The sequence below is a fragment of the Rosa rugosa genome, chromosome 1, assembly GCF_958449725.1.
Source record: "Rosa rugosa chromosome 1, drRosRugo1.1, whole genome shotgun sequence".
Classification (NCBI taxonomy): domain Eukaryota; kingdom Viridiplantae; phylum Streptophyta; class Magnoliopsida; order Rosales; family Rosaceae; genus Rosa; species Rosa rugosa.
The window spans coordinates 23,129,598-23,266,834 of record NC_084820.1 but is presented as its reverse complement, the minus strand read 5'-3'; the positions used below and the strand labels follow the sequence as shown (position 1 = coordinate 23,266,834).

At 39.0% G+C, this 137,237-nt stretch overlaps 12 protein-coding genes, 1 long non-coding RNA gene and 1 pseudogene across 22 annotated transcripts in view; 8 read left to right on the top strand and 6 right to left on the bottom strand.

Annotated features, from left to right (window-relative positions):
• Positions 1-11,946: 11,946 nt before the first annotated feature.
• On the top strand, positions 11,947-20,386 carry LOC133724753 (uncharacterized). The gene is made up of 11 exons (XM_062151595.1): positions 11,947-12,069; positions 15,405-15,671; positions 15,831-16,217; positions 16,300-16,588; positions 16,688-16,839; positions 16,885-17,519; positions 17,615-17,840; positions 17,961-18,075; positions 18,124-18,206; positions 18,479-18,814; positions 20,153-20,386. The coding sequence occupies exons 1-11, from the start codon at positions 11,947-11,949 to the stop codon at positions 20,384-20,386; spliced, it is 2,847 nt and encodes a 948-aa protein (XP_062007579.1).
• A 16,550-nt stretch (positions 20,387-36,936) lies between these two features.
• On the top strand, positions 36,937-38,000 carry LOC133724303 (uncharacterized). Its single transcript, XM_062150995.1, has 4 exons — positions 36,937-37,030; positions 37,325-37,412; positions 37,522-37,606; positions 37,781-38,000. Exons 1-4 carry the CDS (start codon positions 37,000-37,002, stop codon positions 37,862-37,864), a joined length of 288 nt encoding a protein of 95 aa, XP_062006979.1. The 5' UTR covers positions 36,937-36,999; the 3' UTR covers positions 37,865-38,000.
• Positions 38,001-38,771: 771 nt separating this feature from the next.
• LOC133724747 (probable LRR receptor-like serine/threonine-protein kinase At3g47570) lies at positions 38,772-46,410 on the top strand. Its single transcript, XM_062151582.1, has 5 exons — positions 38,772-39,410; positions 41,828-41,899; positions 42,173-42,532; positions 43,562-45,535; positions 45,643-46,410. The coding sequence occupies exons 1-5, from the start codon at positions 38,855-38,857 to the stop codon at positions 46,038-46,040; spliced, it is 3,360 nt and encodes a 1,119-aa protein (XP_062007566.1). The 5' UTR covers positions 38,772-38,854; the 3' UTR covers positions 46,041-46,410.
• Positions 46,411-47,072: 662 nt separating this feature from the next.
• Positions 47,073-53,003, bottom strand: LOC133724307 (asparagine synthetase [glutamine-hydrolyzing] 2-like; annotated as a pseudogene).
• Positions 53,004-54,489: 1,486 nt separating this feature from the next.
• On the bottom strand, positions 54,490-56,358 carry LOC133724305 (uncharacterized). Its single transcript, XM_062150997.1, has 4 exons — positions 56,143-56,358; positions 55,929-56,025; positions 55,338-55,554; positions 54,490-55,242 (listed from the first exon to the last, which is right to left on the bottom strand). Exons 2-4 carry the CDS (start codon positions 55,977-55,979, stop codon positions 55,046-55,048), a joined length of 465 nt encoding a protein of 154 aa, XP_062006981.1. The 5' UTR covers positions 55,980-56,025; positions 56,143-56,358; the 3' UTR covers positions 54,490-55,045.
• A 14,523-nt stretch (positions 56,359-70,881) lies between these two features.
• On the bottom strand, positions 70,882-77,881 carry LOC133724301 (asparagine synthetase [glutamine-hydrolyzing] 2-like). 3 transcript variants are annotated; one of them, XM_062150989.1, is made up of 13 exons: positions 77,514-77,877; positions 76,956-77,051; positions 76,662-76,803; positions 76,208-76,303; positions 75,617-75,711; positions 74,282-74,443; positions 73,727-73,807; positions 73,164-73,385; positions 72,878-73,012; positions 72,307-72,387; positions 71,595-71,702; positions 71,247-71,494; positions 70,882-71,135 (listed from the first exon to the last, which is right to left on the bottom strand). In XM_062150989.1, exons 3-12 carry the CDS (start codon positions 76,771-76,773, stop codon positions 71,261-71,263), a joined length of 1,326 nt encoding a protein of 441 aa, XP_062006973.1. In that variant the 5' UTR covers positions 76,774-76,803; positions 76,956-77,051; positions 77,514-77,877; the 3' UTR covers positions 70,882-71,135; positions 71,247-71,260. The 3 variants fall into 3 exon arrangements, with proteins under 3 accessions (XP_062006973.1, XP_062006972.1, XP_062006974.1); XM_062150988.1 differs by lacking the exon at positions 73,727-73,807 and adding an exon at positions 72,044-72,130; XM_062150990.1 differs by lacking the exons at positions 70,882-71,135; positions 71,247-71,494; positions 71,595-71,702; positions 72,307-72,387 and having other exon boundaries at positions 72,872-73,012; positions 77,514-77,881.
• Positions 77,882-88,281: 10,400 nt separating this feature from the next.
• On the bottom strand, positions 88,282-92,053 carry LOC133724423 (annexin Gh1-like). Of its 3 annotated transcripts, none has more exons than XM_062151183.1 (4): positions 91,896-92,053; positions 90,044-90,189; positions 89,676-89,894; positions 88,282-88,844 (listed from the first exon to the last, which is right to left on the bottom strand). In XM_062151183.1, exons 1-4 carry the CDS (start codon positions 91,969-91,971, stop codon positions 88,776-88,778), a joined length of 510 nt encoding a protein of 169 aa, XP_062007167.1. In that variant the 5' UTR covers positions 91,972-92,053; the 3' UTR covers positions 88,282-88,775. The 3 variants fall into 3 exon arrangements, with proteins under 3 accessions (XP_062007167.1, XP_062007287.1, XP_062007223.1); XM_062151303.1 differs by lacking the exon at positions 88,282-88,844 and adding an exon at positions 88,854-88,992; XM_062151239.1 differs by lacking the exon at positions 88,282-88,844 and adding an exon at positions 89,084-89,406.
• A 5,809-nt stretch (positions 92,054-97,862) lies between these two features.
• Positions 97,863-98,276, top strand: LOC133724739 (uncharacterized). Its single transcript, XM_062151570.1, has one exon. The coding sequence runs from the start codon at positions 97,863-97,865 to the stop codon at positions 98,274-98,276; it is 414 nt and encodes a 137-aa protein (XP_062007554.1).
• Positions 98,277-107,889: 9,613 nt separating this feature from the next.
• On the top strand, positions 107,890-111,665 carry LOC133723642 (LRR receptor-like serine/threonine-protein kinase EFR). Of its 3 annotated transcripts, none has more exons than XM_062151077.1 (4): positions 107,890-108,267; positions 108,639-109,796; positions 110,649-110,720; positions 110,992-111,665. In XM_062151077.1, the coding sequence occupies exons 2-4, from the start codon at positions 109,328-109,330 to the stop codon at positions 111,381-111,383; spliced, it is 933 nt and encodes a 310-aa protein (XP_062007061.1). In that variant the 5' UTR covers positions 107,890-108,267; positions 108,639-109,327; the 3' UTR covers positions 111,384-111,665. The 3 variants fall into 3 exon arrangements, with proteins under 3 accessions (XP_062007061.1, XP_062006792.1, XP_062007001.1); XM_062150808.1 differs by having other exon boundaries at positions 108,639-109,883; positions 110,992-111,643; XM_062151017.1 differs by having other exon boundaries at positions 108,636-109,883; positions 110,992-111,643.
• A 522-nt stretch (positions 111,666-112,187) lies between these two features.
• On the top strand, positions 112,188-114,717 carry LOC133721871 (putative receptor-like protein kinase At3g47110). Of its 3 annotated transcripts, none has more exons than XM_062149537.1 (2): positions 112,188-113,902; positions 114,067-114,717. In XM_062149537.1, the coding sequence occupies exons 1-2, from the start codon at positions 112,261-112,263 to the stop codon at positions 114,396-114,398; spliced, it is 1,974 nt and encodes a 657-aa protein (XP_062005521.1). In that variant the 5' UTR covers positions 112,188-112,260; the 3' UTR covers positions 114,399-114,717. The 3 variants fall into 3 exon arrangements, with proteins under 3 accessions (XP_062005521.1, XP_062004937.1, XP_062005970.1); XM_062148953.1 differs by having other exon boundaries at positions 114,007-114,717; XM_062149986.1 differs by having other exon boundaries at positions 112,188-113,914; positions 114,007-114,146.
• Positions 114,718-118,870: 4,153 nt separating this feature from the next.
• LOC133724735 (asparagine synthetase [glutamine-hydrolyzing] 2-like) lies at positions 118,871-126,549 on the bottom strand. The gene is made up of 13 exons (XM_062151566.1): positions 125,999-126,549; positions 124,778-124,815; positions 124,170-124,265; positions 123,600-123,694; positions 122,187-122,339; positions 121,639-121,728; positions 121,096-121,317; positions 120,815-120,949; positions 120,253-120,333; positions 120,008-120,080; positions 119,568-119,669; positions 119,223-119,470; positions 118,871-119,111 (listed from the first exon to the last, which is right to left on the bottom strand). The coding sequence occupies exons 1-10, from the start codon at positions 126,547-126,549 to the stop codon at positions 120,063-120,065; spliced, it is 1,479 nt and encodes a 492-aa protein (XP_062007550.1). The 3' UTR covers positions 118,871-119,111; positions 119,223-119,470; positions 119,568-119,669; positions 120,008-120,062.
• A 3,839-nt stretch (positions 126,550-130,388) lies between these two features.
• Positions 130,389-132,291, top strand: LOC133724727 (probable LRR receptor-like serine/threonine-protein kinase At3g47570). Its single transcript, XM_062151558.1, has 3 exons — positions 130,389-130,869; positions 131,660-131,731; positions 131,873-132,291. The coding sequence occupies exons 1-3, from the start codon at positions 130,389-130,391 to the stop codon at positions 132,289-132,291; spliced, it is 972 nt and encodes a 323-aa protein (XP_062007542.1).
• A 225-nt stretch (positions 132,292-132,516) lies between these two features.
• On the top strand, positions 132,517-134,296 carry LOC133721332 (uncharacterized). The gene is made up of 3 exons (XR_009852253.1): positions 132,517-133,291; positions 133,390-133,478; positions 133,865-134,296. It is a non-coding gene; the product is annotated as an uncharacterized LOC133721332 (long non-coding RNA).
• Positions 134,297-136,237: 1,941 nt separating this feature from the next.
• Positions 136,238-137,237, bottom strand: part of LOC133724288 (asparagine synthetase [glutamine-hydrolyzing] 2) — a 105,894-nt gene continuing 104,894 nt past the window's right edge. Inside the window, exons 13-14 of one of the 2 annotated variants that reach the window (XM_062150986.1) lie at positions 136,948-137,054; positions 136,638-136,847 (exon numbers count right to left, since the gene is read on the bottom strand). In XM_062150986.1, the coding sequence (XP_062006970.1) occupies positions 136,772-136,847; positions 136,948-137,054 (183 nt within the window). In that variant the 3' untranslated portion in view covers positions 136,638-136,771. Of the gene's footprint in view, positions 136,848-136,947; positions 137,055-137,237 lie in introns of both variants that reach the window. The other variant, XM_062150984.1, reaches the window with a different exon arrangement.

Sequence of the window (137,237 nt, the reverse complement as noted above, 5' to 3'; positions counted from 1 at the left end):
AGATCTTCACGAATTACACTAGTGTACATGAGACGTTGAATAGAGATTCTATTATCCTTGATTATGCGTTTGCATATTCTATTGCTCAAGGAATTATAGAACATGATGATATCGAACCTCGCTCTGTTGAAGAATGTCAATGAAGAGCGGATTGGCCTAAATAGAAAGAAGCAATCCATGCTGAATTGGATTCACTAGCAAAGAGACAGGTATTTGAGCCTATAACGCTGACACCCCCAAGTATAAAACCTGTTGGCCATAAATGGGTCTTTGTTAGAAAGCGTAATGAGAAAAATGAGGTTGTTAGATACAAAACCTGCCTTATGGCGCAAGGTTTCTCACAACGCCCTGGAATCGACTACGATGAGACATATTCTCCAGTAATGGACGTAAAAACGTTCCGCTGCCTTGTCAGTTTGGTAGTTTCCGAAAAACTTGACATGCAGCTTATGGATGTGGTTATAGCATATCTCTATGGGGATCTAGATTCAGAGATATACATGAAGGTTCCGGATGGACTTCAATTACCCAAGTCAAGTGGCTCTAAACCACGGAGCGCGTTTTCTATAAGATTAAAACGCTCACAATATGGATTGAAACAATCCGGACGGATGTAGTATAACCGTCTAAGTGACTACTTGATTGGGAAGGGATATGTCAACAATGAAATTTGCCCATGCGTGTTCCTTAAAAGGACAAGTTCCGGATTTGCAATTGTAGCCGTTTATGTTGATGACATGAACCTAATTGGAACTCTAGATGAGTTAAACGAAACTGCTAAGTACTTGAAATCCAAATTTGAGATGAAAGATCTTGGGAAAACACGGTTTTGTCTCGGATTAGAACTCGAGCACCGTAGTGATAGAATTTTGATCCATCAGTCAGCATATACTCAGAAATTACTAAGGCGCTTTAATGAAGATAAAGTAAAGCCTGTGAGTACACCCATGATTGGCCGTAGTCTTGAGCCCAAAAAAGATCTGTTTCGTCCAAAGGATGAGGACGAAGAATTATTAGAGGCTGAAGTGACCTACCTAAGTGTAATAGGCGCATTATTGTACTTAGCTCAATGCACAAGACCAGACATCTCATTAGCAGTGAACTTGTTAGCTAGACATAGCTCTGCGCCAACACGTCGCCATTGGATTGGTGTAAAGACAATCTTTCAATACTTAAAGGGTACGATTGATATGGGCTTGTTTTATCCCTACAGAGAGAAAATGAATGACGGAAGAATGGGATCAGACTGTGACCGGCAATGTCACCGCCGCCGCCCAAGGTGGCCGGCGTAGTCCACCTCCCTTACATCAAAACGATGGTAATGTTTTGATGGGCTTTGCTGATGCAGGGTATCTCTCTGACGCCCACAAAGGTCGCTCCCAAACGGGTTATGTCTTTACCATGGGAAGCACTGTGATATCTTGGAGGTCTACAAAGCAGACCCTTGTTGCTACTTTCTCGAATCATGCAGAGATTATTGCTCTACATGAAGCCGTGCGTGAATGCATTTGGTTAAGATCTGTAATTAGACATATTCGAGGAACTTGTGGTTTGAAGTCTACCACAGATGAACCTACATGCATTTATGAGGATAATACAGTTTGTATTGAACAAATGAAGTTAGGTTTCATCAAGGGCGACAACACCAAGCATATATCGCCTAAGTTGTTTTACAATCAGCAACAACAAGTACTTCTAAAGATTGAAGTGAATCAAATCCTATCAGAGGATAATGTAGCGAACTTAGTCACTAAGTCGTTATCTAAATTTACCTTTGAGAAACATGTGAAGAGCATCAGATTAAGAAAGTTATCCGAATTCCCATGATTGTAGCAATCAAGAGGAGATGTCGACATCAGGGGGAGGCATGATGTCTACATGTTCGATCTCGAAGAGTGAAGGACGTGTTGTACTCTTTTTCTCCTCCTTGAGGTTGTTTTTGTCCCACAGAGTTTTTATTACTTGAGCAAGGTTTTAACTAGGCAACGATCAAAACGTCATCACCAAGTTTGAGCGGCACAAGGGGGAGTGTTGAAGGAAGTTGACTATTGGTGTGCCTGTCAAACTAGGATTAGTTCTATTGTTGTAATAGGAGAGAAGATTAGATTCCCAATTCAAGTTAGAATAGGAATCCTTGTACTCCAAGAAATTGTACTTTGTAATCCCTATAGATAAGGCTCCTATTATCAATGAATACACACAACAATTTCTCTCTACAATCTCTCTTGAATCTCTTATTCTTAAACAGTATTTTTGTTTTTAAATCAATTTTTTATATGCAGAGTATGGAATGGAATGAATAGTGACCAGAAGAGGGGATGTGTATAGTTTTGGTATTGTAGTGATGGAAACATTCACAAGAAGGAAGCCAACCGATGAGATCTTCGTTGGGGAGATGAGATTCAATTAGTGGGTTGCAAGTGTTCTAGTTGCAGATACGATAGCTGAAGTTGTGGATGCTACTTTACTTGGAACCGAGGAGGATCATGACTTCATGAGAAGAGGGAGTGCTTATAATCCATTATGAGATTAGCTATTGCTTGTTCAGCAGAATCACCGGAAGAGAGGATAAACATGCTGTTGGAACTTGTGGGACTAAAGTCCCACATGGAAGGAAATTGTGAGGGTTATGGCCTTTATAAGACCACTTAATTCCAAACAAGTAAATGGATGACAAAACCTAGAAGTGGGCTTTGGTGGGCTTTTCCTATTGGGTTTCCCATAGGAATAGCATATATATATAAGTCAAAGATGGGCCTTGGGGCTCTTGGGCTCGGTTTGACTAAATCTAATTTTATTTTTTGCTTAACTGTTCAATTTTCGGATAAAATCTAACAGTTGCAATGGATGGAATCAAACAATGTCAAACAACTGCCAACGCAACTGATCGTCTTGGCTTCAATATAAGGACGACCTTCGGTCGTCATTAATCATCAATCAATCTTCTTCTTCCTTCTCTCAAAGGTATTCTGAGAAACATAAAGTAAAATTCGTTAGGGACAAGTTCTTGTGCAAGAACTTGTACCAGATAGTTGTATCCTCTAGATAGACGTCCAAAACTGCAGCACAAGTGGGGGAGAATTTCTGTCTTAGGTCACTGCATTGCAGGCCTCTATCTGATCAAGTTAGTAAATTTCAATTTCGGATTAATGCTATTTGATTTCAATTTGTTCACCCACTGTTATATATTCTGGTTATATTCCATATCTGTATTCGTGTATATATATATATTGTTCCTGTACGTATATACTGATTGGTTCTAACACATGCAGGAGGCTGTAGCAATGCTTAAAACCATCAAGATCAAGTTTTCTAAGGACTCTGCTGCAGAAGGTGTGGTGTTGAACCGTCGTCCTATTTTTTCATAACCCTTTAATTAATGTGTTGATATATCTTGGCTTGGCATTTGATTTGGTACGTAATTATGTAATTGTTTGGCAATGCGGTTCTGACTCATGTTTGGTTGGTAATTTACTCTACTACTCTGTATCCAAAAAAATAACTTCCATCTAGATCCTTTCACTTTGTAGTTTCTATGTTTTAATGCTTTGAGGCTAGCTGCTTGAATACATATTTTTTCAAATTCTTCTATCTTTAAGTTCTCAATGTACTTATCATGGTAGAGTATGGCTAGGATTTGTATGAGGTATCAATATGTTGTACTCCAATCACCGTATTGTTATATTCCATTGTTGTGTCACCTCAGCAATCTATTCATGTAATGCAGCATATTCTTTATCAATTATCATGATGTTTCACATATGAATTTAAGCTTGTTTAGGAAGCACAAGAATGTTTAACTAGTTTAAGCTCCTCGTCTGATAATCTCAGTAATGAAAAAGCAAAATTTCAGCTTTCTCGATGGTGGGAAGATTGCAGTTTCTTCTGTAATGCAGAACAAAGGACAGTAGATACCAGAAACCATTGATGAAGGGAATCATAATAAATTAATGAAATTGTTGACTCCGTGAATATAATGCATGAAATTCTTGAGTATGCTAAATCTTGTTGTTTTGTTCTACGTACTTATTGTTGTCAGATGGGTGGGAAGTTAGACAATTTGGGAATTAAATGTTTCAGATATGTTTACTAGTTTTTGATACATTTTTAGTCAATACCATATATAACAGCTATGTTTACTAGGATCATATGGTTTGGTTGTTGTCGAAAACCATACTCGATCTTGGACTTACCCAGTGTCAATTATTGAAAACGAAAATCAGTTTTGAAGCAACATCATAGAAAAACATGTCTAATATGTCTCCCCATGCATACACTTTCTCCAGGTTTTAGAACGTTAACACATGTCGTCAAAATTATTCACAGGTCCTCTTTGTTGTGTCTTTCAGTAATCTATTCATCCAATGCAGCATCTTCTTTATCCTCGTGTTTAGCTAGTTTAAGCTTGTGGTCTGAAAATCAATGTCGGCTTTCAATGGCAAACCAAATTGCAATTTGCAACTTTGTCAATGTTGGGAACATTGCGCTATGTGCTCACAGGATAGCAGAAACCCATTGATCAGAAATCAGATAGAATGATTCATGATGGAACATTGAGATTGTTAGCTTAGTTGAGTTTTATGCATGAGATTCTAGAGGAGTATGCCAAACCTGGTTGCTACATTTTATTTGCCTGAACTGCATATGAATGGATTCAGTCTTACAAACCATTATCTTTACTAGTTTGAGACATTAATTGTTGGTCTAATCCACAATAGCTTAAGCTTTAGGCTATAATGGCTTGGTTGTTGTCGAAACCTCCAAACTCGATTTGCATAAGAAAACTAGACTCTGAGATTCAACCCAACTAATTAATTGTCATACAGTAAACAAGAACACCTAAATTGCATTAGGCACTGCCGTGCTTCTTCTACAGCCATCATTGCCATGGCAGCCATTTGCTACAAGTGGAACGCTGCATTCGTTGCGGGAGTAAAGGAAAGGTGAAAATGAAGTGTAAGCAATTTGAATGTGGATCCGAAAACATGTCTATTTATTTATAGAGGGGAAGAGATTTCCTATCATATGCCCTGGATTGGATTTCCTACTTTCATAAGGAAAGATATGGAGAGTATAAGAGTAACTTGGATGGTTCGACGTAATCAGGCACAAGAATCATGAGCAGATTAGGAGCCTCCTCAGCAACTAGAGTTGAGAGGACTCCAAGATTGATTGCTTGTCGATGCTCTACAAGATGTGCCATCGATTTTTTGGAGAGAAATTCCTGTTTCCTAGAATCCCTAGGACAAATGAAGTGGTTGATATTTGTAAACTAGACGAGGTGTATGGTTTATATATAAGGGCCTGATGACTGATGAGGGGTTTGGATTTCCTACTTTTCTTTTGGCTCAAGGATTTGATATTGGGGGTAAGGGATTTCGAGTAACAGTTTTTCTATTGGGACCTCTAAATTTACTCATCACTTGAACTCCTATGCTTTCTACACCTCCTATTAAATTTTCAAATATTAAATTTACTCACTAAACCTCAATCAAGTTCCTCAAATAACTTTACTCATATAATTTGCAAACAAACTATTATCTTTAAAATAAAAAACTTTAGCCATTACAATGATTTAATTACTCTGAAAATCTTAATTACATGTTCATTCCTTAATCAGACAACATAAATATTTTTCCCAATGAATAAAAATCAAGCACAAGGAATTGGGTTTCAAAAATTAATTTCTAGTCAACAAGAATGGTTTTTTGTTTTTTTTTTTTAATTCTTTTTCCCTTTTAGATGTGCAAAAAAAAAAATGAAGAGTAATAATGTTTTCTTGATGATTATTTTTTTCCTCTAGTTTTTGTACCTCATGAATAATTATTCACTAGTCTTTTAGTTTTTTTTTTTTTTTTTTTTTTTTTTGACTTTGTCAAGGGGAACCCAAAAGCTTCCTAGGCCCAAGATAAACCCCTTCAGCGCATGTGAAATGCTCCAACTGTGCATTGCAGCACAGTGCCTGCTAGTCTTTTAGTTTTAGCATTCAACATGCATGTATGATGATAGAAATTTTTATGTTACATGATCTTAAGCATAGTTTTAATTCTTATTAAATATATATAATGCTTTAATGAGTATATAGTCAAATTAGAAAATGAAAATAGATAAGGAAAATAATAAAGTATTCAATCTAACATTATTGAATTGGAAAGTCTAGAGAAAATAAATATAATATTATTTAGTATAATTATTGTTTTTAATAGTCATTTTATAGGAGGTTATATATATCATTTAATAATTCATAATAGAGTGAGGTCAAGTGAGCAAATTTGGATCAAAAAATTTCATTTCAACTTCTCTCTCTCTAGAAAACCCTAAAGCCGAATTCGACTGCGAGATCTTTCCTCGTCCGGCGGCGCCCTGGCGTCCGGCCTGGCTGACGTTAGATGGCTGCTATCGGACGGGGTGATTGATACTATTCACCGAGGCTCCCAACGTTAGGTGCCTTGCTCGAGGTTTTCCGGGTGGGGTTGGTAGCAGATTTCGGTCGACGTCGCGGGGGAGTGATTGCACAGGCTCGGTGGGCCTCGCTGACGGCGTCGGATGCTGCGGAATGGAAGGCGGCCTGGGTCGTGGGTGCTGGATCGAATGGTGCGAAGGCATGGTTCGAGGTGGCAAGGTCCTGCGGCTTCGTGGCGGCGTGGCGGCGAATCGGGCGGTGGCGGCTTTGTGGTGATGGAGTCTGGTGCAGTTGCATCGGTGCAGCTGTCTGGCTTCTGGGCGGCTGACGTCACCGAATGGGCCATCAATCCTGCTGGGCCTTGAGTTTTGGGCTTCTGATATTTGGGCTGCTAGGTTTAAATTTGAACTAGGGCTTTGGCCCTTGATCCAATCCTATGTTTTTAGCTTTTGTCTAATTACAATTAGTTTCTTGTATTAGGAACCTAACAAGTCTAGTTTTGAACTATGCCTATTACTATGTCTTAGAGTTATCATAGTCAATAGGCTTGCTTTAATAAGTGAGCACTGAGTGTCTAATGAGTGGTCTAGTTTCTATGTACCGTGTGTTACCTCCACAACCTCTTGTCTATCTTTGAATGGTAGCGGAGGGGTATGTAATGGTCATTCTGGCTTGAGTAATACAATCATTGATGGATTGATTCAAAAAAAGTGAGCAAATTTGGAGGTCTCAATAGAAACACTCTTCGAGTAAACATATTATTATTATTTTTTTTTTAAAGGGGTTTGGAACCCAGCCTAGCTGGGAGGCTCAGCCCCACGCCCGGTTCCATTTATTAAATTAATAGTAGAATTTTGCATGGGGGGGGGGGGGGACATAAAACCTGAACCCCGAGCTACAGTATAACAGTTGCAATAATCCTCATAGAGAACATCCTGAATGATTGCAGGTGTCTCATCTAACCATACATCATCAACGAAACCACTACTAGCAAGGTGAGCAAGCCTATCCGCTACATCATTTGCTTCACGGTAAATATGTCGAATTCTAACAGATTGAAAAGCAGTAATATACTCCCTACAATCATCTAAAACTCGACTTACCTCAGAGAAATTCTTCTCTCGACTATTGAGAGCAGAAATCAGGATGGCAGAGTCGCTTTCAACATCTATGTCAGTCCAACCTTGGTGAATACCAAGAAGTAAGCCAGCCCTACACGCCTCCGCTTCCATATTAAGAACCGAGTGTGCATGTAGAAAAGTCCTGGCCAAAGCAGCAATACCCATACCAGCATCATTTCTGACAACTACCCCAATACCTCCACTCCCTTCCTCAGCTCTAAATGCCCCATCAACATTGATTTTCAGACGACCACTTGGAGGATTTTGCCACTTAGTTAGAGGTCGTCGCTGCTTGCGAACTGCCTTCGGGTGGTACTTTTGAAAATCCTCAAGCATTTGAGTAGCCCACTGGATCATATGCATAGGCTGGAAGTGATCATCATTCCACACAAGCTTATTCCTCTCTTTCCAGATGGCCCATAAACCCATGAAGAAAAAATCCAGCTGATCCCCACTCAGGGAATCAATCATATCTAAGACCCAATCTCGGACACAGTTGGCCGGGTGTGCAGTAGCATTTAATTTCAGAGGGCCAAATAATCAGAAACATTGTAAAGCTAAACAAGACTTAAATAGATGCGTACCGGTTTCCACTGCAGCCATGCAGAACATGCACTTGGGGTCCACCATAGCTACTCTACGTTGCATGAGTGCCTAGCTCCTTTGTAGGAATAATATTCTTCAAGAGCCTCCATATAAAGCATTTCACTTTTGGAGGAGTACGGGCCCCCCAAACCTTAGCCCAATACTTTCTATTTATGCCACCAATATCCCCTGACGACGTTGACGCCATGTGCTTCTTAGACATAGCCAAATTATACACATGATAACCACTACGAACCTGATACAAACCCTTCTTGTCATAATGCCAAATCAAGCGGTCATCAGCCCCACGAAAACTAATGGGAATAGATGCCATTTTCTCCACTTCCCCCTCCGTGAAAAGTTCATGCATAAAGTCTGTAGCCCAAGACATGGATTCTTGGTCAATTAAATCACTAACCAACAAATCCTCCATTCCTTCCATGATAGGGGAGTACGGCCGGAAAGAGTGGGGAATAGGTACCCAAGGGTCATGCCACACAGAGATGTTGCTACCCTTACCAACCTGAAACCTCAGTCCCATCCTAAGCACTTCACGGCCCGAAATGATACTACGCCAAGAGTATGACTCTCCCCCCTTTAATTCCGCCTCCATAAATGAACACATTGGGAAGTACTTAGCCTTGTATAACTTAGCAATAGTCGAATCAGGGTTATGTAAAATCCTCCACCCTTGCTTCGCCAATAGAGCCAGATTAAAATAGTGCATATTCTGGAAGCCCAAACCACCATCCCTTTTAGAACAACACAATTTCTCCCATGCTAACCAGTGAATCTTCCGACCATTGTCATCATCCCCCCCACCAAAAACGGGCCATCAAGCGATGCATTTCTTGACATAAATGCTTGGGGAGCTCAAAACAACTCATCACATAGGATGGAATTGCTTGTGCCACCGCCTTGATCAAGAGTTCCTTCCCTGCCACACTCAAAGTCTTCTCCCTCCATCCTTGAGTCCTTGCTCGAACCTTCTCATTCAAAAAACCAAAAGACTCCATCTTTGAATAGCTAATTTCTGTGGGAAGACCCAAGTACTTATCATGTTTTTCAACTCTTTCTACCCCAAGAATGAAAGCAATCCCTTCCTGCATAAACATGTGAACATTTTTACTAAAAGAAATACAACTCTTCTGATAATTCACCTGTTGGCCTGAGGCACTCTCATACTCAGAAAAAATACGCTTAAGAGCCTCACAATCCTCCCTCCCAGCTCTAAAGAAGATAAAAGAATCATCTGCGAAAAAAAGATGGCTTATACTGGGCGCCCCTCTACAAATCCGAACCCCATGCACAGTACCCAGATTCTCCGCATGCAGGATACATCTTGATAACACTTCTGCACATATAAGGAACAAATATGGAGAAATAGAATCCCCCTGCCTCAAACCTCTAGATGGACAAACATGGCCTCGTGGCTCCCCATTGAGGATGAAAGAGTAAGAGACCGTAGAAACACAATTCATAATCCAACGCACCCAAACCTCTCCAAAACCCATCTTCTTCATTACCTCTTCCAGAAAAGGCCACTCCACCCTATCATAATAAGCCTTACTCATATCCAATTTCAAAGCACAATACCCCACCTTACCACTTCTTCTTCTTTTTAGACAATGTGAAATCTCAAAAGCCATCAAAGAGTTGTCCGATATAAGCCTCCCCGGTACAAACGCACTTTGAAAGGGAGAAATCATAGAGTCAAGCATCGGTTTCAGTCGATTTGCCAAAACTTTTGATCCAATTTTATATATCACGTTGCACAAACTGATAGGACGGAGCTGCTGCATAAACTGGGGAACTTCCACTTTTGGTATTAGCGCAACAAACGTGTTGTTAATTGCCCGCAGAGGTTCTTCAGACCCGAAAAGTTCCCTGATAGCCCCGACAATATCATCTCCAATCAACTCCCAAAATGCCTGATAGAAACAAGGAGAGAAGCCATCGGGACCCGGTGACTTAGTTGGGTGCATACTCTTCAAAGCACAAAAGACCTCACTTTTCTCAACTGGCCGTGTAAGAGAGGAATTGTCCTCTGGAGATACAACCCCATGCATTGCTTCTAGAATATTCCAGAAACTTTGAGGATTAGAAGTGGCAAACAACCCATTAAAATAATCAACCACTATCTCCTCAAGTTCTACATCATCCGTACACCATGTCCCCACCTTATTAAAGAGACCAATTAAAGCATTCTTCCTCCTACGATTTTTCACCCTCTGATGAAAGAAATTGGTATTTAAGTCCCCATCTCTCAACCAGAAAACCTTGGCCCTCTGACGCCAGAAAACATGTTCCCTGTGAAGCAAATCATTTAACTTGGATCTTAACTCCTTCCTCTCCGCACTCGGAGGAGCCGATAAAGACCCATCATAGAATACAGCGAGTTGGGATCGGACATTCTCAATATCTCTCCTTAAACCATGAAAACTCTCCTTACTCCATGACTCCAGTACCTCACGAGTCCGATTCAGCTTATGACACAGGGAAGTAAACACGCTAACACCATTCAAACTACCCCAGCAGTCTCTAACTATCTCCTTGCACTTCTCCTCCAATAACCAAAACTCCTCGAATTTAAACCTCCTCGTCCTCGAGTAAACATATTATAAATATTTAGAGTTTTGTTTTCCTACATGTTATCCGAGGAGAAATTTTTCTATGCTACAGTTAAACCTTGTCAGCCCGCTGATATGGTTTGACTTGCCAATGAAAAATTAACACGTAGACTAGTCTTCAGTTTAATTAAAATTCAATTGTTTCATTATTTTGAGGAAAGACCTTTTTAGGTTCTCCTACATCTCCTTACCCAATCTCCGCCGAAAGCAACAGATGACGGCGACTCCATCTCTGTGGAGATCAATCATGTTGGTATCTGGTATAATTACTTTTGTCATCTCTCTCGAGGCTAAACTCACTCTTGCTAAGGTTTGGGGTGTATTTCTCAAGAGCGTTGGTGGGGGTGAGGTAGAATACCAAATTGATCCTGTAAGCTATCGAGGACGATGCAGCTGACGGTGAGGGCGTAGGTCCATAAGCGATGAGTCTAGAGCTGGATGTCCGCGTTGCGATGTCAACGGGTCGGAGGAGGTGGAGAGGAAGTAGAGAGTGAATGATCGGAGTGGGTGGGAATGGTTGTGGCTAGGGATTAGGATGGGATAATGAGGAGAATGACGCGGAGATCTGTGTTCATCGATGAAATAACCAAAACAATCAAATGATTCAATCGATGAGATTTGAATTTCATAGACTTACCACTTACCCCTTCCTCTTAGCCCAAAAATCTCAATTACACGATGCACGAATTATCAAACAATTTATAGCTGAAACTACATCTTGAGATTGCCCGGTATACTGATGAAATGACCCAATCAAAACAACTGCATATCAATATTAATAAATGGTTGTAGAGAATGCTTTACATGTTCGCACTTCATAACAGCATGCATTAGCTTGTCTATTCTTAAAATAAAGTTGCAGAAGAAGACGATATTGAGATGAGATGCTGGGGATTATCAAGAGGACAAAGTGCAAATCTGAGAGGCCGGAAGCCAGTGATGAAAGACCCAAAAAGGTCTTTTCCGAATATAACAAAACAGTTGTATTATAATTAAATTAAATACGAATCTAGGTGTCAATTATTCATTAGCAAGTCAAACCATCTTAGCATGCTGACATGGTTTGACTGTAGCATAGAAAAATTTCTCATTATCCGAGTAAATGAATTATAAATATCATCTACCCTAAGTCCCTAACCGCTTGAGCGTGAGAGAGCTAAACCCTAGCCTTGCAAAAAACCCGTGCTTCCTTCGAATGAAACAAACGATGGAGGCTGTTGATGAGATAACAGTCCGCTTGGCTGCATCTTTGGGGCTGGCAGAAGCCCAAAAACCTGCGGATCTCCAACCACCACATGGGGAAGGACTCTGCCGATCCCAGACATACCTGGTAAGGAAACTCTTGACTGCTAGGGCCTTCAATAAGCGGTCCTTCATGGAATCATTAGAATGTTCCTGCGAGCTTGGAGATTGAATGGCTGGTATACAGTTCAAGAGCATGAGGACCGGTTTCTGTCTACATTTTCTTATCCAACTTACCGTAATCAAATCCTCCGGGGAGGACCATGGGGGTTTGACCGTGCCTCAATGGTACTGGCTCCGTATGATGGGGTAGGGGCTATCAAGGAGATTCCACTCTCCACTCTGGCGTTTTGGATCAAAGGTCGGGGTCTTCCTCCAAGTTTTCATACTGATCGCAGTCTCCGGCGAGTAGGGAGTGTGCTAGAAAGGTATTTACAGAAAGGTACAGTTGGAATTTGACGCTGGGCACATTCGGATTAGGGTTGAGATAGACCTAATCCAGCCGGTGATCTTCCGGCAAAGCTTCATGGTGGATGATGGGGTTGATGTCGACCTTGATCTTTTCTTTAAAAATTTATGTGGTTGGTGCCGAAATGTGGACTTCTAACTCATGTTGGACTCCCTTGTTCAGGACCACCGTTTTCAGAATTTCTGTGGGTTCAAACCACCCCAGCACGACTCAACGTGGAAAGAGTTTTAAACAGAGTGGCTAAGACACCCCATGGCTGGTCCAACCCTAGTTTTTGAGCTCAGGAGAGTACAAATGGTTCAGTGGGTTTGGAGAGATTTTTGCCGGTTACAAAGCCTAAGGGAATAAAAACGAAAGCCATGACCTTGGACAGGAGCAAGCACTGGATCTGAATGAAAATGGGGATGAACAGTAGCCTGTGGCCTCTGACATATGTGTTCATATTGAACCTAATGAACATGCAAGTCAGGCTTTGGTAGAAGTCACAAGGTCCCCTAATTGTGGAATGCATCGAAAGAGGATAGAAGATGATGGAGTGTCGCCAAAGAAGCTCCGTCTTTGCCTAGTTGTGGGTCGCACAAATTTTGATGTTGTCTCAATGGGATTATGCTCAATTCAACCACTATAGGGAGAGTCAAAGAAATGAGGTAGACCTAGAGGTGGTGCTAAGAACAAGGTCAAGGAACTCAAAGTTGTTCAACCATCGCCCATGAAAAAGTCAAATGCAAAGCGAGCTAAGAAGGTACAAAAATTGGTTAACGAATTACCATAATTTACTATTGTTGAGACTGCAAATGGCTCAAATCCCTCCAAGGGTAAGGAGCCCATAGCTGCTTAAATATTTTTTTTCTAGAATAAGTGTCTATGTTAGTGAAGGCATCTCTATGAGTCTCTATAGAAGTACTTGATTTCACCATACCACAATTGTGTGCTCAGCGTGTGAAATTAGGTAAAATAGATTGCCTACAAGGGAGATTCTTTTGTTGACATAGACTACTCTGAGATATGATTGTTGAAACAGAGTAGTCTTTATTGTACTATTCTTATCTATGAAACAGGGACATATACCTGGTATGTAATCTTTAATTCAAAAAGAAAAATACGAATTATAGATATCTAGAGTTATGTTGCCTACTCAATTAGTTTCTTGCTCATTTACTAGAGTCCTTGACCCAAAGCACTAAAATGAGCCAAAATTATCTCACTTACCCTAACAAAAGATTTTTATTCCCAGCTACCCAATTTAATATTAAATGACAATTTTACCCCCAACCAAATTAATAAACTACCCATATGCCATCTCTCTCTCTCTCTCTCTCTCTCTCTCTCTCTCTCTCTCTCTCTCTCTCTCTCTCTCCTCTCTCTCTCTCTCTCTCTCACTCATTCCTCTCACCGGATTAAGAAATCAAGTTAGAGTCTGAACCATGAGAGTGGTCCGGCACCGACTGCTGCCTCAACTGGTACGGCGTCAACTCGCCGTGTCGTCGACATTAACCTCCGCGGCGAGTTGGAGGATCCCATTCTCTCTAAGTCCAGCTAGTTCCGCTCCATCGCCCCTGAGATTTGCAACCTCGACAGCCTCACCATCCTCGTCCTTGCTGACTGGAAAGGAATCGCTGGCCCAGGCCCTTCGGCGACTTAGACCACGACCTCAACCTCGAAGACGACATCGTTTGCAGCAACGATTTCTTCAACTGATCTCCTCCGTCAATGGTGACTTGGAGGTCGAGAGCGCCGCAGAAGCCGTAGATTGGAGGTCAAGAGCACTGCAGAGGCCGGATATTGGACGGCGATGCGCCGATTGGCGTCCTAGACTGACCAGATGTGCAAGGTAGAGAGAGAATTTCAATTTGTTGACATGGGTGCCCATAGCATTTTCTGCATGCCCAAATAATTTTTTTTTTTTTTTTTGCAAATTGTGGGCAGAATTCTTCTGAGAAGGAAAGAAAAAAAATGAAAAAAAAACATTTTATTATCTCGTAATAAGGGCTATTGGGGGGATATAGACGTTTCGAATTGATGTAATCTCGTTTTTTTTTTCTTTAATCAAAGTTTCATTTGTCTAATTTTAGGAAGATTAGTTCCCATTCCGGCTACCGAAAGTTCTATTATAGGGCAATAGATGTCTATTGGGAGGGCAATAAAGGTCTATTTGGGGTAATAAACCTTTCCGGCGACCTATGAGATCTCCGACGACCTCTTTGGGGACCTCCAGCGAGGTTTTCAGAAAAGTCCAGTGGGCGGAGGCCCATGACAGGAATCCGACGGCTCGTTATCTGAATCGACCGACTGGATTTCGACTACCGTCGGTAGCCGGAATCTTGCGATCGGTGACTGAACTCCGGCGAAGTCTCCTATGGTTTCTCTCTCTCTCTCTCTATGTAACAAAGGGGTGAGGGTAAAAATGTCTCAAAAATAAACAAAAAACTAAAAAAAAAAAAACTTAACGGGGTATTAGGGAAGACATCCTTATAATGTTTTGGGTAAGGGGAAATTAAAAAAACTTATTGGGGTATCAAAAAACAAAACCTAGCCGCTTGCGTCTAGGGTTTTCTTCTCCGGCAAGGGGACTACCTCAATTCACCATGAGCGTGGACTTTCTCAGTTGGAACTGCAGAGGGATCTGCAATCCAGCCACAACTAGAGCCTTACGAAATCTTATCGTCCAAAGTCGGCCTCAGATTGTGTTTTTATGTGAAACCAAAATAAGTCAATTGTCAGATTTTAAGTCCCTTCACCGGGATCTAGGGTTTGCTTATTCCAAAGAAGTGTTGAGCGAAGGTCAAGCCAGAGGACTGGGTGTGTTTTGGACGTAAGATGTTGATGTTCAGATACGCACGGTTTTGGCTCATCATATTGACATGGAAGTGTGTACAGGTCCATGAGAACCACGTTGGCGACTTACTGGTTTTTATGGTTTTGCGCGTACGTGTGAACGGGATCTTTCTTGGCAGCTTATTAGGGATCTATGTGATTTAGATTCACTGCCTTGGGTGATTATTGGAGACTTCAACGAGATTCTGATTAATGGAGAAAAGTTGAGCGGTCCGACTTGTCCTGAAAGGCAAATGAAGGGCTTTAGGGAAGCTTTGGGGTATGCAGAACTGATTGATCTAGGGTTTCAAGGGTCCAAGATGACGTGGTGGAATTATGAAACACAGTTGAGGCTTGATAGAGCTGTTGCTACGAACTCCTGGAGCGATATTTTTGGTTTTGCTAGGGTACGACATCTTGCGTCGAGTGATTCGGATCATATTCTCATATTGCTGCAAGCGAGTACTGCTCCTTTACCTTTGAGACCTTGAAGAAACAGATTCAAATTCGAATCTTTATGGCTGCAACATGAGGAGTGTGATCCTCTGGTGCTTTCTAAATGCCAGACTGAGTTTGAGGGGGTACCTATGTATACGCTTACTAGGAAGATTGTATGTACTAGACAAGCATTGGAATCTTGGCAGCAGAACACATTCAGAATGAGGCAGCAGCAGATGTTTGAGGTGCGGAGTAGACTTGAGTTTTTGATGGGGGAACCGGTTACTGAGTCTTTTACGACAGAAAAGAAGGTTCTGATGACTTCATTACAAAGTCTGTTGGCACAAGAAGAGGCATTTTGGAAGCAGCGGGCCAAGATAACTTGGCTACAGGAGGGTGATCGGAACTCGGGTTTTTCCCATAGGAAAGCTGCAAATAGGAAACGGAAGAATTCCTTGTTGGGTCTGTTCAATGCGAATGGAGTGTGGCAGGAGGATGATGATGGTTTGGAGAGGGTTGTGACCTCTTATTTTTTGAATGATCACTGCGTCTACTCTGGATAGTGAAGCAGTGGAGCTTACTTTGGATGCGTTACAGCCGAGTGTTACCTCTGAAATGAACCAGAAACTTTGTGCTCCGTACTCCGAGGAGGAGGTTAAGATTGCTCTATTCCAGATGTATCCGACCAAGTCACCGGGTCCTGATGGTATGCCTCCTCTGTTCTTCCAACATTATTGGGATTCTATTGGTAGGGATGTCATTGTTGCGGTTCAGAGCTTTCTGCATACTGGCTCTCTATTGAAACAGATAAACTTTACACATATATGTTTGATTCCAAAAGTGAAGCAACCGGAAACAATGAGTGATCTTAGGCCTATTGCACTTTGTAATGTCATTTACAAGTTGTGTTCAAAAGTAATTTCCAATAGGTTGAAATTTTTTTTGCCTAAGCTTATATCTCCTTTTCAGAGTGCGTTTGTCCCAGGTAGGTTGATCACAGACAACACTTTGGTGGCCAATGAGGTGGCTCATTATGTTCATAATAAAAGAGAGCGTCAAGATGGGTATATGGCTCTCAAGCTGGATCTAAGTAAGGCTTACGATAGAATGGAATGGGCCTTCTTACGTAAAGTTTTGGTAAGATTTGGTTTTGCTCAAGCTTAGATTGATGTAGTTATGCAGTGTGTGTGCTCTGTGAGGTATTCCTTTCTAGTCAGAGGCAAACCTAGAGGATATGTTATTCCTTCCCGTGGGTTGAGACAAGGGGATCCACTATCGCCATACTTATTCTTACTTGGGGCTAAAGGTTTCTCGGCTTTACTACAACAAAAGCAGCGCCTGGGTTTACTGCCTGGAATTGCTATATGTCAGGGTGCTCCATATGTAAATCATTTGCTTTTTGCAAATGATAGCATGCTTTATGCACAAGCTTCTCCAGCAGCTTGTTTTCAAATTCAAAATGTCATTGAGGTATATGGCAGAGCTTCCGGGCAGGTTGTCAATTTTCATAAGAGCTCAGTTGTTTTCAGTAAGAATGTAGGAGGGTCTGTCCAAGATTCAGTGGCCAATTTGTTGGGAGTTGAGATAGTGGAGTCACATGAGCGTTATTTGGGATTACCGACCTATGTGGGTAGAAAGAAAACTGCTACTTTTGAGTATATCAAAGAGAGGCTGGCGGAAAAGATGAAGCATTGGCAAGGCAAATTACTCAGCGGAGCTGGTAAGGATATCTTGATCCGAGTGGTCCCAACTTATGCTATGAGTGTTTTTCAGCTTACGAAGAACTTTTGTAAGGATCTTGAGCAGATGTGTGCCAGGTTTTGGTGGGGTAGCACAATTGATAAACAGAAAATCCATTGGAAAAAGTGGGATGATCTTTGACACTCTAAAGAGATGGGTGGTCTGGGTTTAGAAGCCTTTCAGAATTTAATTTGTCCATGTTAGCAAAGCAAGCTTGGAGAGTGGTGTCCAATCCGACATCATTGGTAGCACGGTTATACAAAGCTCGCTACTATCCTGAAGGTAACTTTTGGACTGCTACTACTCATGCTTCGCCTTCCTACTCATGGCGTAGCATTTTTGCAACGAGGGATTTTATCCAGACGAGTTCTTTCTGGCAGATTAGTGATGGACATATGGTTTTGATTTGGAATGATGCTTGGATCCCAAAGTTCCCCAATCTTAGACCGCATGGTATTTTACGGCAGGCCGAGTACCCATCTACTGTGAATGAGCTTATTACTAATCCCAATTCTTAGAATGAAGATAAGGTTCGTTCTATTTTTATTCCTGAAGATGCTGAGACTATTCACTCAATCCCATTAAGTACCAGGCAGCATGAAGATCGTTTAACCTGGCAATTGGAGAAAAGAGGTATGTTCATTGTTAAATCAGCTTATCACTCTGCTTTTTCTTATACAGCATCTCTGTTATCTCCTGTTGTGGTGGTTAATCAAAGAGTTTGGAAAAAGATATGGTATGCCAAAATGCCAAGTTCAGCTAAAGTAAATGCTTGGAAGATTTGTCAGAATATTTTGCCTACCTTGGATCGGTTAGCATCTAAAAATGTTGTTTTGGACTCTCCAATGTTTTTTATGTGCAACGCCGAACCGGAAACAATTATCCATTTATGCCGTAACTGCCCATTTTCTAGGGTTGTCCTTAATACTTAAGGTGACATAAGGAGGGGGTGTTTCGAAGTTGACACTGATCAAATGGATGCATTGAGTTGGATACATTATAGCTCTGAGAAGCTCTCATTAACTGTATTTCTCAGTTTCTATTTTTTCTATGGGGTATATGGAAAGAAAGAAATGTTCGGGTTTGGGAGAAGAAGGACACGGCGGCAAGTGTTGTAGCATTGCTCTCTTCTACTCGATTGAGTAGTTATCAGTTCCACAATTCTAAGTTGAAACGTGGTATTCCTACAGGTAGAGTTCTTCGATGGCAGCCTCCTCCTATAGGTTGGTTGAAATTGAACTTTGATGGGGCTTACCATGGAGATGATGGTAGGGCAGCTATAGGCTTTCTAGTACGGGACTCGAATGGTACGTTTATTCAAGCTGTTGGGAAGCCAGTAGCTCATGTGCGGTCTGCTGAACATGTTGAACTTGTAATTACCGGATGGAACAAAATTGATAGAGTTTGAGTAATGACAGTTATTCAAACAAGCAACAACACAAATAAAAGAACACAAGAATTGCTGACGCAGTGTAAACCTCTCCACTAAGGAAACTTCACTGCGTGGCTTTTAACGTAGCCAACACGAGAATCAAATCCAATATGAATCAAATCGTTACAGATCACAAGTAGTGGTATTCAACACAACCACATTGACTAGCAACAATGCTAACTTGCTTACAACTGTAAAAGACCTATTCTAAACAACTATGAAGCAATCTGTATAGATGAAGAAATCTGGACACGCCTTCAGATTCAATCTTGCCTTGAAGCTTCACTGATCTCAATCACATATGCAAGTGATGAATGCAGTTAACAAGCAGTAAGATCAATCAATCAAACAAACAATGAGAGTTTTGTAAAACAGTTAGTGCAGACTATGCAGCACAATTAAAATTCTCAATCAAAAACTCTAACTGCCACAATGCAGTTTCAAAACCTTTTATAGAAGATAAAGACTCCCCCTCAATCCAATCACATTAATCACAAATTGAGATAAGCTTGGAAGGTTTTTTAAACACATCGTGAGACTCAACTAATCCTTACGGATATCATGTAACTGTCATCTCTAAGGAAAGTTATCTGATATGCAATCATAACCATTCTAAATGCAGATACGATTTCCTGAACTTCTTTCCTTAAACATTATAAGATAGCAATTAGTTTAGTCTCACAATATATGCATCAATCACATGCAAATTGATATGATATGCAAATTAAAAGCTCTCTAAACCTAGACCATATTTTCAGAATTATATGGAGGAAAAAGAATCGTGTACAATCAATGCGCCTAACCCTAATTGATTCCTATTAGGAAAAATCTTTTTAACAAAAGATTGCCAATTAAAATAAACAGAGCTAAATCAATTAGGTCTTCAAAGGGATGTGTTTTAACTGGTGGAAAATATCTTTGCATAATAAAATTTAATAATAGAAAGATACTTTCCAAAAACAAACTTCCTAAAACCTAGGACTGACTCAAGGATTGCAACACTGGTTGCAATCCCAATGCATATGCTGACTCATGAGATGCATTTACCTGTAACGTATTTGAGACCAGTATTAGGCCCTTTTCCAGCTTCTTCAGTGATGAATTGTCATGATATACTTCACTAGCTTTGTATGGGAATGCCAACAAATAACATGTACAAAATCTTGTACTTACAGAACTCTTGGCTTGTAAGGCAGCTGTGGCATTTGTTTTGGAGAATAGGTTGCAGCCTATCATATTTGAGACGGATTGTTTGGTCTTGAAGCAAATCTGCTGTAGGTGGTCAATAACTCCTCTCTGCTTGGAAGAATTTATGATGATCTAAATGAAGATCTAGAGCTCATTCCTTGTATGCGAATTATGCATGTTAGAAGGGAAGCCAATTCGGCGACCCACCTTTTGGCAGCTCATGCTATTGCTAATGGGCAGGATTTCTTTTTCTCTTCTGTACCCTCTTTTATTCAAAATGTAATTGCTGCTGACCAGCCTGTACTCAGAGCAATTGCTCAATGATCAATAAAAGCCTAACCTCCTTCAACTAAAAAAAAAAAAACTTATTGGAATAAGTGGAAAAAAAATCCCTAAAATTGGAGTAAATGGACAAAAACTCCATTTACTATTCTTTCATTAATAATGAATTTACAATAAATTTATTTGATTCATTATTGTTCACCGTTATTAGTATAAACTAAAAGAAGCACACTCCTCTAGTAATACTGAAAAGATATGAGCGTCCTTTAGATCGTAGGTTAATTCAAAATAATATTTTTTTAAAGATAAAAAAAAAGTATTAGAAAAACTGCAAGATATTTTTTCAGTTGACTTCGAATGCTTAAGTTTCTCCCTTTCCACCTGAGATTACTTTTTCTATTTTAATAAATTTTTGTTTTATTTTATTTTCCATTCTCTTTCATTCTATAATAAAAGTAAAATTGTCAATTAAAAACATGAAAATAAAAATAAAAGAAGTTAGGGAACCCGTGTCAAATTGGCCAATCCATTACCCACAAGGATTGGGAAACCCCAAATCCTAAACCCTAAAATAGTCGGAAACCCAACCGCCTCATCTAGTTTCCTATTCTCAAACCTTATAAATAGAGACACCCCCTCGTCTAAGTTTCCATATCCCAATCCTCTTTCCTGTTTCTTGAGAATTCTGGTGCCAAAACAATTTCTCAAGATGATGCAAGTCTACGGAAACCAGAGAGGTCCTTATGGTCCAATGAAGAATTCTATGGTTCCTGTCAAGAATCAAGATCCATGTAAGCCACGCTATATGCCTTTTCCGGCTAATCACCGGAACCAGGTGCCGCCGGTCGGTCATTTTCAGCCCCAATTTCTTCCACCTCGACCAAATTTCTACCCATTCCCACAAACCCTCGTGCCACCTTATTCATCTGGTGGGTACAATTTTCAGGGGCAGGGTGATTCTACTCCAGCAAGTTCTGTCCCTCATCGTCTACCATCACAATGCGTAACTCCGGTTAACAGTGCTGGTCCAGTAGTCTCCGGTTTGCTTGGGTCTCTAATGGCACAAGGTGTGATCTCATTCAAAAATCAAAGCAGAGGAGGACTGGAGGGTACTAGTTCACTAAATTCTGTACCTCTTGTACCACAGCGAGGCGCATTTCCTGTTCAAAATGCTGCTGTTGATGTTGCTGAAAGAGGAGAAGGATGCTGTGGTAGGATGCGAGTTTTCCGGCCTTGATCTAAATCTGCGTCGCGAATCTGTGGTAATCGGCTTGTATGAGGGTGGTCTGCCAAGGCAATGTAAAAGCTGTGGCCTCCGGTTCAAGTGTGAAGAACAGCACAGCAGCCATATGGATTGGCATGTCAAGAAGAACCGGATGTCCAAAACCCGCAAGCAGAAGCCCTCTCGTAACTTTTATGCAACTACAAGCATGTGGCTTGTTACTGATGTAGAGGCTGAGGCTGAGGCATTACGTTCTGGTGTAGTTTTGTGTGCTGCTGACACCAGTGGCGTGGCGGAAAAGAAAAGGAAGACTAGTGATGAAGAAATGGTCGTTCCTGCGGACGAGGATCAGAGTAAATGTGCCTTGTGCAGAGATGCTTTTGTTGAGTTTTATAGTCATGAGAAAGATGAGTGGATGTATAAAGGTGCTGTTTACTTGAATGCGCCTCAGGGGCCAGCGCCGGAGATGGATCGGTCACAGTTGGGTCCTATAGTCCATGCCAAATGCTGGTCGGAGGGCAGTCGGAAACGTCTGCGGAGGACTAAACTTAGAATTTTCAAGGCTCAAGTGCAATAGGAACGAAGCTGCACATGTCCTCGGCCAAATTTTTTGTTTCTTTTATGAATTCAGATGTGTATCAGGGGAATGACAATGTAAGATATATATGAAATAGCAATTGTAAGTTCCTGGAGTTTCCAAAGGATACTTTTCCAATTTGTAGTCTTTGCTTCTGTTTCTTGTTGTAATTGATATTCTCAATAAAATTGACGTCCATTTCTCAAAAATCTTTGTGCTCTTCTTTTAGTCTCTGTCTCCATAATAACATGTACTCCGGTTCAGACAACAAAAAACTGAATCTGGATTCTGCTTAAGTTTTACCATTGAATTTCTATTATCCGACATTAAGAAAGGTAATCTAAGAAAAAAATGGAAAATCAGAACTGCATTCTCTAGATGAAGGATTTAAGAAACAAAATACACATAGAATCCTATCTAAATTGCAAACATGTCGAACCAAAAACATAATCTTGTCATGGTCAAAGAAAATTACAGATAGAAAATATAAGCATCAACTAGTCTGGTCTCATCTAAGAGACAATAGCAAGGCCTTCCTAGTTATATAAACACTAACAGTCGTGACGGATTCCCTACAAGGCCTTCTGGTCTCATCTGCCACAGAATCAGAATAAATATCAATCTCATCTGACATAGTTTCATTAATCCAAAAGAACATAGTCAACGTAATTTCGACAGAAGAAAAGCATTAGTAACATTCAGTACCTTTTTCATCCCACTCAAACAACTGCAGCCACTTTCTCTGCAACCCCTTTTACAAGTTTCTGTGGAGAGTCACACACAAGACTTCCAGTCTTCACATCTTTGGATTCCTCATATGCAGCTGCATGTACACCAAGTGCAGCACGACCAGATGGATCAGGGTTCTTGGACCATTCCGCGTCCCACTCCACAGCTTTTTCTGTGCTGCATGCCACACTTGGACCACCGGGAACTGTCGATCTCGCAGCATTCTGTCCATAAATAGCAAATTGAACATACTCAGGTAAACAAACAATGATGCAATTCAGTCAACTGACATTTTAAGAGATGGGAGGAAAGATGGTGGCTCACCTTTGGAAAATATTTCTCAAAGATAGTCCTATAGTAGTATCCTTCTTTTGTAGTCGGAGTGTTTTCAGGGTAGACAAAGCTTGCGTTCATCAACATTGAATCTGTTACCTGTCCATTTAGAAACAAAAAAATAATTAAGAATTATTAATTCTATGCAGCTAAGGAAGAAGCAAGCATCTCTAGTGTCTGCTTAGTTGAGTTTTTAAGAAAGTGCACCTCTAACTTGAAATAGCGAACATGAAATAAATTCACAAAATGGGTAATTTTATCTAGCTAACTTTGAGATGTTATGTTGCAGAACTCTTAATCTAGACCACACAGTTCAACCATCTTAATCTGATCCATCTTAACCTAATTTCCACCTTGAGCATTAGTAAAAGTATTCTTCTTACATCCCTTATAAATTACCTGAACAGTAAAGTGAAACTCGTGATGATGAGTTCCAAGATAATCAGCAACTTCTCTTGCTGCTTTTAAATCTGGAGAACCCTGAAAATTGAAAATGCAAAGCATTTAAACATAGAGAAAAAATATCAGAAAGACAATTAATATCTTATATAATAATTGACTACAAGAAAGTATATCTAAACCTTTCTGGAATCAAAGTTTGCATTGCAAAGGTTATTGAACACCAACACCAAGAACCTTTCCCTTAACCTTTAAACATGCCGAGTTAACAACTTTTATTGCACTTTGATGCAATTAGGTCTAAATAACAAGAAACCCAGCCATCGTTGAATTTTTATACTTGTTTAAAGAGGATTTAGGTTGTCTACCAAGTTTATAAACAGACATTTCTTGTTTATAAAATGAAAATAATGTGTAGGTAGCATTTTCTAGGCACTGTTGGGGGAAAAATATAGAGGGGAAGGGAGGATGGGAAGACACCATTCTGGTTATATAAAAAGACACTGCATTTGATCAAGTGTCACATTCAGTTATCGAAAATGAGAAGTATAGTTACCTCTAAGCCAACGCAAGTTATGTAATTGTGACCCCCACTGACGTGCAGCTTCTGATTTAGCCAAATAGCGACAAGCCACAGCAGCAACAAGCAACGAGTCCAATCCTCTAGACAAAAGAACACCGAATGGTACATCTGTCATAAGTCTCTTTAACACGGCCTACAATATTGGGAAAACGAAAAAAAAGAAATGTAAGGATGTGTATGAAGCTAAATAGTGACAGCAAAATGAGGCACGGAGGCCAATTTAAATCTCTCTTAACAAAGCACATATTTGATGATCATTCATAGCTTTGATCGATAAAGCTAAAGTGATATCTATATTCTTTGCATTAGACACCATTACTATAAAGCACTAGTTAAACTGTTACCCTAATATTATGAGACAAGGTAGGCAGAAAGAAAGGATGTACATTATGCAAATTTTCAATAATTATACTAGGCATAAAATATGAAGAGGGAAATGATAAAAGTAGGAATGTATCTTCCAATCTAACAAATATAATATATATCAGAAGCAGTTTCTCAAGAGAAGTCAGACCTTTCTTTAAAATAGCATATTCATTTCAATTTTAAGCCAACTTACCAACAACATAATTAATCTCCCATGGGTTCTGCTATCATCTAGTAACTATGCATATATACCAAATTGGAGTTAATGAGGCAATTAGCTTCCAAATGCAGATGTAATATTACCCGTTCTATCACACTATGAACTGAGCATAAACACATGTTTAAGTAAAGCATATCAAACCCCAATCTCACTCGTATACAACCAAAAAACAAAAAAAAAATCCAATCAAGCATGTTCCTCAAGTCACACCCAACTAGAAGAGCTGCAACACCAAGTAAATAACTCCCAACACTAATATTAGCAGTGAAAAAAGTGGTATCAACCAACCTCACCTTTTTAAGATTTCCTTTCCATGCCAGGGTCCACAAAAAGAACCAACTATAACAAGGTTTGGTAAACAAAAGGAATAATTTATATAGTAGTCTCAGTAAGTTCCTCAAGTCTCACCCAACTAGCAGAGTTGCACACCAACTAATTAACTCCCAACACTAATATTAGCAGAGAAAAACTGGCATCAACCAAACTCTCCTTTTTAAGATTTCCTTTGACAGCCAGGATCCACACAAAGAACAAGATATAACAACAAGGTTTCGGTAAACAAAAGGAATGATCTACAAAGTTGTCTCAATAACACAGTTCTCAAAACAAAATTACAAGAATGGAGTTTTTCTTACGTGATGGTTGCAACTAATCGATAAAGATAAGATAACAAAACAAAAAAGAAAAGAAGTAGGATTGTAAGTGGCACACATCAATGCATACCTTCTCAAAAGCCTCGCGTAAAACAATGGGATCATAAGGAGATGATGGTATCTTCTCCAAAAACCATTCTGGATTGTACCACCTTCTCAGCCCTCCTGCACACATAAATTTGTAAATACATACAGGTAGTTTGAACAACATCTACTTAAGGCATAAAAAGTTGAATTTTTTTTTTTAAATTCAGCTACTGTGAACTAAGAAGAAGCATCTTGAAAGTTATTAGTTAACCAAATGAATATACGAAAAGAAAGAAACTTCTTAACCCAGACTCGAGAGTTTTCTAATTAACACTTATAGGTACGAAGTCTTTCAAGTAATATCAAACAAAGCCATATATTTTCTTATAAAGTATGTCCAAATCCCCAAGTATAAAGTGTATAATACAGTTTGTTAAAGTGTTTTTGTTTCTTCAAGTGAAAAAATAGAAGCAAAGGTGAAAGAGAGTACCGTGACAATGACGGTCTTGTCCTCGTTGTAGAGTGGCTGATCTCCTGAGGCAGGGTCCACAATAGCCAATCGCTGATGACTTGATGAGCAAGGTAACAATCCCCATGGCAATGCAACCCGCTCCAATCAGGACCGCGATGCCGCAACCTACACACACAGCAAAATTAACCACTTAGAACTAGCTAGAACAAATCAAACCGATTCAATTCGACAGACGAAATGCGATCAGTTACCGCTGCGAGAGTTCGATAATGCGAGACCGCTTGGCCCCTGAGAGTTGTCGGCGCAGCCCTGGTTGCAGAGACTTGCAGGTGATCTTTGAGAGTATTCAAGTCCTCATATTTGACAGTCCTCTTGAAATACAAGTCCTGGTTGAAGACCTTAGCACAAATTTATCAGATTCCTTCAGCTCTATCACCATAACAGATGCTTTTAATTCCTCACTATAAATTTAACAGATTCCTCCAGTTTATCAGCCCGAACCATAACAGATCAAGATAATTGGAAACTTCCCTTTCACCATTCTCAGCCTCAAGAACCGATCGACACATAGCTCCAATCATTTTTTAATATGAACAATGGTCGGAATTCAACCAGGGGAAGCCCAGATAGCCGCCGTGAAAAGCAATTTCGGCAGTGGCCGAAAACACTCCAAATACCCATTTTTCCAAACTTAACCAAATTTGAAAACCAATTATCGAAAGACGTCGAGCACGACGAGAGGATCGTTTTCCATACCTCATACAACATCAAACCGATTCGATTCGAGAGACGAAATGCGATCACTTACCGGCGCGAAATACAAGTCCTGGTTGAAGACCTTAGCATACAGGTGTCGAAGTCTTCTTTCCACTGTCAATCTAAACCATTTTCCACAGGAAAGCTGCCGGAAGAGGGGAAACAAACGGGTCTCGTCGGGTTCTTCGCGTTTTTGATAAACGGGTTGAGATGCTTCTTGAGTTGAGAAAATTTCACAAACAGTACTTTAGTAAAGGCTACTAATAATTTAGGGCTCTAATAATTCTTATACATAAAGTTCCAAACCGATCATTTTGGTACACGGACTCTCGAGCCCGACCCACTATGTAGACACGACATCAATGACGCCGTTAATTTGAGGGGTATTATGGTCTTTTCAATTTTTTACTCTGAGCACCAGGCTTTCTTTCTCTGAGCACCTAGCGCTCTTTCTCTCTCTCACTATGGGCACCCATCTCTCTTCCTTCCTCCCAATCCCGATCACCTCTGCAATTCCAACCTAATCAATCCACATCTTTTCACCTCTGCTGAATCAACAACCATTACCATAATCCTAATCTCGGTGTTCAACAACAACTACAACTACAACAACAGCGACAACAACTCCGGGTTCTCACTGCCTCTTCCGGTCCTCCCAGACCAGAACTCGACTTGCTCCGCCACCAAGCTGCCCAAGACCTCGACTGACTAGATCGTAATCCATCTCGCAGCTCATCATCCAAAAACCCAATTCCAATTCTAATTGAATCTTTCTTCTTCATCATCAAAACCAATCAATCACACGCATACCCATCTTCTCAGACCCAATTTCTTTCTCCTCACCTTCATCTTTGCAATTCTCTCTCTCTCTCTACATCTCAATTTGCTAGAAAATCCTAAGAAGTTGTGATGAGAGTGCGGGAAGACAGCACCGGAGCTTTGCTCGAAGAATAAGAGGAGAGAATATGCCGGTCATACGAGACGTAAAACCCGGTGTACAGCCAGACCCAGGCCTGGAAGCCAGAGTGGAATCAGTTTCCTGTGACGGAGAAGGTGAGGTTGAAGGCCAGGTAAGGAGTGAGAACTGTTAGGCTGACGGAGGCAGATGTGGTGGATCCGAAGATGGGCGTAGGGATTGTGGTGGTGATCGGTGGTGGGGATGGGGCTGGGATTAGAATTAGGGTTTTGATGGGATTAGAAGTGGGGTTAAGTTTGGTGGGTATGGATTTGGAAGGTGGAGGAGATGCGGTGGTCGCCGGGGTAGAGGTTTCTGGGTTTGGGGGGGGGGGGGGGGGGGGAGGGAGAGAGAGGGAGAGAGTCAGAGGTTTAGGGAGATCAGGAGATTTTTTTTTTTAAACCAAAAAAATGAGCCAGAGTGTGAGAGTACAAAATTACCCTTTGACAAATGCATAATGACATTAGAGTTAACGGTGTTATTGACGTCGTGTCTACATAGTGGGTCGGGCTCAAGAGTCCGTGTACCAAAATGATCGGTTTGGAACTTTATGTATAAGAATTATTAGTGGCCTTTACTTGGTGTACTATTTGTGAAATTTTCCCTTCTTGATTCGATAAGTATATAGTCCTCAAATAAACTAAATTCAACGGCTTACGGCCGTAATGAAGCGATGGAGAGATTGGACCCAGATCCCACCATTTCAAAATTCTTTTAATTCTAAAACTTTCAAAAATGGTAATAAATAGCTCGGGTTTCTCGATAATCACCATAGACTCTTCACTTGTGTATTTTATCACCGATTTCAAAATTTGAAGATTTCACCTTTAAAAAAAAAAATTTAAAAATATTCTCGAGCACCTTAATAACTATAAGATTGTAAAATAATCTCTAAAATCTCACCTTACTTCATCGAATATTTATGGGATTTACAGAGTCTAAGAAATTTCTATGGAAAATTGGCATTCTGACCATGTAATTTGTACTATTTTAATAAAAATGAATTGAAAAAAATAGTGAAGATAGACTTTTTGAACAAAAGAAAATTCTACTTTGATTAAAATAAATAATCGTTTTAATTTTAGGATCCTTAATTTTACTAAGTTATCGACATTTTAATTTCAAATCTGTCGATTTTCAATTATCTTTTAAATAGCACAAAATCCTTATATGCTGATTTAAGTTGTCTAGCATGATCAAGGCAGGGAAATATGGCTATGGTAAAAAATTTACATGTTTACGTTCTGGTTTCGGCCTCAATCCACGTGGTCAACCATAAACTCTAAATAACCATCAAACTAAAACGCTCGTAGCCACTCTATCACAACTTCTTTTCTCGATCCGTCAGCACTCGCACGCTTGTGGGGATGAGGTGTATCAACGTATGTAAAAAATTTGGGACGTTTATCTCTCCCTGATTTGGCTCCCCTTAGGAAAGCATGAGCATATATTGAGTTGACCCCTTTGACCGATACTAAAATGAACGCCGACATGGTTAATTTTTTTACACGATACCTATTAATATGTATTAAATAGATAGGTAATGCCAAATCTATCAATTCTCAATTTTGATTATTTTGGATTGCCCAAAATCCTTACATGCTTACTTAAGTTGTCTAGCATGTTTATTGGTTGTAGGGAAAAATTTACCTTGCAAAATGAACAAGGTGAAGGAAATGAAATTCTGCAAATTCAACCGTTGGATGCGATCAAGGCAGGAAAATATGGTTATGGAAAAAAATTTACATGTTTTCGTCATCGTTTCGGCCTCGATCCACGTGGTCAACCCTAAACTATAAATAGTTATCAAACTAAAACGCTTGTAACTACTCCCTCGAAACTTCTTTTCTCGATAAGCCAGCGCTCACACGCTTGTGGGGACGAGGTGTATCAACACATGTAAAAAATTCGAGACGTTTATCTCCCTCTGATTTGGCTTCCCTTAGGAAAGCATAAGCATATATTGAATTGGCCCCTTCGACCGATACTAAAATGAACGCCGACAAGATTAAATTTTTATACGATATCTATTAATACGCATTACATATATGAGTAATGTCAAATCTATTAATTTTGAATTTTGATATTTGGATCACACAAAATCCTTATAAATAAATAAAAAAAAAACAATAAAGTAACAAATTCAGTTTATTATAAATTAGAACAAAAAACCACAAAAAATAAAAGATAAAAACAACAAAGGGAATGAGCAAAACAAAAAAAAAAAACAACAAAACATAAAAGATGAGGATAAGGTGGCTCAATCCCAGGTTGCCACCTCCATTGCTAGGTGCCTTAAGCCAAGGCACCACCACTGCAGAATTGTCAACGTTGTTTTCAGTTGCTTAATTAAACAAAGCGGTAAGTGGTGTTTTCTTCTTCTTTTTTGGTGCAAAGGAGGCGTAACGCCCAGAAACAAGAAGAAAAAAACCAGATTGCACGCGGTCGAGAAGTGCCACTAAGGTCATCAAGGTCTTCATAAAAAAAAAAAAGCATGGTTGGGGCAGCTACAATTGGAACTTCATCAAAAATCTAATATCCAAGGTCTTCTTGTTGTCTTCTTCAATCTCATCCTTTTCTTTTTTTTTTCTTTTTCAAAATCAAATATGGAATTTTGGTTCTAACCAAATTAACAGAGCCCAGTTCTTCAAATTTGTAAACATGCAAGGGTAGATCTCATCCTTCTTCAAATCAAAATAAAAGTTCAAAAACAAAATGTTTCTTTCGGTTTCGGGTTTTCTTGTTGTATGCTTCGTGTTTCTTTAAGTCTGATGACTCTGATCCTTATCGGGAAACTTGGATAGCTCGATCAGTTTTTTTGTCTTTTTGAGTTATGATTTTCAGTTGCAGAAACAGAGATTGAAAAAAGCATATCAAAATTGGTTTGTGTAGTAGTCGCAGAGTGTAGATGGCGAACATTTATTTGATCTCATCCAGAATCATAATCTCAATTCAACCCGTCCATCTGTACACCCATAAAATTCGATTGGACTTATACAACGGATATATTCTTAATCGAAGACAGATCTCAGTTTTGCGCTTTCACCCGTCCATCTGCATTGGGCTTGAAACTTTTTGAGTTCATTTTTTTTTGGTACAAATTTTTTGAGTTCATTGTCATGCTCCGTTCAGAAAATATTGAAGAGGCTAGAGAGATGGATCCGCTTTCGGGCACGTGAGAGGGAGGTCGCCGTGGGTAAATTTTTTCTTTACCCACTTTTGTCGTTTAAGTTGGAATATCAGGTATAAAGGGGAAATGATCATTTACCCGATTTTAGGCTAAAAATTGCCCACTTGCTCCACCAACTGTTTTTTAACCCCATTTACCCAAAACACTCTAAGGGATTATTTCCCCTTTACCCAATTAATTCTTTTTTATTTTTTTTTGAGACTTTTTTGCCCTCTCCTTCTTTTTCACTTAGAGGGAGAAGTCATCCTCCACCTTGCCGGCCTCTGGTGACCAGTGGTAGGGCGCCGGCGACGGGTGACCGGAATCCGGGGAACGCTGACCGGAATCTGACGACCGGTGACCGGAATCCGGCGACCGGTCCCTAATAATATCCAGTAACCATATTATTGCCCCCCAGTAATCATATTATTGCCTCCCAAAAATCATATTATTGCCGTCCAGTGAATTGTATGAACTCCCAAAACCAAAATGAATACACTACAGGCACAATTGATCAATTTATAATCATATTATTGGCTCCCAATAATCATATTATTGCCTCCCAATACAAAGTCCAATGTCTCTACTGCCTCCCAATAGACCACCAAAAATGCACCTTTTTGTAGGATTCACAGATAATTTGACTTTAATACACAGAAAACAACATGTAACTTATCAAAACATCACACTATAGTGATCCCTGTCCCTCGTATCAAAGTCTACTGGGGGCCAATAATGTGTCTACTGCCCCCCAGTAGACCATCAAACAAACCCCACAGTTACATTGCAATGTCAGATTACTTACATTGTTGAACAGATAGTAGATCATTGGCCTCCAATCCAATAGACATTTAAAAAAAAAAATGCTATTCCTTACAAAAAAAAAAAACTGAACAACAATACTTAAAAAAAAAAACGCAGCAACCGGAGTAATCCATGTCACTCCTCCGGCGACACCAGTGTTAGCCAAATAGCCACCCTCAAGTATAAGGGGTACAAGTAATAGTATAGGGATTTAAGAAAGGTTGTCGAACCCACGAGGATTGGATTCCTTTCACTAGCTAGGGTGTGAACCTAAGGAGAGCTAGAATATGCAAATGTACAATCACAAACCTAAATTCACAAGGAAATCTAGGTTCATGGTGAGTATGTGCAAGATGGAGTAGTGATTTGATTTTGGTTTTTGAAGATAGTTTTGAATTGAAAACAACTAGATGCTCAAATGTAAACTAAATTACTCTCAACTAAACTAGTGATATAATGGATGAAGTTAGGGGTTGGATTGTCTACCACTAACCTCCCTTGCAAATATTGAAGTTTAAATACAAGTGATGCTATTCTAATTTCCCAATTACCGTCTTTGCATCCGGATAAGACTACAAAGGCTTAAACTCCTTTAATGTTATTAATTCCAACCGGATAAGTCTAGAATTAACTACCTAAGAACAATTCATATTACCGGTTAAGTCTCAATTCATTGTTCCTAGATGCATAAAGCTTTGAGTTTAGATAATTATGCAAGCAAACCAATCCTAGATCTAGGTGATTTTAACTCACAACCTTCACATGCACATAGAGGATGCTATCATGCTATCAATGCTCAAGGTTAACTACTCCCTAAACATTTTTTTCATGAGATGACAAACACAACACATTCAAAGTAGTTAAGTTTAAATGAATGCATTCACTTCTTGAATTAGCATATGAAGATGAAAATCACAAATAACATCAAATGTAAATTAAAACATCAATTCATACAAGATTGGCTAGGACTTTCAACCCTAGCCCCAACAAAGTACTACTCACTCATAGTCATACAAATTGGCATCAAATCTATAAAGTAAATCAAGGTAAATTAAAGAGTTAAGGAAAGAATGAACTAGTTGAAGCTTGACAAATCAATGGCTAACTCCTTCTTGTTTTCCTCCTTCAATGCTCCTTGAATCCTCCTTGATGGTGGAATGGATGGATGATAAGCTTCTTGATGGTGATGATAAATGGAATGGTGATGAAGATATGATGCAACTTTGGCCAATTTTGAGTGGTAGTGATGGAGTAATGGTGGTGGTGATGGTAGTTGTGGGATATGGATATTATGGGTTTGGATTTTGGGAAGTGGAGATGGAGGTTTTATGAAGGAGATGAACAGAGAAAGAAGATGTAATGGGATGGAATGGTTCATCTTGAGAGTGAGAAGAGAAGGTGTTTATATAGGGAAGAAAAAGAAGAGTGAAATAAAAATAATGAAAGTGGTTTGTAAAATATGGAAAAGATGGAGTAATGATGAAATGAAAGCAAGGCATGAAGGTGCAGAAATATGGAAGTGATGATGATATATTAAAGATGATGGAGTAGAAAAATATATCCAAGGAAAAAGAGAAAAGCATCTAGCTTTCTTCATGTGGGTAGGAATATGTTGAACTGTTTTTTTAGGTCACTTTCTGCCCCTTTATTCCTTCAATTATTTCTCCACCAAGACTTCAGAATGGGCCTCCGATTTCTTCATATCAAATGTTCCTCTATGAGTTTAGATCATTGTGTCAAATTTTCAGAATTTATTTCCATGCCATTGGGCTGAAATCGCTGCTGGACTCCCTACAGGTCCAGTTTTCCAGTTTTGCTTCTGCATAAAATTGGGCTGACTGTTTGAAGGCCTTCCACTTCTATTTGGCTCTTGCACTCTTCATAAGAAATGTTTCTTAGGATGTCTAGAATGGATCTGGAAGGTTTCAGCTCATTTGAAGTTCATTTGGTCAGGTGGTCGCTCCTTCTTCCTTGCTTGGCTTGGTTTCTCCTAGCCGAAGTAGGAAAATGTGTAAAGTTGACATTTTTAGTGCATTTCCATTTTTCTCCATCATTTTCTAGCATGATAAGGAAAACATAATAAATATATATAAATAAACACAAAGGTTAAGCAAAAGTACAAGATTAGGGAAGTCAACATTAAATTTGGACTTTAGAACAAGTAATTTCCATGTTTTAGGGGACAAATATGTATATGAATTATGATCCAACAACCAGCAGCACCGTCGCTCGGCCCAGACGAACGAGGACCTGCAGCGCCTGGGATATGCAAAGAGAGGTGCAATGTCTCTGTGGCCGAGCACAAGAACCGAGGTGAGGAAGAATTCTTACAAGTCGGGGGTGGACGCCGACGTTCCTATCCGACCCGAATTCCCACATCGGGACCAGCGCCTCCGGGAGCTTCCAGCACGAGCAGCAGCGACTGGGACGATGGGCTTTGACGGTGGGCTCGAGGTCGGCGAAGATTACGCCTGGGATATGCTTGCCGGCACCGATCTCGGAGAAGAAGATGGTGGGCTCGAGTTCGGCGAAGATTACGCCTGGGACATGCTTGCCGGCACCGATCTCGGAGAAGATGGTGCTGAAGGCGTCGTGGCTCGGCATCTGGCCGTCCGGCTGGGGGGAAGGGGGGGAGAGAGAGAGGGAGAGAGAGAGAGAAATCGGTGAGGGGGGAGAGAGAGAGAGATTAAAATGAGGGTAATTATGTCAGTAGAAGTTAGATTGAGTAAATGGGATCAAAAAACTCTTAGTGGAGCAAGTGGACAATTTTTAGGTTAAAATTGGGTAAGTGGTCACGGCCCAGAGAATAATTTAAGAAAGATATACATCAAAGATATACCCATCTTTCTAAACCAGACTAAATACAAGAGTGAAAATCCTTGCGATGAGTGAGTTGTGGGAATTGATTCTGACCAGTCATATGTAGCTGACCAGTCAAGGAGTCTTCGCAGCAAAGCGGCCCACTTTGTGACTGATATCACTACTGGATTGCTCAACCCCATTTCTGACAAACCCTCCAAACCCTCTCCCTTCTCTTCCTGTAAGCTCTCTATCTTTTTTTACTCGAAACCCTTTCTGGGTTTTAAGGGTTCTTTATTGGGTGCCAAAAAACCCAGTTCTCTGATGTGCCAAAGATTAGGGCTTTTCTAGGTTTTGGAGCTGTGGGTGCAAAACCCAGTTCTTCAATTTGTTTATAAATAGCTGAAAATCAATACTATTTGTCAGGAATTTTTTGATGAAATTTTGCCCATGAAAATTTTGTTACTTATAATACATGATGGAGTCATGTTGTTACTTATTGTAAAACATGAGATTCTGAGTTTGCGTAGCTGTATAGATGAAGTAGTTTTGTTTGGACTGTGCCTGTGTGAAACTCTTGTTAGAATGGAGTCTGTGACTGTGTAATTCTTGTGTCAGCAGGAAGATGTGGATGGGTCCAGAGGAAGTCAAAATGGAACAATGAGTGAAGAGATGCCAGCTAATCCAGTTGATGGGCCTGACACTTCTTCATTTACTGCATTTCTCTACTCACTGTTATCGTCATCAGAGTCGGGAGATAAGAGCAAAAGTTCTGATGAACAGGTTGATGACCAAATGGATAAGAGCAACTCATTGTCTGATTCTGCAGTGAAAGCAAACAGTGGGAAGAGAAGTTTGTTTTCTAAGGGGAAACACACGCTTAGTAAAGCTATGTACCAGGCTGCAAGATTTGGTGGGTATCGGAGTCAAGAGCGGAAGGGTAACCTTGATGTAAAAGGTGATGATGGGAATGACTCTGAGTTCGCTGGAGTTGAGATGAGGCATATGCAGAAACCACAAAAGCCTGTGGCCTTGGTTCATTTGACAGACATCTCTGAACCGTCTTTACTTCTTACTGAGAAAACTAGAATTGCTCTTTACAGTTCACTCCCGGCGCTAGTACAGGGAAGACGATGGTTGTTACTATATAGGTGGGGAAACTTGGAGTTTCATAGTTAGATCTCTTGAAAGTTCTAGTCTTTATCATAACAAACCAATTATTGTACAATGGCACCAATATTTCTTCTTGTTTTGCAGTACATGGAGGCATGGCATATCACTTTCAACCCTATACAGAAGAAGTATGCTTTGGCCTGGCCTCAGTTTGCTGGTAATAGCTCAGCAACTGTTAGCATCAGTCATTTTGAAAATATTTCAAATCAACTCTTTCAACAAAATTATTTATTGTCTATTACTGTATAAATATAATGTAATATGGATTTGACACAAACAAACATTTATCAAGTTCCTTGAGTAAAGTATATTAAAGAATTGCCTTGATTATTTGTTTGAAACATTGTCATGGACTCTTTTCAAATTCTCTTGGGCTTGTGGTTCTTTAGTTCATACAAATGCATACAGTCCCGAATAAACACTTTCTACTTTAAAAATTCTTTCAGGTTGTTGGAGACCGTAAAGGTGCAGTTTTTGGTGGCTTGGTGGAGGCACCTCTAAGACCAACCAACAAGAAGGATCAGGTCCTGCTGAAGCAAATACATCCTTGTGAATCCATCTAGCAATTATTTCCTTTTATAAATGTATTCACGCTGGTGTTTTGAACAGGGAACAAATGATACAATTGTTTTCACAAATACACCTGGCCATCCTGTTATATATCGCCCTACAGGTACAAATTTATCCTTCTTGCTTCCTAGGCAACACAGTTTCTGATTTATCATCAATTTGTCACTGCCTAGGTGGAAGCTTTTTGCATGTCTTGAAATGGTTTTCATTTATGTACGAGATATTGAAAGCAATTTTCATACCTTCTGCTTACTTATGCTTGCAGTAAGTTCTACAGATGTCATCCACTTTAAGTGTTAAAAATGTATGTTTTCCACCTAAACATTATTTGGAATTGGGAGAAATTTTTTGTATCCTGCAAGTACTAAAGGTTATGCTGAGGAGTAAAGCAAGTGCTCCTTCAAAGTTTGTAGAAGAGTATTCAATACAAAATATATATTTATGAATCATGCTTTAGATTTCGGTAGAGCTGTACATAATGTAATCATAAGATCTTTGTTTCACCACCTCAATTTTCTGATGTAGTGGTTGTATAATGTGATTACTTTCTGCACTGATCTTCAAACCTAAGGGACTATTAAAACCTTAAGTTTTAATTGTTTTGAATTGTCAAAATACTGCACGGGAGTAGTTGCATAATACATGATAACAAGTAACCGCTAAATATTTAACTATACCTTTTCTATTACTCCATGATGCTGGCAAAAATAAACTCATAGATACTACTTCTAAAGTACAGCTGTATATATCCTGTTTTTTGTTTTTGTTTTGCAGAATAAACTTAGATCATCAATTTTTATCTTGAAATTATCCCTTTGTAATGCACCAGTTAGCCCCTTGCTTCTTTGATGTATAGTTGCAAGGAAATTCGAGCAAAGGGTAGGTGCAAAATTAAAACTTTGGCATAAATTGTGCAATGATTCAAATTTCTCTTGCACAACTATGTTGCGTCCAAAAAAAAAAACTACTTAATAACTCAACTTGAATGTTTGCATCTAAAATATGCATATGTTTGTCATTTATGAAATAACTGTCTTGTGAGAAACAAATAAATGTATGGAAGTTTTTTTTTTTTTTTTTTTTTTTTTTTTTTATTAATTTTTTTTTTTGGGGTACCTGAATGGTATGTCTTTTACTAAATGTTTTGGAATTAACTATAAAATGTAAACGCAGGTGCCAACCGCTATTTCACATTGTGTGCTACTGACTTTTTAGCTATTGGTGGGGGTGGTCATTTTGCACTCTATTTGAATAGTGATCTGTGAGAACTTTACCTCTTCATGTTCCTTAGTGAACAACTTCTTTTTTTTCCCCCCAATCTAATTTACTGTATTTTCTAAATTTCTTCAATTGTTTTATCTTTATGCAAGATTGAGTGGATCAAGTTCAGTTTCAGAAACCTATGGGAATCCATGTCTTGCAAACTCAGAAGACTTTGATGTGAAAGAAGTAGAGGTGTGCACAATGTCTCTATTTCTCTCTTTGATAGACACACAGACACACCCACACCCTTCCAGGGCACGCTTAGACCCATAAATATGAATGTGCATTTATAATATAAACTCAGTGCTCTTTGGCTCCAAAGAAAAAGAAAAAGTCAGTCATTTGATTTATGTTTGTGTAATGCAGTTATGGGGTTTTGTGTATGCTACTAAGTATGAGGAATTACTTGCTCAAAGTCGTATGGAGGCACCTGGGATTTGCCGATGGTGAATGCCTCATTTGGAACTCATTTTACTGTGGTGGTTAGTATCATCACCTTAGCTGAGGCTTATTATTGTTTCTGGAGCTGGATGCAAACGATGTTACATTATATGGATGACATTCCTTTTGGAGTTTGTAAATACAAGTCTTTCGTGTACATAAAGAATACATAAGCAAGCAGTTTTGATTAGATAGTGATTGTAAAGGCTAATACTTTTAATGATAAATTTCCCAAAAGTCTGAAAAGAAAGAAAGACAGAAAAAAGAAAAAAAGAAAACTAAATCACTACAAAACTTGGTCTCAAGAGGCCATCTAAGGAGAAACTTCTCTGCAATTGATCAACAAAGAACACTTCTGTCATCTGATGCCCCCAAGAGACGACACCGCACTAGACAACATATTTTTGTTCGTTCAAACGACAGAACTTTTTGACATAGTAATAGGTTGTGAGTTTTACGGCTAAATGGAGAGTCTTCTCCGCGATTGATGGACAAAGGAGAGCACTCAAGTCTACTTTGATGGGTCTATTTGGTCTCAAGAGGCCATCTAAGGAGAAACTTCTCTGCGATTGATCAACAAAGAAGAGCACTGAAGTCTACCTAAATGGGTTCATTTGTTGTTCAAGTCTCTGAGATTGTCTTTAACGCATCACTCTCCAAAAATGAAGTTTAGCTACTATGAATCTTCTCATGGATTGACGATTCCATCCTTTAACAATTTGGTCCACACATTTCCTTGTCAATCTTCCGTTGAATTGATTGTTCCATCCATTAACATTTTGATCCACACATTTCCTTGTCAATCATATTTGTCTGTGTAGTAGTCAAGTCTTTGCACGTGCTGTGAGTTTGCATATGTTGATCGAAAAGTAAGCAACCTCTCTGAATTAGTGGCGTGTGTATATATATATATATATATTAAACTATCTCCAGCCAGTTTCTCTTGTAACTCTCCTCAGTGAACAATTCCACACACTTTGCATATCTATTATTCAAACAATGGAGAGAGTTACTTGGTTCTTCCTGGTATACTTGATCTGTTGTGAGGCGGCTAGCTGCTTGACTATGGCAGCACAAACCAACCTTAACATCACCACAGACCGGTCTGCTCTTCTTGCTCTAAAAGACCATATCACCAGTGACCCTCAAAACATGATCCTCACCAATTGGTCAACCACCACCCCTATTTGCAACTGGGTTGGCGTCATTTGTGGTGCACGCCATCATCGAGTCGCAGAGTTGAACCTCTCTTACTTTGGTCTCGTGGGCACCATTCCTCCTGAGCTAGGGAATTTATCATTGCTTGTTGATCTGGACATCCAAAATAACAGTTTCCAGGGTACCTTGCCTGACGAGTTGACTCACCTGCGCCGGTTGAAGTTCATTAACTTGGGATACAACAAGTTTATGGGAGTGATACCGTCATGGTTTGGGTCCTTGTCCAAACTTCAAGGATTCATGTTGTTTGGTAATCAATTTGCAAGTTCTATACCAGCTGCCATCTTCAACTTATCTGCTCTTCAAATATTTAATCTGAGTCATAACCAACTCTCAGGTACGTACAAACTAATGTACCTACCAACAAATTTAATCTAAAACCCTAATTTATTAACACCATAGCTAGCATGTTAAGGTATAAGATACACTTATTTCTAATTAATGATTATTGCATAGCAAGAGAAATTGGAAACCTAACAACGTTGTAGGAGATATACCTTGATGCCAACAATTTTATAGGTATGTTACAAATCGGTTTGGTTGAATTAGTTAAAGAGATAATAATTGTGCATATGCCCTACACTTGAAACTTCAATCAGACATCTTGTGTGCAGATGATCAACTATAATATATAATTGTTAAGTTTTAAGAAATACAAAATGAGATTGGCGCTTTAGATCAACTAGAGAAGTTGTCAGTGAACTTCATTGCCTTAAAAAGGCCTATGAATTCCTATGGTTGTCTTCAAAATGTCTTCTTGGATTATTTTTGAGTCTATATGAAAACAGCTTGACCGGAAGACTTCTGTACACTATATGTCAACATTCTGAGCATTCAAAAAGTTGGATTATTCTTATAACCAACTTGATGGTCCACTTCCATCCAAATGGTGGCAATGTAAACAACTTTTATAACAATTATCACATATACTCATCTATATTGGCCACTTAACCCATATAAAGACAATTGATGTTAACTGGAACTACTTGACATATGTGCAATAATCATTTTATTTTATTTTTATTTTTTTTTTTTTTTTTTTTTTGAATAGAAATTGATATCATTAAAATCAATAGCCGGCAAACTGCCAATGGCTAGAGTCTAACTATACTTACAACAAGATAGCCGGTAGGAAAATCCGGAAACCCTATTCTAAGCAAAACAGACTCATTACAAGTCGATGATAAGCTCGCTAAGATTAGCGAACTTATAAACAAAGAAACTCCGTGTCTTCTAGGGCAAAATCATTGACTAGCATCCCCATTAGCCAGGCGCGCAATTGCGGTACCAACAGAGAGCCACTTCCTAGCAAACAAATAGGAGCAATTCCTTATCCATAAGCCGCTTGAAAAAAATGTCAATCTTATTCCAGATAATTACCAACTCCCGTAGCAGTCTTGATCCGAAAATGATTAGTCATGGACCATATGCCGGCCCAACATGCCCAAGAATGTCCACCTCTTAGGCCGGGCCACTCCCATCACTAAGTGATTAATGAGGATGGCCAAGCATCCTCCCTACTGGCCCATAAAATAGAGCCCATCAGCCCAACGTTGAGCCCAGGTCTGAAAACCCAAGCCCAACTCCGAGCAAAAGGAGCAGCTGCCTCAACGCTCGGCTGCCCATCGGCCTCCGCCTCAGACCGGCCCTCCGGTGGCCGTCCTTCCCACCACCCCATCAGGCTCCAATCACTCAGACGAAACCTACCTCTGAGCAACCTCAAACTGCCGCTAAAACCGCCTCCAAACCACCACTGCACCACCGCAGCTGTAGCCCAATCGACGATCTTCGGCGCTAACCCCGACTCAGAGCCTTGCGACCGCGAGACCAAACCGCCACCGCTGGATCTAACTCGCCCACTCCTCCTCTGCAGCCCAGACGATAAACGCGAAGGCAACCTTCACTCACCGCCTGGACCGAAACCCTCCACCACGGTCTGAGAAAAATCCCACGCCGCACTCACGGTCGCCGCAGAGATCCCTCCCTACGTCGCCGCCGTCCACGATCGCCGCCTTACCCAAAGGAAGAAACGCCGCCGCCAGTCGAAACTTAGGTTTCGAAACCAAGGTCGCTCCGAGAAGCTCGGAAGCTCGGAGACGCCTTCTATTAGACACTTCTTTTACTACAATTTTATAGGTATGTTACAAATCGGTTTGGTTGAATTAGTTAAAGAGATAATAATTGTGCATATGCCCTACACTTGAAACTTCAATCAGACATCTTGTGTGCAGATGATCAACTATAATATATAATTGTTAAGTTTTAAGAAATACAAAATGAGATTGGCGCTTTAGATCAACTAGAGAAGTTGTCAGTGAACTTCATTGCCTTAAAAAGGCCTATGAATTCCTATGGTTGTCTTCAAAATGTCTTCTTGGATTATTTTTGAGTCTATATGAAAACAGCTTGACCGGAAGACTTCTGTACACTATATGTCAACATTCTGAGCATTCAAAAAGTTGGATTATTCTTATAACCAACTTGATGGTCCACTTCCATCCAAATGGTCGCAATGTAAACAACTTTTATTACAATTATCACATATACTCATCTATATTGGCCACTTAACCCATATAAAGACAATTGATCTTAACTGGAACTACTTGACATATATGCAATAATCATTTTATTTTGTTCCTATATATCATGATTTATTCCCAAGTAATCAATGTGTTTATAAGTTTTCTCAATTATATATGTTTGACACCCTAGATTGTTAAGGTAAGCAAATATCTAATTAATAATTATTAACAGGTAGAATCCCCAGAGAAATCAGGAACCTAACAACGTTGAAGGCTATCAACCTTGATTATAATAATTTTATAGGTACGTATTACTTCCATCAGTTTTGTTTATTTAAATAGATAATTAGTTACCCTGCAATATGCCCCAAATTTGAATTTTTTTTATTTTATTTTTGTGAAATAGTATAGACTATTTCATATATCTTGTGTAAGCTAGAGTGTGTTGATTTTATTGATTAAAATGGATATTAGTTACCTTGCCTGCCCCATATTTGAATTTTTTTTTTATTCTTGTGAAATAGTGTAGAGTATATCATATATCTTGTATAAGCTATAATGAGTGTTGATTTTTCAGAAATTCCAAATGAGATCGGCACCTTGAATCAGCTTGAAGAGTTGTTTGTGCAAAATAATGCCTTAAAAGGTCCTATTCCTATGGGTTTCTTCAATATGTCATCTTTGACTAGAGTAAATTTCTATGGAAACAAGTTGAATGGTAGAATTCCTGACAATATATGTCAACATCTTCCAAATATCCAAGAGTTGGATTTGGGTAGCAATCAGTTTGATGGTCCACTTCCATCCAAGTTATGGCAATGCAAACAACTTCTTGCTTTGGGGTTGGACGATAACAGGTTTAGTGGAAGCATACCCAAAGATATTGGGAACTTAACTCGGATAAAGATTATTTGCCTTAACATCAACAGATTGACAGGTATTCATAATCTCAATTGCATATTTATTTAATTACCATTATATATTTTTATAAACCGGTTCATAGAATTATAAATCTAAAAGATGATGTGGTTATTTTATATTTTGATAATCATATTATATTGTTCTAACAAATTTATACCTGTTTTACATTAGTCTAATGTATTCCAATAGTACTCTTTTTACGTTACACAAATCTTAATATAATTTCCTAAAATTTTTGATAATTTTTCTCCCACTATCTTTTTCTCTTCATTTTATCTCTCCCCTCACTTTCCCATGTTCAAGAAAAGAAAAGAAAAAAACCTTCCACAACTTTTAATTTTATTTTTTATCTAAATAGAGATTTCATTAATATTGATGTTAAAATGATCTCATTAAAAACCATGCTCCATCAGAGCAAGTAAAAAAGAGTACAATTTATCGACTAGCAGTTTTTTTTTTTTTTTTTTAAGAAAAAAAAAAAACTATCCACAACTTTATTCTATCCTTCATAAAATAAAATGATTAAAATCTTCTCACACGAGTATTTAATAATGCCAATTAATTGTTGCAGGTCCCATACCATATGAGATTGGTTATCTTCCAAATTTAGAGTGGTTGTCGCTCGGTCAAAATAATCTACATGGCCATATCCCATCCTCAATCTTCAATATCTCCACAATAAGATTATTAGATCTCGGCTCCAATCAGCTTTCAGGTAGCCTCCCAGCAGATATAGGCCTTGCGCTTCCAAAACTAGAAGAGTTTGGAGTAGGAATGAAAAGAAAAAAACCTTCCACAACTTTTAATTTTTTTTTTTATCGAATTAGAGATTTCATTAATATTGAGACTAAAATGATCTTATTAAAAACCATGCTCCATCAGAGCAAGTAAAAAAGAGTACAATTGATCGACTACCAGTTTTTTTTTTTTTTTTTTTTTTTAAAGAAAAAAAAAAAACTATCCACAACTTTATTCTATCCTTCATAAAATAAAATGATTAAAATCTTCTCACAGAGTATTTAATAATGCCAATTAATTGTTGCAGGTACTATACCATATGAGATTGGTTATGTTCCAAATTTGGGGGGGTTGTGGCTCCATGAGAATAATCTAATTGGCCGTATCCCATCCTCAATCTTCAATATCTCCACAATGATATCCTTAGATCTCGGCCTCAATCAGCTTTCAGGTAGCCTCCCAGCACTTCCAAACCTAAAAGTGTTTTACGCAGGAGAGAATCACCTCAGTGGAGTAATCCCCAAATCCATCTCCAATGCTTCTGAGCTTCGGTTTCTACAACTGGCAGGTAACTCTTTTTCGGGATTCATTCCAAGCACTCTGTGCCTCTTGACAAACCTGGAAGAGCTCAAATTGTTCGAGAATAACTTGACCATTGATACCTCTACTCCAGAAGTTAATATTTTGTCTTGTCTGCCAAATCTTAGAAATTTGAGGTGGTTATCCTTCGGAAGCAATCCATTAAATGCGAAGCTTTCGATTTCCTTCAGTAATTTCTCTGCATCACTTCAATATCTTCATTTAGCAAATTGCAGCTTGAGAGGTAACATCCCCAGTGATATTGGGAATTTGAGTAGCTTGATACGTTTAAGCCTGGGAGACAATCAATTGAGCGGGCCAATTCCAAGCTCAATGGGAAGACTACATAATCTTCAAGGTTTGTATATGTATGATAACACATTGCAAGGATACATTCCAGATGAGCTTTGTCAACTAGAAAAGTTAAGTGATTTGTACTTGGCTGGGAATCAACTCTCTGGTTCTGTACCTTCCTGCTTGGGTAATCTAACAGCATCTCTAAGAAAACTATACTTAGCTTCCAATTTGTTGAATTCCACAATCCCATCTTCCTTGTGGGGACTTACAGATATCTTGCTAATAAACTTGTCATCCAATTCTCTCATTGGACCTCTATCAGGTGGTGTTGGTAATTTGAAAGTTGCGATATCCTTGGATGTATCATACAACCAATTATCTGGTAGTATACCAAGCAGCGTTGGGAGTTTATTGAATTTGGTCAATCTCTCCTTAGCACATAATAATCTAGAAGGCCTTATTCCTAGTTCCTTTGCTACCTGTTTAAGCTTAGAAGGATTGGATTTATCTCAGAACAGTCTCTCTGGAGTGATTCCAAAGTCTCTTGAAGCACTCTCATATCTCAAGTATCTGAATCTATCTTTCAACATACTCCAAGGAGAAATTCCAACCGGCGGTCCATTCAAAAACTTCTCTGCTGAATCATTTGTTTCAAACCGTGGACTTTGTGGTGCATCCCAATTCCAAGTTCCACCATGCAAAAGAAAAACTAGCATAGCTATCTTGAAGTATGTTATTCCGGGGATCTTGTCAGCAATGCTTCTAGCGACCTCCATGATTTGGTTGTTAATGTTGCGTAGAAAAAAGAATGTGAAAGCAGCAGCAAATTCTGTCTTCACGCCTCAAGATTTCTGGAGAAGAGTTTCATACCAAGAGCTCCTAAGTGCGACAGATGGATTCAATGAAAGCAACTTACTTGGTGCTGGGGGTTTTGGCTCAGTATATAAAGGAACATTGTCAGATGGGATGGACATTGCGATAAAGGTTTTCAATTTGGAGTTGGAAGACGCATTTTCAAGTTTTGAGGTTGAATGTGAAATGCTAAGTAATGTTCATCACCGAAATCTTGTCAAAGTCATCAGTTGTTGCAGTCAAGTGGATTTCAAAGGTCTTGTATTGAATTATATGCCTAATGGGAGCCTTGAGAAGTGGTTGTATTCTCAGAATTCTTCTTTGAACATAATGCAGAGGTTGGATATAATGATAGATGTTGCATCGGCATTGGAGTACCTTCATCATGGTTATGAAGTACCTATTGTCCATTGTGATTTGAAGCCAAGCAACATCCTACTAGATGTTGATATGGTTGCACATGTTGCTGATTTTGGTATTGCAAAACTTTTGGGTGGAGGAGATTCTATGACTCAAACCATGACCTTGGCCACAATTGGGTATATGGCTCCAGGTATTGTACTCTGTTAGTACTTTATCTTTCAATAATGTATGTGTTCCTTAATTATGAGTGTATTTTTATTTTCATTTTTTTTTTTAAATCAAATTTTATATATGCAGAGTATGGAATGCAAGGAATAGTGACCAGAAGAGGTGATGTGTATAGTTTTGGTATTGTAGTGATGGAAACATTCACAAGAAGGAAGCCAACCGATGAGATCTTCACTGGGGAAATGAGACTGAATCAATGGGTTGCAAATTTCCTAGTTGCAGATGCGATAGTTGAAGTTGTGGATGCTAGTTTACTTGGAAGCGAGGAGGCTCATGACTTCGTGAGCAAGAGGGAGTGCTTATCATCCATTATGAGATTAGCTGTCGCTTGTTCAGCAGAATCACCGGAAGAGAGGATAAACATGCAAGAGGCTGTAGCCATGCTTAAAACAATCAAGATCAAGTTTTCAAATGATTGCTGCAAGAGGTGTGGTGGTGAATCGTTGTCCTGTTTCGTAACCCCTTAATTATTGTGTCGATATATCTTGGCATGGCATTTGATTCGGTACATAATTATGTAATTGTTTGGCAATGTGGTTCTGACTCAAGTTTGGTTGGTAATTCACTCTGCTACTCTGTATTCAAAAATAACTTCCATCTAGCTCTTTCCACTTTGTAGTTTCTGTGTTTTTCTGCTTTGAGGCTTGCTGTTTAAATAAACCGAAGCACTACTATTTTCTCAAATTCTTCTATCTTTAAGTTCTTAATGTACTTATCATGGTAGATTATGCCTAGGATTTAGATGAGGTGTCAGGATGTTGTACTCCAATCATTCTTATATTCCGTTGTTGTGTCACCTCAGCAATCTATTCATGTAATGCAGCGTATTCTTGATCATGATGTTTCACATATGAATTTAAGCTTGTTCAGGAAGCTCTAGAATGTTTAGCTAGTTTAAGCTCCTCGTCTGATAATCTCAGTAATGGAAAACCAAAATTGCAACTTTCTCGATGGTGGGAAGATTGCAATTTCTTCTGTAATGCAGAACAAAGGACAGTAGATACCAGAAACCATTGATGAGAGAGAATCATAATAAATTAATGAAAATGTTAGACTCCGTGAATATAATGCATGAAATTCTTGAGTATGCTAAATCTTGTTGTTTTGTTCCGAGTGCAATGGGAACGAAGCTGCTCATATCCTCTGCCAAATGTTTTGTTTTGTTTTTGAATTCAGTTGTGTATCAGGGGAATGACAATGTACAATATATTTGACATAGCAATTGTAATTATAAGTTCCTGGAGTTTCCAAAGGATTATTTACCAATTTCTACTCTTTGCTTCTGTTTCTCATTGTAATTGATATTCAATAAAATTGACGTCCATTTCTCCAAAAACTTTGTACTCTTTCTTTTAGTCTCTCTCCATAATAACATGTACTCCAGTCAGACAACAAAGAAACTGAATCAGGATTCTGCTCAAGTTTTACCATATTTTTTTTTTTTGAGAAACAAGTTTTACCATATCCCACATGAAGAATGGTAATCTAAGAAACAAAAATGGAAAATCAGAACCGCATTCTATAGATGAAGGATTGAAGAAACAAAATGAACGTAGAAACCTATCTAAATTGCATACATGTCGAACCAATAACATAATCCTGTCGTGGTCAAAGAAAATTACAGATTGAAAATATAAGCATCAACTAGTCTGGTCTCATCTAAGAGACAATAGCAAGGCCTTCGTAGTTATATAAACTACTAACAGTCGTGACGGATTCCCTACATGCCTTTCTGGTCTCATCTGCCACAGAATCAGAATAAATATCAATCTATAGTATATCTCATCTGATATTGTTTCATTAATCCAAAAGAAAATGTCAACGTAATTTCAACAGAAGAAAAGCATCTGTAACATTCAGTACCTTTTTCATCCCACTCAAACTACTGCAGCCACTTTCTCTGCAACCCCTTTTACAAGTTTCTGTGGACAGTCGCTCACAGGACTTCCAGTCTTCACATCTTTGGATTCCTCATATGCAGCTGCATGTATACCAAGTGCAGCACGACCAGATGGATCAGGGTTCTTGGACCATTCCGCATCCCAATCCACAGCTTTTGCTGTGCTGCATGCCACACTTGGACCACCGAAAACTGTCGATCTTGCAGCATTCTGTCCATAACTAGCAAATTGAACATACTCAGGTAAACAAACAATGATGCAATTCAGTCAACTGACATTGCAAGAGATGGGAGGAAAGGTGGCTCACCTTTGGAAAAAATTTCTCATAGTCCTATAGTAGTATCCTTCTTTTGTGGTCGGAGTGTTTTCAGGGTAGAAAAAGCAGCATTCATCAGCATTGAATCTGTTACCTGTCCAGTCAGAAACAAAAATGAAAAATTATTAATTCTATGCAGCTAAGGAAGTAGCAAGCATCTCTAGCGTCTGCTTAGTTGAGTGGTTTAGAAAGTGCACCTCTCACTTAAAATAGTGAACATGAAATAAATTCATAAATTGGGTAAATTTATCGTGCTAATTTTGAGATGTTATGTTGCTAAATTCTTAATCTGGACCACAAAGTTCAACAAGAATAGATTTAACCACAGGTCCTGGTTGGGAGCATTGCAACATTATATATGAGACTAATTGGAAAGAGAGCATTTCTGTCCAAAATGTAAAAGCAAGCAAAAATTGCAGCATACTTGTTTGTTGGCGTGATCTTTCAAGCCGTCAAACCAGCTGTAACCGACACCATCACTAAACTGCTCCTTCTGCCTGTACAAGATGTGCTATAGCCCAAAAAGAAAAAGTGGAAATGTTGATAATATATTAATTCTTGGATGAATATATTTGCACAAGTATCCAAGAAGGTGAAAATCTTCCAAGAAAAAATAAAAGAATATGCAAAACGAAATGGTAAATATGGCTTTGGTAAAAGTAAAAAGTAGCAACCTTTGGTAAATATGGCTTCTGATCATCATCATCAAATTCTTTGCGTAAGACCCACTTCTCAATCCTCCCAAGATCAGGCCTGATCTGCAGTTACAAATGCAAGTATTCAGATGCATGAATTTGATAATAACCTTCTCTTGTTATTAAATTTGGCATGAAAACGAGCAATCCCAATAATACCATTACAGCAATGAAGATATAATCTAATAAGACTAAGTATACCATAGACCATCCATTAGATTAGACATATCAGGATATGTCTGACGCATACAACTCAGCATAAAATGGATTCATAAATGATAGAATTCAAAACACACGTGAAAATTTCATGATGGATAAGAAAAATAACTTTTGTGAGGGAATGGGTAGAAAATAGTTGGATATCTATATCTTTTAATAATAGGAAAAAATGTCCACATGTAGTAGATCATTCCATAGAGTCGTAATAAGATATTCCTATCCGAACAGTCTTATAATGAGCAACCACTAAGCCAAATGTCAGTAGGCTTCAAATCACTACAATACATAAAATTGGAGGAAAAAAGAAAGCTTAATGATTGCTACCATTTTCCATTTTGGTCTTCTGGATCAATGTCCATAGCAGTCTTGATGAATTCTTTGTCAAGAAATGGTACACGAGCCTCAACAGTCAACACCCCAAGCTGATGTCGATTTGTTGGCCCTCAGATAATCGTACAGATGAAGAGCTTTAATCTGTTGAATAGTCACAAAATTTCAGTTAGAAAAAGAAGTCATAATAGCCATCAATGGTAGTAAAATATGATCCAATGACATTGCAAGTGCATAAACATATACCACAGAAACAAGAAAAGCAGAGAACAATCTAGAGATAGTGTGTATAAGATACCTTGTGGCATGTTTCTTGGTCAAACTCCTCCTTGTTTGGTGCCTTGTGGAAATACAAGTAGCCACCAAAGATTTCATCTGAACCTTCCCCAGAAAGAACCATTTTTACTCCCAGAGATTTAATTTTACGAGACATAAGAAACATTGGAGTGCTGGCTCTGATAGTGGTCACATCATATGTCTCAATATGGTAGATAACTTCTTGAAGCGCATCTATGCCTTCATGAGATATCAAAGCAAAGAAACAAATTATTTCTTGGAATTAATATACATCCAGGCCTTTGTCTGGGATTACTGATGTAGAAAAAAAAATTTGATGAAAAGCAAGACAATGAGATAGATTGGAAGAGAGAGAGAGAGAGAGAGAGAGAGAAGACTTCAAAGAAGAAGTAGAATGAGTGGGAGCCAGAAAATCAGGGTGAACAAAATTTGTATTTCCAATCACCAATCAATATGAATGGTCTGAATCCTACTTCAAGCAATCCCTAGATATTCAATAAGGTAAAATTAAAACTGCATAAGGATTACCTGAATTCTAAATCTAAGAAAACCTAATTTCCACCCTTGAGCCTTATATATTACATGAACAGTAAAGTGAAACTCGTGATGATGAGTTCCAAGATAATCTGCAACTTCATTCTCTTGCTGCTTTCAAATCTGGAGAACCTTGAAGACTGAAAATGCAAAGCATGTAAACATAGAGAAAACATGTCTTAGTTAAAAATTGACTACAAGAAAGTACATCTAAACCTTTCTGGTACCAAAGTTTGCATTGGAAAGGCTATTGAACACTGACACCAAGAACCTTTCCCTTGACCTTTAAACATACCAACTTGTTATCACACTTTTATGCAATTAGGCCAAAACAACAAGAACCCAGCCATGGTTAAAATGGATTTAGGTTCTCTACCAAGTTTATGAACAGACATTTCTTGTTTATAAAATGGAAAAGTGGTGTAGGTAGCATTTTTTAAGCACTTTTGGGGAAAAAAATATAGAGGGAAAGGGAAGAGGACCGAGAAGACACCATTATGGTTATATAAAAGAGCACTGCATTTGATAAAGCGTCAGATTTGGTTGTCGAAAATGATAAGTACAGTTACCTCCAAGCCAACGCAAAAGGTATGTAACTGTGACCCCCACTGACTTGCAGCTTCTGATTTAGCCAAATAGCGACAAGCCACAGCAGCAACGAGTGATGAGTCCAACCCTCCGGACGAAAGAACACCGAATGGTACATCTGTCATAAGTCTCTTTAACACGGCCTACAAGATTGGGAAGACGAAAAAAATGTAAGGCAATGTATGAAGCTAATAGCGACAGTGGAATGAGGCACGAAGGCCAATTTAAATCTCTCTTAACAAATAACATATCTGATGATCATTCATAGCTTCAATCAAAAAAGCTAAGTTGATATCTATATCTTTTGCATTAGACACCATTACTATAAAGCAATCGTTAAACTGCTACCCTAATATTATGATATAAGGCGGGCAGAAAGAAAGGAAGTACGTTATGCAAATTTTCAATAGTTATAACAGACATAAAATATGAAGAGGGAAAAAGATAAAAGTGGGATGTATCTTCCAATCTAATGACTAATATATATCAGAAGCCGTTTCTCAAGAGAAGTCAAAATGACCTTTCTTTGGAATAACATATTCATTTCAATTTTAAGCTAATTCACCAACTCTTCCATGGGTTCTGCTATTATTTAGTAACTATGCATATTTACCAAATTAAAGATAATGAGATAATTAGCCTCCAAATGCAGATGTAAGATTGCCTGTTCTACAGACAATGTACTGAGCATATACACATGTTTAAGTCGCAAAGATATTTTTTGCTAACAGTAAAAGTGGGACTATAGAGTATATCAAACCCCGATCTCACCCATATACAACCAAAAACAAAAAACAAAAAAAGACAAAACAAAACAAAAACCAATCTCAAGTGCTCCTCATCAAAGTTCCAATCAAGGAAGTTCCTCAAGTCAGACCCAACTAGCAGAGCTGCACACCAAGTAAATAACTCCCAACACTAATATCAACAGAGAAAAAACTGGCATCACCCACCCTTTCCTTTTTAAGATTTCCTTTCAATACCAGGATCCACACAAAGAACCAAATATAACAACAAGGTTTTGGTAAAAAAAAAAAAAAAGGAATGATCTACATAGTAGTCTCAGTAAGTTCATAAAGTCTCACCCAACTAGCAGAGTTGCACACCAACTAAAGAACTCCCAACACTAATATTAGCAGAGAAAAAAGTGGCGTCAACCTATCCTTTTTAAGATTTCCTTTCAATGCCAGGATCCACACAAAGAACCAGATATAACAACAAGGGTTTTGGTAAACAAAAGGAATGATCTACATAGTAGTCTCAGCAACACAGTTCTCAAAACAAAATTGCAAGAATGGAGTTTAATTTCTTACGTGATGGTTGCAACTAATTGATAAAGAGTGGGAACATATACAAAACACAAAAAGAAGAGAAGTAGGATTGTAAGTGGTACACATCAATGCATACCTTCTCAAAAGCCTCGCCATAAGGAATCGATGGTATCTTCTCCAAAAACCATTGTGGATTGTACCATCTTCTCAGCCCTCCTGCACACATAAAATTGTAAATAAATATGTACTTAAGGCAGACAAAGTTGAAATTTTATAAATTCAGCTACGGTGAACTAAGAAGAAGCATCTTGAAAGTTATTAGTTAACCAAATGAATATACAAAAAGAAAGAAACTTCTGACTCAGACTCAAGAGTTTTCTGATTTACACTTACAGATACAAAGTCTTTCTAGTGATATCAAACAAAAATATATATTTCCTTATAAAGCATGTCCAAACCCCCAAGTATAAAATGTATAATAAATTTCCTAAAATGTTTTTGTTTCTTCAAGTGAAATAATAGAAGCATTTGTTCCCCTGCTTCTATATCGCTGTCAAATGGGCAAAAACATCATAATAAGAAGTATATGCTGATCTTAGAAGATTTATATTAAAACTTTTGCTGACTAAAAGGCTGTTAGTTGATTCATGAACCCAAATCGTTGTTAGTAACTAAAGCTCATCTCAACTTACCTTGTTTGCTAGAGTATAAATACCCAGGAGGAAAAGATATGAATCTTTCACAATCATCACTTATAGCTTTCATTTCTGAAGCAAACCAAATTGATCCTGCAAAAAAATATAAAACAGGTTAAATGTGTAAGATAATTAAAGCTTCAACATATCTAATGATCAAAGGTTAAATAAGAATGATCAAGGCTTAAAAGGAGGGAGGTAAAAAACACTATAACATACAAATAAGCCACAAACTCTTTTATCAGTGCAAAGAAATACTGAAGCAGTAGTCTACCAGTTTGGGTGCGCTAAATCTCAATGCTAGTTCACGTTGTCTTTTAGAAATGAAGTTTTTTAACACGTGCAAAGAAAAAATGAAGCAAATTCAAATGGTTTGACTAGAAATCAATTAAAGAAATATCGGCTGCTTTTAGAAACACAACTATAGCTACACTCGACCTACCATCAAGACCCCAGCCCATGTACAGTGGGGTTATGCCAATAGCGTCTCGAGCTGCCATGAAGGTGTTGTCTCTTGTATCAAGGAGGACAAAGGAGAACATCCCGTCCAGCATGTCAACAAATTCTTCCCCATGTTCCTCATACTGCCAAAGATATATGTTTAATTATATTACTAAATATTGTAGAATAGAAATACACAGAAAAGTAAGGGAAGATATAACCGTTTTTGTTCTAAATCCAAGAAAAGGTAGTCACTTAAGCCTGAAGTCATTGATTACTTACAAGATGCGCTATCACTTCACAATCACTGCCAGTTCAGAATTGATGACCCTTCAATGTTTCTCTCAATTGCTTGTGGTTATATATCTCACCATTAACCTAAAAGCTCAGCTCCAAAAATCAAGTAGAAGATTAAGTCATTGAAGTAAGATAAGATCAAACAAACCAATATCCAAAACCAATTATAAACTCTGAACTATGCTCAGCTTAGTAAAAGCCTCGGAAAGAAGTTTGTTAGCATCAACGCTAATCAACAGTAACAAATTTATGTTTCTCACTCAATCTAAAACCAGCTGCCACTAGCACATGTAATGCTCTAACTTTCCATCGACCAATAACCATGATTCAAACTAATTACAGAGCTCAGAATCCACGGCTCAACGCTCCTCAAGCTAATCCAGAGCTCAGAATCTCCATTCTATTAATTTGGTAATGAAAATGCATCATCTCCCAATTCTAGCTAAGCAAACTGTAAATTTCATCTTCTCTCCAATACAATACAACCTAATCTTCATCTGAAATTGAAGTTTGAGAATGCAAAGCTGAAAGAGAGTACCTTGACAATGACAGAGATAACAATCCCCATGGCAATGCAACCGGCTCCAATCAGGACCCTGATGCCTCAACCTATACAAACAGCAAAATCAACCACTCAACAACTAGCTAGAACAAATCAAACCAATTCGATTGGATTCGAGAGACGAAATGCGATCAGTTACCGGCACGAGAGTTGTCTTTCCCATTTGAAAGACTACCCTCTCTTCCTGAAGTTCAAATCTTCAAATGGCCTGAAGTTCAAAGCTCCTGTCTTCAAATATCCTTTACTAGGAGAAAAGGTCCCCAATGATATTATTTCCAAATCACCAACAGTCTCAGTTCTAATGGTAACATACTGCTTCTAAATTTGATTTTGGCAATGGTTTTAAAAGTACTGCTTAACAGAATGTGCCATGATTTATTGTTTTAACTTGGACCTACACCTATGAATTCCTTTCATTTGCTTATATTGACTCCCTCAAATAAGATGATGCACTTCTAATAAACTTTTAATTCTCTTCGTACAATATTGCAGCAACCCATCAATGGGGAGGAATCACTACACATATAACAAGATGTCTGAATATTATGTGTGAGATTCTTGAGGAATATGCAAATCTTTGAATTCCTATGGTTGATCATTGTCGATTGCTATTTATTGTTGTTAGAACGGTGAAGAGTTAGAGGATGCTGGAATTTGTTGTTGGTGCTGTCTTTTATTTTGCCTGAACTGCATACTAATTGTATATGTCTTCAAGCACATGTTGTATACTAGTTTGATAACATTCTTGGTCCTGCCATAAAATCTTAAGCTTGATGATCTAATGGTTGCAATCTCAATTTCCATAAGAAAGCTAGACTATAAATTCAACTCAACTTTGTTTGTCATACAGTAAAATGAAAATCAGAATTGTATACAACATCATAGATAAGTTTTGAATCCATGTAGACTTTAGAATTTGTCAGATATAATTTTTCTGATATCTCTTCATACACTTGCTGCGTCTCTGATCAGACTCACACAGTAAAACAAGTCTGATATCTCTTCACACACTTCCCTACCTCAAAGCCTTAGTTCAGCGGCTAATAAAGCCAATCAATAGCTATAGTAAATCAATTCCAATTGTTAACACCTTTTCAGCAAATCGAGCCACCTAATCAATTTACAGCAAATCGCATCCCAATTTCTTGAATGGTTGAAGCAGAACAATTGGGTTTAAGAAGAGAGGCAAATTGAACTTACTAGAGGCAGCAGTAAGCAAAGAAGAATTTCAGATTCTTGGGTAGTGAATAGCCATGATGACTTCTCTGTTTTCTTTGAGCTATTACAGATTTAGTATTTTGCCTTGGAGAGAAGATACCAGTATGTCTAGAAGAGTAGAGAAAAAGGAGAAGGACTGAGGTGTATGGTCGTAATGTACTTTACCGAATGAACTTGATGGATGGAAGAGAGTAAAGCCTTCCCGGGATAAAATGCTAGGAACAGACATCTTCTCCATACCACGACCAAACAAACCATTAGAAGCAGTAATATCCAGGAATGAACCACTTTGCACCTGTCCACAACTTCAAAATTCAAAATGCCCTTTTAGCTAAATATATGAGATTTTAATACAAAACGAACAAAAGATTCCAAAAGCTTATCATACCACAGAACTCACCCAAAGGAAATGTATGCCTCAACATATTCGTGATGACTTCTGTTGTTAAGTGCAGAACATCCTCTACCAATATCCCAGAAGTAGAAGTTTGATCAGAGACATATATAAGAGACCCTATAAGGGCAAGTGTTGAATGCTCCCAGACATTTATTACGCTGCAACGGACTTTCTTGCTAGTCGATGACCCTTTGGGGTCATATTTGCTGACCTCGAAATTCTGCCACAGTAAATAGCACCCAATTACTCAAGTACTACATGCAAAAGCCAGAAACAATAGTGCATGAATGCATTAAAACACCAATGCCTCCATTCTTGTCCTCAAATCTAACAGTACAACAAAATACCGAGTGTCAAACCTTAAGATACAGAAACAAATGCATAGCTTCCTCTTCCTAAGTTCATGATCAGTTTCAAATAAAGGTCATATTTTCTTGTTAACCTTAACAAGAATCTGCATAATGAAACCGAAAAGACCCCCAAAATACTAATGACATTCAAACCCCACAATTCCACTATCCAATTAGCAATAGATACAAGTTTTCTTCACATTAACAGAATTGAAGAAAGAAAAAGAACCCAACTTAAACTTACAGGAGCATAAGACACCCGAAACAGGTCACTCCCAGTATCAAGCGCCATCATAAACTTTATTCCCGGCGTCCCCAATTGCACCGTCGTATAATGCGAACTACCCAAAACAAAACATCAAATCAAATCCCTAATTTTCAAGAATCCCAAAATCTAAAAATGAAAATTTTGAGAAAATGAAACTAAAAGTGGAAACTTTGAGAGAAGAAAAACGTACTATCCCAAAGAGGTGATCTGAAAAGTGGAGTTGCCGTCGGAGAAAGCGAGGCTGTCGGTGGACTCGACGAGCTGGCGGCCGCGGAGGAGGCGGTCGAGTAGGCGAGTTCGGCGTAGTACTCGAAGCTGCCCTTCTCGAGGAGGTTGGTGTCGCCGGCCGGAGAGAGCTTTCCGGCGGCCTCCGACCACTACTTGACGGGGTCGGAGAAGCGGTGGCGCATCTCAAAGCTGAAGACGCGGCAGCTGGGAGGAGGAAGAAGAAGACAAGTTTTTTAGCCAAGGGAGGGAACACGATTTCAGATCGGTTTTGAGTGTTTTGAATGGAAAAAAATAAGTGTAAATTAATTTTCTATTTGTTTTTTTTTGTTTTTTAGACAACAGATGTCTTTGTTAGTGTTGTCAGAAATCTCACAAATTTACTTAACGATGATGTGTTGGATGAGTAGGGGTGAAACGACAGGTTTAAAAAATCTGTCGTCTGAGTCAGACGACAGCAAAAACTTATGTGTCGTGTGATGACTGTCGTGTGATTAAGTTATTTTAGTAGTGGTTGGTCACATGTCATGCTTTTGTCCACAAGGAATGCTGCATTTGCTAAACTCCTAGCACAAATTATTAAGTTAAGGGTTCACCACTCTGATCATCCTATTAAGTCAATACGTCTTGACAATGCTGGGGAATTTACAGCGAAAACTTTTGATGATTATTGGATGTCCATTAATTGGGATTGAAGTTGAACATCCAGTTCCTCATTGTTAATGTCTAAAAGTTCGGCGGTAGCTGAACCTTCGTTAACGCTGATCCGATGGGCGGATCGATATTTGCGATGTTCTCAAAGCTTCCGCTACCTGTCAAATAAAATACAAAGGGCGTCAGAGGGAGACCGCGTTGGGCGGTCTTCAACTCTCCGATGCCTAAGTTAGTCAATGTATTTATGTTGACAAAGTAACAGTAGGTAAGTATTGAATGCGTAATTAATGAGGAGAGAGGAGAGAACCTTTTATAGGTGAGGAAGAGGTTGATATTCTCTTTGTTTTCGATGTGGGACTGATATGCTTCAGTTCCCAGTTTTAGAAGCTTCTGATGCCATTTTGGCGCGGCGCGTCGGCGGCGATCTGGAGGTGGTCCGACGTTGGGGCTGTAGCCCGCCTGGCGGTGTGTCTGCATGTCATTCCTTTGGTTGGAATTAGTACCTTTGGCGGTACAATGAGCGTAGCTCATTGGAGCTAATTATGCTTGCAAATGTACATGTATGTACAAGTCCCCCAAGTCCCCAGTCAAGGAGGGCAATCTTGGTTGGGGAGTTGTTCGGCGGTTTGAAGCGTTTTCTTCCGCTAGACATGCAAAAGCATAATTAGCGTCAGTGCGTTGTCAACCGTTGGTTTTACAGAGCAAACGCTTTATACCCTTTCGGGTGGGCCCCTGCTAGGCCCCCCAGGGAGTCCCCCACTCCCCGACTACGTCCACTTGAAAGCTTAACTAGTGTGTGTTGAGCCTTGCGGCCTAACATGGTTACAAAGTGTGTTGTAATGGGATGAATCGTGTTTAAGTGGGAGGAGAGAACCTTTTATAGGTGAGGAAGAGGTTGATCTTCTCTTTGTTTTCGATGTGGGACTGATATGCTTCAGTTCCCAGTTTTAGAAGCTTCTGATGCCATCTTGGCGCGGCGCGTGGCGGCGCGTCGGCGGCGATCTGGAGGTGGTCCGACGTTGGGGCTGTAGCCCGCCTGGCGGTGTGTCTGCATGTCATTCCTTTGGTTGGAATTAGTACCTTTGGCGGTACAATGAGCGTAGCCCATTAATTAGAGCTAATTATGCTTGCAAATGTACATGTATGTACACTCATGCTCACACCTAAAATGATCTTGCAGAAGCTGCCATTAAACGACTTCAAATGGTTGCTAGAGCATTGGTTATGCGCACCAATCTCCCTGTTTCTGCTTGGGGCTATGCAATATTACATGCAGCTGTGCTCATTCGTCTGAGGCCCACTGCCACTCAACCCTTTTCTGCGTCCCAGATGGTGATTGGGTATGAGCCTGATGTCTCACACTTACGCATATTTTGGTGTGCAGTTTATGTGCCAATTGCGCCGCCACAGCGCACCAAAATGGGTCCTCAAAGACGATTAGGCATTTATGTTGGATATGACTCTCCAACTATTATCTGCTACTTGGAACCCTTGACAGGCGATCTCTTTACCGCTAGATTTATAGATTGTCACTTTGATGAGAAAGTCTTCCCGTCATTAGAGAGAGATAAGAATACAAATGTTCAACAGGAACCACAAAATTGTCTAATTGATAGTTTTTGTACCTCATGAATAATTATTCACTAGTCTTTTTTTTCTTTTTCTTTTTTTAGTTTCTAATATTTTCAATTACTAACATGTCCTTTATATGTTAGATTATATATTCTAGAGTTTTAATTAATCAAGGACATTATAGGTAGTTCAAAAATTTAATCATTGTGCTTAAGAATTTGCTTAATTATATAAGATTTAGAGTTCTGTTTTCCTACATGTTATCCGAGTAAATGAATTATAAATATCATCTACCCTAGAATTGAGCGTGAGAGAGGCTAAACCCTAGCCTTGCAAAAACCCGTGCTTCCTTCGAACGAAACAAACGATGGAGGCTGTTGATGAGATAACAGTCCGCTTGGCTGCATCTTTAGGGCTGGCAGAAGCCCAAAAACCTGTGGATCTCCAACCACCACGTGGGGAAGGACTCCGCCGATCCCAGACATGGGAAGACGGCAATCCAGATTTGGGTGTTTACCATCTGACTTGGGTGTAGGAGATCAATTATAGGCCTTGCATTTTGGGTGTAGGAGATCAATATGCCTATTATTGTTGACTTGGACCCAAAATGAGCATTTTGGTTTGACAAAGCGTGTCTTGGAGAAATTGAGCCAATGTCAGTGGCTTAAGCTATATATTGTCGACAAGTTCGAAATATATATTTAGAGGCTAAATAAAGCCTACTATGGAAGCATGGAAGCATGGAAACATGAAAAGTCAACTTTAGCACATTTTCCTACTTCGGCTAGGAGAAACCGAGCTAAACAAGGAAAGAGAGGCGGCAGACTAACCAAATGAAATCGAAATGAGCTGAAACCTTCCAGATTAAATCTAGAAAGCCCAAAGATCATTTCTTATGAAGAGTGACAGAGCTAAAAGTGAGTGGAAGGCCTTCAAACAATCAGTCCAATTTCCTTGTCTAGAAAGGCTTGGAAACTGGACCTGTAAGAGGTCCAGCAGCGTTTTCGGCCCAACCACTATATGAAAAGCTCTGAAAATTTATCAGGGTGATCTACACTCATAGTGGAACATTTCTTATGAAGAAGTCACGGTCAGAAAATGAGTTCTTGATGGAGATAAGATTGAAGGAATTTCCTTGTCTAGAAAGGCCTGGAAACTGGACCTGTAAGAGGTCCAGCAGCGTTTGTTGACCAACCACTATATGAAAAGCTCTGAAATTTTATCAGGGTCATCTACACTCATAGTGGAACATTTCTTATGAAGAAGTCACGGTCAAAAACTGAGTGCTTGATGGAGATAAAATTGAAGGAATAAAGGAGCAGAAAGTGCTTCCTTATCTCCGAAATTCATCATTCCTTATCTCAAATTATGCCTTCTTATCTCCTTATCTCCGAAATTCATCATGCTTGATCTTCAATTATGCTTCCTTATCTCCAAAATTCATCATTTCTTATCTCTAATTAATGCTCCACCATCATTTGTTTAATGCTAAACACCTTGGCATGGTAGCCTATAAATAGAGGCTACAACATAGAACAATTCACTCATTCACACATCAAAACATCTCTAAGATGATCTAAGTTCTCTCTAGAGCAAACCTCTCTAAGAGCAACTCCTCTCCTTCTCTTTCTCTTATCGGTGATCACACTTCTAGTCCTAGTCTTCTCAGAAGCCGACTTTCAGTGCCACCAAACCCTCTGTCAAAGTGCTTTGGTCCTAGTCTCCTCATGAGCCGACTATAGTACCGCGACCACAACGGTTACGGAACCAGCTAAGCAAGGGTAACGCCCTAGCAAACCAGCCAAGCTAAAGTCACGCTTTAGCAAGATCTCATACTTCCCGGTGATGTCGCTCTGCTCAATCTACAATATTGAGTATCGATTGTGTTAACAAGAAGAAACTACAGCAAAGTCCTCGCCACGAGGCACAAAGAATCCCACGACGAGGTTGGTGCTCTCCTCGTCCACAATCGCTTGAAAAGAAGTCAGGTCAAGGGACACCCCCGACGACCGCACCCGACGGTGCTGGCACGCCCACGCAGAAAAGAGACTGTTGACCAGCTGCAACAAAATTGGAGCCAAACATTTTGGCACGCCCAGTGGGACAATCTGGATAACACTAGAGTCTTTTTGTGTTCGCCATCATTGGGATGTCAGGGGAAAATCTTTACCAAAAGAAATTCCTAAAGTGACAAGATGGCCAATGTTGCCACCATTGGCAATATTGACATTGATGACGAGTTCGAACCACTCATCATTCCACCAGATGCTAGCCTGGATGAGAGGCTTAGCATCCTTACACTGCATAGTGAAAATTATGGGAAGCATCTGGCAGCTTCGATCGCGAAAAGGGAACAACGAATTCGCGAGTTGGAGCAGCGAATGAATCAGAATGCTCAGAAAGCTAAAGAGCAGTCACAAAAGCTTTTCTCGAGCAGAGACAAACAGACTGCCCAACCTGCCGCGAACATCACATCTGAGTTCACGACCTTACGCGAGGAAGGTTCTACCTTGGCTAATTCGCATCAAGGCGAATTCGAACGTCAAAAACCTGCACGCGAAGAGGTTGTTTCTGAGACTAACTTGCCTATAGGTGGCAATCAACCTAAGGGTCTCACTGGTGAGTCACAGCCTTACACAGAGGCTGTGCATGGAAAAGGTCATCAACAAGATTGTTCTTCTGACAATACAATTGTCTCTGAACAAATATCTAATTTCTCCACTGATCAAGCCAAATACGTGGCTATTGATCAGATGCTTGGGGGGCAAGATGGAGCCCATGTTCATTCTATTAATCACCAAAAGGAATTTCTTAAAAATTCTAATAGCCAAGCGGTGATTAAATATGATCTAGGCGATCAAATTGTTGTTTTTGAGGCTCTTGATCATGAGAATTCAAACCAACAAGTGGTCGTCTATAATGGCCAATCTGTGGCTAATTCTATGCCAACAAAGATACTTGGGGGGCAAGATTACTCCTCCTACGAGCTAAATTTCTTCCAATTTTGGCACGCGAAGTATCTTTGTTGCTTTCCTTCAAGCTCTCACAAGGGGGGTTTTCATGCTATAAATTTTTACGCATCTGAGCTTGGAGTGAAGCATAGATGGCCTCCCCCGTGGCCTTCTGGAGGTTAGCTAAACATAGTGCTGCTAACTTCTTTCTTTGTTTTTAATTTCCTGTCAATTTTCAGTTTTCACTTTTATTTTCGTCATTTATATTAAAAAAAAAAAAAAAAAAAAAAAAAAAAAGTTGAATTTGGTAAGGGGTTGTGAATCATAACGGAATAGGTGAAGTCTCTTTTGTTAATATTGGCTTAAACTCCTTATTGATGCCTAGTTCAGGTCTCTTAAGGTTAAGGGCGGCTTTTATTAACACTTGTTGAACTGTCTTCACACTTATGACATTTCTCATCTTAGTAAGTATAGCCTATGTGAAATGGTGTCTAGAAAGGGGACAACGTTCATGACAGGTTCTTGAATCCAGAAGTGCGTGCAAATGGGCCTAAACCACTATGTTGGAGTAGCTCATGCCAAAATGGATTCTGCCTCTCTTGTTCGCCCTCCCCCACCTGGCCATTTCAGTAAGGTTGCCCAAATGATTTGAAAGAAAATTTGTGTCTAGGCGACTATACTTGGGCCGCATGTCTAAACATTGATTCATCTTGTCTTATTGAATTCAGCTACTATATTAAAAAAAAAAAAAAAAAAAAAAAAAAAACATAAATACAACTCTTAGGGGACAATTCTAAGTGTTCCTACAAAGCTACTAAGCCGAGTCAGCGGCTCCGGAAACTTTTTCCAGCTTTGCCCTTGCAGGAAAGGCTGAGCTCAAGGGAAATGTGAGAGCCACCACCGTGACCTCCACCTCCATCGGAAGTAGTCTTCATGTTACCAAAGATGTCCTCACCATGCATGGGGAACAGAGGAAGGGTTTCAATCTCCATGTTCATAGATCCATAACCGCCATAGTTCCCCATCTGCCCGTTAAAAGCAATCATCACACCAGCGGAAGAAGCAGAAGCAGGTGCAGATGAATTGGTAACATTGTCATCACCAACAAGCCCGGAACTTTGCATGGGCACATGAACATCCGAAGTGGACCTCTTCTTCCGCTTCTCCCGAGCCCTTTGGTTCACGAACCAAAAATAGACGTTCTTGAACTCGATCTTGCCGTACCATTTCAGCTGGAGACAGATCCTCTGAATCTGCTCTATAGTTGGGGACCTAACTCCCTTATTGTAGAAAAGCTCCTTGAGGATTCTTATCTGATCTGTAGTGGGATTCCACCTGTTCCGCCCCCGCAGCATGTTAGCACTACTCCCGGCTGCTTTGTTGCTTCCTCCATCCTCGGTTGGTTGCTGGGTTTGTGGTTCCATTGGTGATGGGTTGAGAGAATGCAAGAATTGAAGAGTGATGATGATGAGTAATTAAGAAAGATTGCTGTTAGAAATATTCGAGTTGATGAAATGATTTCGGGATTGGAAATTTGGGTTTATAATGTGGAGGAAGATATAGGCATGCAAATATCCACCCTTGGATGGACGGTCAAAGAGGAGTCAAATCGATGTCAGTAAATCGAGATTAGTGATTCCAAATCTCGGGAAAAAAGGGACTAGCAGCATGGGAGGAGCGGTTTTTGAGGAGTTAGCTATTATTAAAGGATTAATAGCATGTGGGGAAACCGAACGGTTTTCGAGGAGGTAACTGTTCTTTTCACGAGATTATTTTTCACGACTGTTGTTTTTCAACGAGTGATTAGTGCCTTAAATCTCGGAAAAGAAGGAATTATTGGCGCTAAGAATTTTGAGTTGGGAGCCAGCAAGTGGATCCAAAAGATACATATTTTCTCAAAATCCTCACCGCGAGTCTCTTTTTTGACGCGGAGCATATTTTAAAAAAAAGTTCATATTATTTTCAATATACAACTATAGGGGCCTATATTTGGGGCCTTGCGAGACACAATTATTGGCTTCTCACGAATATTTGGATATCAGGATAAGAAAATATTATTGTATTCATAAAGTGGCTTTGCGGCCAAAAGCAGTACATTCATTACAAAGCCAAAAGTGGCTAGAATACAAAACAGGAATCTTCGGATTATCTTCTGAATCTTTTCTCAAGTGGAAGCAGCTATGGAATCCAACGTCGGGTTGAGCCGCGCCCCTTTACATGGAAGCGGCAAAGGAATACAACATAGGCTTGGCCAACGCCATTATCCATGAGAAGGGGAGACTCCAGTGAAAGAAAATGGAGCCTCCAAGCCCCCTCAATTGGAAGCAGCTATGGAATCCAACGCCGGGTTGAGCCGCGCCATTATCTCCTGGAGGGGCAGAGAGTGAAGGAACCGAATATCAGCTTGAGTCTCTGCACCCCCTCTAGCCTTGGTAACCACCATTAGCTGGACGTGAAGTACAGGAACAGCCATTCTGTAGCTTGAACCCATTCCTTCAAAGAGTCCATCCCATCTCATCCCTCTAAGATTCTATCAAGAAGAGAAAGGGGGAGAAGGAGGTGAGAACCAAAGCCCCTTCCATCTGGAGGGCACAACACGGGCCAGGTCCAGAAGGAAGGAAACAGAGGAGGAAAGACGAACCTCAGAGTGGCCGTCCTCCCTCTCCCCGTTTCGCTCCGCGTATGGGATTTTCTCAAAAAATGATCTTACATGACCGGAGATCCCACACTTGGAGCCCCCTCGCGTTTCTAAACCAATCTGAAGCCTGGCATTTTTGTTGCAGAACTCCAGAAGGACGAAACAAGGGGTTGCCTAAGATTACGCCATGAGGCCTAACTCAGGCTTAAGATTACGCCATAAAGCCTAAAATTTAGAGGCTAAAGGTCATTTCATGAGGGGAAGATTTGTGAAGAAGGAGAAAAAGAAGCAAGGATTGAAAGGCCATTTCTCGAATATTTCAGAAAAGTTGTTGTGAGTATTCCCTTCCTGAAATACAATTATTTATAGGGACTTCAGGCAAATCCCCACCCTTGGATGAAGCTCAATTTCAAAACCGATGTCAGTAAATCGAGCTTAGTGATTCTAAATCTCGGGAAAAAAGGGACTAAGCAGCATGTGAGGAGCGGTTTTTGAGGAGTTAGCTATTATTAGAGGATTAATAGCATGTGGGGAAACCGAACGGTTTTCGAGGAGGTAACTGTTCTTTTCACGAGATTATTTTTTCACGACCGTTGTTTTTCAACGAGTGATTAATGCCTTAAATCTCGGAAAAGAAGGGATTAACAGCATGTGAGGAGACCGAACGGTTTTCGAGGGGGCCTACAGAGATTGGCCCGCAAAGCTCAATTTCAAGCAAAGTTCCTCCACGCGGAGGTTCGCCGCAATAGCACTAGCTTCGGCTTGAGTGGCCCGTTCTCTGACACGGGCCAGGTTGCGGCCCATTTCTTCAGAAGCAGCCAAATGTTCATCGAGTTGGGCTTTTTCTTCAGCAGTCGCATTCTCAACAGAGAGCTAGCGAACAAGGCAGATACTTGCTGCTATACACATGGCGAAGCTACCACTAAGGAAGAGAAGGATCCTCATTCGCAATCAAAAGCAGTCTCCTTCGCATGGGGGGTACGCTAAAGTTCTGATCTCCTACAACCTGCCCAAGTTTCGCCAGATCCATGGGGGGCAATAAAGTTGGCAAAGGAAGCATCAGTTCATAACAAAGGCAATCCAGATTGTGGCATTCAAGCTTTATGGCCTATTTAGAGGCCTATATGGAATCAGTCAAGTATAAGCCAATACAAGTGGCTTTGGAGCAACAACATTATAAGAGTAGTGTTGATTCAAGACCTCTTCAGTCAAGACAAAGACCTTTGACTTCGAGGTCTGGGGGGCAATGTTTGGACCCAAAATGAGCATTTTGGTTTGACAAAGCGTGTCTTGGAGAAATTGAGCCAATGTCAGTGGCTTAAGCTATATATTGTCGACAAGTTCGAAATATATATTTAGAGGCTAAATAAAGCCTACTATGGAAGCATGGAAGCATGGAAACATGAAAAGTCAACTTTAGCACATTTTCCTACTTCGGCTAGGAGAAACCGAGCTAAACAAGGAAAGAGAGGCGGCAGACTAACCAAATGAAATCGAAATGAGCTGAAACCTTCCAGATTAAATCTAGAAAGCCCAAAGATCATTTCTTATGAAGAGTGACAGAGCTAAAAGTGAGTGGAAGGCCTTCAAACAATCAGTCCAATTTCCTTGTCTAGAAAGGCTTGGAAACTGGACCTGTAAGAGGTCCAGCAGCGTTTTCGGCCCAACCACTATATGAAAAGCTCTGAAAATTTATCAGAGTGATCTACACTCATAGTGGAACATTTCTTATGAAGAAGTCACGGTCAGAAAATGAGTTCTTGATGGAGATAAGATTGAAGGTAGAATGACCCGGAGATCTGTGTTCATCGATGAAATAACCAAAACAATCAAATGATTCAATCGATGAGATTCGAATTTCATAGACTTACCACTTACCCCTTCCTCTTAGCCCAGAAATCTCAGTTACACGATGCACGAATTATCAAACAATTTAAAGCTGCAACTACATCTTGAGATTGCCCGGTATACTGATGAAATGACCCAATCAAAACAACTGCATATCAATGTTAATAAATGGTTGCAGAGAATGCTTTACATGTTCACACTTCATAACAGCATGCATTAGCTTGTCTATTCTTAAAATAAAGTTGCAAAAGAAGACGATATTGAGATAAGATGCTGGGGATTATTGAGAGGACAAAGTGCAGATCTGAGAGGCTGGAAGCCAGTGATGAAAGACCCAAAAAGGTCTTTTCTGAATATAACAAAACAATTGTATTATAATTAAATTAAATACGAATCTAGGTGTCAATTATTCATTAGCAAGTCAAACCATCTTAGCATGCTGACATGGTTTGACTGTAGCACAGAAAAATTTCTCGTTATCCGAGTAAATGAATTATAAATATCATCTACCCTAACCGCTTGAGCGTGAGAGAGGCTAAACCCTAGCCTTGCAAAAACCCGTGCTTCCTTCGAATGGAACAAACGATGGAGGTTGTTGATGAGATAACAGTCCGCTTGGCTGCATCTTTGGGGCTGGCAGGAGGCCAAAAACCTGCGGATCTCCAACCACCACATGGGGAAGGACTCTGCCGATCCCAGACATACCTGGTAGGGAAACTCTTGACTGCTAGGGCCTTCAATAAGCGGTCCTTCATAGAATCATTAGAATGTTCCGGCGAGCCTGGAGATTGAATGGCTGGTATACAGTTCAAGAGCATGAGGACCGGTTTCTGTTTTCTTATCCAACTTACCGTAATCAAATCCTCCGAGGAGGACCATGGGGGTTTGACCGTGCCTTGATGGTACTGGCTCCGTATGATGGGGTAGGGGCTATCAAGGAGATTCCACTCCCTACTCTACGTTTTGGATCAAAGTTCGGGGTCTTCCTCCAGGTTTTCATATTGATCGCTGTCTCTGGCGAGTAGGGAGTGTGCTAGAAAGGTATTTACAGAAAGGTACAGTTGGAATTTGACGCTGGGCGCATTCGGATTAGGGTTGAGATAGACCTCATCCAGCCGGTGATCTTCCGGTGAAGCTTCATGGTGGATGATGGGGTTGATGTCGACCTTGATAGTTTCTTTGAAAATTTATGTGGTGGTGCCGAAATGTGGACTTCTAACTCATGTTGGACTCCCTTGTTCAGGACCACCGTTGTTGGAATTTCTGTGGGTTCAAACCACCCCAGCACGACGCAACGTGGAAAGAGTTTTAAACAGAGTGGCTAAGACACCCCATGGCTGGTCCAACCCTAGTTTTTGAGCTCAGGAGAGTACAAATGGTTCAGTGGGTTTGGAGAGATTTTTGCCGGTTACAAAGCCTAAGGGAATAAAAACGAAAGCCATGACCTTGGACAGGAGCAAGCACTGGGTCTGAATGAAAATGGGGATGAACAGCAGCATGTGGCCTCTGACATATGTGTTCATATTGAACCTAATGAACATGCAAGTCAGGCTTTGGTAGAAGTCACAAGGTCCCCTAATTGTGGAATGCATCGAAAGAGGATAGAAGATGATGGAGTGTCGCCAAAGAAGCTCCGTCTTTGCCTAGTTGTGGGTCGCACAAATTTTGATGTTGTCTCAATGGGATTATGCTCAATTCAACCACTGTAGGGAGAGTCAAAGAAACGAGGTAGACCTAGAGGTGCTAAGAACAAGGTCAAGGAACTCAAAGTTGTTCAACCATCGCCCATGAAAAAGTCACATGCAAAGCGAGCTAAGAAGGTATAAAAATTGGTTAACGAATTACCATAATTTACTATTGTTGAGACTGCAAATGGCTCAAATCCCTCCAAGGGTAAGGAGCCCATAGTTGCTTAAATATTTTTTTTTCTAGAATAAGTGTCTATGTTAGTGAAGGCATCTCTATGAGTCTCTATAGAAGTACTTGATTTCACCGTACCACAATTGCGTGCTCAGCGTGTGAAATTAGGTAAAATAGCTTGCCTACAAGGGAGATTCTTTTGTTGACATATACTACTCTGAGATATGATTATTGAAATAGAGTAGTCTTTATTGTACTATTCTTATCTATGAAACAGGGACATATACCTGGTATGTACTCTTTAATTCAAAAAGAAAAATACGAATTATAGATATCTAGAGTTATGTTGCCTACTCAATTAGTTTCTTGCTCATTTACTAGAGTCCTCGACCCAAAGCACCAAAATGAGCCAAAATTATCTCACTTACCCCAACAACAGATTTTTATTCCAGCTACCCAATTTAATATTAAATGATAATTTTACCCCCAGCCAAATTAATAAACTACCCATATGCCATCTCTCTCTCTCTCTCTCTCTCTCTCTCTCTCTCTCTCTCTCTCTCTCTCTCTCTCTCTCTCTCTCTCTCTCTCTCCTCTCATCGGATCAAGAAATCAAGTTAGAGTCTGAACCATGAGGGTGGTCCGGCACCGATTGCTGCCTCAACTGGTACGGCATCAGCTGCGACCCGTCAACTCGCCGTGTCGTCGACATTAACCTCCGCGGCGAGTCGGAGGACCCCATTCTCTCTAAGTCCAGCTAGTCCGGCTCCATCGCCCTTGAGATTTGGAACCTCAACAGCCTCACATTCTCGTCCTTGCCGACTGGAAAGGAATCGCCGGCCCAGGCCCTCCGGCGACTTAGACCACGACCTCAACCTCGAAGACGACGTCTTTTGCAGCAACGATTTCTTCAACTGATCTCCTCCGTCTATGGTGACTTGGAGGTCGAGAGCGCCGCAGAAGCTGGAGATTAGAGGTCGAGAGCACTGCAGAGGCCGGATATTGGACTGCGATGCGCCGATTGGCGTCCTAGACTGACCAGATGTGCAAGGTAGAGAGAGAATTTCGATTTGTTGACATGGGTGCCCAGAGCATTTTCTGCATGCCCAAATCATTTTTTTTTTTGTAAACTGTGGGCAAAATTCTTCTGAGAAGGAAAGAAAAAAAAAAGTTTTATTATCTCGTAATAAGGGCTATTGGGGGGATATAGACGTTTTGAATTGATGTAATCTCCTCGTTTTTTTTTCTTTAATCAAAGTTTCATTTGTCTAATTTTAGGAAGATTAGTTCCCATTTCGGCTACTAAAAGTTCTATTATAGGGCAATAGACGTCTATTGGGGGGGGGGGGGGGGGGCAATAGAGGTCTATTTGGGGTAATAAACATTTCCGGTGACCTATGAGATCTCCGACGACTTTATGATGATCTAAATGAAGATCTGGAGCTCATTCCTTGTATGCGAATTATGCATGTTAGAAGGGAAGCCAATTCGTTGGCCCACCTTTTGGCAGCTCATGCTATTGCTTATGGGCAGGATTTCTTTTTCTCTTATGTTCCATCTTTTATTCAAAATGTAATTGCTGCTGAGCAGCCTGTACTCTGAGCAATTGCTCAATGACCAATAAAAGCCTAACCTCCTTCAACTCAAAAAAAAAAAAAAAAAAAAAACTTATTGGGGTAAGTGGAAAAAAAATCCCTAAAATTAGGGTAAATGGACAAAAACCTCATTTACTATTCTTTCATTAATAATGAATTTACAATTTGATTCATTATTGTTCACCGTTATTAGTATAAACTAAAAGAAGCACACTCCTCTAGTCATACTGAAAAGATATGAGCGTCCTTTAGATCGTAAGTGCAATATCAGCCCTCGGTAATCACCGGAACCAGGTGCCGCCGGTCGGTCATTTTCAGCCCCAATTTCTTCCACCTCGACCAAATTTCTACCCATTCCCACAAACCCTCGTGCCACCTTATTCATCTGGTGGGTACAATTTTCAGGGGCAGGGTGATTCTACTCCAGCAAGTTCTGTCCCTCATCGTCTACCATCACAATGCGTAACTCCGGTTAACAGTGCTGGTCCAGTAGTCTCCGGTTTGCTTGGGTCTCTAATGGCACAAGGTGTGATCTCATTCAAAAATCAAAGCAGAGGAGGACTGGAGGGTACTAGTTCACTAAATTCTGTACCTCTTGTACCACAGCGAGGCGCATTTCCTGTTCAAAATGCTGCTGTTGATGTTGCTGAAAGAGGAGAAGGATGCTGTGGTAGGATGCGAGTTTTCCGGCCTTGATCTAAATCTGCGTCGCGAATCTGTGGTAATCGGCTTGTATGAGGGTGGTCTGCCAAGGCAATGTAAAAGCTGTGGCCTCCGGTTCAAGTGTGAAGAACAGCACAGCAGCCATATGGATTGGCATGTCAAGAAGAACAGGATGTCCAAAACCCGCAAGCAGAAGCCCTCTCGTAACTTTTATGCAACTACAAGCATGTGGCTTGTTACTGATGTAGAGGCTGAGGCTGAGGCATTACGTTCTGGTGTAGTATTGTGTGCTGCTGACACCAGTGGCATGGCGGAAAAGAAAAGGAAGACTAGTGATGAAGAAATGGTTGTTCCTGCGGACGAGGATCAGAGTAAATGTGCCTTATGCACAGATGCTTTTGTTGAGTTTTATAGTCATGAGAAAGATGAGTGGATGTATAAAGGTGCTGTTTACTTGAATGCGCCTCAGGGGCCAGATGGATCGGTCACAGTTGGGTCCTATAGTCCATGCCAAATGCTGGTCGGAGGGTAGTAGGAAACGTCTGCGGAGGACTTGACTTAGAATTTCAAGGCTGAAGTGCAATGGGAACGAAGCTGCACATGCCCTCTGCCAAATTTTTTGTTTCGTTTATGAATTCAGTTGTGTATCAGGGGAATGACAATGTAAAATATTTTTGAAATAGCAATTGTAAGTTCCTGGAGTTTCCAAAGGATACTTTTCCAATTTGTAGTCTTTGCTTCTGTCTCATTGTAATTGATATTCAATAAAATTGACGTCCATTTCTCCAAAAATTTTGTACTCTTTTCTTTTAGTCTTTCTCTCCATAACATGTACTCCAGTTCAGACAACAAAGAAACTGAATCAGGATTCTGCTTAAGTTTTACCATTGAATTTCTATTATCCGACATTAAGAATGGTAATCTAAGAAAAAAATGGAAAATCAGAACTGCATTCTCTAGATGAAGGATTTAAGAAACAAAATACACATAGAAACCTATCTAAATTGCATACATGTCAAACCGAAAACATAATCTTGTCGTGGTCAAAGAAAATTACAGACAGAAAATATAAGCATCAACTAGTCTGGTCTCATCTAAGAGACAATAGCAAGGCCTTCCTAGTTATATAAACTACTAACAGTCGTGACGGATTCCTTACAAGGCCTTCTGGTCTCATCTGCCACAGAATCAGAATAAATATCAATCTCATCTGACATTGTTTCATTAATCCAAAAGAACATAGTCAACGTAATTTCGACAGAAGAAAAGCATTAGTAACATTCAGTACCTTTTTCATCCCACTCAAACTACTGCAGCCACTTTCTCTGCAACCCCTTTTACAAGTTTCTGTGGAGAGTCACTCACAAGACTTCCAGTCTTCACATCTTTGGATTCCTCATACGCAGCTGCATGTACACCAACTGCAGCACGACCAGATGGATCAGGGTTCTTGGACCATTCCGCATCCCACTCCACAGCTTTTGCTGTGCTGCATGCCACACTTGGACCACCGGGAACTGTCGATCTCGCAGCATTCTGTCCATAAATAGCAAATTGAACATACTCAGGTAAACAAACAATGATGCAATTCAGTCAACTGACATTGTAAGAAATGGGAGGAAAGATGGTGGCTCACCTTTGGAAAATATTTCTCAAAGATAGTCCTATAGTAGTATCCTTCTTTTGTAGTCGGAGTGTTTTCAGGGTAGACAAAGCTTGCGTTCATCAGCATTGAATCCGTTACCTGCCCATTTAGAAAAAAAAATAATAATAATTTAAGAATTATTAATTCTATGCAGCCAAGGAAGAAGCAAGCATCTCTAGTGTCTGCTTAGTTGAGTTTTTAAGAAAGTGCACCTCTAACTTGAAATAGCGAACATGAAATAAATTTCACAAAATGGGTAATTTTATCATGCTAACTTTGAGATGTTATGTTGCAGAACTCTTAATCTGGACCACACAGTTCAACAAGAATCGATTTAACCACAGGTCCTGGTTGGAAGCATGGCAACATCATATAAGACCTAGTTGGAAAGAGAACATTTCTGTCCAAAATGTAAATGCAAGTAAAAAAATGCGGCATACTTGTTTGTTGGCATGATCTTTCAAGCCGTCAATCCAGCTGTAACCGACACCATCACTAAACTGCTCCTTCTGCCTATACAAGATGTGCTATAACCCAAAAAGAGAGTAGAAAAGTTGAAAATATATTAATTCTTCCATGAATATATTTGCACAACTATCCGAGAATGTGAAAATCTTCCCAGAAAAAATAAAAGAATATGCAAAACGATAACCCTGTATGACTAGATTAGCATAATGGTTGGGCAAAAGTAAAAAGTAGCAACCTTTGGTAAATATGGCTTCTGATCATCATCAAATGCTTTGCGCAAGACCCACTTCTCAATTCTCCCAAGATCAGGCCTGATCTGCAGTTACAAATGAAAGTATTCAGATGTATGAGTTTCATAGTAACTTTCAATTTTTATTAAATTTGGCACGAAAACAAGGCAATCCCAATAATGTCATTACAGCATTGAGGGTATAATCTAATAAGACTAAGCATACCATAGACCATCCATTAGATTAGGCATATCAGGATATGTATGACACCTACAACTCAACATAAAATGGATTCATAAATGACAGAATTCATCACACACATGAAAATGTCATGATGGATAAGAAAAATAACTTCCGTGAGGGAATGGGGAGAAAATAGTTGTATATCTATATCCTTTAATAATAAGGAAAATGTCCACATGTACTAGATTTTAATAGTCATAACAAGATATTCCTATCCCAACAGTCTTACAATGAGCCACCACTATGCCAAATGTCAGTAGGCTTCAAATCACTACAATACATGAACTGTGTATAAAATTGGAGGGGGGAAAAAAAGTTTAATGATTGCTATACCATTTTCCATTCTGGATCAATGTCCATCGCAGTCTTGATGAATTCTTTGTCAAGAAACGGTACTCGAGCCTCAACACCCCAAGCTGAAGTCGATTTGTTGGCCCTCAGACAGTCGTACAGGTGAAGAGCTTTAATCTGTTGAGTAGTCACAAAAATTCAGTAAGAAAAAGAAGTCATAATAGCCATCAATGGTAGTAAAATAAAATCCAGTAATATTGCAAGTACATAAACATATGGCACAAAAACAAGAGAAGAGAACAATCCAGAGATAGTTTATATGGAATACCTTCTGGCATGTTTCTTGGTGAAACTCCTCCTTGCTTGGTGCCTTGTGGAAATACAAGTAGCCACCAAAGATTTCATCTGAACCTTCACCAGAAAGGACCATTTTTACTCCCAGAGATTTTATCTTACGAGACATAAGAAACATTGGAGTGCTGGCTCTGACAGTGGTCACATCATATGTCTCAATATGGTAGATAACTTCTTCAAGTGCATCTATGCCTTCCTGAGATATGAAGAAAAAATAGAAATTATTTCTTGTATCAGTATATATCCAGGCCTTTGCCTGGGATTACTGATGTAGAAAAAAATTGATGAAAAGTGAGAGAATGAGATAGATTGGAAGAAGTAGAATGAGTAGGAGCAAGAAAATCAGGGTAAACGCAATTTGTATTTCCAATCACCAATTAATATGACTATTCCGAATCCTATTTCAAGCAAACCTTAAATATCAATAAGGTAAAATTAAAACTGCAAAAGGATTACCTGAATTCTAAACTTAAAAAAAACCTAATTTCCACCTTGAGCATTTGTAAAAGTATTCTTCTTACATCCCTTATAAATTACCTGAACAGTAAAGTGAAACTCGTGATGATGAGTTCCAAGATAATCAGCAACTTCTCTTGCTGCTTTTAAATCTGGAGAACCCTGAAGATTGAAAATGCAAAGCATTTAAACATAGAGAAAAAGTATCAGAAAGACAATATCTTAGATAATAATTGACTACAAGAAAGTACATCTAAACCTTTCCGGAATCAAAGTTTGCATTGCAAAGGTTATTGAACACCAACACCAAGAACCTTTCCCTTAACCTTTAAACATACCGAGTTAACAACTTTTATTGCACTTTGATGCAATCAGGTCTAAATAACAAGAAACCCAGCCATCGTTGAATTTTTATACTTGTTTAAAGAGGATTTAGGTTGTCTACCAAGTTTATAAACAGACATTTCTTGTTTATAAAATGAAAATAATGTGTAGGTAGCATTTTCTAGGCACTGTTGGGGAAAAAATATAGAGGGGAAGGGAAGAGGACGGGAAGACACCATTCTGGTTATATAAAAAGACACGGCATTTGATCAAGTGCCACATTCAGTTATCGAAAATGAGAAGTATAGTTACCTCTAAGCCAACGCAAAAGGTATGTAATTGTGACCCCCACTGACGTGCAGCTTCTGATTTAGCCAAATAGCGACAAGCCACAGCAGCAACGAGTGACGAGTCCAATCCTCCGGACAAAAGAACACCGAATGGTACATCTGTCATAAGTCTCTTTAACACAGCCTACAATATTGGGAAAACGAAAAAAAAATGTAAGGATGTGTATGAAGCTAAATAGTGACAGCAAAATGAGGCACGGAGGCTTAAATCTCTCTTAACAAAGCACATATTTGATGATCATTCATAGCTTTGATCAATAAAGCTAAAGTGATATCTATATTCTTTGCATTAGACACCATTACTATAAAGCACCAGTTAAACTGTTACGCTAATATTATGAGACAAGGTAGGCAGAAAAAAAGGATGTACATTATGCAAATTTTCAATAATTATACTAGGCATAAAATATGAAGAGGGAAATGATAAAAGTAGGAATGTATCTTCCAATCTAACAAATATAATATACATCAGAAGCAGTTTCTCAAGAGAAGTCAGACCTTTCTTTAAAATAGCATATTCATTTCAATTTTAAGCCAACTTACCAACAACATAATTAATCTCCCATGGGTTCTGCTATCATCTAGTAACTATGCATATATACCAAATTGGAGTTAATGAGGCAATTAGCCTCCAAATGCAGATGTAATATTACCCGTTCTATCACACTATGAACTGAGCATAAACACATGTTTAAGTAAAGCATATCAAACCCCAATCTCACTCGTATACAACCAAAAAAAAAAAAACAATCCAATCAAGCAAGTTCCTCAAGTCACACCCAACTAGCAGAGCTGCAACACCAAGTAAATAACTCCCAACACTAATATTAGCAGTGAAAAAACTGGTATCAACCAAACTCTCCTTTTTAAGATTTCCTTTCCATGCCAGGGTCCACAAAAAGAACCAAATATAACAAGGTTTTGGTAAACAAAAGGAATAATCTATATAGTAGTCTCAGTAAGTTCCTCAAGTCTCACCCAACTAGCAGAGTTGCACACCAACTAATTAACTCCCAATACTAATATTAGCAGAGAAAAATCTGGCATCAACAGAACTCTCCTTTTTAAGATTTCCTTTCACTGCCAGGATCCACACAAAGAACCAGATATAACAACAAGGTTTCGGTAAACAAAAGGAATGATCTACAAAGTAGTCTCAGTAACACAGTTCTCAAAACAAAATTACAAGAATGGAGTTTGATTTCTTACGTGATGGTTGCAACTAATCGATAAAGATAAGATAACAAAACAAAAAAGAAAAGAAGTAGGATTGTAAGTGGCACACATCAATGCATACCTTCTCAAAAGCCTCGCGTAAAACAATGGGATCATAAGGAGATGATGGTATCTTCTCCAAAAACCATTCTGGATTGTACCACCTTCTCAGCCCTCCTGCACACATAAATTTGTAAATACATACAGGTAGTTTGAACAACATCTACTTAAGGCATAAAAAAGTTGAATTTTTTTTAAATTCAGCTACTGTGAACTAAGAAGAAGCATCTTGAAAGTTATTAGTTAACCAAATGAATATACGAAAAGAAAGAAACTTCTGAACCCAGACTCGAGAGTTTTCTAATTAACACTTACAGGTACGAAGTCTTTCTAGTAATATCAAACAAAGCCATATATTTTCTTATAAAGTATGTCCAAATCCCCAAGTATAAAGTGTATAATACAGTTTGTTAAAGTGTTTTTGTTTCTTCAAGTGAAATAATAGAAGCATTTGTTCCCCTGCTTCTATATCACTGTCAAATGGGCAAAACCATCATAATAAGAAGTATGCTGATCTTATAAGATTTATATTAAAACTTTTGCTGACTAACAGGCTGTTAGTTGATTCATGAATCCAAATCCTTATTAGTAACTAGAGCTCAGCTCAACTTACCTTGTTTGCTAGAGTATAGATGCCCAGGAGGAAAAGATATGAATCTTTCACAATCATCACTTATAGCTTTCATTCCTGAAGCAAACCAAATTGATCCTGCAAAGAAAAAATAAAACAGCTTAAATGTGCGAGATAATTAAAGGTTCAACATATCTAATGATCAAAGGTTAAATAAGAATGATCAAGGCTTAAAGGAGGGAGGTAACGAACACTATAATATAAAAACAAGCCACAAACTCTTTTATCAGTGCAAAGAAATACTGAAGCAACATTCTACCAGTTTAGGTGCGCTAAATCTCAATGCTAGTTCAAGTTTGCTTTTAGAAATTAAGTTTTTTAACACATTCAAAAAAAAAAAAAAGGAAGCAAATTCAAGCAAATGATTTTACTATAAATCAAATAGAGAAATATCGGTTGCTTTTAGAAACACAATTAAAGCTACACTCAGACCTACCATCAAGACCCCAACCCATGTAAAGTGGGGTAATGCCAATAGCATCTCGAGCCGCCATGAAAGTGTTGTCTCTTGTATCAAGGAGGACAAAGGAGAACATCCCGTCCAGCATGTCAACAAATTCTTCCCCATGTTCCTCGTACTGCCAAAGATATATGTTTAATTATATAAAATATATATATATATATGGCACAATAGAAATACACAGATAAGTAAGGAATGATATAACAGTTTTTGTTCTAAATCCAAGAAAAAGGTAGTCATAAGGCATGGCTGAAGTCATTGATTACTTACAAGATGCGCTATCACTTCACAGTCACTGCCAGTTCGGAATCGATGACCCTTCAATGTTTCTCTCAACTGCTTGTGGTTATATATCTCACCATTAACCTAAAACCCCAGCTCCAAAATCAAGTAGAAGAATAAGTCAATGTAGTCAGATAAATAAATCAGCCAAACCAATATCACGAAACCAATTTTAAACTCTGAACTCTGCTCAGCTTCGTAAAAGCCTCGAAAATAGAAGTTCATTAGTATCAAAGTTAATCATCAGTAACAAATTTCTGTTGCTCACTCAATCTAAAACCAGCTGCCACTAGCACATGTAATCCTTTAATTTTCCACAGACCAATAACCATAAATCAAACTAAATATACAGAGCTCAGAATCCACGGCTCAACGCCAGAGTTCGAAACGCAAGCTAATTCAGATAACAGATTCTATTAATTTGGTAATGAAAATGCATATCATCTCCCAATTCTAGCTAAGCAAACTGTAAAATTCATATTTCGTCCAACACAATACAAACTAATCTTCATTGAAGTTTGAGAATGCAAAGGTGAAAGAGAGTACCGTGACAATGACGGTCTCGTCCTCGTTGTAGAGTGGCTGATCCCCATTTTTCCAAACTTAACCAAATTTGAAAACCAATTAGAGAAAGACGTCGAGCACGACGAGAGGATCGTTTTCCATACAGCATCGATTTCAACCGGAGTCGCTGGAATTTGCAGAACATTCACCGGAAAAAAAAACTCAAAGCTTTTGAAATCCGAATCTCCTCCTCCCAGGTGTCGAAGTCTTCTTTCGACTGTCAATCTAAACCATTTTCCACAGGGAAGCTGCCGGAAGAGGGGAAACTAACGGGTCTTGTCGGGTTCTTCGCGTTTTTGATAAACGGGTTGAGATGCTTCTTGAGTTCGTCATTCTTGATTCAATAAACTAAATTCAACGGCTTACGCCTTACGGCTGTAATGAAGCGATGGAGAGATTGGACCCTCAGATCCCAACATTTCAAAATTCTTCTAATTCTAAAACTTTCAAAAATTGTAATAAATAGCTCTGGTTTCTCGATAATGACCGTAGACTCTTCACTTGTGTATTTTATTACCGATTCCAAAATTTGAAGATTTAACCTTTAAAAAAATTTTAAAAAAAAATATTCTCGACCACCTTTTTTTTTTTTTTTTTTTAAGGGGAACGGAAGACTGATCCATTGATATAAAATCATACGACCTCACTCGGTCAAGCATGAAGGGTACAAACACCCCTCATATTACAATCATTGCTCAAGTAGTGCACTGAATGCACATAAAAAATGATTACTAGCCTAGACTACTGCGCCTTGAACACTAAGAAGCTACAACACCAAAAAAACCAGTACATACGCCTAAGACCCTAATGGTGTACATCAGTACTGATCTTTGGGCACATTGTAACGTCCTAGAGAAACAAGGTATACAAGGCCAAGGCCTATAGCACCCAATAAGGGAATTATTGAAACAAAAAACAAGAAAAAACTCATGCAACAGTCCAACTGGCCCAAAAGAAAGATTGTAAAATAATCTCACCTTACTTCGTCGAATATTTATGGGATTCACAGAGTCTAAGAAATTTCTATAGAAAATTGGCATTCCGACCATGTAATTTGTACTATTTTAACAAAAATGAATCCTTTCAAAAAAAAAAAAAACAAAAATGAATTGAACAAAATAGTGAAGATAGACTTTTTAAATAATTCTACTTTGATTAAAATAAATAATCATTTTAATTTTAGGATCCTTAATTTTACTAAGTTATCAACATTTTAATTTCAAATCTGTCAATTTTCAATTATCTTTTAAATAGCACAAAATTCTTATATGCTGATTTAAGTTGTCTAGCATATTTATTAGTTGTGGGGAAAAATACACTTCCAAAATGAACAAGATTGAGGTTTCACAAATTCGACCATTAGATGTGATCAAAGCGGGGAAATATGGCTATGGTTAAAAATTTACATGTTTTCGTCATCGTTTCAGCATCGATCCACGTGGTCAACTCTAAACTCTAAATAGTCATCAAACTAAAACACTCGTAACCACTACCTCACAACTTTTTTTCTCAATCCGGCAGCGCTTACACGCTCGCAGGGATGAGGTGTATCAATGCATGTAAAAAAATGATGACGTTTATCTTCCCCTGATTCGGCTCCCTTTAGGAAAGCATGAGCATGTAATGAGTTGACGCCTTTGACTGATTTGAAAACGAATGCCGATAGGGTTAAATTTTTTACACGATACCTATTAATATGCATTAAATGCATAGGTAATGTCAAATCTATCAATTTTTAATTTTGATTATTTGGATCACACAAAATCCTTAGAGCAACTCCAACAGATTCCTATATTTTGATTTTTCTCTACTTTAGGGAAAAATAAGCCTCTTTTGCTCTAACAGATTCCCTATAACTATCCCTATTTTAGGGAAAGTGAGGAAAGAGAAAACCAAATTCCCTATATTTACAGCAAACTCTAAAATTTTAAGGAAGAATATGGAGAATTTAGAGATTGTTGTAAAATAGGGAATCTGTTGGAGTTGGAGAAGAAAAAGAGGCTAAAGATTTGACTTTTGCTTCCCTATAATACAAAAATTATAGGGAAGTTGTTGGAGTTGCTCTTACATGCTTGCTAGTCTAGCATGTTTATTGGTTGTAGGGAAAAACTTCTTCCAAAATGAACAAGGTTGAGGAAATGAAATTTCGCAAATTCGACCCTTAAATGTGATCAAGGCGGGGAAATATGGCTGTGGTAAAAAATTTACATGTTTACGTTCTGGTTTCGACCTCGATCCAAGTGATCAACCATAAACTCTAAATAACCATCAAACTAAAACGCTCGTAGCCACTCTATCACAACTTCTTTTCTCGATCTGTCAGCGCTTGCACGCTTGTGGGGACGAGGTGTATCAACGCATGTAAAAAATTTGGGACGTTTATTTCCCCTTGATTTGGCTCCCCTTAAGAAAGCATGAGCATATATGGAGTTGACCCCTTTGACCGATACTAAAATGAACGCCGACATGGTTAATTTTTTTACACAATACCTATTAATACGTATTAAATAGATGGGTAATGCCAAATCTATCAATTCTCAATTTTGAGTATTTGGATCGCCCAAAATCCTTACATGCTTACTTAAGTTGTCTAGCATGTTTATTGGTTGTAGGGAAAAATTTACCTTGCAAAATGAACAAGGTGAAGGAAATGAAATTCTACAAATTCAACCGTTGGATGCGATCAAGGCGGGAAAATATGGTTATGGTAAAAAATTTACATGTTTTCATTATCGTTTCGGCCTCGATCCACGTGATCAACCCTAAACTCTAAATAGTTATCAAACTAAAACACTCGTAACTACTCCCTCGAAACTTCTTTTCTCGATAAGCTAGAATTCACACGCTTGTGGGGACGAGATGTATCAACACATGTAAAAAATTCGAGACGTTTATCTCCCTCTAATTTGGCTTCCCTTAGGAAAACATAAGCATATATTGAATTGGCCCCTTTGACCGATACTAAAATGAATGCCGACAGGGTTAATTTTTTACACGATATCTATTAATACGCATTACATATATGAGTAATGTCAAATCTATCAATTTTGAATTTTGATATTTGGATCACACAAAATCCTTATAAATAAATAAAAAATAAAGTAACAAATTCAGTTTATTATAAATTAGAACAAAAAACCAAAACAAAACAAAAACCACAAAAAATAAAAGATAGAAACAACAAAGGGAATGAGCAAAACAAAAAAAACAACAAAAAATAAAAGATATAAACAAGAAGGGAAAATTTTGCAAACAGTACACCAAGTAAAGGCCACTAATAATTCTTATACATAAAGTTCCAAACCAAACATTTTGGTACACAAAATCTGAAACTCGACCCACTATCAGTACATGACGTCAATTTTTGACACCAAAATATCCATTATGCCCTCAGTTTTTTTTTTTTAATAATTTTTTTTTCTGTTATTTTTTTCTATTATTTTTTTTCCTTCTTTTTTTCTATTATTTTTTTTCTTCTTTTTTTCTGTTATTTTTTTTCCTTCGTTTTTTCTGTTATTTTTTTCTATTATTTTTTTTCCTTCGTTTTTTCTGTTATTTTTTTTCCTTCGTTTTTATCTCTTTCTTCTTCCTTCTTCCGGGCTCACTCCCTCGCTTCCAATGCCGCCCTTGCCCTCCAATTGGTGAGATTTATGGTCCTACAGCTTATATTTGTAACTCAGCAAATATTTAGTCATGTGAAAAGAAAGAAAGAGATAAAAACGAAGGAAGAAAAAAAAAGTAACAGAAAAAATTAAGGAAAAAAAATAATAGAAAAAAATAACAGAAAAAATGAAGGAAAAAAAATAATAGAAAAAAATAACAGATAAAACGAAGGAAAAAAAAATAGCAGAAAAAAAAATAGAAAAAAAGAAGGAAAAAAAATAATAGAAAAAAAAAACAGAAAAAATGAAAAAAAAAAAAACAGAAAAAACGAAGGAAAAAAAATAATAGAAAAAAATAACAGAAAAAACGAAGGAAAAGAAAATAACAGAAAAAAAAAATTTATTAAAAAAAAAAAAAGAACTGAGGGCATAATGGACATTTTGGTGTCAAAAATTGTCGTCGTGTACTGATAGTGGGTCGAGTTTCAGATTTCGTGTACCGAAATGTTTGGTTTGGAACTTTATGTATAAGAATTATTAGTGGTCTTTACTTGGTGTACTGTTTGCGAAATTTTCCCACCATTTCTATTACTCCATGATGCTGGCAAAAATAATTTCATAGATACTACTTCTAAAGTGCATCTGTATATATCCTCTTTTTTCATTTTGTTTTGCAGAATAAACTTAGATCATCAATTTTTATCTTGAAATTATCCCTTTGTAATGCACCAGTTAGCCCCTTGCTTCTTCGATGTATAGTTGCGAAGAAATTCGAGCAAAGGGTAGGTGCAAAATTAAAACTTTGGCATAAATTGTGCAATGATTCAAATTTCTCTTGCACAACTATGTTCGTCCAAAAAAAATAACTACTTAATAACGCAACTTGAATGTTTGCATTTGAAATATGCATATGTTTGTCATTTATGAAATAATTGTCTTGTGAGAACGTTTAAAAGTTTTTTTTTTTTTTTTTGGTGTACCTGAATGGAATATCTTTTACTAAATGTTTTGGAATTAACTATAAAACGTAAACGCAGGTGCCAACCGCTACTTCACATTATGCGCTACTGCCTTTTTAGCTATTGGTGGGGGTGGTCATTTTGCACTCTATTTGAATAGTGATCTGTGAGAACTTTGCCTCTTCATGTTCTTTAGTGGACTTTTTTTTTTCCCCTAATCTAATTTACTGTATTTTCTACATTTCTTCAATTGTTTTATCTTTTTGCAAGATTGAGTGGATCAAGTTCAGTTTTAGAAACTTATGGGAATCCATGTATTGCAAACTCAGAAGACTTTGATGTGAAAGAAGTAGAGGTGTGCACAATGTCTCTCTTTCTCTCTTTGATAGACACAAAGACACACCCACACCCCTTCCAGGGCACGCTTAGACCCATAAATATGAATGCGCATTTATAATATAAACTCAAAAAAGAAAAGGTGCTATTCATTTGATTTATGTTTGTGTAATGCAGTTATGGGGTTTTGTGTATGCTACTAAGTATGAGGAAGTACTTGCTCAAAGTTGTATGGAGGCACCTGAGATTTGCCGATGGTGAATGCTTCATTTGGAACTCATTTTACTGTGCTGGTTAATATCATCACCTTAGCTGAGGCTTATTATTGTTTTTGGAGCTGGATGCAAACGATGTTACATTACAATAGACTAGTTGTTATAAATCAATATGATCATTTAGGACTTTAGAGAAAAAACCCTAGCCGCTAGACGCGAGAGAGAGAGGGAAAAAACCCTAGTTAGAAAACTTCACAGTTTGCCGGCATGGAGGAGGTGGATGAGATGGCTGTCCGACTGGCTGCCTCTCTTGGACTGGCAGATGTGCGCAGGCCGGTGGATCTGCGGCCGGCTCGTGGAGAAGGTTTGCGGCGTTCGCAGACGTATCTGGTGGGGAAGCTGCTGACGGCTAGGGCTTTTAACAAAAGATCGTTCATGGGCATGTTCCGTCGTGCATGGAGATTGAATGGACGGTACACTGCTCAGGAACATGGAGACCGGTTTCTGTTCACCTTGACGGATCCAACTGACCGTAACCGAATCCTTCGCGGTGGTCCTTGGGGTTTTGACAGAGCTCCGGTTGTCCTAGCACCTTATGATGGAGTGGGAGCGATTAAGGATGTCCCGCTCTCTACCATAGCCTTCTGGATCAAGGTACGTGGGCTGCCACCAGACTTTCATACCGATCGGTGTTTGAGAAGAATTGGTAGTGCTTTGGGGCGGTATCTGCAGAAAGATATAACAGAGTTTGGAGAGGGAAGGATTCGGATCCGGGTTGAGATGGATCTTCTGCAGCCTGTGATCTTCCATCGTTGCTTCACGGTGGATGATGGGATTGATGTAGATATCGATTTCTTCTTTGAAAATCTCTATGGAAGATGTCAAGATTGTGGTTTGCTTACTCATGTGGGTTTACCATGTGCTGGGCCGCCCTTGCCGGCGGCGGTCAGGAGTGCACAGTCGCCGGTACGGAGAAACCTTGACAGGGTGTTGAGCCGTGTGGCTGTGTCTCCTCATGTGAGAACAATGGTGTTCGGAGCACAGCTGAGTCTACAGGTTGGCCTCGAGCGCTTTCTGCCAATAGCTAAACCAAAAGGGAGGAAGGAAATCAAGCGCAAGATTGGTCCCGATGGTGGTGCAGGAAGTTCTGGAGTCAGTAAGGCACCTGTGCCTGAGCTGGTGGAGACTGGCAGTGAACTATCTTCGGGAGGTCCAAGGCAGGAGCTGCTTGGCAATGGTAGTTCTGTGGAGAAGGAGATGCTGGAGGCCGCTCCGAGTTGTGGTCTGCGTCGGAAACGTGTGGATGACGAGGTTAGCTCTCCCAAGAAGCTACGCCTCAGTCTAGCAGTAGGTAAGACAAATTTGGATGCTGTGACAATGGGATTGTGTCCTGTGAAACCTATGAAGGAAGTCTACAAAAAAAGGTCGGGAAGGCCAAAGGGGGCAAAGAATAAGGCCAAGGAGCTTAAGGTCGTGCATGCTTCCCCTATGAAAAAGTCACCGGCAAAGAAGGTCAAGACTCCTAGGAAGGAGGAGAAATTGGTGAATGGTTTACCTGAATTCACCGTGGTGGAAGCAGTTCATGGTTCCGACCCATCAAAGGGTAAGGAGCCACTAGTTGTTTGATAGGTTGATCCTAGTTCCTATTGTCTATGCTGGTAGAGATACCTCTATGAGTCTTGTGGAAGTACTTAGTTGTTAGCGTACCACAATTGCGTGCTCGGCGTGTGTGACTAGGTAGAATAGATTGCCTGCAAGGCGAGGTGTTTGTATTTGGTATAGGCTACTCAGAGCATAAGTGTCTTATTGGAGTAGTCTTTGTACTATTTCTTAATCTATGAACGGAGCATACTATTGGTATGTCTCAAATTTGATAAAAAAAAAACGATGTTACATTATATGGATGACTTTCCTTTCGGAGTTTGTAAATACAAGTCTTTCATGTACATAAAGAATACATGAACACTGTGGGCAGGCAATTTTGATTAGATAGTGATTGTAAAGGCTAATACTTTTAAGGGTCCTTGACCCAAAGCACCAAAATTGGCAAAAATTAGCCCACTTACCCCAGCAACAGTTTTTTATTCCCACTAACCCAATTATAAATGAAATGACAGCTTTGCCCTTAGCATAATTAAGAAAGCACAACCGAGTCCCTCCATCTGCAGATGCGATCCTCTCTCTCTCTCTCTCTCTCTCTCTCTCTCTCTTTCAGCCAGAGCACAGCCTTCAGCGTCTCTGGTCTAGATGGCCGGCGGCGAGACGATGACGTCAACGGAGAGTTCGTGCAACCGTGAAGGTGCAGCCGGCGATCGTCGTGAAGACCAAAAGCCACCGCCTGAACCGGAATCGAAACCATTTTCGATTACTTTCTCCGGACTCTGACCGGAATCTCTCCAGATTGCGATCTCGATCTGAGCCAGAGACAAAGCTCTGGTTCAGCAGTCACCGCGGCGGCGATCGGATAACCGATCATGTCGTCGAAGCTCTTCCTTACTCCAACAAAGATATCCACAGCTTGAGATCGGAGCTTTCTTCGCAGCTAGCGTCGTACGCAGCGGAGGAGAAGATGAAGGCCGAGGTTGTGGCAGAGGAGAGGATGAGGCCGGAGGTCGCTGTTGAGTCACAAATTACTTATGCGATTGTGCCCCATAATTATGAAAATTGTTTTGTCTTCCATGTTATTTTACCATTTTTAATCTATTTCCTTTTATTTGTAGGAAATCTTGCATTGAAAATAAAATGACTATTTGAGGCTTGAAATGTGGAGATTTGAAGCTAGGGGAAGAAGACACGAAGATTGGAAGAAAATTGCAAATCGACTTTTTCGGCGATTTTTCTGGCAAACTTTTCCGGCGAGCCGCCACTCATGGAGGGTCTTTTCTCCAGCAAAGGAGGACCATGGTGGTGAGAATCTCCCATCACTTGAAATTCAAATATCTCCCTTCACCTTGTCCTTTTGTCACCTTGCCAATTTGGGACCATTTGGGGGACAATGGTGTAAGAGCATCTTTTGCACACTTTGGGACCAAAGAGGACATACATAGCTGATCAAAGAGATGCCAAAGGGGAATAATTCAGAAATTCTTGACTCCATTCAATCATCTTCATCCTATCCAAGATCCATTTTCTCTCTAGGGAAGAAACCACCATTTCCACCACTAAAACCACCATCTCCACCTCTATAACCTCCATTTCCTCCACCACTCAACACCACAACTCACCTTAGTGATCCCAAATTTCACTATTCTTACCAATATCAAGAGCTTGGAGCAAGGAGAATGAGGTGACTACCACCACATCATGTTCTTGGAGACCCATCTCCACCACATCTTCCGGCATCATCAATAGTCACCCTTTACTCTCTATCTCTTTATGTATTTGATGTTTAATAGAATGTTGAAGCTTGTGTATCTAACTATGTGTGAGTAGTGAACTAGTTGGGGCTAGGGTTGAAAGCCCTAGCCAAACTTGCTTGTATTGATGCTTTTGTTTATAAATTGATGCAAATTCATGTTGTCATTCTCACATGCTAAGTCAATAGTTGAATGCATTACTTAGACCTAATCAATTTGAGTTATGTGTTTGTCATGACATGAAGTTTTTCCTAGAGATTGATTACCTTTAGGCAAAAAGGGAGCATGAAAGCACACCATGTGTGCATGTGAGGGTAGTGAGCTAAAATCACCTAGAGATAGGATTGGTTTGCTTGCTTGGTTACCTAAACTCTAAGCTTTATGCATTTAGGGGCAAAGGATTGAGACCTATCCGGTAATTGAATTTGTCTCTAGGTAGTTAGCTCTAGACTTATCTGGTTAGAGTTAATAAAATGAAAGGGGTTTAAGCCTTAGTAGTCCTATCCGGATGCTAAGAGGGTAGTTGGACAATTAGCTTTGCATCATTCATATTCAATTGCTTTAATGCTTGCAAGGGAGGCAAAAGGTGAAACCCGATGCCCTAACTCCCATCCATTTGATAACAACTTGTTTAGTTTAGCTTAGTTTATATTACTTGCTTTCATTGTCTCAATTTGAATAGAAACCAATCTCAAAATCAAAATCAAATCTCTACACACCATCTTGCACATACTCACCATGAACTTTGGTTCACTTGTGAGCCTTTGTTTGTGATTGTACATTTGCATATTCTTCTAGTTTTTCCTTAGGTTTTCCCTAGCTAGGAAATGATTTACCAATCCTCGTGGGTTTGACATCCTTACTTAATCCCCTATCTATAACTTGTACCTCTTGCACTTGAGGGTGGCTTCAATGCTAACAGTCGCGGTGGTCGTGGTCGACGTAGATGAGGAGAGGATGAGGCCGGAGGTCGCGGTGGTCGTGGTCGACGTAGATGAGGTAGGGCGGCGCGTGGCCGCAGGTCTGCTCGTAGGTGACGCGCTTGACGACGCCGTCCGGGTTGAGACGACGGTGAAAATGGGTTGTGGCCTGAGTCGAGCATCTCTGCCGGTGAGATTGGTGATTGGGTGCCCAAAGCTTTTCTCTGGGTGCCCAATATGAGCTTTTTTTGTTTTTTTTTTTTTTTGTGGTAAAATGTGGCAGAAGCCCAGAAAGAAAGAAAAAAGAAAGAAAAAAAGGTTTTATTGAGGGGCAATAGACGACTATTGGGGGGCAATAGACGTCTATTGCAGGGCAATAGATGTTTTAAATTGATGTAATCTCTTTTTTTTTTTTTTTCGTTAATTAAAGTTTTATTTGTCTAATTTTAGGAAGATTAATTTTCATTCCGGCAAACGAAAGTTCTATTGGGGGGCAATAGACGTCTATTGGGGGGCAATACATGGCTGATAGTCGTCTATTGGCCCCCAATAGACGTCTATTAGGGGGCAATAGACTATTGGGGCAATAGACGTCTATTGGGGGGCAATAGATGTCTATTGCCCCTCTATTAGGGGGCAATAGATGTCTATTGGGGGCAAAAAAAACTTTCCGGTGAGATTTTCAGCAAATTCCGGTGGGCGGCAGCCGGTGACCGGATTCTGGCGGCCGGTGACGGGCTCCGGCGAAGTTTCCTATAGTTTCTCTCTCTTCCATTTTCTCTCTCTCTCTCTAAGTAACAAAGGGGTGAGGGGTAAAATGGTATTAAAAACAAAAAAAAAAATTTAATGAGGTATTAGGGAAGACTCCCTTAGAGTGTATTGGGTAAGAGGGAATTAAAAAAACTTAATGGGGTAAGGGGAAAAAAATCCCTAGAAATGGGGTAAATGGACAAAACCCCTACTTTTAATGATATATTTCTCAAAAGTCTGAAAAGAAAGAAAGACAGAAAAAAGAAAAAAAAGAAAAGAAAACTAAATCACTACAAAACTTGGTCTCAAGAGGCCATCTAAGGAGAAACTTCTCTGCGATTGATCAACAAAGAAGAGCACTGAAGGCTACCTAAATGGGTTCATTTGTTGTTCAAGTCTTTGAGATTGTGTTTCACGCATTTCCATCACTCTCCAAAAATGAAGTTTAGCTACTAGAGATGGATTGACGATACCATCCTTTAACAATTTGATCCACGCATTTCCTTGTCAATCTTCCGTTGAATTGATTATTCCATCCATTAACATTTTGATCCACACATTTCCTTGTCAATCATATTTGTCTGTGTGATAGTCAAGTCTTTGGACGTTTGTCTATGTGGTAGTCTAAGTCTTTGGACATGCTGTGAGTTTGCATATGTTGATCGAAAAGTAAGCAACCTCTCTGAATTAGTAGCATGTGTGTGTGTGTGTGTGTGTGTGTGTATATATTAAAGTATCTCCACACAATTTCTCTTGTAACTCTCCACATTGAACAATTCCACACACTTTGCATATCCATTATTCAAATAATGGAAAGAGTTACTTGGTTCTTCCTGGTATACTTGATCTATTGTGAGGCGGCTAGCTGCTTAACTATGGCAATGCAAACCAACCTTAACATCACCACAGACCGGTCTGCTCTTCTTGCTCCAAAAGCCCATATCACTAGTGACCCTCAAAACATGATCTTTACCAACTGGTTAACCACCACCCCTATTTGCAACTGGGTTGGCGTCATTTGTGGTGCACGTCATCATCGAGTCGCAGAGTTGAACCTCTCTTACTTTGGTCTCGTGAGCACCATTCCTCCTGAGCTAGGCAACTTATCATTCCTTGTTGATCTGGACATCCAAAATAACAGTTTCCAAGGTACCTTGCCTCACGAGTTGACTCACCTGCACCGGTTGAAGTTCATTAACTTGGGATACAACAAGTTTATGGGAGTGATACCGTCATGGTTTGGGTCCTTGTCCAAACTTCAATGTTTCAGGTTGTTTGGTAATCAATTTTCAGGTTCCATACCAGCTTTCATCTTCAACTTATCTACTTTGCAAGAAATTGATCTGAGTTATAACCAACTCTCAGGTATGAACTAAAATACACACCAACAAATTATCTAGAACCCTAATCTATTAAAACCATAGCATGTTAAGGTATAAGGTACACTAATTAATAATTATTGCATAGCAAGAGAAATTGGAAACCTAACAACATTGTAGGAGACATACCTTGATGGCAACAATTTTATAGGTATGTTACAAATCGGTTTGGTTGAATTAGTTAAAGAGATAATAGTTGTGCATATGCTCTACACTTGAAACTTCAATCAGACATCTTGTGTGCAGATGATCAACTATAATATATAATTGTTAAGTTTTAAGAAATACAAAATAAGATTGGTGCTTTAAATCAACTAAAGAAGTTGTCAGTGAAAGCACTCACAAGAGGTACCAAAAGCTGTGACAGAGTCAAAAGTACCAACAAATTGATCAACTGATAAAGCAATGCATTAACAGCCAAGGCAATGGAAGAAAAAGAGAAGATAGATCTAGGCATAAGGAAGGTTAGTGTCTGGGATTTAGGTGCAGAATAACTTGAAAAAAGGAAGACAATGTAGGTGAACATGTTTTATCTAACGGATAACAAAAGAGATGCATTCCAATATACCAACTAGACAATTCAGAGAACAATCAAATGACTAATCATTTTGAAGGTTCAAGTTGTACCTTGCGGAAGTCTCCAGACGTATGAAATGCAACATCCTCTTCAAGGGATTTCTTGAACTTAGCATGGTAAGCCTGCTTTACCAGGTGTAGTTCATGTGAAGATCTAGAACAAGCTATTTCCATGAGAACCCAATTGCTTGAAGTGAACCGCTTTGTAGCCTCATTAGCCAAAGCTGCATCACGCTCGGAAGGATGCAGCGTCCATAGCAGCAAAGCGCGCTGGTATAAAACAAAATATGAGAAAATCAAGCAATATCCTTTTAAAATGACACACACCATTCACAAGCTCTTGAAACTTGAAAGTGCTGCTTTATAATTAGTTACAAAATAGTATGCATCTATAAATGAAAGAGTAATCGAAATCGGACCTCAAAATCACTTGTGAGTTCTTTGTCCAGTGCCTTGAGAAGATCCTCCCCATAAGTTTCAGCATAAGTCTGCTGAATTAGTCTCCTCTGATCAGCATTCCTATGAGCCCATATAGAAATGATCAAGCCCTCATTTGTGCCCCATCCTGCGTACAAATTACCAAGGTTAGCTCAAAAATGTTCCATTTACAAATAGGAGACAGCAATATACTATGCAAAGATCTTAAAATTGTCAACTGCTCTGCTACTGAAATTAGAAAAATCGAAACTCTTTGAGACTTAAGGAGTGATCCAACCACTATTATGTTTATACGGTGAAAGTTATTATCTTGATTGAGAAAACATGTGACCATAATCAGGCACGGATGTAGGGGTGGGCTGAGGTGTGCTGCAGCACACCCCAACATTTTGGGGGGAAAAAAATTATTATATATATGTATGATTAAAATATGTTGTAGACTTGTAGTCTGCAAATAACAAGTAGACAACTAGACAAAGAAAACTTTTCTCCTCTTTCTCTCCTCTTTTTCAGTTTTTTGTCTCCTCCTCTCTCTACCCGGTTTTGCATTTCTCATACTCAATACTCTCACTTCTCTAATTCTCTTTGCACATCATTATTATAGGGGTCGGTCTCGATCTCTTCTTTCCTGCACTCATTCTCATTCTCTCAACCTTGCGAAGGTATTACACTTTAACTTCTCTTCTATAATGAAATTTTTGACGAGATTAGAATGTAATTTATGTTAGAATTTGAGTAATTCATGTTAGAATTTGAGAATTTATCGATTTCTTGATGTAAGTAATTAAATCTATTGATCCCTACAAATTTAGCCCACCTCAAATTTAATTCCTAGTTCCGTGCCTGACCATAATAGTCTCAATATATAGTTTATGACTTTCCTGCTTAAAGTGGTTTAATCACCTCAGCTACAGTAATTAGAAGAATCATAAACATTTAGCTGTATATGCCATTAATTAAGAAAATACGATCCAGTGAAATATTCAAGGAAGGAGGTCAACTTATGAATAATGTGCAAGAGGAACCGATATAGATATCAGAGCGGATGAATCAGAAAAAGTCAGATACAGAGTATGGTGGTTTAGCACTAAGGCCTTGCTTTTGCCATAATTAGTGGGAGTAAAAAGAAGGTTATTGTTTAGATATTTCCCAAAAAGGTTTTCAGTCAATAGTGAACCTTACTGATGACTCCACAAGATATCTGCTAAGCAGATCTGGATCTAATACATTGATCCAATAAAAACGAGAACAACAAAATTGAAATAAAACTCTTAAGAGAAAGATCGAAGTCCGACGTGATCTTTACGATCATATAAGTATCCTGAATTTTACAGAGGTGGCAACCCCATTATACTTAAAACCCAGAAAACACATAATCACAACTCACAAGTAAAGATTTTTTAGTAGCAGATCGATCTTTAGATGATCAAGATCATCCATATCAGATTATATGTAAACATGCCAAACATCAACTACTTAGTCAGTCAACAGTGAACCTCAAACTATCTCCACCAGATAACTGATAAAAACATCCAGATCTAAACTTTGATCCACCAAAAATGAAGCCAAGAACATTAAGAACAAAAAAAAAAAACCTTCATGATCATGATCATATTATCATTGACATTCTAAGCTTTGTAAAGACTACATCCAAGACCCAGAACTCACATAAAGGTAAAAACCATATGTAAGTAGATGGATCAAAGTTTTAGATGATCATAACAGAGACATGACCAAATAAATCTAACAGACAAAATGAAGAACAAGATCAGACTACACAGAATGATTGCTTATAGTGCGAGACTAAGAGATTATGTGTGTTAAGTAAAAGACCTTCAAAAGCCTTCTTGAGCTGCTCAGAGTCCTCAGCAGGAGAAGGAACGCATGCTGGTACTTGAAGAGTCGCCATGTTTTTTCCTACTGTGTGTATGTGTTTGTAATAAGAAGTGAGACTAGTGATGCAAAGAGAGACTCTGGAGGTTTCGGTTTTATAGGAATGAAATAGGAAGATATTTTATTACCGCCGTAAAAAGGGGGGGACAATGATGAAGGTTGGTGTTGACAGGCGAACTAAGATAATAGCAGATAATGTACGTACATATCTGATGATGAGCCACGTGGAAAGCTTGGACGCGGCATATACACATTGGTCGGTGGGACCCGGGAGAGGAGGTTGGAAATCTTGGACGCGGCTTCGATGGATTTGAGCACAGCACACTATTGCTGAATCTATGGCGCCTTTTAGGCTCCCCCGGTAAAACTTTTGGTTAAATCAATTAAAGAAAAGATTGAGCAAACTTTTGTTGAAATTTTTGTAGTTTGATCTTAGCGATATTTGATCAAATTCAATAAAAACTTGAAATTTTCATAAATTAAAAATACTGAAATTTCCATTAAAATCGAAATTTTTGGTAAAGAAAAATTTAGTAAACCTTGAAATATAAAAATAAGGAAAACGGATTGAAATGGCGAATTGAGAAGAAAATAGAAAAGTAGTGGTCTTCTACTCTTACCAAAAGAATCAAGTGCATTGTTAGGAACTAGAGGGCACAATATTCAAACTTTACTTATTGCGATGTTTGTTTTATTATTTAAATTTAAACACCTTGTTCAAAAAAGTTCTAACTCGAAAAAACAATTTTTATTTTTTTTATTTTTTGAAAAGAGGTTTGGAATCCAGCCTAACTGAGAGGCTCAGCCCCATGCCTATTATTATTATTATTACTATTTAAAAGATAATTATACTGCGAGGGGGACATATAACCTGAACCTCGAGTACTAATACATGAATCCTCATAGAGTATATCCCGGATCATCACAGGAGTCTCATCTAACCAATAATCATCTAACCACTCAACACTAGCAAGATGCGTCAATCTATGGGCCACACCATTTGCTTCACGATAAATAGGTTTTACAATCCTCCACTGTCCAACCTACCTTAGAAAGATCTTCTGTATTTCTATGAAGGGTCGTAATCACCGCAGCACAGTCGATCTCAATATCAACACTATCCATGCCTTGGTGAATAAGTAAAAGAAGACCAGTTCTCATGGCCCCCACCTCCATTTGGAAAGCCGATCTAACTCGGGAAAAAGGCTGTGCAATTGCAGCTAAACACTCACCATCTTCATTTCCAATAACGGCCCCAATCCCACCATGACCAGTTGCTCCATGAAAAGCCCTGTCCGTGTTCAGTTTGAGTCTACCCCTCGGGGGAAGCTCCCATTTCACTTGCGCCCTGGACTTATTCTGTCACGCCCCGAATTTTGAATAACAAATTCAAATCCGAAACATGAATTAATACAACTCACTTAAATACAACCTGAAATTTTTTTCTCAAAAACATCCACACCTCAAATCACTCGATATTTCATAAACCAAATCTCAAATTTGTTTATTACAGCACACTCTCACCAAAATAAATTGTAAGGCTCAAATGAGCATAACTCACCTCACAATTACAATTGCTGTAAAACTAAAACAAATTCTCTAACCCACACGATCACAGCCCTGATTCTCCTGACCTGTAGGATTACCCGCTACACAATTTGAATAGTGTACCGGGATTGTAACGACACAAAACCAGGTAAGCTTTTGACAGCCCGTATGAGTAAACAAGAAATTGCACGATTTAAAGTAATAATTCGACTCAAGCATTTCTTAGCAAAATAAATTGAAGTGTACAACGTCACTTCAAGCATCAATCAACAACATCTCTACATGACCACTCAAAAACAACTAAACTTTCCCTACTCAATATATACTCACGGGCTTATGATTAATTATATTAATCACCCCATGCAGTATGTCATACCCAAGGGCATATGATAACTCGTTTATCCCCCAAGCAGTATGCTGGCAGACAGACTAGAGCTCTAACTGTATCGTAATGTGTCACCTGGGCCAAGGTTCACCTTACGAATGACTGCTTCAATCATCAATGTGATAATTTTACTCGACTCTATAAATCAATTATTCCACACAACTCAATTACTCTTCATCAAAATCAACTCAATAATATACAATGATTTATATTCTTGAAAGAATAAAGCTCGGAATTGTAAATCAATCACATCAATTCCACACTTTCCCAAATGCCACATCATCCAATATATATTTCACGTAAATATATATATACGTAGTCACCCTCACAAGAATGACCACTAATACCAACTATAGTTCACATGCATTTAAAATCGAGAAATTCATTTTTATATTTTAAATACATTTTACTTATCTATGGACCATAGTCGATCAAGTCCATATAATTTAAAATAAATATTTATTTTCTTAAAACAATTTTTTTTTCACACATCCTCAATTCAATATAAATCACAAAATTTCGGTTCGTAAATGAACCATGTGCGTTTTACTCACCTCAAATCCAGCTACGTCTTCTTAACAGCTCAAACAACAATTTCACAAATTATCTGCCAAATCAATCCGTCGATCACCTAATCCAAAAATGATCTTAACTTAGCCAATAAATCATAAACACATAAACGGAAATCCAACGGTCGGATTCTATATTAATGATGATCCAACGGTCGGATCGAATTTATATGATGATCCAACGGTCGGATCGAATTTATATGATGATCCAACGGTCAGATCTTCTTGAATCACTCTAACAACATCTCCACAAAATTATACAAAAATCTGACGGTCGGATTCTCACGAATCACCTTTTCACAATTATACGAAGATCCAACATTCGGATCTTCGCCCGTGACCACACAGAGTCATCGGGACAGTCATACGATCAACATATCAAAACTACAAATCCATCAGACGGTCCGATCTTCACAGATAACGAATCGAAATCGATCGAAACGTAAAAATTCATAACTTAATCATACGATATCCAAAAATTGCGTATAATATATCAAAATGATCGTATTGAAATATAGAATCTAAAAATGCACAGAAACCATATTTTTGATCCCCGGAGGTTGCCAGAAAGGGATGCCGGAGTTAGGGGCAGAGCCGCCGCCGACCACCGCCATTGGTGTCGGGGCCGGGCTACTTCTCTTTATCTCAACAAGCTTAACAACTTTCATAACTACCATGTAAGCTCAAAATGACCGGAAGTGGTCGAAATTACCTAAAACAGTCGAGGTGGCCGGAAAATTTCCAGAATCCGGCGATAATTTGCAGAAACCGACAAGGCTTGATTTTGACGTAAAAACTTCAATTTCAGGTTTCGATCCCTTCTAGAGAGTTGTTCACAAACTCAAGCCGAACTCACTGGTTCAATAATCACAGGAAGATGTGGTCTGTTGCTCGAGATATCCGGATCGAAAGGTTATTTTTCAATTTTGGAGGGTTGAGCTCCGACGAACGTAAAATCCTTCACATCAGGTGTGATCCTTCTTGGAGCATGATTAGAAGGTTAAGGCGAATTCAGGGAGCTAATGATCGTGAGTTTTGGTGACCGGAGGTGGAAGAAAAACGGCGTTGACCTTTTTTCAGTTCAAAGTTCGCTGCTCGTTCTGCCCGATTTAAAGCCGTTCCGGAGGAAGTGGTCTCGTCCAGTGGTTAGGTGACCTCGAGGCGAAGCTGTGGACACCTTGGGGGTGGCTTGAGGTGGCCGGAAGGTGGCGCTGCTGGCGGAAGAAGAAAACCCAGAAAGAAGAGAAAAAGGTCGGGGGAGAGGAGAGAGAAGAGAGAGACCGGGGAGAAAAAAAATAGGAATTAAGGAATTTTTGGGATTTTCTGAAAATTCCAGAAATTTTTAATATTTATAGAAGTTTCCCAACTTTTCAAATATTCGTATTTAATTCATACGAACTCCGAATAATATGTTCCACATTTGCACGAATTCGTATCGACGTGTTCTTCAACTTTCATGAAGAAAGTTTTCCCAAATTATGTAAGTATAAAAAGTCAATTCTCACGACCTCCCTCTAAATATCGTTCGTTTCAAGATAAAAATCGATTCGAAACTGAATCTCGCCCAACGACTTACGAATAGTCTCAAAAATTCATAATTCAAATATCCGAAATATTATTGAATTTCAAAAATTTATTTAATGAAAATTCGGGTCTTTACAATCTACCATCCTTAAAGGAATTTCGTCCCGAAATTCACGCTTACTGATCAACAAACAACTGCTGGTACTTCTCTCTCATATCCGACTCCAATTCCCAAGAAGCATCATCCTTGTCATGGTGACTCCACAATATTTTAACCAAATTAACTTCCTTCCTTCTAAGTTGCTTTGTCGTCCTATCCAAAATACGAACAGGTTCGACAACAAATGTCATATTTGTATGTACCTCACTCGTGCCATGATCGATCACATAGATCATCACCTAGATCACCACACGGGTCGTCACATTGTTATTGTTTCCAAAATCAAAATTTATAAAAGTTAAACACCTCCACAAGTTCTTCTTATTCAAATGGGCCACTTGGGCCTTCTTGTGGGCTCTAGGAGGGTCCACTAGCACGCGTTCACACCCAGTGATGATGGCTTGAGCTTGCTCAATCCTTGGGCTAAGCACTAGGGCTGACCATTTGGGCCGAACCAACTGCATTTTGAATAGGCCCAAACCAATTTGGGCTAAAAACTCGGCCCACCAACTTTCAGCTCGGCTCGGCTCAACCGTACTGTTTGGCTAACCGGCACGAACCAATTTGGGCTAAAAACTCGACCCACCAACTTTCAACTCGGCTACGGTATGAAGTTTTACATACCGTCGGTATATCGTATCGACTTTACATACATATACATACCGTACATACAGTCTGTATACCGTACCGACTGTATATACGTATGCAATTCGTACAGACCGTTTATACGTATACATACCGAGGCATATACAAAAACATAAAAACTTTGTAGGAGGCAAGGTTCGAAACCTTAACCTGCTGCGAGAAAGCTCTACTCCCAACCACTGGAGCACAAGCTATCCTTATTATAATATGTACAAATATAAAACTTATTATGTCATAAGCGAACATAATCAAAATAAAAGAGAGGCAAGTTTCGAACCTCAGACCTCATGTACAAGAGCTTTGCTCTCAACCACTAGAGCACCAGCTGCTCTCGCTGTTGTCCTTACAATTCTTTTATTTATTCTATCATAAGCGATAGAATAAAACAAACTGTCGGCACACTCCATGTGCCACGATTGTTTTTCTCGAGACTCACGAAATCCAAAAATGCTTTCGGCTAGTGCTTGTCTGACTCACCTCCTCAACAACCGTTCGTTTCCCCCACGCGCTCCACACGCGACAATTAACCTTCCTTTTCCCCTATTTACTCTACTTTTCTGACACTACTTTTGACTCTTTCGTCGACTAATCAAATCTAACTCTTCCTCTACACCATAATCTAGATCTCTTCTTCCACCTAATAACTCAAATCTCTTCCTCTTCCTGGTAAACTCAAATCTCCAACCCAACACCATTTCATCAGCTCCAATCCCTCTAACAGCAATCTCTCTCTCAACCACTCATCATCATCGTTTCTTCAATTCTCATATTCTCTCAATCCTTCACCAAATGGAACGACAAACTCAGCAACCAATGAACCCACAAACCCTGCAACCAATGAAACTACAAACCCAGCAACCAATCAACCTATAACCCAGCAACCAATCGAGGATGGAGGAAGCAACCAAGCAGCCGGGAGTAGTGCTAACCTGTATTGCGGGAGGAGTAGTACCCGATTGACTCCCACTACAGATCAGCTAAGAATCCTCAATGAGCTTTTCTACAACAAGGGTGTTAAGTCTCCAACTGCAGAACAGGTTCAGAGGATCACTCTCCAGCTGAGACGATATGGAGAGATGGAGGGCAAGAACGTCTTTTATTGGTTCCCGAACCACAAGGCTTGGGAGAAACTGAAGAAGAGGTCCACTTCGAATTTTCCAGTGCCCAAGCAAAGATTAGGGCTTGTTGGTAGATCCATTAATCTTAACTTTGGGTCAACTAGCTCTACTGGTGTTGGTGGATCCATTAATTTAAATTTTGGATCAACTAGTTCTACTGTCATGGAACAGCGAGGAGATGATCACCAGGAGATTGAAACTCTTCCACTGCTCCCCATGCATAGTGAAGACATCTCTGGCAACAAGAAGACTACTTCCGAGAGAGGTAGCGGCGATGTCCACTATTTCAGTGGTTGGGGCGGCTACAATGGTGGCTCTCGTATTTCCCTTGAGCTCAGCCTCAACCTCTCCGGATCTACTGACTTGGCTTAGTAAAGTGTACTCCTCTTCTTTTTTTTTTTTTTTTTTTTTTTACAAAAACCAAAATCACAACAAACACTCCAATATTTTCAAACACAACAAGATGAGATCCAGCCTCGGCCGAATTACTCATCTGCTACAACAACGAAAAAGCATCACCAAAACAATTATTCTCAAAACAGACTAAGTAGTCAAGTCACATAGAGATCTAGCTAGAATCATCTGAGCCAAACCAAACACAAAACAATTGCGTGGAAAACAATGCGTCACTAGGATCAAGGATTAGTAAAGCTAAACACTTCTCAATCAAAAACATCTGAAGGGTCCCATTTGTCCAATGAGTATAGTCAAACTAAGTTCAACAGATAGAATTTGTTGAAGGATTTTTTGCCTCTTTTAAGGCCCACCCCCAAGTACCTAACGCACCATCGCTCTTTATGATTACCTTTCTCCTTTTCCTCAGAAATCTTTCATAATTGGCATCTTCCTATTAGGAGTTTTGGAGTATTAGCTCTATTGCCCAAGCACTAACAAGGTTCATTGTCATGGAAGGCAGCTGTAAAGGAACCACTCTCTCCCTAATCTCCTAATTCATTCCCTACTAGAACATATGAGCCAACTCCTCAACAGCTAACAGCCAGACAAATTGATGCAGTTGTGTGAGCTAAGCTCCTAGTTTCCGACACTCATACCCTCCGGACTAATGTAATGAGACCAATTCCAACTTCTCCAACACTGGAGTATAAGCACACGTCTAAAAAAGGTTCCACAAAACCCTCCAAAGTCACGGTCGATATAATCCTAGCTTTTTAGCACAAAAATCCACCCGTCCTACCGCACATTAAAAGAGGTATGTAGCCATCTTTTTCTCCTTCATGTCTGTACAGATGACCATATCAAAGTAGGTCTCCATATTCTCAATCCACTGATCGACCAATCGAGAAAATTGTACCACTCTATAATGCCACTGCTCTCCTTAGTGACCTCCCTAACCAGTCTAGATAGGCGAGTAGCATCAACTGCTTCAACAATAACCCAAACAAGTTGTACTACGTCTTCCACAAGATAGAACTCCTCTTGAGAGGAAACCATGCCTTTACTCATAATTCCTCTTTCTAAAATTTTATCGCTAAGTGGACATAAAATTACCACACAACCATCTCAATCTATACTAAGAATTCAATCTCACACAAGGTCAGCATAGCTACCTAGGAGTCACTTTAAACACATAGCACATGTCAATTACCAAAACTCCACTAAGATATCTCATTACAAAACAAGGTATCTAACTCTTGGTACGTACATTCCATCCAAAAACATTTGCAAATCCAACTCAAAAAGGCAAAATTACTATCGATTAATACTTGTATCCACATTGGATACGTGCTTAGGTCAACACCATGCCTTCAACCAAACACTTCAACATACTAAAGAACCTTATTTCCATAAAACAATTCTCACTGACTCAACAGAGTTTAAATCCGGAGGTTTCCATTCCTCGAAGATTGCAACTCACGGAAATTAAACTTATTCTAATACGAACCTACAAGACAACTCTATCGTCCTATGGACTTACACCCTGACTAGACCCCACACTACGACATACCCAATGATTATACCAGTACCGAAGAGTATATGATGGGATCCGCTGCAGACGGGCCATCACTCGGGGGGTACTGATTATCACCAAATATGTACCTTACGCTCTAATACCAAACTGTCACACCCCGAATTTTGAATAACAAATTCAAATCCGAAACATGAATTAATACAACTCACTTAAATACAACCTGAAATTTTTTTCTCAAAAACATCCACACTTCACATCACTCGATATTACATAAACCAAATCTCAAATTTGTTTATTACAGCACACTCTCACCAAAATAAATTGTAAGGCTCAAATGAGCATAACTCACCACACAATTACAATTGCTGTAAAACTAAAACAAATTCTTTAACTCGCACGAACACCGCCCTGATTCTCCTGACCTGTAGGATTACCCGCTACACAATTTGAATAGTGTACCGGGATTGCAACGACACAAAACCCGGTAAGTTTTTGACAGCCCGTATGAGTAAACAAGAAATTGCACGATTTAAAGTAATAATTCTACTCAAGCATTTCTTAGCAAAATAAATTGAAGTGTACAATGTCACTTCAAGCATCAATCAACAACAACTCTACATGACCACTCAAAAACAACTAAACTTTTCCTACTCAATATATACTCACGGACTTATGATTAATTATATTAATCACCCCATGCAGTATGTCATACCCAAGGGCATATGATAACTCGTTTATCCCCCAAGCAGTATGATGGCAGACAGACTAGAGCTCTAACTGTATCGTAATTGTGTCACCTGGGCCAAGGTTCACCTTACGAATGACTGCTTCAATCATCAATGTGATAATTTTACTCGACTCTATAAATCAATTATTCCACACAACTCAATTACTCTTCATCAAAATCAACTCAATAATATACAATGATTTATATTCTTGAAAGAATAAAGCTCGGAATTGTAAATCAATCACATCAATTCCACACTTTCCCAAATGCCACACCATCCAATATATATTTCACGTAAATATATATATACGTAGCCACCCTTACAGGAATGACCACTAATACCAACTATAGTTCACATGCATTTAAAATCGAGAAATTCATTTTTATATTTTAAATACACTTTACTTACATATGGACTGTAGTCGATCAAGTCCATATAATTTAAAATAAATAGTTATTTTCTTAAAACAATTTTTTTTTTCACACATCCACAATTCAATATAAATCACAAAATTTCGGTTCGTAAAAGAACCATGTGCGTTTTACTCACCTCAAATCCAGCTGCGTATTCTTAACAGCTCAAACAACAATTTCACAAATTATTTGCCAAATCAATCCGTCGATCACCTAATCCAAAAATGATCTTAACTTAGCCAATAAATCATAAACACACATAAACGGAAATCTAACGGTCGGATTCTAAATTAATGATGATCCAACGGTCGAATCGAAATTATATGATGATCCAACGGTCGGATCGAATTTATGTGATGATCCAACGGTCGGATCGAATTTATATGATGATCAAACGGTCAGATCTTCTTGAATCACTCTAACAACATCTCCACAAAATTATACGAAAATCTGACGGTCAGATTCTCACGAATCACCTTTTCACAATTATACGAAGATCCAACTGTCGGATCTTCGCCCGTGACCACACAGAGTCATCGGGACAGTCATACGATCAACATATCGAAACTACAAATCCATCAGACGGTCCGATCTTCACAGATCACGAATCGAACGATCGAAATCGATCGAAACGTAAAAATTCATAACTTAATCATACGATATCCAAAAATTGCGTATAATATATCGAAATGATCGTATTGAATATAGAATCTAAAAATGCATAGAAACCATATTTTTGACCCCCGGAGGTTTCCGGAAAGGGCTGCCGGAGTTAGGGGCAGAGCCGCCGCCGACCACCACCACTGGTGTCGGGGCCGGGCTGCTTCTCTTCATCTCAACAAGCTTAACAACTTTCATACAGAATCCGGCGATAATTTGCAGAAACCGGCAAGGCTCGATTTCGACTTAAAAACTTCAATTTCAGGCTTCGATCCCTTCTAGAGAGTTGTTCAGAAACTCAAGGCGAACTCACTGGTTCAAGAATCACAGGAAGAGGTGGTCTGTAGCTCGAGATATCCGGATCGAAAGGTTATTTTTCGATTTTGGAGGGTTGAGCTCCGACGAACGTAAAATCCTTCACATCTGGTGCGATCCTTCTTGGAGCATGATCAGAAGGTTAAGGCGAGTTCAGGGAGCTAAGGATCGTGAGTTTTGGTGGCCGGAGGTGGAAGAAAAAAGGCGTTGACCTTTTTTTCCGTTCAAAGTTCGCCGCTTGTTCTGCCCGATTTAAAGCCGTTCCGGAGGAAGTGGTCTCGTCCAGTGGTTAGATGACCTCGAGGCGAAGCTGTGGACACCTTGGGGGTGGCTTGAGGTGGCCGGAAGGTGGCCCTGCCAGCGGAAGAAGAAAACCCAGAAAGAAGAGAAAAAGGTCGGGGGAGAGGAGAGAGAAGAGAGAGACCGGGGAGAAAAAAATAGGAATTAAGGAATTTTTGGATTTTCTGAAAATTCCAGAAATTTTCAATATTTATAGAAGTTTCCCAATTTTTCAAATATTCGTATTTAATTCATACGAACTCCGAATAATATGTTCCACGTATGCACGAATTCGTATCGACGTGTTCTTCAACTTTCATGAAGAAAGTTTTCCCAAATTATGTAATTATAAAAAGTCAATTCTCACGACCTCCCCCTAAATATCGTTCGTTTCAAGATAAAAATCGATTCGAAACTGAATCTCGCCCAACGACTTACGAATAGTCTCAAAAATTCATAATTCAAATATCCGAAATATTATCGAATTACAAAAATTTATTTAATGAAAATTCGGGTCTTTACATATTCTTTCTAGACATTGGGTGCGCCTTATGATAATCATCAAGAAGTTTGCTAGCCCAGCCTTTAGGTTGAGTGGACCGCATAACCAAAACTCCCCTACACAATGTTTTGTTGTAGTGCAATTTGTTTGTGCTTCCAAAGACATCAAGACCTTGTGGTGAAAATGTTTTGCACTAGAGGACATCATTGCCTTAACATGAGTATGTACCTACACTTAAGCGGACGTTGACAATTCACGCTATAATTGTTCCTTCTTCAATGGTCTTCGAACATGTGGTAATTCTACTTAGGATTAAATACTTGTTACTCCCTGTACTTTGCTCCAGAAAACAGTTCAGTCCCTCACCTTTTAAATTAAACAATTTAGTCCTTATTCTCTCTAATTCTCACACAAAAGGTCCAAAATGATCCAAAGTGACTATTATACCCCTCACTTCGTCTTTTTATTTTTATTTTTATTTTTTCTCTATTTTTTTTTTCTCCCCTTTTTTATATTCTCTCTCTCTCTCTTCTGTCTTTCTCTCTCCCTCCCCCTTCCTGAAAACAAAATTCCTCTTCCTCTCTTTTCTTTCTTTTCTTTCTTCTTCTTCGCATCTTCTTCTTCCTGAAAACAAAATTCCCTTTCACAGGCCGCAGATCCCGCGCACCTAGCCCATCTCGATCCGGCAGCAGCCTGCCCACAGCCGGCCAGCCTCATCCCCGCGCCTTCCAGCAGACCTGAACGCATCTCCACCCAGTGTTCACCGCCTGCATCACCGACCGCAGCCCCAGTTCCCGGCGTCGCAGCCCAGATTCCGGCGTCGCTCCACCTCCTGCGCGTTGCTCCCAGCCCACTGTCGCATCTAAGCCCCGTCGCTCAAGCACCCAACCCAGTCTCCGTCGTTGACTTGAATCGCGTCCCCTACGGCAACGCCAAGCTCGAAACCAACGAGCTAGTTCTAAATTGTACTTGGTTTCTGGTTTTCATTGTTGTTGCTGGGTCGAGTGATGGTGGACTGAGTCGTCGGAGGAGGAGGAGGAAGGGTTCCGGCACCGGCAGAGGGATGAATCGGAAAATCTAGAGGAAGAGGAAGGGTACAATGGGGTTTTCGAAGCGGAGGAGGGGTAGGATTTGGGGTTGGGAAAGGTAAGGTTGGGAGGAGCTGGGGTTGGAGCAGAGATGGAAGCCATTGAAGAAGAAGAGAGAGAGAGAGAAGTGTGGGTGGTTGGAAAGTTTGGATGAGAGTGAAAACCAAGAGAGAGAAGATCGATCTGTGGAGAGGGAGAGAGAGAAAAGCAGAAAAAATAAATAAAAAAAGAGAGAGAAATTGAAAAAAGAGAGAAAAAAAATAAAAAAAGGATCTTGGGGGTAGAATAGTCATTTTAGATCTGTTTTGGACTTGTTGTGTGAGAATTAGAAAGAATAAGGACTATCCAGTTTAATTTGAAAGGCGAGGGACTAAACTGTTTTTCAGGCAAAAGTTTGAGGAGTAACAAGTATTTAATCCTTCTACTTATCTTTGCAGCGATGTGAATTGAGCAGGATCAATATATACCATCATAATTTATATTGAGGTTTATCTTCGCAATCGTTACTTAGTGTGTCCGTTTTAGAGGGGCGGTCAACACTTCTTTCAAAATATGCCTATTCCCATTTTCTTGGGATTAAGATCGTTTTTTTTTTCGAGTAAACCAATAGTTCCAATGAAAACTCTAAAATGATGTTAATGGTAAAATTAGAATGACAAAAAAAAAATTCAAATTTTAAATTAAGAGCATCTCCAACAATGGAGTTAAAAGCCAAAGTCATTTGTAAAATTTGACTCCCCTAGAGTCATTACTATTCATTCATATTTTGCATTTCTAACCATCTTTTTTTTTTTTTTTTTTTTTTTTTTTTTTAACCAAATCAATCATTTCATTCAACTCAAGCCAGAATGGCACGGATACATACCTTCCCTTGCCATCTCTAGACAAGTTTAGGACGTGGTATGCTAGCACCACCCATTAGACAACCAATGCTCACTTATTCAAAGCAAGCCTATAACTATGAAAACTAGAGCATAGTAGATAGGCAAATCCCAACAAAAGAAAAACTATCGTAATTAGACAAAAGCTAAAAACATTAGGGTTGGGCCAAAGGCCTAAACCCTAGCCCAACATAGCAATGGACTAGGGCAGAACCCCAGCCCACCATAGCAGCCCACAACCCCATGAAAAGGGATCAAAACTCGGGTCCGGCAAAGATTGGTTTGGCCCAAGCCCAAACTTCATCTTCCTCAGCCGACCGGCCATGTGTACAACTCCGGCGTAGTTCCAGTGGTCTCCTCCGCCGCACCCCAACGTCGTCCCAACGACCCACGCCTCGACAACCCCAGCCGCCACACCCGGAGTCGCAAAAGCCCCACACCAAGCTACGCCGCCACAGAAACCACTGCACCACGTCGTGCTCCCCGATCCAGGAAACCTCCACCGCCGCCCAGTCACCTTCGACTCGCCGGATCTGGAAATCCCTTGATGAGGTGCCCCACCCCTGTACACACAACCACCGGCCTGAGGCTCAGTCGTTCGGACTCGCCACCAAGCCATCCAGGCCCAAATCCCAAGCCAAAACCTTCTCCAAGAAGCTCCCAGGCATATTTAGAATCCCCGTCCGGCAGCAGCCCTCACCGGCGAGGCGAACCACCGCCGACAAAGAGCGCCACCGGACGAGAACAAGTTTGCAAACCCTAGACGCCGACTAGTCCGGGTTTTGCGGAGTACTAACTAATATTTTGTTTTTGCATTCCATTTCTAACCATCTTTAGTCAAAAGTCAAAGTCATTTAATAAATTAATCATTTTAGAGAAGCAATAAAGCCCATGTGTGGCTGGGGCCCACATCTTAAGCCATTTGGCTTTCGTTCTTCATTCCTCAGCCAAAATAGCTAAGCTTTTGACTAATAAGTCAAAATGACTACACAAAGTGAATGGTTGAAGATGCTCCCAAAAAAAGCCAAAGTCATTTTGGCTTTTGACTACACCGGTTGGAGATGCTCTAAGGAGCTCAATCACATATGAAAAAGCGACAGTGATTTATTCTAAAGTGAAACTACTAGAATGGCCTGGGGTCAGGGGTGGGGTGGGGGGTGAATAGGCAAGTCATTCAAAACTACAAATAATTTTATGAATACTGCTAAGGGAGAAAAGGAAACTTGTTATCCCTTATGTACGAAAACAGAATAAACCAGAATTTAAGTGATTAGCCAACACACATAAAACAAAAATAAAGTGGGCAAACATAGAAGGATTGTTTGTGCAGTAAAATTTTCAACGTGAGGTAAACAACTGCATACCTTAATTTCTGAAGGTCAAGTGCTCAAGCACACATTATAAGATAACACACAAATTACAAGGTAAACTCACAATCTCTTGGATATCTAACCAAACGCTTTCTAACCGGTTGAACTACCTTTCACCAATTTGTTCACAGCTTCTATATGCCCTTCCACTCATCTCAAATTCTTCAACCTTCAATTCTCTAGCTAGCATGCTTAATTCCCAATTGAACTCATTGGACACGCACACATGCAGAATGATACGACAAATTTATGAATGAATTTTTGACTCGGTAGTTTACTTTGACATGCAATAAGTGAATTATCAACTTAGAAACTACTTTGCCTTTAGGAAAAATGAGCTGTTCTGTCTTCCAAAGCATAAGAAGATGAAAACCTATTTTCAAGACCTATATGCGCGTCAACAGCAGACTCCTTCTATAATAATTAGAGTATGATAAATTTGATTGAACAATTTAACACCTAATAGGAAACATATATATTTTCTAAAAAAATAATACAACCTAAAAATAGATTTTTTTTTTTCCAAAAATTAAGAGATATATACTTAACCAAATAGGAAACAAATCCATGACTTCAAATTTGATATAAACACTTCAGTATTCACTTGCCTTATAAAATTAAAAATTATTTTTATCCAAAAAAAAAAGGAGATATATACACTTAGTATCTAAATAAGAAAATAAATCGATGACTTCAAATCTAATATAAACACTCATGAAACTGAAATAGATCTTATCCAAAAAAACAAGAGATATATACACATTCTAAGAAAAATATCGTCTGGTATAAACACTCAGTATTCACTTTCCTTATAACTTTATATGGCAAAGGAAAACAAAATACGACTTCACTGGGGATCGAACCCAGAATCTCTGGTTTTATCCATTGGGCCATGAAGTCTTTGTTGACCTTCACAACAAAAACAAGTAATAACAAAAGTCTCCCCAAATAACCAAATTTTGGTGAGAACTTTCTTAGAGCAAGTTCACCAGTAGTAAAAAAAAGGCAAAGTCGAGAAGTCAAGAATTCGACCAGTCAAATTACTATTCACTGCCATTGAACATAGGTTTGCATCTGTTTTTTTCTTGCCCGGTCAACACTGTTCACTTTTCACTGTTCATATATACTGTTCACAAGTGGGTTTTACTCTTTAGATTCACTGTTCATTTTTAAAAACTGTTCATTAAAAACCCCAGCAGCTCCTCCAGTCCTAGCGACACCTGCAGCACCAGCCTCCATTCCAACCTCTCCCTCCAAACGCTGTCATCTGTCCCCTCCCTTCAGAAGCTCATCTCCCAACTCGACGCCCCAAACCTCTCCGTCTCTCACCTCTGCTTCATCTCCTAACAGTCGGTGCTTTTAAGTTCCAGACCTTGAAGATTTGGCGGGACTCCAACCTCCGCTGCATGGAGTCCGTCAAGGCGCACGAGGACGCCGTGAGCGCGGTGGTGGTGGCGAAGGACGGGACCGTCTACACCGGGTCGGCGGACCGTCGGAGCCGGGTGTGGGCGAGACTGCAAGACGAGAAGCGCCACGTGTTGGTGGCGACGCTGGAGAAGCACAAGTCGGCGGTCGTCCTTCGCGTCTCTCTCTGGCCGTCAGTGGCTGACGTCAACCATGTGGGGAGCTCGGGCCGAGCTGGCAGCAAACTTGACTGGGTAGGAAAATAGTCATGCACTTGACTATTTTCTTGGCTGTAGTCAAGAAGGGGTGAGTTTTGCCCGGTTAAGCTTCCACCGGTGGAAGGGAGGATTTTGCAAAGAAAGTCACCACATCAGCTTTTTCATGACTATGACCAGTCAAGAGCAAACCGACTTGCTTGAAAAGACAGCAGCTTTGACCTCACTCTTCCCCTTCTCTTTCAAACAAAGCTTTCCTCCTTTCCCCAACCGGCCGGTGAAGGAAAAAACAAGAAAAACACTAACCAAAACAAAGCTGGAATATTTTGTACGTACAAAATCTCATACCCATCTTTCTAAACCAGATCCAAATACAAGAGTGAAAATCCGAGCGATGAGTGGTGGGAATTGATTCTGAGCAGTGATATATAGCTGAGCAGGGCGTCAAAATCTGAGACATGGGTAGGCCAAGGAGTCTTCGCAGCAAAGCGGCCCACTTTGTTACTGATATCACTACTGGATTGCTCAACCCCATTTCTGACAAACCCTCCAAACCCTCTCCTTCTCCTCCTCCTCCTGTAAGCTCTCTGTCTTTCTTTACTCGAAACCCTTTCTGGGTTTTAAGGGTTCTTTATTGGGTGCCAAAAAACCCAGTTCTCTGATGTGCCAAAGATTAGGGCTTTTCTAGGTTTTGGAGCTGTGGGTGCAAAACCCAGTTCTTCAATTTGTTTATAAATAGCTGAAAATCAATACTATTTGTCAGGAATTTTTTGATGAAATTTTACCCATGAAAATTTTGTAACATGATGGAGTCATTTTGTTACTTATTGTAAAACATGAGACTCTGAGTTTGCGTAGCTGTATAGATGAAGTAGTTTTGTTTGGACTGTGTTTGTGTGAAACTCTTGTTAGAATGGAGTCTGTGACTGTGTAATTCTTGTGTCAGCAGGAAGATGTGGATGGGTCCAGAGGAAGTCAAAATGGAACAATGAGTGAAGAGATGCCAGCTAATCCAGTTGATGGGCCTGACAAGTAGATCTGTACCACTTTACGGTGCAAACCCTCTTCTTGGTGACGGAGATAGATAGGCAACTAGGATAGACAGGACGAGCGACAGCAGACTAATTAGCAAGGACAAGCGCAAATCTCTCTTGGACGAGCATGTCCACTAGGTAAAATGATGATAGGATACGACCGTTTCAGTCGCGTTGACAATAAAGGAGTGTGCGGCCGTGTTCCGTCAGTAGATTGGTCATTACCAGCCTCTCAGTTTGTATATTGACTTCTATCTCCTATATAAACGGAAGTGATCATAGTTGTGTTCCAGGAAACTTCTTTGCACATGGAACCGCACGGTTCGGAGAGCACTGAATTAGAATGAGAGGTTCACACCCTCTGGTCTACTTCTACCCTTTGCAATTAACATTTTGATCCACACATTTCCTTGTCAATCATATTTTTGTCTGTGTAGTAGTCAAGTACAGCACGTGCTGTGAGTTTGCATATGTTGATTGAAAAGTAAGCAACCTCTATGAATTAGTAGCGTGTGTATATATATTAAACTATCTCCAACCAGTTTCTCTTGTAACTCTCCTCAGTGAACAATTCCACACACTTTGCGTATCTATTATTCAAACAATGGAGAGAGTTACTTGGTTCTTCTTGGTATACTTGATCTGTTGTGAGGCGGCTAGCTGCTTGACTACGGCAACACAAACCAACCTTAACATCACCACAGACCAGTCTGCTCTTCTTGCTCTAAAAGCCCATATCACCAGTGACCCTCAAAACAAGATCCTGATCAATTGGTCAACCACCACCCCTATTTGCAACTGGGTTGGCGTCATTTGTGGTGCACGCCATCATCGAGTCGCAGAGTTGAACCTCTCTTACTTTGGTCTCGCGGGCACCATTCCTCCTGAGCTAGGCAACTTATCATTGCTTGTTGATCTGGACATCCAAAATAACAGTTTCCAAGGTACCTTGCCTCACGAGTTGACTCGCCTGCGCCGGTTGAAGTTCATTAACTTGGGATACAACAAGTTTATGGGAGTGATACCGTCATGGTTTGGGTCCTTGTCCAAACTTCAAGGATTCATGTTGTTTGGTAATCAATTTGCAAGTTCTATACCAGCTGCTATCTTCAACTTATCTGCTCTTCAAATACTTAATCTGAGTCATAACCAACTCTCAGGTACGTACAAACTAATGTACCTAGTCCTACTAACAAGTTATCTAAAACCCTAATCTATTAACACCATAGCTAGCATGCATGTTAAGGTATAAGATACGCTTATTTCTAATTAATGATTATTGCATAGCAAGAGAAATTGGAAACCTAACAACGTTGTAGGAGATATACCTTGATGCCAAAAATTTTATAGCTATGTTACAATTCGGTTTGGTTGAATTAGTTAAATAGGTAATAATTGTGCATATGCCCTACACTTGAAACTTCTATCAAACATCTTGTGTGCAGATGATCAACTATAATATATAATTGTTAAGTTTTAAGAAATACAAAATGAGATTGGCTTAAAAAGGCCTATGAATTCCTTCGGTTGTCTTCAAAATGTCTTCTTGGATTATTTTTGAGTCTATATGAAAACAGCTTGACCGGAAGACTTCTGTACACTATATGTCAACATTCTGAGCATTCAAAAAGTTGGATTATTCTTATAACCAACTTGATGGTCCACTTCCATCCAAATGGTGGCAATGTAAACAACTTTTATTACAATATCACATATACTCATCTATATTGGCCACTTAACCCATATAAAGACAATTGATCTTAACCGGAACTACTTGACATATATGCAATAAACGTTTTATTTTGTTCCTATATATCATGATTTATTCCCAAGTAATCAATGTGTTTATAAGTTTTCTCAATCATATATGTTTGACACCCTAGATTGTTAAGGTAAGCAAAAATCTAATTAATAATTATTTACAGGTAGAATCCCCAGAGAAATCAGGAACCTAACAACGTTGAAGGCGATCAACCTTGATTATAATAATTTTATAGGTACGTATTACTTCCATCAGTTTTGTTTATTTAAATAGATAATTAGTTACCCTGCAATATGCCCCAAATTTGAATTTTTTTATATTATTTTTGTGAAATAGTATAGACTATATCATATATCTTGTGTAAGCTAGAGTGTGTTGATTTTATTGATTAAAATGGATATTAGTTACCTTGCGTGCCCCATATTTGAATTTTTTTTTATTCTTGTGAAATAGTGTAGAGTATATCATATATCTTGTATAAGCTATAATGTGTGTTGATTTTTCAGAAATTCCAAATGAGATCGGCACCTTGAATCAGCTTGAAGAGTTGTTTGTGCAAAATAATGCCTTAAAAGGGCCTATTCCTATGGTCGTCTTCAACTTGTCATCTTTGACTAGAGTAAATTTCTATGGAAACAAGTTGAATGGTAGAATTCCCGACAATATATGTCAACATCTTCCAAATATCCAAGAGTTGAATTTGGGAAGGAATCAGTTTGATGGTTCACTTCCATCCAAGTTATGGCAATGCAAACAACTTCTTGTATTAAATTTGGTGGATAACAAGTTCAGTGGAAGAATACCCAAAGATATTGGGAACTTAACTAGGATAAAGACGATTGGGTTTCACACCAACAGCTTAACAGGTATTCATAATCTCAATTGCATATTTATTTAATTACCATTATATATTTTTATAAACCGGTTCATAGAATTATCAATCTAAAAGATGATGTGGTCATTTTATATTTTGATAATCATATTATATTGTTCTAACAAATTTATACCTGTTTTACATTAGTCTAATGTATTCCAATAGTACTCTTTTTACGTTACACAAATCTTAATATAATTTTCTAAAATTTTTGATAATTTTTCTCCCACTATCTTTTTATCTTCATTTTATCTCTCCCCTCACTTTCCCATGTTTAGGAAAAGAAAAGAGAAAAACCTTTCACAACTTTTAATTTTATTTTTTATTGAAATAGAGATTTCATTAATATTGAGGTTAAGATGATCTCATTAAACACCATGCTCCATCAGAGCAAGTAAAAAAAGAGTACAATTGATCGACTACCAGTTTTTTTTTTTTTTTTTTAAGAGAAAAAAGAAAAGAAAACTATCCACAACTTTACTCTATCCTTAATAAAATAAAATGATTAAAATCTTCTCACACGAGTATTTAATAATGCCAATTAATTGTTGCAGGTACTATACCATATGAGATTGGTTATCTTCCAAATTTAGAGTTGTTGGCGCTCGGTGAAAATAATCTAAATGGCCATATCCCATCCTCAATCTTCAATATCTCCACAATAACAAGATTAGGTCTCGGCCCCAATCAGCTTTCAGGAAGCCTCCCAGCATACATAGGCCTTGCGCTTCCAAAACTAGAAATGTTTGCAGCAGAAGGGAGTCACCTCAGTGGAGTAATCCCCAAATCCATCTCCAATGCTTCTGAGCTTCGGTTGCTAAGCCTGGGAGGTAACTCTTTTTCTGGATTCATTCCGAGCACTCTGTGCCTCTTGACAAACCTTGAATTCCTCGGATTGTCCATGAATAATTTGACCATTGATACCTCTACTCCAGAAGTTAATATTTTGTCTTGTCTGCCAAATCTTAGAAATTTGAGGTGGCTAATCTTCGGAAGCAATCCATTAAATGTGAAGCTTTCGATTTCCTTCAGTAATTTCTCTGCATCACTTCAATATCTTTGGTTAGGAAATTGCAGCTTGAGAGGTAACATCCCCAGTGATATTGGGAATTTGAGTAGCTTGATAGATTTAAACCTGGGAGGCAATCAATTGAGCGAGCCAATTCCAAGCTCAATCGGAAGACTACATAATCTTCAATGTTTGTGTGTGTCTGGTAACACATTGCAAGGATACATTCCAGATGAGCTTTGTCAACTAGAAAAGTTAAGTATTTTGAATTTGGGTGGGAATCAACTTTCTGGTTCTGTACCTTCCTGCTTGGGTAATCTAACAGCATCTCTAAGGTATCTATTCTTATGGTCCAATTTGTTGAATTCCACCATACCATCTACCTTGTGGGGACTTACAGATATCTTGAAACTAGACTTGTCATCCAATTCTCTCATTGGACCTCTATCAGGTGGTGTTGGTAATTTGAAAGTTGCTGTATACTTGGATGTATCATACAACCACTTATCTGGTAGTATACCAAGCAGCGTTGGGAGTTTATTGAATTTGGTCAATCTCTCCTTAGCACATAATAATCTAGAAGGCCTTATTCCTAGTTCCTTTGCTACCTGTTTAAGCTTAGAACTGTTGGATTTATCTCAGAACAGTCTCTCTGGAGTGATTCCAAAGTCTCTTGAAGCACTCTCATATCTCAAGTATCTGAATCTATCTTTCAACATACTCCAAGGAGAAATTCCAACCGGCGGTCCATTCAAAAACTTCTCTGCTGAATCATTTGTTTCAAACCGTGGATTTTGTGGTGCATCCCATTTCCAAGTTCCACCATGCAAAAGAAAAACTAGCACATCTATCTTGAAGTATGTTATTCCGGGGATCTTGTCAGCAATGCTTCTAGCGACCTCCATGATATGGTTGTTGATGTTGCGTACAAAAAAGAATGTGAAAGCAGCAGCAAATTCTATCTTCACGCCTCAAGATTTCTGGAGAAGAGTTTCATACCGAGAGCTCCTAAGTGCGACAGATGGATTCAATGAAAGCAACTTACTTGGTACTGGGGGTTTTGGCTCAGTATATAAAGGAACATTGTCAGATGGGATGGACGTTGCGATAAAGGTTTTCAATTTGGAGTTGGAAGACGCATTTTCAAGTTTTGAGGTTGAATGTGAAATGCTAAGTAGTGTTCATCACCGAAATCTTGTCAAAGTCATCAGTTGTTGCAGTCAAGTGGATTTCAAAAGTCTTGTCTTGAATTACATGCCTAATGGGAGCCTTGAGAAGTGGTTGTACTCTCAGAATTCTTCTTTGAACATAATGCAGAGGTTGGATATAATGATAGATGTTGCATCGGCATTGGAGTACCTTCATCATGGTTATGAAGTACCTATTGTCCATTGTGATTTGAAGCCAAGCAACATCCTACTAGATGATGATATGGTTGCACATGTTGCTGATTTTGGTATTGCGAGACTCCTGGGTGGAGAAGATTCTATGACTCAAACCATGACCTTGGCCACAATTGGGTATATGGCTCCAGGTGTTGTACTCTGTTAGTACTTTATCTTTCAATAATGTATGTGTTCCTTAATTATGAGTGTATTTTTATTTTCATTTTTTTTAAATCAAATTTTATATATGCAGAGTATGGAATGCAAGGAATAGTGACCAGAAGAGGTGATGTGTATAGTTTTGGTATTGTAGTGATGGAAACATTCACAAGAAGGAAGCCAACTGATGAGATCTTCACTGGGGAAATGAGACTGAATCAATGGGTTGCAAATTTCCTAGTTGCAGATGCGATAGTTGAAGTTGTGGATGCTAGTTTACTTGGAAGCGAGGAGGCTCATGACTTCATGAGCAAGAGGGAGTGCTTATCATCCATTATGAGATTAGCTGTTGCTTGTTCAGCAGAATCACCGGAAGAGAGGATAAACATGCAAGAGGCTGTAGCCATGCTTAAAACAATCAAGATCAAGTTTTCAAAGGACTCTGCTGCAAGAGGTGTGGTGGTGAACTGTCGTCCTGTTTCGTAACCCCTTAACTTATGTGTCGATATATCTTGGCATGGCATTTGATTCAGTACGTAATTATGCAATTGTTTGGCAATGTGGTTCTGAGTCAAGTTTGGTTGGTAATTCACTCTGCTACTCTGTATTCAAAAATAACTTCCATCTAGCTCTTTCCACTTTGTAGTTTCTGTGTTTTTCTGCTTTGAGGCTAGCTGCTTGAATAAACCAAAGCACTACTATTTTCTCAAATTCTTCTATCTTTAAGTTCTTAATGTACTTATCATGGTAGTGTATGCCTAGGATTTATATGAGGTGTCAGTATGTTGTACTCCAATCATTCTTATATTCCGTTGTGTCACCTCAGCAATCTTGTAATACCCCGAAAATTCAATTTAATTTCCGATGACATTTTGGAATGATTTCGTGGTCATGGGCACGAGTACAAAGCTTGGAGGAGTGTGGAATTAGTTCGAACGATTTTATTTTCGAAAACGAACGTTATTTACGGGGGTCTCAAAAAGTGACTTTTTATACGTACAGAATTTGGGAAAATTTCCTTCATGGAAGTTGTAGAGCTCGTCGATACGATCTCGTGCATATGTGGAACGCAATATTCGGAGTTCGTATGAATAAGTTATGAATTTTTCTATAAATAGGAAAATTTTCTGAAATTCTTTCATTAAGGACGCAAATTATCAGTTGTTGCATTTTGGCCCCCGGAATTCTCTGTTCTCTCTCCTCACTCCGGCCGACCCGGTTCTGACCCGACCCGGACCCATCATCGTCCTCCGGCGTCCTCCGGCCCAGGACCCGGCGCCTCCCGAACTCGTCGCCGCACGCCTAGTCCCCCCGTGGTGTCATCTTGCCCCGCCGTTGCCCCCAGACCTGGATCGAAGCCACCCAGCCTCCTATCGGTGACCCGGCCGGAAAACCTATTTTCCGGCATCACCTCGGCCGATCCTTCTCGATTTTGGAAACATCTCCTCCTGCTGATCATCCTCATATCCTCCTTGCATCACGATTTGAAGTGTAGAGCGAAAGATCAAGCGTTGAAGATTGACGGCTCTGATTTGATCTGGAAACGTGATCAGAGATTAATCCAACTTCCAAGCTTAATCTAGGACGATCTAGACCGAATCTCGCTTAGCTCCAGGTATGAAAGTCAATCAACCCTTCATTTTGAACCAGTTTGTAGTTGGTCACTTTGCCATCGGAGGTGGTTGACCCGGCGTTGACTGCCGCCGTTGACCACCGGCTGACTCGCCGCTTGTGGCGGCGCGTCCGGCCTTATTTTGGTGTTCTGTTTTCAGTTTATTCATCTCCGCATCGATACGGTCGTTTGAATATATCGTAATGTCATTTTGGAGAAAGTTGATGCATGCTAGGGTTTCGGTTTTTACGCATTACTTTCTGTTTACGATCTGCGAAGATCTGACCATCGGTTTTGCTTCAAATTTAGATATGTTGATCGTATGACTGTCCCGATGACTTTTTGTGGTCACGGGCGAAGATCCGACCGTTGGATCTTCGTATAATTGAGAAATGGTGATTCGGAAGGCGATTCGTGAGAATCCGACCGTCAGATTTTCGTATAATTGTGTGGAGATGTTTGTTAGGGTGATTCAAGAAGATCAGACTATTGGATCTTCGTGATAATTTTGGAGGATGATCCTGAGAGCGATCCGTGAGGATCCGACCGTTGGATCATCGTATAACTTCGATCCGACCGTTGGATTTCCGTATATGTGTGCTTTTGAGTTGTTGGCTAAGTTAAGATCATTATTGGATTAGGTGATCGATGGATTTATTTGGCGGACGATTTGTGAGATTGTTAATTGAGCTGTTAAGAAGACGCAGTTGGATTAGAGGTGAGTAAACCTCACGTGGTTCATATTACGAACCGAATAAATTTAATTACTTTATTTTGTCGTAATTGTGTGAAAATATTTATGAAATAAATATTTGTTTTAAATCATATGGACTTGATCAACTACGGTCCATAGGTAAGTAAAATAATTTTAATTACAAAATGAATTTCACGATTTTTATGCTTGAACTATAGTTGGTATTAGTGATTATCCCTGAGCGGATAATTACGTATATATATATATATATATATATATATATATATATATATATATATATATATTTATATATATATATATTTACATGGTTATATATGGAATGGTGTGACATTGATGTGTGTGGAATTGCGATAACTTGGTTATGATATGATATTGTCTTTGAAATTGCCATGATTATTTGTGACAATGCTGACTGATGAATGTTTGTGATAATCGTGTTGACCTTCTGAGTTGAATAGAGGGTAGAGAATGTAGTGCTCTGAGGACAGGGGAAAAGTCTGAAGACCGCCGGTTAAATAATAACCGAGATGTAGTGCTCTGAGGACAGGGGAAAAGTCCGAAGACCGCCGGTTAAATAATAACCGAGATGTAGTGCTCTGAGGACAGGGGAAAAGTCCGAAGATCGCCGGTTAAATAATAACTGAGATGTATATCATTTACTTAAACCTTGGCCGAGGTGACAGGTAACGATGTAGTTAGAACTCTAACGTGTTATGGGATGGGACCAAAGTGATGATATTTGAATGAGGGAAACGTGAGGATGTATTAATTCCTTGTTGTTCACGTGTGTTGGTTTGATGTTCCCTTTGTGGATGTTGAGATTGTTGGTTGTTACTTGAGTTAAAAGTATTGTAAATTAATAAATCAACAGTTCTTTCTTGTTTACTCATACGAGCTGTCAAAAGCTTACCGGGTTTTGTGTTGTTGCAATCCCGGTACACTATTCAAATTGTGTAGCGGGTAATCCTACAGGACAGGAGAATTCAGGAAGGTGATCGAACTGCGTAGAGTAGCTGCTTTGTAATACTCTAAATTTCAGTTGTGAGGTTCGTTATGCTCATTTAGAGCTTTACAATTTTACTTTGTACAAGTGAGTTGTAATAATTAACTCGAGGTCTTCGAGTGTGGTTGTTTCTGAGAAAAAAATTCAGAACGTTTATTTGTTTAAGTTGTTTAATTCATGTTTCGGATTTGAGTTGTTATTCAAAATCCGGGGCGTGACAAATCTATTCATGTAATGCAGTGTATTCTTGATCATGATGTTTCACATATGAATCTAAGCTTGTTTAGGAAGCACTAGAATGTTTAGCTAGTTTGAGCTCCTCGACTGATAATTTCAGTAATGGAAAACCAAAATTGCAAGTTTCTCGATGGTAGGAAGATTGCAATTTCTTCCGTAATGCAGAACAAGGACAGCAGATACTAGGGATGGCAAAAATCCCCAGCGGGGCGGAGCTCCGTTGGATACCCGCCCCTAATGGGGGGAGAATTCGGGGACAAATGGGGAATGGGGATGGGGATCCCCAATCCCCGCTATCTAAGATTGGGGATGGGGCGGGGATGGTATTGTGATCTCCATCCCCAAACCCGCCCCAATAATATATACATATATTTAACTTATATATATTTTAATTTATTGTTTATAATATAAATCGTAAATATATACATTTATTACTTTACCTTAATATCTACACTTTTATTTTAATGATGTTTTAACTTTTGCACTCACTGAATTATGATTTATGAATTTAATCATATTTTAAATTTATTTGTTGTAGATTTTGATTTTAAAAAAGGGAATATGAGAAAAAATTATTTTATTTATTAAATTCTTATTGGGGATTTGGGGCGGGTTTGGAGGCTTAGTCCCCAGTGGGGATAGGGACGGGGAATCCCCAATATATTTTTATTGGGGATTGGGGCGGGGATGGGGGTAGAAAATGACCCTGGGGATGGGGATGGTATTGTGATCCCCATCCCCAACCCCCCCCCATTGCCATCCCTAGCAGATACCAGAAACCATTAATGATCGAGAGGGAATCATAATAAATTAATGAAATTGTTGACTCCGTGAATATAATGCATGAAATTCTTGAGTATGCTGCTCATATCTTCTGCCAAATGTTCTGTTTTGTTTTAGAATTCAGTTGTGTATCAGGGGAATGACAATGTACAGTATATTTGAAATAGCAATTGTAATTATAAGTTCCTGGAGTTTCCAAAGGATTATTTACCAATTTGTACTCTTTGCTTCTGTTTCTCATTGTAATTGATATTCAATAAAATTGACGTCCATTTCTCAAAAATACTTACTCTCTCTCTCTCTCTCTCTGTTCTGTTTTGTTTTAGAATTTAGTTGTGTATCAGGGGAATGACAATGTACACCATATTTGAAATAGCAATTGTAATTATAAGTTCTTGGAGTTTCCAAAGGATTATTTACCAATTTGTACTCTTTGCTTCTGTTTCTCATTGTAATTGATATTCAATAAAATTGACGTCTCTCTCTCTCTCTCTCTCTCTCTCATGTACTCCAGTAAGACAACAAAGAAACTGAATCAAGATTCTGCTTAAGTTTTACCATTGAATTTCTATTATCCCACACGGAGAATGGTAATCCAAGAAAAAAAATGGAAAATCAGAACTGCATTCTATAGATGAAGGATTAAAGAAACAAAATAAACGTAGAAACCTATCTAAATTGCATACATGTCGAACCAATAACATAATCCTGCCGTGGTCAAAGAAAATTACAGATTGAAATATAAGCATCAACTAGTCTGGTCTCATCTAAGAGACAATAGCAAGGCCTTCCTAGTTTATAAACTACCAACAGTTGTGACGGATTCCCTACAAGCCCTTCTGGTCTCATCTGCCACAGAATCAGAATAAATATCAATCTCATCTGACATTGTTTCATTAATCCAAAAGAACATAGTCAACGTAATTTCGACAGAAGAAAAGCATTAGTAACATTCAGTACCTTTTTCATCCCACTCAAACTACTGCGGCCACTTTCTCTGCAATCCCTTTTACAAGTTTCTGTGCAGAGTCACTCACAAGACTTCCAGTCTTCACATCTTTGGATTCCTCATACGCAGCTGCATGTATACCAAGTGCAGCACGACCAGATGGATCAGGGTTCTTGGACCATTCCGCATCCCACTCCACAGCTTTTGCTGTGCTGCATGGCACACTTGGACCACCGGGAACTGTCAATCTTGCAGCATTCTGTCCATAAATAGCAAATTGAACATACTCAGGTAAACAAACAATGATGCAATTCAGTCAACTGACATTGTAAGAGATGGAAGGAAAGGTGGCTCACCTTTGGAAAAAAATTTCTCAAAGATAGTCCTATAGTAGTATCCTTCTTTTGTGGTCGGAGTGTTTTCAGGGTAGACAAAGCTTGCATTCATCAGCATTGAATCTGTTACCGGTCCAGTCAGAAACACAAAATGAAAAATTATTAATTCTATGCAGTTAAGGAAGTAGCAAGCATCTCTAGTGTCTGCTTAGTTGAGTTGTTTAGAAAGTGCACCTCTCACTTAAAATGGTGAACATGAAATAATGTCATAAATTGGGTAAATTTATCGTGCTAATTTTGAGATGTTATGTTGCTAAATTCTTAATCTGGACCATAATGTTCAACTAAAATCGATTTAACCACAGGTCCTGGTTGGGAGCATGGCAGCATCAGATATGAGACTAATTGGAAAGAGAGCATTTCTGTCCAAAATGTAAATGCAAGCAAAAATTGCAGCATACTTGTTTGTTGGCGTGATCTTTCAAGCCGTCAATCCAGCTGTAACCGATACCATCACTAAATTGCTCCTTCTGCCTGTACAAGATGTACTATAAGTCTATAACCCAAAAAGAAAAAGTGGAAATGTTGAAAATATATTAATTGGATGAATATATTTGCACAAGTATCCAAGAAGGTGAAAATCTTCCAAGAAAAAATAAAAGAATATGCAAAACGAAATGGTTGGGCAAAAGTAAAAAGTAGCAACCTTTGGTAAATATGGCTTCTGATCATCATCAAATGCTTTGCGTAAGACCCACTTATCAATCCTCCCAAGATCAGGCCTGATCTGTACTTACAAATGCAAGTATTCAGATGTATGAATTTGATAATAACCTTCGCTTGTTATTAAATTTGGCACGAAAACAAGGCAATCCCAATAATGCCATTACAGCAATGAAGATATAATCTAATAAGACTAAGTATACCATAGACCATCCATTAGATTAGACATATCAGGATATGTCTGACACCTACAACTCAGCATAAAATGGATTCATAAATGACAGAATTCATAACACACATGAAAATGTCATGATGGATAAGAAAAATAACTTTTGTGAGGGAATGGGGAGAAAATAGTTGGATGTCTATATCTTTTAATAATAGGAAAAAATGTCCACATGTAGTAGATCATTCCATAGAGTCGTAATAAGATATTCCTATCCCAACAGTCTTATAATGAGCAACCACTATGCCAAATGTCAGTAGGCTTCAAATCACTACAATACATAAAATTGGAGGAAAAAAGAAAGCTCAATGATTGCTACCATTTTCCATTCTGGATCAATGTTCATAGCAGTCTTGATGAATTCTTTGTCGAGAAATGGTACATGAGCCTCAACACCCCAAGCTGAAGTCGATTTGGTGGCCCTCAGACAGTTGTACAGATGAAGAGCTTTGATCTGTTGAATAGTTTCAGTAATAAAAATAAGTCATAATAGGCATCAATGGTAGTAAAATATAATCCAGTGACACTGCAAGTGCATAAACATATACCACAAAAACAAGAAAAGCAGAGAACAATCCAGAGATAGTGTGTATAATATACCTTCTGGTATGTTTCTTGGTGAAACTCCTCCTTGTTTGGTGCCTTGTGGAAATACAAGTAGCCACCAAAGATTTCATCTGAACCTTCTCCAGAAAGAACCATTTTTACTCCCAGAGATTTAATTTTACGAGACATAAGAAACATTGGAATGCTGGCTCTGATAGTGGTCACATCATATGTCTCGATATGGTAGATAACTTCTTCAAGCGCGTCTATGCCTTCATGAGATATCAAAGCAAAGAAACAAATTATTTCTTGGAATTAATATATATCCAGGCCTTTGTCTGGGATTACTGATGTAGAAAAAAAAAATTGATGAAAAGCAAGACAATGAGATAATTGGAAAAGAGAGAGAAGGCTTCAAAGAAGAAGTAGAATGAGTGGGAGCCAGAAAATCAGGGTGAACACAATTTGTATTTCCAATCACCAATCAATATGAATAGTCTGAATCCTACTTCAAGCAATCCTAGATATTTAGTAAGGTAAAATTAAAACTGCATATATAAGAAAACCTAATTTCCACCCTTGAGCCTTATATATTACCTGAACAGTAAAGTGAAACTCGTGATGATGAGTTCCAAGATAATCTGCAACTTCTCTTGCTGCTTTCAAATCTGGAGAACCCTGAAGATTGAAAATGCAAGGCATTTAAACATAGAGAAAAAGTATCAGAAAGACAATAACTTGGTTAAAAATTGACTACAAGAAAGTACATCTAAACCTTTCTGGTTCCAAAGTTTGCATTGGAAAGGCTATTGAACACTGACACCAAGAACCTTTCCCTTGACCTTTAAACATACCAAATTAACAACTTTTTATCACACTTCTATGCAATTAGGCCTAAACAACAAGAACCCAGCCATGGTTAAAATGGATTTAGGTTGTCTACCAAGTTTATGAACAGACATTTCTTGTTTATAAAATGAAAAAAAATGGTGTAGGTAGCATTTTCTAAGCACTTTTGGGGAAAAAATATAGAGGGGAAGAGAAGAGGACCGAGAAGACACCATTATGGTTATATAAAAGAGCACTGCATTTGATAAAGCATCAGATTTGGTTGTCGAAAATGATAAGTATAGTTACCTCCAAGCCAAGCAAAAGGTATGTAACTGTGACCCCCACTGACGTGCAGCTTCTGATTTAGCCAAATAGCGACAAGCCACAGCAGCAACAAGTGATGAGTCCAACCCTCCAGACAAAAGAACACCGAATGGTACATCTGTCATAAGTCTCTTTAACACAGCCTACAAGATTAGGAAGACGAAAAAATGTAAGGAAATGTATGAAGCTAATAGCGACAGTGGAATGAGGCACGGAAGCAAATTTAAATCTCTCTTAACAAATCACATATCTGATGATCATTCATAGGTTCAATCAAAAAAGCTAAGTTGATATCTATATCTTTTGCATTAGAAACCGTTACTATAAAGCAATAGTTAAACTGCTATGCTAATATTATGATATAAAGTGGGCAGAAAGAAAGGATGTACATTATGCAAATTTTCAAATATTATAACTTACAACAGACATAAAATATGAATGAGGGAAAAAGATAAAAGTGGGATGTATCTTCCAATCTAATTACTAATATATATCAGAAGCCGTTTCTCAAGAGAAGTCAAAATGACCTTTCTTTGAAATAACATATTTATTTCAATTTTAAGCCAATTCACCAACTCTTCCATGGGTTCTGCTATTATCTAGTAACTATTCATATTTACCAAATTAAAGTTAATGAGATAATTAGCCTCCAAATGCAGATGTAAGATTGCCCGTTCTACAGACTCTGTACTGAGCATATACACATGTTTAAGTCGCAAAGATATCTTTCGCTAACCGTAGAAGTGGGACTATAGAGTATATCAAACCCTGATCTCACCCATATACAACCAAAAAAAACAAAAAATGACAAAACAAAACAAAAACCAATCTCAAGTGCTCCTCAACAAAGTTCCAATCAAGGAAGTTCCTCAAGTCAGACCAGACTAGCAGAGCTGCACACCAAGTAAATAACTCCCAACACTAATATCGGCAGAGAAAAAACTGGCATCACTCAACCTTTCCTTTTTAAGATTTCCTTTCAATACCAGGATCCACACAAAGAACCAAATATAACAACAAGGTTTTGGTAAACAAAAGGAATGATCTACATAGTAGTCTGAGTAAGTTCATAAAGTCTCACCCAACTAGCAGAGTTCCGCACCAACTAAATAACTCCCAACACTAATATTAGCAGAGAAAAAAATGGCATCAACCTATCCTTTCTATGATTTCCTTTCAATGCCAGGATCCACACAAAGAACCAGATATAACAACAAGGGTTTTGGTAAACAAAAGGAATGATCTACAAAGTAGTCTCAGCAACACAGTTCTCAAAACAAAATTGCAAGAAGGGAGTTTAATTTCTTACGTCATGGCTGCAACTAATCGATAAAGAGTGGGAACGTATACAAAACACAAAAAGAAGAGAAGTAGGATTGTAAGTGGTACACATCAATGCATACCTTCTCAAAAGCCTCACGTAAAACAATGGGATCATAAGGAGTTGATGGTATCTTCTCCAAAAACCATTGTGGATTGTACCACCTTCTCAGCCCTCCTGCACACATAAAATTGTAAATAAATATGTACTTAAGGCAGACAAAGTTGAAATTTTACAAATTCAGCTACGGTGAACTAAGAAGAGGCATCTTGAAAGGTATTAGTTAACCAAATGAATATACAAAAAGAAAGAAACTTCTGACTCAGACTCAAGAGTTTTCTGATTTACACTTACAGATACAAAGTCTTTCTAGTGATATCAAACAAAAATATATATTTCCTTATAAAGCATGTCCAAACCCCCAAGTATAAAATGTATAATAAAGTTTGCTAAAATGTTTTTGTTTCTTCAAGTGAAATAATAGAAGCATTTGTTCCTCTGCTTCTGTATCGCTATCAAATGGGCAAAAACATCATAATAAGAAGTATGCTGATATTAGAAGATTTATATTAAAACTTTTACCGACTAAAAGGCTGTTAGTTGATTCATGAACCCAAATCGTTGTTAGTAACTAGAGCTCAGCTCAACTTACCTTGTTTGCTAGAGTATAAATGCCCAGGAGGAAAAGATATGAATCTTTCACAAGCATCACTTATAGCTTTCATTTCTGAAGCAAACCAAATTGATCCTGCAAAGAAAAAATAAAACAGCTTAAAAATGTGCGAGATAATTAAAGCTTCAACATATCTAATGATCAACGGTAGTAAGTTAAGTATATAAGCCAAACCAATATCGAAAACCTATTTTAAACTCTGAACTCTGCTCGGCTTAGTAAAAGCCTCAGAAAGAGAAGTTTATTAGCATCAAAGTTAATCAAAAGTTACAAATTTATACTTGCTAACTCAATCTAAAACCAGCTGCCACCAGCACATGTAATGCTTTAATTTTCCATGGACCAATAACCATGAATCAAACTAATTATGCAGCATTACAGAGCTCAGAATCCACGGCTCAGAAACTCAAGCTAATTCAGATATCCCAATTCTAGCTAAGCTTATTTGGTAATGATAGCTAAGCTTATTTGGCATCATCTCCCAATTCTAGCTAAGCAAACTGTAAATTTCATCTTTTGCCCAATAGAATACAAACCTAATATTCATCGGAATTGAAGTTTCAGAATGCAAAGGTGAAAGAGAGTACCGTGACAATGACGGTCTTGTCCTCGTTGTAGTTCAAATCTTCGAGAAGGTTACCCCCGAGAAGCGAACACTGTCGCTCATTCAGCGGCCTCGCTTGCCAAAGGGGAGGTGGGTCTTCACAGATGGGAAAACACGCCACCAGCTTCATCATAGCCTGATGGCCTCCCTTGCCCGCCGTCAGCTTCATCATAGCTGCTGGGTTTCTATGTTTAGCTTTTGTCTGTTGTTTTCTCTGTGTTTCCTGGTTCATGTTCGAACTAGGAGGAGAGACTCAACTCCCTGTTTCATCAGTTCGTACTTTGGGCCTTGTTTTTGGCTCTTTGGGCTTGTCCCTTTAATGAATTTCTTCATCAAAAAAAGAGAGAGAGAAGGTTCCCAATGATATTATTTTCAAATCACCAACAGTCTCAGTTCTAATGGTAACACACTGCTCCTAAATTTGATTTTGGCAGTGGTTTTAAAAGTACTGCTTAACAGAATGTGCCATGGTTTATTGTTTTAACTTGGACCTGCACCTATGAATTCCTTTCAGTTGCTTAAATTGACTAGGTTTCATGTTCCCTCAAATAAGATGCACTTCTAATGAACTTATAATTCTCTACGTGCAATCTTGAGCAACCCATCAATGGGGAGGAATCATTACACATATAACAAGATGTCTGAATATTATGTGCGAGATTCTTGTGGAATATGCAAATCTTGGAATTTCTATGGTTGGTCGTTGTCGATTGCCACTTATTGTTGTTAGAACGGTGAAGAGTTAGAGGATGCTGAAATTTGATACTGCTGTCTTTTATTTTGCCTGAACTCCATACTGGTTAGGGACCCTACTAGTTATATGTCTTCAAGCCCATGTTGTGTACTAGTTTGATAACATTCTTGATCCTTCCATAAAAGCTTAAGCTTGATGATCTAATGGTTGCAATCTCAATTTCCATAAGAAAAGCAGACTATAGATTCAACTCAGTTTTGTCTATCATACCTTAAAATGAAAATCAGAATTGCATACAACATCATAGATAGGCTTTTTTTTTTTTTTTGAAGGAAGGAAAATTCATTGAATTAGCGATTGAAATCGCTCATGAGAGCATCCCAATAGGGAGCATACAAAGGCCAGAAATTGCTTGACCCCAGAGCTAAGGTAGGACAAACCAGAAAGTGTAATACACCAACCAATTGTCCTTGTACAATAAAACAATGCTCTAAAACTTTCCTAGAGAACCTAGCATAAACTGAAGGTAAATCTCCAGCCTCCTCAAGATAATTACCAACAACAAAACTATTGTCACGACCTTGAGATTTGTAGATCCAACCATCAGAATCCGCAATCTGGGCATGTAAAGGATCGGCAGACCAATCAATACTAGACTCATCCCAGCATAAAGAACACTGCTCGCCAAGGCACTCAATTGTGGTACTCACAATGTAATTATACTGAGACTTCTTGTAGAATTTAGGAATGAACAGTCTACCTGCGAGTAATAACAGCACACCCAGAGGAATGAAAATGGCACAGTTAAGCAAAAGACCCAGTACAAGGTCCCCTGGGTCCCAAATCCACACCCATGGATAGAGCTGGCCTACCAAATCGGTGAGATGGGCCTGAAGATAGTCCGAAAGCCAGGTAGCCCAGAAAGATCTAGACACCCATCGCGGCAGCCTCCCGCACGGCGCTGTCTTCGATCTTCCCGAACGCCAACTCAGAGATCCACCACCTCCCTGAAACACCTTCGCCAGCCCCAGCGGTAGGAGACTAACACCGCCCATCCCCATAGCTGTGAGCAATGCCAACAGTCCCGAAACTGAGGCCAAGATCCACCCGATCTAGAACAAACTCACCAGAAAACGAGGACGCCGCCGGAGACGCCCACGCTTAGGCCGTGGCCAAAAGTCGCCCAGCCCAATCATCATCTTCAACCACTGCAGCAGAAAATCCCCGCATCGGAGAACATATTGATTAAGGCTTGAAAATGGCTCGAAACCGGTAGGCGGGATAGCGGCCTCCGCCGTGGTCGGCCGCTGGAGCGACCTCTGGTGGGAAGGTGCTGGGGAATCCCATTGGTGACGCCTGGTGCCGGCGGCGCTTAGAAGTCGAGAGTTTTTGCTCTCGCTAGGGTTTTTCATTTTGTACGGAGATTGTAGAGGCAACATATATGAAGAATTGCTTAAAACATCATAGATAGGCTTTGAATCCATGTAGACTTAAGAATTTGTCATAGATAATTTCAAGCACAGTAAAACAATTCTAATATCTCTTCATTCACTTCCTACATCTCTGATCAGACTCACACACTCCTCGCTTATCTAACAGAAGAAGGATATGCAACGGAAGGATACTAAATCTACCACAAAACTCTCTAAAAATTTGTAGGAACGAAAAAGTGTATTTCGTGATAGTTGAGGTATTATATGAGCATTTTACCCAATTCTTAATCCAACGTACTACTTTTAACCAAGCAGATGAGCCACTTTTTTTTTCTCTTTTTCTTTTTTTGTTACATGGAGAGCTAAAAAAACAAACAAACAAACAAACAAACTAAATCATTACAAGTTGGTCTCAAGGCCATCTAAGGCGAGTCTTCTCTGCCATTGATTAACAAAGGAGAGCATTCAAGTCTACTTTAATGGGAGAGCACTCGAGTTTTCTTTGATGGGTCCATTTGTTGTTCAAGTCTTTGAGCTTGTTTTCTAAGCATTTGTTGTTCAAGTCTTTAATGGGAGAGCACTTGAGTTTACTTTAATGGGTCCATTTGTTGTTCAAGTCTTTATCTCTCCAAAAATGAAGTCTAGCTACTATGAACCTTCTTTGGATTGATGATTCAGTCCATTAACAATTTGATCCACACATTTCTTTGTCAATCATAATATCTATACCTAGTCATGTCTTTGAACGTGTTTTAAGGTTTCATATGCTGATTGCCTGATTGTGAGTAAAAGACTAAAGGCAGACAGCTAACCTCCCTTAATTAGTAGTGTAAACATTTGTAAACTATCTCCAACCAATTTGGTAAGAGATAGCTTGGTGTGTATTACCTTTTACTCCTACATTTGGGGTACACGTGTTTTGAGGTTTCATATGCTAAGGTTTCGTTAATGTTGGTGTGTATCACCTTTTACTCCTACATTCGTGTGTAAACTATCTCCAGCCAGTTTGGTAAGAGATAGCTTGGTGTGTACTATCACCTTTTACTCCTACATTTGGGTTCAGTTTGATAGGATCTCATATTATATGTTCCTTAATTTATGTTTTCAATTCCTCTATAAACTGTTAAACATTAATTTTTTTTTTTTTTTTTTTATGAAAGAAAAAAGTTACAAGGAAAAACCACAAACAACACCCCCCTTCCAGCTGATCCAAATGGAATGCTAAGCACACAAAAATGGGTAAGCAAGAAAACCAGCTAGACCTTAGGATTCTAATGTTCATAAGCTAAAGATGTCAGTTGGTCAGCTACAAAATTAGCTTCTCTGAAGATATGTCTGACAATTATATAATGGAGTTGAGAAGCCAACTCATCGCTTGATATCTCTAATCAGGATGGGAATTCGCTAGGGAGTAGATGTTCTGCCCAATATTCTATCAATGAGAATCTTTGAATCTCCTTCTACAATGAAATGAGAGACTTTTTGAAGAAAAGTTGTACGAAGACCTTCCCTCAAAGCAGTAACTTCTGCAACTAAAATGTTAGTAGAACCAAGATTCCTACAAGTAGCAATTAATGGATTTCCATCATAATTTCTAAACATTAATTGAAACTTATTGATGCTGATAGTCAAGTTTGGTCTACTTCCGTAAGGAATTGTTTTGAAATGTTATAATTGTTTGGCTATTTTTGACAGCTTCAACTATGACATCCTCAATATGCCTCGGAAAGGACCAAATAGTTTGTCCGTGGATACTCCAAGTCATACTAGGACAAGATATTACCAGAATGATTTTCGAAGTTTCAAACTATACAGCAGGGCAGTGAGGACCTTTGCCATTTACAAAATAGGCATTTCTTGTTAATTTAGTTGACAAAGTTGAGCAAGTCTGATGGATCATTAATTTATGTGGCTATCAAATTGGTGAATAAGCCTCTATCATCTTGAAGCAAAGTTACGCAGCAGGAATGTACTCCAAACTAGTTGGGTACAATAATTTATCATACATTCTATGTTTTTACACAACGTTTGATAATATATAGATTTTTACTTGGACTTATATGTAGTTTCTATTGCATGTCTACGTCTATATTGCTTGGACTTATGTAGTTTTTGTTGTATACAAAACATTGTGGGTTCATCTACTTGTTAGCTATATGCATAATGTGTAAAATTCATTAGAACTAGATGTCAGCAATATTACTTAAGCTGATATATGTAAGATGTTTTGAGTTCAAGTAGTAACACATATAAATACATAAAACCTGTAATCAAAAATTGGCTTTATGATAATTGATCTGCTTTGAATTTGAAATTCAAATTGTATGGTTATTTGGATCAATCTAATCAGACAAAAGTATGGCAGTTACATGACAGTTCCTTGATTGGAAGGAACTGTCTCATTTGCCTTTGTCTATATAATAGGATTACAAAGCCTACATTGATCCCTGCAAGAACACTTCACACACTCAAATAATTGTCTCATCTAACAATTGAGATAAAGAGTAGATCTTGGAGAAGCATCAATGGAAAGTGGCACTCCATCGTGTTAGTATCATGTGCTCTTATAAATTTTGCTTTGTAATCAATACTTGTTCTGCTGTAGATTATATATATCATTTGTGATTCATGTTGCTGTTTAATAACAATATTGTATTTGACATAGTTATTTTTCTACATATGTGAATCTATGTATACTGATAGACTCAGAATTCAACTCGAATCAATAGAATCATTTCTGCAGAAATTGGAACTGCAGATTTTGTTATTAATGTTCTTGATGCTTTAATTATCTGAGTTGCTATATGATCAAGTATTTACATGCTTTGCATTGAATCACATCTTACATAATGAACATGTGCTGATGTGGATCAGGCATTCCAACAAACTATTCTAAGGGTTAACTTGATTTGTTTTGTTATAAGTGGATCATGAAAAAGTGTGCCTATTGGGATCAATGCACACGAATTCTAATCGTGGTTGAAGCTCAGAATTTTTTTTTTAGTGCGATCGACAAAGGAGAGCACTGAAGTCCTACTTAAATGATTCCATTTGTTGTTCAAGTCTTTGAGCTTGTCAATTCCATTACATTCTCCAACGAAGTCTAGCCATTATGAACCTTCTATTGGATTGATGATCTCATCCATTTGTATCTATAACTAATCAAGTCTTTGAGCTTGTCTTTCCCGCATTTCCATCACTCTCACCACAAATGAAGTCTAGCCACTAATCCCACTATGAACCTCCTATTGGATTGATTATTCCATCCACTAGTAAGGGCAGACAGCTAACCTCTTTTAATTGGTAGTGTGTATGTGAATTATCTCCAATAAGTACCTCTTGTAACTCTTCTCAGTCTTAGTTAACAATTCCACCCACTTTGCATATCCATTATTCACACAATGGAGAGAGTTACTTGGTTCTTCCTAGTATACTTGATCTGTTGTACGACGGCCAGGTGCTTAACTATGGCGGCACAAACCAACCTTAACATCACCACAGACCGGTCTGCTCTTCTTGCTCTCAAAGCCCATAGCAATCAAAACATGATCTTTACCAATTGGTCAACCACCACCCCTGTTTGCAACTGGGTTGGCGTCATTTGTGGTGCACGCCATCATCGAGTCGTAGAGTTGAACGTCTCTTACTTTGGTCTCGCGGGCACCATTCCTCCTGAGCTAGGCAACTTATCATTCCTTGTTGATCTGGACATCCAAAATAACAGTTTCCAGGGTACCTTGCCTCACGAGTTGGCTCGCCTGCACCGGTTGAAGTTCATTAACTTGGGATACAACAAGTTTATGGGAGTGATACCATCATGGTTTGGGTCCTTGTCCAAACTTCAAGGTTTCAGGTTGTTTGGTAATCAATTTTCAGGTTCGATACCGGCTATCATCTTCAACTTATCTGCTTTGCAAGAAATTGATCTAAGTTATAACCAACTCTCAGGTACGAACTAAAATACACACCAACAAATTATCTAGAACCCTAATCTATTAACACCATAGCATGTTAAGGTATAAGATACACTAATTAATAATTATTGCATAGCAAGAGAAATTGGAAACCTAACAACATATTGTAGGAGATATACCTTGATGGTAACAATTTTATAGGTATGTTACAAATCGGTTTGGTTGAATTAGTTAAAGAGATAATAGTTGTGCATATGCTCTACACTTGAAACTTCAATCAGACATCTTGTGTGCAGATGATCAACTATAATATATAATTGTTAAGTTTTAAGAAATACAAAATAAGATTGGCGCTTTAAATCAACTAAAGAAGTTGTCAGTGAATTTCATTGCCTTAACAGGGCCTATTAATTACTATGGTTGTCTTCAAAATGTCTTCTTCGATTATTTTTGAGTCTATATGAAAACAGCTTGACTGGTAGACTTCTGAACACTATATAGCAACATTCCGAGCATTCAAAAGTTGGATTATTCTTATAACCAGGGTCGCAATATTATGTAAACAACTTTTATTACAATTATCACATAACAATTTAAGTGGAAGGATATCCATCAATATTGGCCACTTAACCCAGATAAAGACGATTGATCTTAACTCGAACAATTTGACATATATGCAATAATTATTTTATTTTGTTCCTAGATATCATGATTTATTCCTAAGTAATCAATGTGTGGTAAAGATTATAAGTGTTCTCAATTACATATGTTTGACAACCTAGATTGTTAAGGTAAGCAAATATCTTATTAATAATTATTAACAGGTAGAATCCCCAGAGAAATCAGGAACCTAACAACGTTGAAGGCAATCTACCTTGATAATAATAATTTTAAAGGTATGACATCTATCGGTTTTGTTGATTTAAATAGATATTAGTTACCCTACTTGCCCCATATTTAATTTTTTTATTTTATTTATGTGAAATAGTATAGAGTATATCATATATCTTGTATAAGTTAGTGTGTTGATTTTTCAGAAATTCCAAGTGAGATCGGCACTTTGAATCAGCTTGAAAAGTTGTTTGTGCAAGAAAATGCCTTAAAACAGCCTATTCCTATGAGTGTCTTCAATATGTCATCTTTGACTATTGTAAGTTTCTATGGAAACAAGTTGAGTGGTAGAATTCCTGACAATATATGTCAACATCTTCCAAATATTCAAGTGTTGAATTTGGGTGTGAATCAGTTTGAGGGTCCACTTCCATCCAAGTTATGGCAATGCAAACAACTTCTTACTTTGGGGTTGAGGGATAACAGATTTAGTGGAAGCATACCCAAAGAAATTGGGAACTTAACTCGGATAAAGTTGATTAGCCTTGTCATCAACAGCTTGACAGGTATTCATAATCTCAATTGCATATATTTAATTATCATTATTTTTATAACTTGTTCATAGAATTATCAATCCAAAAGATGATATATATGGTCATTTTATATTTTGATAATAATATTATATTGTTCCATCATGATTTAGACAAATTTACACCTATTTTACATAATTTAATAAAAGAACGTCACTAATTTCCTAATTGAATTTTATAACTATTTATTTTCTCTTCTCTCAATTTTTTCTCTCTCCTCACTTTCCATGTTCAGAAAAAGAAAAGCAAGAAATAAAAATAAAATAAAAAATAAAAATTTTCTCACGTGATTTTTCTAGTATATATGGAATAATGCCAGGGTGTTGATATAACTGTTGCAGGTCCTATACCATATGAGATTGGTTATCTTCCATATTTAGAGAAATTGGGGCTCGGTCAAAATAATCTAAATGGCCATATCCCATCCTCAATCTTCAATATCTCCACAATAACAGGATTAGATCTCGGCTTCAATCAGCTTTCAAGTAGCCTCCCAGCAGACATAGGCCTTGCGCTTCCAAAACTAGAAGAGTTTGCAGCAGGAAGGAATCACCTCAGTGGAGTAATCCCCAAATCCATCTCCAATGCTTCTAAGCTTCGGAAACTAGACCTGGGTGAGAACTCTTTTTCTGGATTTATTCCAACCACTCTGTGCCTCTTGACAAACCTTGAATGGCTCGGATTGTACAGCAATAATTTGACCATTGATACCTCTTTGCTGTGTCTTTGCTGATTGAGATTGAGATGGGTGGGGAACTACTGAGTTTCAGGAGGCCAAAGAAGGCTAAAGCTGGAGAGGAGAAATAATACATTGATATGGGAAAGCTTCTGAAAATGAAGCTAGAAGAGGTTTCAGGTAGGACCATGGAGGTATTGGTGGATGCGGTTTCTTAGTTCGGCAGGGTTGTCCACCTTCTCCTATACTGAGTTTGTACGATGAAGGGGTGAACAAAATAGCCAGGAGATTGCCAGTGAGACGGAAGCAGCTGCTGCTGCCTACCACATTTTCCTTGATGTTTCTCTGCTTGGTTCCAAGTGAGAAATGCTACCTTAATAACGTGTGTATTTAATTATATTCTGGTCACCTTTTCATTTTTGATCCTTTGACATATATTATACCTTCATTTGAGTAGGTGCATTGAGGAGGAGGACCTCATGAGGTTCATGATTGAGGAAGAGGTGGAAGTTGCATTTTTGCTGAAGAGCTCTATAAGATTAGCTGGTAAGCCAGTAAGCCCTTTATTTATGATTTTATGTATCAGTACCTCTCAGTTCCTTATAAATAGCATGTACTGATCTGTAGTTATGGAGTTCTACTTCTCAATCATGCATAAATATACACCATGAAATCATGCATCTCATCCATTATAAAACCATATATAGCAGTTGAGTCTGCTTCTGCTTACATTCTTACTCGTCATGAATAACTGAAGGCGACTAGCACTCAGAAAATTATTTTGAATAGTGAGCTGCAAGAGTAAGCAGCATATATTCCTTAATTAATCATGTATCAGTTCAGTTTGTACCACAAAATGAGTTGTTGGGGTTACTTTTTTGACGTCTTTGACAAAAAAGAGGTGAAACATTTTCTACCTTCTGATTTTGCAGGTGAAGGTCTTCAACGCTCGCAGAAGGATTAATTCATAGTTTAAATGACACCAAAAAAAGCTGTAAAGCAATTGGATAAATTGTGATTAGCATCCTGATTGTTATTAGCATTGTATTGTGGCTTCTTTTGGTGGAGATCGCAACCACAAAAGTACAAGTCTTCCTCTCTTCGGAGCTCGTATTGGAAATCGCAACCAACTGATGAGAATTTTGGAAAAGCTAAACATCACATGCTCTGTGCAGCCCCCACAGAGTTAATCTCAATTGAACTAAATCCGACGCTGGATGATCAGTTCAATCATAGGTATGCATTGCAAGCTAGCCTAGGATTTATGAGGTGTCAGGGTGTTGTACTCCAATCATTGTACCATTATATGCCGTTGTTGTGTTACCTCAGCAATCTAATCATGTAATGCAGCATATTCTTTATCATGATGTTTCACATATGAATTAAGCTTGTTTAGGAAGCACAAGAATGTTTAGCTAGTGTAAGCTCCTCATCTGATAATCTCAGTGATAGCTTTCAATGGAAAACAAAATTGCAACTTTCTCGATGGTGGGAAGATTGCAATTTCTTCTGTAATGCAGGACAAAGGACAGTAGATACCAGAAACCATTGATGAGAGGGAATCATGATAAAACAATGAAATTGTAGGCTCTGTGAATTTTATGCATGAAATTCTTGAGTATGCTAAATCTTCTTGTTCTGTTCTGAGTACTTGTTGCCAGATGGATGGGGTGTTAGACAATTTGGGAATTAAATGTTTCAGCTATGTTTGCTAGTTTGTGATATATTTTTGGTCTAATATATGGTTTGGTTGTTGTTGAAAACCAGGCTCTCGGACTCAACCTGTGTCATATATTGAAAAAGAAAATCAAAACTGAAGCAACATCATAGAAAAACATGTCTATTATCTTTCCCAATACACTTTCGCCAGGTTTTAGAATGTAACACATGTCGTCAACATTTATCACAAGTCCTCTTTCTGGTGTCTTTCAGCATTCAAGCAATGCACCATCTTCTTTGTCCTCGTGTTTAGCTAGTTTAAGCTCCTGTTCTGATGTTATACCACCTTATTCATCTGGTGGGTACAATTTTCAAGGGCAGGCTAGGGTGATACTAGTTCAGCAAATTGTGTCCCTCATCGTCTACCACCGCAAGGCGTAACTCTGGTTAAAAATGCTGGTCCACTAGTCTCTGGTTTGCTTGGGTCTCTAATGGCACAAGGTGTGATATCATTGAAAAACCAAAGCAGAGGAGGACAGGAGGGTGCTAGTTCACTAAATTCTGTTCCTCTTGTGCCACAGCAAGGTGGATTGCCTGTTCAAAATGCTGCTGCTGATGTTCCAGTAGTAGTTCCTGGTTTAATTGATTCTCTCCTGGCACAAGGAGTCATTTCGTTGAAGTAACTCAGTATGAAAAGAGGAGAAGGATGCTGTGGTAGGATGTGAGTTCTCCGGCCTTGATCTTAATCTGCGTCGCGAATCTGTGGTAATCGGCTTGTATGAGGGTGGTCTGCGAAGGCAATGTAAAAGCTGTGGCCTCCGGTTCAACTCCGGTTCAAGTGTGAAGAACAGCACAGCAGCCATATGGATTGGCATGTCAAGAAGAACCGTATGTCCAAAACCCTCAAGCAGAAGCCCTTTCGTAACTTTTATGCAACTACAAGCATGTGGCTCGTTACTGATGCAAAGGCTGAGGCTGAGGCATTACTTTCTGGTGTAGTTTTGCCTGCTGCTGACACCAGTGGCGTGGCGGAAAAGAAAAGGAAGACTAGTGATGAAGAAATGGTTGTTCCTGCGGACGAGGATCAAAGTAAATGTGCCTTATGCAGAGTTTTATAGTCATGAGACAGACGAGTGGATGTATAAAGGTGCTGTTTACTTGAATGCCCCTCAGGGGCCAGCGCCTGAGATGGATCGATCACAGTTGGGTCCTATAGTCCATGCCAAATGCCGGTCGGAGGGAAACGTCTGCGGAGGAGTTCAAGGCTCAAGTGCAATGGGAACGAAGCTGCTCATGTCCTCTGCCAAATCTTTTGTTTTGTTTTTGAATTCAGTTGTGTATCAGGGGAATGAGAATGTAAAATTTATTTGAAATAGCAAATGTAATGAAGTTCCTGGAGTTTCCAAAAGATACTCTTCCAATTTGTACACCTTTTGCTTCTGTTTCTCATTGTAATTGATATTCTCAATAAAATTGACGTCCATTTCTCAAAAAACTTTGTACTCTTCTTTTAGTCTCTGTCTCCATAATAACGTGTACTCCGGTTCAGACAACAAAAAACTGAATCTGGATTCTGCTCAAGTTTTACTATGGAATTTTTATTATCACATAGGAAGAATGATAATCTAAAAAAATTAAAAAAAAAGTAATGGAAAATCGAGACTGCATTCTATAGATGAAGGATCGAAGAAACAACATAAAAGTAGAAACCTATCTAAATTGCATACATGTCGAACCGATAGCATAATCCTGTCGTGGTCAAAGAAAATTACACATTGAAAATATAAGCATCAACTAGTCTGGTCTCACCTAAGAGACAATAGCAAGGCCTTCCTAGTTATATAAACTACTAATAGTCGTGACAGATTCCCTACAGGGCCTTCTGGTCTCATCTGCTATAGAATCAGAATAAATATCAATCCAACAGTATATCTCATCTGACATTGTTTCATTGATCCAAAAGAACATGGTCAACATAATTTCGACAGAAGAAAAGCATTTATAACATTCACTACCTCCCACTCAAACTACTGCAGCCACTTTCTCTGCAACCCCTTTTACAAGTTTCTGTGGAGAGTCACCCACAAGACTTCCAGTCTTTACATCTTTGGATTCCTCATACGCAGCTGCATGTATACCAAGTGCAGCACGACCAGATGAATCGGGGTTCTTGGACCATTCTACATCCCACTCCACAGCTTTTGCTGTGCTGCTTGCCACACTTGGACCACCAGGAACTGTCGATCTCGCAGCATTCTGTCCATCAATAGCAAATTGAACATACTCAGGTAAACAAACAATGATGCAATTCAGTCAACTGACATTGTAAGAGATGGGAGGAAAGATGGTGGCTCACCTTTGGAAAATATTCTCAAAGATAGTCCTATAGTAGTATCCTTCTTTTGTAGTCGGAGTGTTTTCAGGGTAGACAAAGCTTGCGTTCATCAGCATTGAATCTGTTACCTGTCCATTTAGAAAAAAAAAATGAAGAATTATTATTCTATGCAGCTAAGGAAGAAGCAAGCATCTATAGTGTCTGCTTTTTGAATTTTTTCAAAAGTGCACCTCTAACTTGAAATAGCGAACATGAAATATTTTCATAAAATGGTTAATTTTATCATGCTAACTTTGAGATGTTATGTTGCA

What these genes read in the sequence shown, in the direction of transcription:
- LOC133724753 (XM_062151595.1), top strand. Translation starts at nt 11,947, where the DNA reads ATGGAGGCTGTTGATGAGATAACAGTCCGCTTGGCTGCATCTTTGGGG. An exon ending in ATGATGATGGTTTGGAGAGG is followed by an intron (nt 16,218 to 16,299) that starts GTTGTGACCTCT and finishes GATGCGTTACAG; the next exon opens with CCGAGTGTTACCTCTGAAAT. An exon ending in TCTTAGGCCTATTGCACTTT is followed by an intron (nt 16,589 to 16,687) that starts GTAATGTCATTT and finishes CGTTTGTCCCAG; the next exon opens with GTAGGTTGATCACAGACAAC.
- LOC133724303 (XM_062150995.1), top strand. Translation starts at nt 37,000, where the DNA reads ATGTATAGTTGCAAGGAAATTCGAGCAAAGG. An exon ending in CTCTATTTGAATAGTGATCT is followed by an intron (nt 37,413 to 37,521) that starts GTGAGAACTTTA and finishes TCTTTATGCAAG; the next exon opens with ATTGAGTGGATCAAGTTCAG. An exon ending in TTGATGTGAAAGAAGTAGAG is followed by an intron (nt 37,607 to 37,780) that starts GTGTGCACAATG and finishes TGTGTAATGCAG; the next exon opens with TTATGGGGTTTTGTGTATGC.
- LOC133724747 (XM_062151582.1), top strand. Translation starts at nt 38,855, where the DNA reads ATGGAGAGAGTTACTTGGTTCTTCCTGGTATACTTGATCTGTTGTGAG. An exon ending in TGATTATAATAATTTTATAG is followed by an intron (nt 41,900 to 42,172) that starts GTACGTATTACT and finishes TTGATTTTTCAG; the next exon opens with AAATTCCAAATGAGATCGGC. An exon ending in AATTGGGTATATGGCTCCAG is followed by an intron (nt 45,536 to 45,642) that starts GTATTGTACTCT and finishes TTATATATGCAG; the next exon opens with AGTATGGAATGCAAGGAATA.
- LOC133724305 (XM_062150997.1), bottom strand. Translation starts at nt 55,979, where the DNA reads ATGATGGCGCTTGATACTGGGAGTGACCTGTTTCGGGTGTCTTATGCT. An exon ending in TTCGGGTGTCTTATGCTCCT is followed by an intron (nt 55,555 to 55,928) that starts GTAAGTTTAAGT and finishes TTACTGTGGCAG; the next exon opens with AATTTCGAGGTCAGCAAATA. An exon ending in GAGGCATACATTTCCTTTGG is followed by an intron (nt 55,243 to 55,337) that starts GTGAGTTCTGTG and finishes TGAATTTTGAAG; the next exon opens with TTGTGGACAGGTGCAAAGTG.
- LOC133724301 (XM_062150988.1), bottom strand. Translation starts at nt 76,773, where the DNA reads ATGCTGGACGGGATGTTCTCCTTTGTCCTCCTTGATACAAGAGACAAC. An exon ending in CCTTTTGCGTTGGCTTAGAG is followed by an intron (nt 73,386 to 74,281) that starts GTAACTATACTT and finishes TTCATATCTCAG; the next exon opens with GAAGGCATAGATGCACTTGA. An exon ending in AAGATCATGCCAACAAACAA is followed by an intron (nt 71,703 to 72,043) that starts GTATGCCGCATT and finishes CTAAATGGGCAG; the next exon opens with GTAACGGATTCAATGCTGAT.
- LOC133724423 (XM_062151183.1), bottom strand. Translation starts at nt 91,971, where the DNA reads ATGGCGACTCTTCAAGTACCAGCATGCGTTCCTTCTCCTGCTGAGGAC. An exon ending in GCTCAAGAAGGCTTTTGAAG is followed by an intron (nt 90,190 to 91,895) that starts GTCTTTTACTTA and finishes ATTTGTACGCAG; the next exon opens with GATGGGGCACAAATGAGGGC. An exon ending in AACTCACAAGTGATTTTGAG is followed by an intron (nt 89,895 to 90,043) that starts GTCCGATTTCGA and finishes GTTTTATACCAG; the next exon opens with CGCGCTTTGCTGCTATGGAC.
- LOC133724739 (XM_062151570.1), top strand. Translation starts at nt 97,863, where the DNA reads ATGGAGGGCAAGAACGTCTTTTATTGGTTCCCGAACCACAAGGCTTGG.
- LOC133723642 (XM_062150808.1), top strand. Translation starts at nt 109,328, where the DNA reads ATGGAGAGAGTTACTTGGTTCTTCTTGGTATACTTGATCTGTTGTGAG. An exon ending in GAGTCATAACCAACTCTCAG is followed by an intron (nt 109,884 to 110,648) that starts GTACGTACAAAC and finishes AATTATTTACAG; the next exon opens with GTAGAATCCCCAGAGAAATC. An exon ending in TGATTATAATAATTTTATAG is followed by an intron (nt 110,721 to 110,991) that starts GTACGTATTACT and finishes TTGATTTTTCAG; the next exon opens with AAATTCCAAATGAGATCGGC.
- LOC133721871 (XM_062148953.1), top strand. Translation starts at nt 112,261, where the DNA reads ATGAATAATTTGACCATTGATACCTCTACTCCAGAAGTTAATATTTTG. An exon ending in AATTGGGTATATGGCTCCAG is followed by an intron (nt 113,903 to 114,006) that starts GTGTTGTACTCT and finishes TTATATATGCAG; the next exon opens with AGTATGGAATGCAAGGAATA.
- LOC133724735 (XM_062151566.1), bottom strand. Translation starts at nt 126,549, where the DNA reads ATGGGGATGGGCGGTGTTAGTCTCCTACCGCTGGGGCTGGCGAAGGTG. An exon ending in TTTATACTCTAGCAAACAAG is followed by an intron (nt 123,695 to 124,169) that starts GTAAGTTGAGCT and finishes TTATGTGTGCAG; the next exon opens with GAGGGCTGAGAAGGTGGTAC. An exon ending in ACCAAGAAACATACCAGAAG is followed by an intron (nt 120,950 to 121,095) that starts GTATATTATACA and finishes ACTATTCAACAG; the next exon opens with ATCAAAGCTCTTCATCTGTA.
- LOC133724727 (XM_062151558.1), top strand. Translation starts at nt 130,389, where the DNA reads ATGGCGGCACAAACCAACCTTAACATCACCACAGACCGGTCTGCTCTT. An exon ending in AAGTTATAACCAACTCTCAG is followed by an intron (nt 130,870 to 131,659) that starts GTACGAACTAAA and finishes AATTATTAACAG; the next exon opens with GTAGAATCCCCAGAGAAATC. An exon ending in TGATAATAATAATTTTAAAG is followed by an intron (nt 131,732 to 131,872) that starts GTATGACATCTA and finishes TTGATTTTTCAG; the next exon opens with AAATTCCAAGTGAGATCGGC.